Here is a 144,179-nt window from a genome sequence, read left to right as displayed (position 1 = left end):
TCATACTGCTTGGAGCTCAGCAGTCAGAATAAAATGGAAGGGTTAAACGCTGAGGAGCTGTACTTGAACCAGGTGGTTGCTTCTGTTTTCTAGGAGTCAGTTGGCCAGTCTTGAGCTAGAGAGGACAAGGAACAGCATCTCATGGGATTGTGGGATAGCTTTGGTGGACTCTCAGGACCCAAGTCTGGGGGATCAGGGCCTGAGCTGCCTCTGCACTGCAAAACGATGGTCTTTGGACTCAAGTCCCTGTGGGAGACTGGCTCAAACCTGCCCCTGCCCTTCATCCTCGGACCCAGAGGGCTCACTGCCCTGAGTCAAACAGAATTGTATGTAGATGAAAGGGAGGGTGGAGTTTGGGTTTGACCCTGAGCCTGAGTCTGGTCTTACATTGCAGTGCAGACATACCCTTACACAACTTCCCCAAACAGGATGTGTTGAGTGATAATATAATGAACCAGAGAAAAGACAGGAACATTACATTATTAGAACAAACTATTATCAGCTGATCAGTGATCCTGAAAGCAGGTCCATGGTTATCTAGCAATTTCTGAGAGCTGAATAACCCCTTCAGGGCATTGCAAAGCCATACAAGACAGCTTCAGAAGAGATTTTCAGGATACAAGATGCTCAAAAGAATACTAATTTAAAGAAGATGCAATAGATCATTTTGTCATCATTTCAATAAAAGCAGTAAGCTTCTTTCTTCCCCAAGAATTTTAAATTTAAACTCAAACAATTTATAAAGAAAAGTTGCTTTGTCAAATAAATTTTTCAAAAGTACAGTGAACATTTAAAAAATAACATTATAATATATAAACTATATGGGAATTGCTTCACTGACATGCAGCTTCTTCTTGGGTGAGACAGCATGATACAAAACAGTTTAGAACAAAGTGTGAAATACACTAGATCCAGCTGAAACTGCAGGGGGAAATTCAGACAGTCAGAACACGATTTCCTAGGTTACAATTCAGCTGGATACCAAGGGTGAAAGCTGGTCCCACTGAAGTTAATGGCAAAACTCCCATTAATTTCAACAGGGCCAGGATTTTACCCCAAGCTACTTGTGAAAAGTGCACAAGAACTTTAATGACTTCTTGTGGACAGGACTTGATTTTATAACTCACCTGTGAAGTGTCACTTCCAGAAACACAATGCACCCTAACATGTTACTGAGATATTGGTTCAACAGCACTGACTTAGAATCCTACTCCATCTCTACCTCTAAGTATGGCTACTCCTAAGTGTTCCCTTTCAAATAATGACCAGCCTCAACCTAGGATTGGTTTAATGTGACAACATCATTGCTTCAGGGTTGTGTGGCAGCCTGCAGTAATTTACTTAGAGATGTAGTTTTTAATTTACCTTAATCTCTCATTTGGCATGAGGGGGCTTGGTTAATTTCAGACATCTGAGGGATTTTTTATTAAACAAGTCAGAATGCATGTTGACACATACCAGGTGAAATTCCTTCCAAGAGGACCACAATCAGAAAACATAGGACAGCAAAGTTGCTATATAATAATTCCTATATAATAATTCCTAGATTTTAAGTGAGATTTTGGAAGAAACAAGGAGAATGGGAAGCAAAGAGAACAGATGGTCAGAGAGGGATTGGGTAACACTTTAAGTAATTTTGGACAATTTTAAAGGAAAATGTATTAAAACCTACTCTGGAACTTGGAGACTTCAGATGACAAGTGAAAATGAGTCTGAGGTCTCAGCAAACATTGGTCCACATATCAAATGTTTCAAGGCCACCTGATTTGATGCAGAGAAACTTATGTGAGAAACTTGCGTAGCACCTAATTACACTATTCCCTGAATCAATAGTACTACTGATTGTTCATTTCATATACACTAGTCTTCACAAACAGAAAACAGGCTAAAAAGGAGGTACAAGACAGAATAATACATTCATCACACAGTACAGTGTTCTGTATTAAAAAGATATGTGCTTTAAAACCACTGAATTAGTTTATTTTTTAAAACCTATACTTTCAAACTTGCAAGCAGAAGTCAGTTAATTTGTTGGATAAAACCACTAGCATTCAAAAGGGATACAGGGGGGGAAAATGTCTTTAATATTTACTGTTTCCCACGTTGGATGGTACAAGTTACAAACTATAATCAAGCATAAAAACATCTGAGGACAGTGGGTAAAAGGTAACTGGGAGAAACATACCCAGAAATAGAAGTCTGTGTGGTCCAGTGAGCTGCACAAATGAACTGTGAAATAGCAAATGTGCAACTTTATGCTAGCCACAAAAACATCTCTGTGTCTCAGTCTTTTCTTCTGTACAATCGGATGTTACTCAACTACCGAGAAGAGGCATCATAAGGATTAATATATATGTTTATAACCCTTCAAACAGTGGGTTAATAATGAAAGTGCTATTTATTATTTATTACAGAATGTGATGAGCACTTCCATCACCTCAATATATGAGAGATGATGCTGTTTTAAAACAATATTCACTGAGAACAGGTAAAACAGGTAGATTGGTCAACCTGTAATCAGGTCTGGTAGGAAAAAAGGAACAAATGAACAGCAGTATCTGTTACACAGATAGGCCTGTTTTTGTCAGCTCTTTGGAGACCTATATCTATGGCTTCTATCGCCAAGAAATGCATAGAGACGAAGAGCATTTCTATAGCTTTCCACTGTACCTTTTATGTCTAAATTTATATGAAACAAAATATAACATTGCCACAACACAGGTATGTTTATAGAATTCTGAGTATTGCTTTCTTTTGTAAATAATTGGTACTATTAAAAATATTAAAGATATTCCTGGATTTAAGTAAATGTGATTCAATGAAAGCTTGCCTGCACTCCATTCTCAGTAAGAGAAATGGTCTCATAGCCTAGAAAATGCTTTTATTTCAATCAAGAGACACAATGTGCAACCAGCACATATTAAAAGTTAGCTCTCCACAAAATTTGAATTTAGGAAATATTTACTTGTGACATAACCATCATCTGAAGCTTGTTACTGTCCTCAGATATGCAGATGTGTATCACCCCATATCCTCTTTAATAAATTGTTCTACAGGTACAGGCAGCAAATTTTACAGGACCAAACAGCATCATATGTTCATGTATATTAAGGCAAAAATCAAGCACCTAGACGCCAACCAAAACTCTACTAGTTTCACATAAGCTTATCAGGAGTTCAAGTGATGAGGAAAGCAAACTGTGCATTATACTCTTTTCCCACAACATCACATAGCTGTTGCAATCTCTGTCCAACTACTATAGGTTTTCCATATAGTATGATGCAAAAAGAGGGAGAGAGCGAGCTCAGGGGAGCAGTTGTAGGGGAGCAGTTGTAGAACAGCAGCTGTATGCAGCACAGTCACATTTAAAACTGAGGCAATTAACACAGCTAAATGCCATGTAAGCAAAGTTGCTCTGAACATCATTAGCTTTAGTAGCACACTCTATGACCTGTCAATAGGGACAAGGGTCGCATGAATACAGACAGGTGGAGTGAGCTAAATGTAGCATGGCCTAGGAGAGAGACATGCTATCAGTGCAGAGGGGGAAGTCATGCCACCTACAAAGAGGAAAACTGACAGATAGAAATCAGTGACTTTCCAGAGTCTTCCAACCTATGCATGTTTTTGTTGACACGTCAGCCATTCTGTGTTACCACAAGCCCTATCCTGGGCGAATGTAACAGAGCTCTGTGAGACCAGAAAATGAAAATCTTTCCTTGAAAGGTTTTACTTTGCTTCTTTGAGAAGAAAGGGAAGAATGTGGCCACAGATTTAGAAAGGAATATCCTACCTATCTTCAGTCTAAGGCCGATCATAACTATGCACACAATTGAAATGGAGATTCAAAACTCAAATAATAGTTGTTCCTACAGAAGTGTGGCTCGTGGTCCCACAGTTAAGGTTGAGCTGAGTTTTGCACTTAAAGCAGGGATTCATCCACTTTGTCCTGGAGTACTGAATTATTTTTTTGGAGAATTTACAAGCACATTAGTTAGCTAAAGGGTTAATAAGATTTAAAAATGGGTCCTTTAAGTAATTTAGCATCAAGCATCAAGACTTTGATCTGAATGATCTTAAGGGAATAATGCAGATGCTTCTAGCTTCCCCTTATAGTTCAAACTCACTGAAATATTTTGCAGATGCTACTTTTGAAGCAGTTTTTTGTAGAGCTAATGGTAATTTTTACCTGTTATTGTTCATTGCAGAAAGTTTCTTCTTCAGCAGGGGCTGACAAACATTATAATACAGAGAATTCCACATAGCACTACCTCCTTTCAAAAAAGGTTGCCATATTCCATGAGGACCTTCCATCTTATCCCATGATAGCTTGCTTTGCTTAAGAGCCTTCGGTGAGGGACCTTGTCAAAGGCTTTCTGGAAGTCTAAGTACACTATATCCACTGGATCACCCTTGTCCACATGTTGGTTGACCCCCTCAAAGAATTCTAGTAGGTTAGTGAGGCAGGATTTCCCTTTACAAAAACCATGTTGATTCTTCCCCAACAAAACATTCATCTATGTGTCTGATAATTCTGTTCTTTACTATAGTTTCACACAGTTTGCCCGGTACTGAAGTTAGGCCCGTAATTGCTGGGATCACCTCTGGAGCCTTTTTTTTAAATTGGTGTCACGTTAGCTATCCTCCAATCAACTGGTACAGAAGCAGATTTAAATGATAGTAGTAGTTCTGCTATTTCAGGTTTGAGTTCCTTCAGAACTCTTGGGTGAATGCCATCTGGTTCTGGTGATTTATTACTGTTTATCATTTCAGTGAAGTCAGTACAAACTAAAATTTCATACAGATGACTTGTTTATACAGTTCTATGTACTATACACTGAAATGTAAGTACAATATTTATATTCCAATTGATTTATTTTATAACTATATGGTAAAAGCAAGAAAGTATGCAATTTTTAAGTAACAGTGTACTGTGACACTTTTATATTTTTAAGTCTGATTTTGTAAGCAAGTCATTTTTAAGTAAGGTGAAACTTGGGGCACACAAGACAAATCAGACTCCTGAAAGGGGTACAGTAGTCTGGAAAGGCTGAGAGCCACTGAACTAAAGCACAGAAAGTTTAAGTAACATGTCACAAAGCAAAACAATGGCCAAGCTGGGAAAAGTTCTTAAATCTCCTAATTCCCAGTCCAGTGCTGACTTGGATTAGGTTGCTTCCCAGTATGAATTTATGTAACAAATATGTTATATACTACTTCTATTCCTGCAGTCCTTCTATACACAGAATTTATTGATAGTAGTAGCTTCTGCTATTGAAAAACTACAGGATTGGAAAGAGATTGGTCATGCTAGTAGCCAAAGATTTAAACTGAAAAGTCTGAAAAGGTTAATATAAAAATTTGCTGCCACATGTTTAACTCCCACAAAACTTAAATTTCTCTTATTGTAGTCACAACCTCTGATCCTAACCATCAGCTCTGCTCTGCTCCTAGTCAATTTCACAGTAGAATGTGACAGTCAGTTTAATAGAACTTGGTGTGAAAAAGGGGACTTCATGCCTGCATGTCATTTGACAAAAATACATCCTAGAATGTTTCAGCAACTAAAAGGACAGCAAAAACTTTAGACAGTACATATGTTGTATAAGCATTTTGTTAAAGGTGAAAAGGAACTACCAAAATCCATTACTTTAGTATATACTTGATTTCCCACTCACAAGGTTAAGAGGAGCATTTACACCACTAAAAGCACCACAATTTTCAAACCTGGGTGCCTAATGTTAGGATTCTAAATATATATTTTAGGTATCTAAATAGAATTAGCCCGATTTTTAAAGATGCAGATCCCTGCAACTCCCAACGAATTCAATGGCAGCTGAAATTCTCAGCACTTCTGAAAACCAGAATACTTCTATTTAAGTATCAGAGGGGTAGCTGTGTTAGTCTGGATCTGTAAAAGCAGCAAAGAACCCTGTGGCACCTTATAGACTAACAGACGTTTTGGAGAATGAGCTTTCATGGGTGAATACCCACTTCGTCATGCATCTGATGAAGTGGGTATTCACCCACGAAAGCTCATGCTCCAAAATGTCTGTTAGTCTATAAGGTGCCACAGGATTCTTTGCTGCTTTTACTTCTATTTAGATATCTAAAATACGTATTTAGAAGCCTAACTTTAGGCAATCAGGTATGAAAATTTTAAACTTCAACATTTCTTTTTAGCTCTCTTCTCCACTGATAGCATTGCTGCCCTGTGGCATGACATGTGTTACACCACAAAATTCATCCTTTAATGATATCATCATTACCAGCAGGCTCTGCTTTAGCACACTGGTGGCTCATGTGGGCTCATATTAAATCCTTTTTTGCTGATTTGTTTAATATGGCATGTCATAAACAGATAGCTAAGGGTTAATGTTTCTTTCACCTGTAAAGGGTTAACAAAGGGAACCAAACACCTGACCAGAGGACCAATCAGGAAAACGGATTTTTCAAAGCTCAGGGAGGGAATTTTGGGGTGTGTGTCTTTTGTCTGTCTCTCGGCTATGAGATGGTTCTTTCTATCTTCAAGCTTCTAATCTTCTGTTTCCCAGTTGTAAGTACAGGTATAAGACAATATAGGTTTTTATATTGTTTTTGTATTTACATGTGTGTAGTTGCTGGAATGTTTAAATTGTATTTCTTTTTTGAATAAGGTTGTTTATTCATTTTTTCTTTTAAGCAATTGACCCTGTATTGTCAACCTGATACAGAGACTATGTTTATGTGTTTTTCTTTCTTTTTATATAAAGCTTTCTTTTTAAGACCTGTTTGAGTTTTCTCTGGGTAGGCTAAGGAACGAAGGGAAGGGAAATTCTCTTTGTGTTAGATTTACGGAGGGTGAATCTGTGTAGCCTCAGGGGAAGAAGGAGGAAGGAAGGTAAATTGCCCTCTCTGTTTTGTAATTCAAGCAGTTTAAGTACAGTCATCTTCCAGGATAACCCACGGAGGGGAAGCCTGGGGAGGAAGTAAAGAGAAGACAAGGGGAGGGGGGTTATTTCCCTTTGTGGTAAGACTCAGGGCTTCTGAGTCTTGGGGTCCCCCAGAGAAGGTTTTGGGAGACCAGAGAGGGAGCCAAGCCCTGGAAAAAAAAACTTGGCTGGTGGCAGCGATATCAGATCTAAGCTGGTAATTAAGCTTAGAGGGTTCATGCTAGCTTCTCAACATATGAACGCTAAGGTTCAAATCTGAGTAGGAAAGCTATGACATGGCATATCTTAGAAAGTGTTCTATATATCATCATAGAAACTTTGAAAAAATGTACATGGAAAACCAAATTTATTTACAAGAGCCCCTATGAACTGGCCACATGATAAAACAGGCTATTTCAATAGCTATGATGTCACAGAAAGAAGCACCTGAGTTATGTTTCATGCTTTTATTCTATTTTGAAAATATATTGAAAGATCAGTTAAATACAAAAATAAATATAGGCCCTTGTCGCTTGTTGGAGCCAGCTAGTGTGACCCAGGTGGACTCCAAAAGGAATTTGAAAAGCTGACTTAAGTTCCTGTGCTAAACGTTTCCATAGTCTAATGAGGAAGTATATTATTTTGTCATTAGGTCACTTTTACGATATACCACAGCACCACTCTTCGGCAGCAGGTCTACCATCGCTGCTTCATTGTTTCTTCAGCAGCAGGTCCTTCCCTCCGAGAGGGACTGAGGGACCTGCTGCCGAATTGCCGCCAAAGAGCCGGACGTGCTGCCCCTTTCCATTGCCTGCCCCAAGCACCTGCTTGCTGCGCTGGTGCCTGGAGCCAGCCCTGCTCATTTCACTCAAGCCATCAGACAATCATATACTGACATAAACTGGATTAGAACCATTGGCAGGTTTGCCTTATTTCACTCCCAGAAAACACCTGCTTGTTACTGAGATATTTTAAGTAAGTATTTTTACTAATTACAAATAGCCTAAACTTTTCACATTAGCTGAATTGGCCAATAAAACTAGTTTTGAAAAGGCAGTCCTGTAAGGCTTACCTGCTTAAAGCAGGTAAGACAGGGCACAGAAGTCCGTCAAGATTTGTGTAATGTTTGAAGTCTAATGGTGAAAAAGGAGCACTCCCTCTAAAATAAAACTTCAAACATATTCCTTGCTTTTTAAAGGGGGACACAACTGGAAAGTAACTAGTTTCAAATAATTCAATGATCTGATATAGCCTTCCGATAACGGATTGTCAGGATTTTTTTTATTGTTTTTTTTTTAAATGTGTACAGGTTTTTCTGCTCAACTGCTGATTTTTGAAGAGTATTTTGGTTAGACTCAAGACCAGCATAATGCATGTTAGGATTGCCCCTCTCCTTTTCTCCTATGTGCACAAATATCCCTGCTGGCTCATTCATTTTCAGTACTGCTGCTGCTGTCAGAACGCACATGCTTGCAGAGCCTGGGGAAAGTACACCAATGAGTTTTCTGCTGTTATCAGCTGGGGGAGACAATAGATATGGGCTTCTTACTGAATAAGACCAGAAATGAAACTGACTATCAATAAAACAGTGAAAGGCATAAAGCAAAACAAACTGCAAAACTTGAAGGGAAAACCCCTCATTCCCCCCCCATTACTACTTGTACAGTGGTGAGCTGGAGCTGGTTTGCACCGGTTCACATGAACTGGTTGTTAAATTTTGAAGCGGTTTTAGAACTGCTTATTAACTGGCTTCCCTGTGAGGGAAGCTTTGATGGGCTCCAGCTGGGAAACGTGTAATTCCTCCTCCCGGCCGCCGGTGGGCACTGCGCTGAGGGAGACATGTGGGCTGCCTCCTGGCCCTGTTCCTGCTGCTGCTCCTTGGACCTCTGGCCCTGGGGCTCCTGCTGCTACCTGGTGGGTCCCCAGCTGCTCTGCTGAGCCTGGCCTGCGTCCTGCTGCTCGGGCTGCTGTCCCCTTGTGAGTACCCACCACGCTGCCCACAGCCAGCCCCCGCAGCCACCCCGCCGCACCCCCCACAGCCACCCCTGCTGGGCCCACCCGCCCACCCTGCCCACAGCCACCCCTGCTACACCAGCCCCTGCTGCACCCCCTTCCTCAGCACACCCCTGCCCCAACCAGCCCCTGCTGCACCCCCTGCCTGGAGCCAGCCCCTGCCCGCAGCCAGCCCGTGTCGCCCTGCTCCAGCTAGCCCTGCCCCACGCCCGTCTGAAGCAGCCCACGTCCACTGGTGCCCTGCAGTTCCCAAGGCAGTAACCCTGCACACCTGCTTCAATGAGGGGGGCAAGGAGCAGCTGGGACCCACACATGTGCACACCCTAGGGTGACCAGATAGCAAGTGTGAAAAATCGGGACGGGGTGGGGGGTAATAGGAGCCTATATAAGAAAAAGACCCCAAAATCGAGACTGTCCTTATAAAATCAGAACATCTGGTCACCCTAGCACACTCCCAGGGAGTGGCGGAGACCCACACATGTGAAACGGAGCTCATTTCTAGTTCAGGCCCATCTTTTTTAAAAAGAACTTTAGGTAGGGTTAACATACATCTGTATTTTCCTGGAGATGTCAGGCTTTTTGCTTCTTAAATCACCGTCCGGGCGGAATTTTTAGAATTTAAAAATTCCTCCCGGGAAAATACGGACGTATGGTAACCCTATTGGTACAACCCTTAAATCAGAACTTTTTATAGGGAACCGGTTGTTAAGATTTTAGCAGCTCATCACTGTACTTGTAACAATAATAAATATAAAAATTTCACATGGAAGTCAGATGTTCAAGTTGATAGCATCCCTTTAATTACATTTTGTAAAAGTAAGCCTATGACAAACTATAAATTTAAGTAACTCAAAGACATAATAAATAAAGTAGCTGATTCACTAACATTTTTCAGTCCCCTTCCACACATACATAATTACATTTTAATAACAGCTTTTAATATTTAAATACAAATATCTTCACACTGACAGCTCTAATACACTAATTGATATGAGAGGCTAAATTGTGCCAAAGGAGCTATTTTGGTCTACCAACTGCATATTTTAAAATTTTTACTATATATATTCTTACAGTTGACTGGTAAAAATTAAAGTGTAAGAACTACATTAAAAATCTGAGTTAGGCTGTCTTGAAACAAAGACAGGAAATGTATAGATTGAGGGATTTTTAAGGCCAGAAGGGATCATCATGATCACCTACTTTGATGACTTAAGTAAGCCAGACAATCGAATTTCACTCAGTAATTCCAGCATCAAATGGGTATCTTGTGATTGAGCTACAGTTCAACATCCAGTTCCAAAAGACATCCATCCAGAAAAATGTACAATTCAGAGTTAAAGTTTTATCTTTAAAATGGCACTGTCTTAACTCATCTGTTGTAAACAAGTATAATATGTAACCCTCAAAGTGGAGTAAGATGACATGTTCACAGCACAACAGGATGACTTAAAGGGACATTATGAGGGGGTTATTTTCCTCCATAAATATTCCCATGTTTACTACAGTCAATTAAAAATAATTAACTAAATCAGTGACTAATATTATTTATTAAATCATTATACTGTTTTGATATTTTGTTTCTACTCTGCGATCCCTACAATATGATCAAAGTAAAACTTTAAGTGGAATTTTTATAAAAACCTCCATAATAATCTGTTTGGTTTTCCAGTTATTTACATCAGAAATTATGAATCATGGAACAGAGGCAGAAGAAGATATTTTTGTGAAATAAATTAATTTTGAGTTATATTGAAGTTAGCTGTGTCCATATTTTACCAATATCTCTCTCACTTTAGTTCTTAAATCCATACATTGGCTGTGCCATGTCAAGAGTCTTAAGTTCTAGACAGATGAGCTGCATGAGAACAGTTATTTGCCATTCTTTGTTTTATCTGCAGATTTTGTAATCTAAACTAACATGTTAAATTACTGTCCTGTGTTTGCAATGTACAGAGAAGCATTTACAGCATAAAAGTTTTCAGAGTAATCATAAGTATATACCAACAATTGCTAGCATGATCACTGGAAACTGCACTTTACCAAAGCTGCCTCCAAATCCATTGTGGTCACAAACTGTTAAATATTTATATGAGAGAGATAAGACACTCCTATCCTGAACCAACACAGCTGCATCAACACTGCAAACAAGTATTTATGTGGTGAACCTAAGTGTGTAAGAGGCAAAACATGGCTCTATTTGTTTTAATTATGAGAGCTACATGATTTTAAGAAGCTTTGGGGTTTCCGCATGTTAGGATATAAAAGGTTATATTACTTTAATAAATCTAGCAATGATGCAAAAAACGCAACATTGCTACATTTATTAAAGTAATATAACCTTTTATATCCTAACATGCGGAAACCTCAAAGCTCGTTAAAATCATGTAGTTCTCATAATTAAAAACATTGTTGGATAACAAAAAGGTTGAAACTTTTACTGGCAAAGTGCACTGAAACCAGTTTTTACATTTATTTTTACTGCTACTGCTGGCGGAGTTACATGCTGTATGTTTAAAGAAAAGGTATTGGGTTAAAAACTTTTTTAAAAAACAAGAACAGACATTACTAATGTTACAATCACCACCTAAGAATACTGAAGCAAATATTTTATGGCTAACTTTGCACTCTTTATACTCTCTTTCTATTGGAATTATTTAAGATACACAAATTAATTTCAAACTCTCTTGGCCCCTGGTTTTAAGTTTTGTAACGGCTGATTTTTACAAAACCTAATTTCAAGATCAAATATGACATGACAAATCTTAAAACATTCTTCTAAATGTGTGAGGGTTTGTAATCTAGAATTGTAAATGCATAAATTGTTTCCCTCCCTGCAAAAGGAAAACAAATCACTCCCCCGCTGAAATGCTTTTTTTTTACATTTAAAATTGCAAGCACTAGAGATCTACAATCTAGAAAATGTAGATGTAAAATGAGACAGGAAACTTCATAGCCCACCTTTCTTCTTGACTGGCATTCTTGGTCTTACTTCTGGTACTGGACACAAGTGCTTATTTACTGGTATCAATGATGTCCCACTGGGGATCGCCTTCTGAGCTCAGGAATTAAGTATTTGTTCAAATCACTTAAACAGTTCAGTTAGGAAATACAGCTTCAGTCTTCTTTTTCTAGCAGTACTGACTATTTTCTCCAGTTAAACTTCTAGTGCCTCCGACGGAATAAGAAAAAAAGAAGAATTTTGAAAGAGTGGTTTTCAATTTTTGTAAAATATTTTTGAATCTATAAAAATACAAGAGAAAATGCTCCTTGGCATATAAAACTCTATTATAACTCCTCTTCTGGCAGCAAAAGTTTGTCAGTTAAACAACTCTATGTAAGACAATTAAGGCACAATCCATCTATAGGCAGCTGTCTTAATATTCCACCTGAACAAGTTCAAAGACATTTGAGTTTCAGGACAAAAATTCCCAAATAATCCAAATAAATTTCTGGGGAAGACAAAAGCAATCCAAAATAATTGTATGAACTCCTTTCACTGGAACTTGGGTGAATTTGCTAGTTATGTATAGCTGTACTGGATGCATACACAGCAGACTAAAAAGGTTCCTTTTTTCCCCACTGCACAAATGTTTTCAAATCTCGCACTCTTACCCAACAGAAGTCACTCCTCAGCCACTTTCATTTTTATTCTCTCCACCCAGCCTTATGGTCTTTAATGTCCCTCTGATCCTCCCATGTATTAAAAGAGAGGATTGAAAAGGAGGAAAGCAATCCCTTGAAATGGAATTATTAAAGTGACAGTGCTGCTCACTGGGCACTTTGGCAGAGCAGACTGCTTTATTCTGGAGCCATTTACTTCATGCCATTTCTTTCCTTGCAAAGCAGCCGCCTTATGAAGGAGGAGCAGAGAGGGCTTGGAGCAGAGCTTCACAAAAGGTTAATTTTCAGAAATGCTGCAGTGTCAGTGGAATAAAAAAGCAAGCCATGAAATGAGTCCAGTTTCCCCAAACACAGACGTAGCTGCGTGGCCTCAGTATAAGCCCTTCTCTCCCCCTTTTTCTGCAGAAAAGAGTTGGATTTCCCCCATGTAGCTTAAGAAAGGTATGAAAATGTCATGCAGCTTCCAAATGTTTCCCTGCATGCATGAGGAGCCGTGGTGCATGTTACATAACTCTGCTTTGCATGTATCTTCTGGGAGAGATGGACACTGTGTTTGGGGGTGTTCTGCTCTTTAATGTTCACCATTCAGACCCGGGCCTCTCTCTCTGTTTCCCACTACAAATAGATCTTTTCCCCCGTCCTCTTCGGGGCGGGCTCGTTGCGTTCTGGGCTGCGGTGCCGGGAGGTGAGGGGGGAGCAGGGCAGGTTGAAGGTGGGGAGAGGGTGCGGGGCAGGGGAGGGGCTGAGGATGAGGAAATTGCGAGGAGGGGGGCAGGGAGCTGGGAGTCGCTGGAGGCTGGGCGGGAGGGGCCCGCGGGCAGCGCCTAGTAGGATGTTGAGGCCTGGGGCAAGGGAGCGGCCGCTGCCTCCGCCCGTGTCAGCCGGTTACCCCGAGGACTAAGGGGCCCCCATTGAGGGCACGGCTAGGGGGAGTCTCCGCGTCTCCAGCTGCAGGGTCTCGGTTCAGCCCCGTCTCCATGGAGGAGCCGCCGATGCCTTCGCCATCCTCCTCCCCTAGCAACGAGATCCAGGCCCTCCAACTCCGTGGCCAATCAGGAGTAGCTATGCTGGGGCTTCGGGGACTGTCCAATCATCGACGCCTTCCGAGGGGGAGTCGGAATGGTCGTGTCTAGGTCATATGACTGGACAAGATGGCGGCCCCCGAGGAGGAATGCGTGTGACGGGGAGGAGCCATGTTGTGGGGCCTGTAGGGGTGGCACTGATATTCCCGAAGAAGGAGCAGCGGCAGCTGGGGTAGGGCACCCAGCATAAGGTAAAACAGGGGCAGCGGGGCACGACTTTGCTTTACAGAGCTTGAGGTCCCCCCCTCCCCCCGAGACAGACCAAAGTCGCATCCGCCCAGCTCCAAGGAGGAAGCTGCACAGCTCGGGGGTGACCTGTCCGCAAGGTCCCGCTGCGTCTCTGCGTTTGCAGGAGAAATCAGTAGGGGTGGGACTCTGGCAAGGCAGCAGGAGCCGCTGGGTGGTTGGCTGCTACGTTCCTGAAGACACGAACAGAAAGAGACCTTAAAACAGGGTGGAGGGAAGGTAGAGGCAGAGCCATTGTACACTCACTTGGAAGATTATTGCTGACGTCTTGAAGGTTATACAGCAAAATTATTTACAAGGAAAAGCAACTGTCGTTACGTGAATAGTATTAAACTAGGCAACCCATTTGCTGTACTCAGATTGAAGTGAGACAGTTAACACCTGCAGAATGCTTTATGGATTCTCTTCAGCAGTCCTTCACTAGGTAAAAATGGGAGTGGGCCAAGTCATCACACTCTTCAGTACAAGTTTTGGGGTGCCACCTCAGAAAAAAATCCCAGTCACCCTGTAAGTCAGGTAACTGGGGAATAAGGTTTGAAGGCTGACATTATCTTGTTATACAGCAGAACCTCAGAGTTATGAACAAATCGGGAATGGAGGTTTTTTGTAACTCCGAACAAAATATTGTGGTTGTTCGTTTAAAAGTTTACAACTGAACATTGACTTAATACACTTTTGAAGCTTTACTGTGCAAAAGAAAAATGCTGCTTTCCCTTTATTTGTTTTTAGTAGTTTATCTTTAACACAGTTCTGTAATGTATTTGGTTTATTTATTTATTTTTGTCTCTGCTGCTGCTTGATTGTGCACTTCCTGTTCCAAATAAGGTGTATGATTGACTGGTCAGTTTGTAACTCTAAGGTTCTACTGTATGCCCTGTTGTTGTAGCTGTGTTGGTCACAGGATCTTAAAGAGACAAGGTGGGTGAGGTAATATCTCTTCTTGGACCAACTTCTGTCAGTGAGATAAGTGTTTGAGCGTACACAGAACTCTTCTTCCTAGACCTGAAGAAGAGCTCTGTGTAAGCCCTAGAGCTTCACTCTCTCACGATGGGGTGCAGTCCAGACCAGTGAGAAGCTGTGTCACCACTTACCCTCGAATCTGGGGTGCATCATGGTGTTTTGCTGCTATAGCTCTCAAACTGGGCTTCTCACTGATAGCATGCAGGTCACACCCTAGATCAGGGGCAGGCAATCTATGGCACGGGTGCCGAAGGCGGCACACGAGTTGATTTTCAGTGGCACTCATGCTGCCCGGGTCCTGGCCACCGGTCTGGGAGGTTCTGTGTTTTAATTTAATTTAAATGAAATTTCTTAAACATTTTAAAAACCTTACTTTACGTACAACAATAATTTAGTTATATATAATAGACTTATAGAAAGAGACCTTCTAAAAACGTTAAAATGTATTATCAGCATGTGGAACCTTAAATTAGAGTGAATAAATGAAGACTCGGCACACCACTTCTGAAAGGTTGCCGACCCCTGCCCTAGATCATGCCCTTTCAGTCTCTTGAGGGCTTTTATTTTCTTGAGATGTTAAAGCAAGGGTCGGCAACCTTTCAGAAGTGGTGTGCCAAGTCTTAATTTATTCACTCTGATTTAAGGTTTCGCGTGCCAGTAATACATTTTAATATTTTTAGAAGGTCTCTCTCTGTAAGTCTATAATATATAACTAAATTATTGTTGTATGTAAAGTAAATAAGGTTTTTAAAAAGTTTAAGAAGTTTCATTTAAAGTTTCATTTAAAAATTAAATTAAAATGCAGAGCCTCCCAGGCCGGTGGCCAGGACCCAGGCAGTGTGAATGCCACTGAAAATCAGCTTGCCATAGGTTGCCTACCCCTGTGTTAAAGCATTAGCTCGTAACTTTTGCATGACAAGCAGGCAAATGATACCTGATTATATTGTGGCAATGTCACTTAACCAAAACTGCCTTGTTTCTCACTTTATGATCCAGAGCCTTAAAATGTCAGGGAGAGAGGTTGAACTAAATTCACTACAGGAAAATGCAAGGCTTCGACGTATGAAAAAAATGGACGCTCTGCTAAATAAGTTTGTTCGGCTTCCAGAAGCAGACCAGTAAGTGATGCTCGGGTCTTCATTTGTTTTACCAATTAAGCCCTTTTTTGTTCTTATATTTGTAAATCGATGAATGATTTTCAGAGATATTGAATCATATTGAAATGTAAATGATGACTTCAGGGAAATTGCTAAACTGGCCAGGGCTCAATGTTTTGTTTATTTTAGAAGGAGTCCCCTGTGCTGTCTAACCAAATTTCAGGTGGTGACATGAGAGGAGATGAGGGGTGCACTGAGCTACTCTATCCCTCCCCCACACTTGGATGGTGAATGGAGAAAGCGCAGGTTCCACTCCTTCCAGCACACTGAGTGGCACAGCTACACTGCCTCCTCAGGGAACATATGCTCTGTCGGGTGTTCGGTGCATCATGCTCCCTCCCCAGAACAGCAGGGATCATAGAATATCGGGGTTGGAAGGGACCTCAGGAGGTCATCTAGTCCAACTCCCTGCTCAAAACAAGACCAATCCCTAGACAGATTTTTGCCCAAGATCCCTTAATTGCCCCCTTAAGGATTGAACTCACAACCCTGGGTTTAGCAGGCCAATGCTCAAACCACTGAGCTATGCCTCAAAGCCATGATAGAACCCATTTATTGGAACCTATTGCCAAGCACCTAGCTTCTCAACACCAATCAATTATAAAACAAAGCTTCTAATCTTAAATTGGTCAGCAGATGAGCCTGTGCCCTGTAACAAGATAATCTTCATTCCTGTCCCAGCTCGTGCTGCTAGACTGAACCAAAATCTGAGGAAAAATTTGTTAAACTAGTGTCTTCCATTCTGCATGTTACACTTTTTATGGTGGACCATGGAAGGGAGCAGCTGCTAGAGGCCTGGGCCTTTTTCTGAGATTGCCCTGCAATGCGGTGGCACTACTGGAGCCTGGGCATCGGGAGAGATATCTAACAAGAGGCTATGGTCGGGGGAAAGGAGCCCTCTGTGAAGTCACATTTAATGCACATAGTTGTAGTTCAGCCAGTCCTGTCATTCTCTTTTCCTCCACTCTGCTCAAATCCTTGACCTCTAGAACAAAAACCTCTATAAATAGCATAGCACTTCTGCTTCTACTAGCCCCCCATGCTGACTTCTCAGCAGCAAAAATCTCTTTTTTCCCCTTATAACCTTTTTAAGGGTCCAAGCTTAACTAGGTTCAGCTAGACTTGTTGCCTTGGACTCTGTAAACCCCTGCTGGGATTTCACCTCAAAACCCCACAGTACTGCCTGGATCAGCAGGGTCTCACAGGAACACCAATGGAATAGTAAGGCAGGACTGCAGAGCACTCACTAGGGCAGTGTTTCATGCAGCCATGACAGCCTCCTGGGCGGTAATTGCTGGGGGAGCATTAGTCCCTCCCTCCCTGTTGCTACTGGATGTGCCACCCTGCACTGCCTCTGGAGACAGGTGGGGCACAGCTCACTTACTAGTTATCTGGGAGGTTGTGAAAAGTGACATTAACAAAAATACAGGTATCAGTTTTCACAACCTTCCAAATAGCTAGTAAGTGAGCAGTGAAAAGTGACATTAACAAATATATAAATATCACTTTTCATAGCATTATTTTTATTATTGAGTCTGCAAAAAACCCCGACATATGTAAATTACAAAGATAAGGATGTGTATCTGTGCATATTTAATTGTTTTTCCTAAAGTTAAGTATTTTAGGGAAAAGTGTGAGTGCAGCCATGAGCGAGAGTTGGTGGCCACACTCAGAGGCCACCAAAAAATATGTTGTAAGAACCCCTGCACTTGGGGACAGTGAATGACCTGTACATCCTATCACATGCTGCCTGTGCAGAGCTTAACCCACATCAACTGCTACAAAGATCATGACTTCTGAAATGGTAACGGTTAAGCAGTGGTGTTGTAGCCATGTTGGTCCCAGGATGAGAGAAGCAAGGTGGTAAAGTAATTATTTTTTAGTGCATCAGCTTCTGTTGTTGGAAAAGACAGGCTTTCAAGCTTCACAGAGTTCTTCCCTCGAGTCTGAAGAAAGTAACCAGCGTGTCCAAGCTAAATACAAGGTGGGACAGATTGATCAGCATAAGGGGTATGCTCATGTTGTAGGAGACTACTTGAAATGAAGTGGGCAATTAACACCTCTTCAGTGGTAGGCTAATGGAGGGTTAATAGGCAGCATATGAGACATAAGGATGCTCTGTGAGACACTGCAAACACTAGTGGAAGACATAGAATTTTGCCATTTAAAATAGGAATTTTGCAACATGAAGAAAAAGAAGGCCAAACTTAACAGTGACATCTACAGGTCTGTCGCATCGTATGCGTATTTAACATGCGCGATTTCAGCTTTATGCGGTCGGCAAAATCAAAGAGAGAAAAATAACCATTTTAATACTGTACCTGTAGTGCAGGCGATTCCGCCTGCCATTTAACTCAATGTAATTTTGACTATACGCGGTTTTTGCTTTACGTGCTAACCGCGGAACGGAACCTCCGCGTAAAATGAGACTCGCCTGTACTTCCTTGGCAAATGCAGGAAACAAGTCGTCATTCCCTGAGGACTCACTATCTGTAACTCTCTGACCACTGCATAAAGCTCTAAATATGTTGAGTAGCTCTGCAGAAGGACTTCAGGAAAACTGAGGAATCATCTCCTGCATCTCACATATTCCAGAAGAGACCACTTCAAACCATCACATGCTCCCATACACAGGAAGGAAAGAAAAAAAAAATCAGGAAACCTACATGGATGCAACAGGGAAGTAACTCCAAAGCAGACATGTGATACTGCCCCTCATTGTCAAAGTGGTTCCTCAAAGCCTCTCTGATGTTAGTAGCAGCCCTGTGGGTTCCTCTGACAGCCCTAGCATCTGGCTGTTCAAATTGTGTACCAGGAAGTCTGCCTCAGTGCTCCAAACCTGAGCAAACATTTCACTCTTAGATTCAAACAGATTATGCAAAGTGCAGCACATGGCTATGACCAAGGGAATATTATCCTCGGTAAAGTCTAGCCTGCCATTTAAACAACTCCAGCGAGCTTTCAAACGGCCAAAGGCAGATTTGACTACCATGAGGCACCTGCTCAGCCTGTTGTTAAAACGCTCCTTGCGCTGTTCAGGTGCCCTGTGTAAGCTTTCATGGGTCAGGTCTGTAAGAGGTAAGCCAGGTCTCCCAGGATTACTATGGGCATTTCCACATTCCCCCACTGTGAACTTGTGGTCTGGAAAGAAAGTCTCTGCCTGCAGCTTTCTGTACAGGCCACTGTTCCTGAAGATGCGTGTGTCATGCACCTTTCCAGACCAGCTTGCACTGATGTCCGTGAAATGCCTCCAGTGATTCACAAGCACCTGCAACACCCAGGAGAAGTATCCCTTCCTACTGATGTATTCAGAGGCAAGGTGGTCTGGCGCTAAAATTGGAATGTGTGTGCCATCAATCGCTCTGCCACAGTTAGGGAAACCCATCTCTGCAAAGCCATCCACTGTTACATGTACATTTCCCAGATTCATGGTCCTATGCAGCAGGATGCAATGTATTGCCCTGTACACTTGGAGTAATTCAGCCCCAAAAGTGGACTTTCCTATTCCAAACTGATTTGCAACTAACCAGTAGCAGTCTGGATTCACCACATTCACACACAGCAATTGCAACAGGCTTCTCTGCCGGAAGGGCATCTCTCAGTCTGGTGTCCTTGTGCCTCAGGTCAGGGGACAACTCAGCATATAGCTTCATGAAGGTTGCTTTATGCATCCTAAAGTTCTGTACCTACTGGTCATCATCCCACACCTTCATGACAATGCGATCCAACCAGTCAGTGCTTGTTTCCTAGCCCAAAAGCGATGGTCTACCGTATGCAGCTGCTTTGTGAATGCACAAAGCACTGATAAGTTGCTGCTGTCCATATCACACTTGAGTGCCTGCGATTCATCCTCTGCTAACTTTGTGAGTAACTCTGACAGTAACTAGGCTGCCATGCACAATGTCCTCACGACAGCTAACAGCACATAGGAGTGTGGAATCCATCCTCTCCCACTGCAGCCGCTGGCATGAACTACAAAAGAATGACAGTTGGAAAAACAGCATGAAAGGAAGCCTGAGACCTTTGGAGGGGTGGGGGACAAAGCGGGGAATGACGGTACATTTTTGCACATCTCAGGATGTGCCAAGCGCCATTTCTGCATACCTACAACACCTAGCGACAGATGGTGTTGGCAGCCACAGTCCATTGCTCTCACTGTTGACAAAGATGCCCCAAATGTGGACGCGATCTGTCGACATAGGGAGCAAATGTAGACACGCCTTGGCGACTTTGCTTTTGTCGGTTTTTCCTTGGTGACATTAGTTTCATCGAAAAAAACTTGCCAGTGTAGACAAGCCCTTCAATACACAAACCGGGAAACCCAGGCAGACCCATCATATCTGGACACGGCACGCTTATTGAAGGAATATCAGTACTTGTAGAAACCATCCTCAAGTCATTCACCACCCAAAGGGCTAGTTTCCTCCAAGACACAACCATGTTCCTCCAGAAACTGTACAACATTAACAGCCTCCTTCAGAACACCATCACTGCGCACCGTGGATGTCACCTCCTTGTATACCAACATTCCTTACCATGACAACATCACTGCCTGTCTCAAATACCTACAAAATAATAAACAGTGCTTAGAAATCCACCTCAAACACATCGTCAAACTCATCCATTTCATCCTTACCCATAATAATTTTAAATTTAACAACAAACATTTGTTCCAAACCATGGGAACAGCTGAAGAATTTCTGGGAAAATGCACCCTGAATACAATGATATACCTGAGTTACATCAATGATGTTTTCAGCCTCTGGACAGACAACCCAAACTCTCAATAAAAGGATTAGGGCCTATCTTATAGTGCCCTCCTTCTACTGGACAAGGCTTTGCTCTTGCTGAGTCAGCTCACTCCTTAGGTTAATTCTGTCTGAACTCGCTCTCAAGGAATCCAAAGAAGCAGTTTGCAGCAGGGTTAGTTGTTTTATTTAAGCCTTCTTAACAAAATCAAAACCGTGCAGATTCTTCCCTCAAGATTCTGTGCAGGGTGACTTGTCCATTCCCCAAGGTTGGCTCTGTCTACAAAAGCACTTTGGTTGGTCAGGAGTATGGAAAAAAAACACCTCCAAAAGAACCGGTGTGGACAGCACTGTGTTGGCAGGAGATATTCCCAACTGCTATAGCTACTGCCACTTGTTGGAGGTGGTTTAATTATGCTGACAGAGCTCTCTCCTGTCAGCATTAAGCAGCTACATGGGACACCTTACAGCAGCGCAGCTGTGCCGCTGTAAGGTCTGTAGTGTAGACATAGCCTCAGTCCCTCACACCAGTGGCCAAAATTTCCTGGCTCTTAGCTCAGAGTCTCAGCAATAAAGTACTCCACACAATCTCCCTTCTATCTGGTTTCTAGAGCAGTTCCTCTTTGTAGCAGCTCCACTAGCAGTCTGTACTGCCCCCACCCTGTCAGCTTTCTGGAGAACATTAGTGTCTTCTCTTCTCTCCCACCCCTCATTTCCTGCTGGCTTCTTTTATGAAGATTAGCTTATTAAGTTGCAACTCTTTGTCCAGTGCAGAGGGCGGGGCTAATCAGACAGCCAGCTGTAGGCCTCTGACCCCAAAGGAATTACCCTTATACTTTCACACTCCCTCAGATTTCCACCACAACCTCAGCAACCAGCACCCATCCATCAAACTCTCTCTAGAACACTCCGTCACCAGCATCAGCTTCTTGGACACCACAACCAGCTTCAATAATTGTACCCTACAGGCATCTATATACAAGAATCCCAAGATAACCACACCTACCTGTGCAGCTCAGTAACTGTCCCATAGACACCAGGAAATCTTATCTACTGCCAGGCTCTCAGATACCACAGAATATACTCTGAAGAGACAATCCAGGAGACACACTTAAAACTGCCTTACCCAAATAAGGACACTCCACCAGAGAAGTAGATTGTATCATGGAACAGGCCACCCCAGTAGATTGTGCTTCAATACGGGGGGGATTGACAGCACACCTCTAGTTGTCAACTACCACCCTGCACTAGAACGCATATGTGGCATAAGTAGATAATTACAACCCATAATAAATGGGGACCACATCCTTAACTAAATCTTTCATGATCCCCTGCCCCTTTTCTGACCTTCAAATACCCCAGCCTTGCCAAGCTTCCCACAGACACACCAATTCAAAGTGACACCAGCCGCTGCCATACAACAAATGCAAAACTTGCAGGCAGTCTCCACTGTATGATGGCCAATACCCCCCCACCCCCACAACACACCTTTTGGGATTTATAGGTCCTACATATGCTCGTCACATGTGGTGTACCACATTCAGTACATCAAATGCCCCCAACAACAAATTGTGTGTGAAACCAATCAATCACTAGGCTCTCCAGTGAACTCACACACAAAAATGATCAGACATGCTATCCACCGTGAGTGAACACTTTTCACAAAGTAATCACTCTGTATCACTCACAGGGTACGTCCAGACTACCCACCGTATCGGCGGATAGTGATTGATTTTTCAGGGATCGATACATCGCATCTCATCTAGACGCTATATATTGATCCCCGAACACGCTCCCGTCGACTCCGGAACTCCATTGGAGCGAGCGGCGGTAGCGGAGTCAACACGGGGAGCCACGGAGGTCGATCCCGCGCCGTGAGGACCTGAGGTAAATCTATCTAAGATACTTCGACTTCAGCTATGCTATTCATATAGCTGAAGCTGAGTATCTTAGATTGATTACCACACCCCCCCAGTGTAGACCAGCCTCCAGTCCTCATCTTTAAAGGAAACCTGCACATCACCTTCAAAAAATGAGCCTGGGAATTTAAACTCATCAGTCTGCTGGATGCTAAAAATCATGGACTTAACAGAGACAGATTTTATGGCCCATTACAACTTGTTACACGCCCTGCTGCCTACTAGCCCTCCATTGTCCTACCATAGAAGAGCTTTTAATGGCCCACTTCATTGTAGGAAATCATTTAAAATGTGTGAATCCTCTATGCTTAACAGTCTGTCTTACCTTGTATTGAGCTTGGACTCTCTAGTTATCTTCTCCCTATCCGAGGAAGAGTTTGGTGATGCTTGAAAGCGTTTGCAGCAACAGAAATGATCCAATAAAAGCTCCCTCATTTTGTGTCTCTCATTTGTAAGTTTTGGTAGTACCAACTTAAAATGTCACATATTAATCTAATCTTTCAAAATCAGGCTTGAGCTATATAGCATCTTAAACTACAGGTAGCTTGTATTCACTTTTGAAAATTAGGTAAATGTAACGAGGGATGGAGGAGGTCAGAATTTTCCTTTCAGAAGTGTAAGTGAATTTCTACACTAAATTTTTTTGATGCAGATGCTGAAGTGTTTGGAGGATTGGAACCTAAATCAATATAGGTTTAAAAAAATGAATGATTAATTTTGCCTTAAAGTATTTAGAATATTGAAGTTTTGTAAATGGGTGGATTTTAAGAAAATGTATTTTAATTTCTAAATATTATAGAGATTGTCACATTTGATAATTTTGTAAATACATGAGACATTTGGTTTGGAATAAATTTTGTAGCCAGTTAAGCATTTTATTTTGTTTGAGTTTAAGCAGCAAATCCAACTTAATGATGGCACTTTAAAAACTACACATAAAAATGGCACAGCATCAGAGGCAACGTAGCTTTCAGTTAATTCCTTGACCTGGCAGTGGCTATCATTCTGGCAATATAAAATTAATGAACAGCTAGAGTTATAGGACTAAAGTATTGTTTTCACCTATCTAATTTACCATGCTGTTTGTTAAGTATCAGAGTGGTAGCCATGTTAGTCTGTATCTACAAAAACAAGGAGGAATCCAGTGGCATCCTAAAGACTAACAGATTTATTTAGGCAAAAGCTTTCATGGGTAAAGCTTTCATGGGGTTTTTTACCCATGAAAGCTTATGCCCAAATAAATCTGTTAGTCTTTGAGGTGCCACCAGACTCCTCATTGTTTTTATGCTGGTTATAGTTTTATATAAAAACGCACAGCTTGCTTCAGTAAATCAAGCACATGAAACAAACTGCCAATCAAGCTTACAAAATTAACATTTTTTAATTCCATTTATTGTTTTAGATATTGTAATGAAATGTAGTGTGTCCAAGCTGCCCCATCAAAAGTTCTCCATCCTATAAAGTGATCTGTGCTAGCATAATCTTGTCCCCAAAAAAGGCCTCCTTGAAGTTAATGGGGCTCAGCATGGAAGGAAGGGGCCATGCACAGATTTCAGCTGGCAAGCTCAGAGCAAGAGGAGTTGCCAGTAACTGCAGAGGTCCCCTCCCATGATCCCATGGTTTGTGTTGTTTTCTCTTCCCACCCCCTTGGCTCTCATACTGAGACTGAATCTACATTGTGGAGTGGTCAAGGTGGAAGAAAGGCTAATACCTGGATTTATATCAGTAGCACCCAGAACAGGGGGCCCATTGTCCTAAGTGCTGTACAAACACATAGGAAGTGCATGCCTCAAAATAATCGAATGTAAAATAAGATGCAACATGTGTAAGAAACCTAAGTTAGAAAAAGGGAGAAAGGATTGAAGATAACATTGTGAAGGTGATGCAGTCACACAAGCTGGCTTATGCACAACCTGATGATTCAGATAAAAGTAATTTTGCAATTCATTATATAATCCTTACTATGGCCAGTTTGTTTCCATGACACTTGTCTATTATGTATAGACTTTTTTTTAACCTACCTCTGCCTATTTCTGTTAAACTTACGCAACTTGGGGTATTGTAGTGTCAGAGCAAGTAGGCTGGGCATCTGAACCAAAGGGCAAATAGAGGGATGATTGGAATACAATAGGAAGGGGATGGGGCCTAATGAGTTCCTTCATCCTATAGCCACTCTAATGCATGCATTAAAATTTAGTCACATTGAACTGAATATGCCTGGTTAGGATTGAGGCCAAGATCTGTTCTTACATCACCTTGGATGTTTTGCTTGTATGTACATTTGTCTTTTTACATTTAGACTGTAAACTCATTGAGGAAGAATGTGTCAGCTTACAGTATCTGCTCATACAGCCCCTAGCACATTTCAGACACTGCTAGACTATAAATAAGTAATTTTTGCATTTATCACTGTTCTGCGGGCCATTTTAAAGAATGCTTGATTGATTTCAATAGAGTTCTTCTTAAAGATGGATGGCATATGTCTTGGTTAAAACAAGTTGAATGCAGCTTTTAATAGTCAATATGGACTTGAAAAAAATGAATTGGCTTCTAAAACTGTGTATTGCCTAAGTCAGAGGTGGGCAAAATACGGTCCATGGGCCGGATCCAGCCCATCTAACATTTCTGTCTGGCCCGTCAGGCTCTTTGGCTGCCCGCCCCCTCCCCCCGCGATCTCCGGGACACTGAAAGTCCTGCCTGCCATGGCCCCATGCCACTCCTAGAAGCGGCCAGCTGCTGCTGGCATGTCTCTGTGTGCCCTAGGCAGGGAGGGGGAAGCAGCTCCACACGCTGTCCCCACCCCAAGCACTGTCCTCATAGCTCCCATTGGCCAGAGGTGTGGTGGATGCAGGCATAGGCAGCACACAGAGACCTGCTGCCCCCCTCCCCACAAGAGGTGCGCAGAGACATGCCGGCCGCAGCCACTTTCGGAAGCGGCATGAGGCCACAGCATGCAGGCAGCCTGCCTGAGCCCTGCTGCACCAGGAGCACCCTATGGTAAGCTGGTCAGAGCCATCCCCACCCGCTACCCCAGGTCTGAACCCCCTCCTGAACCCAGCTCCCTCCCAGATCTGTCCCCCCATTAATATAGTAGAAGAGGGATCAGCAACACAGCCCATCAGGGAAATCCGCTGTTGGGCCGGGATAGTTTGTCTACCTGCGGCATCTACAAGTTTGGCCAATTGCAGCTTCTCCTGGCTGCGATTCGCCATTCCTGCCCAATGGGTGCTGCAGAAAGCGGCGTGGGCCGAGGGATGGGCTGGCCGCTTCCCGAACCTGCGGATGGCAACTAACAGAAGTTGCTAGATCACAGGCCCTGGTTCTCATGGGAGACTTTAATCACCGTGATATCTGCTGGGAGAGCAATACAGCGGTGGACAGACAATCCAGGAAGTTTTTGGAAAGTGTAGGGGGCAATTTCCTGGTGCAAGTGCTGGAGGAACCAACTAAGGGCAGCGCTCTTCTTGAGCTGCTGCTCACAAACCAGGAGTAATTAGTAGGGGAAGCAAAAATGGATGGGAACCTTGGAGGCAGTGACCATGACATGGTTGAGTTCAGGATCCTGACACAAGGAAGAAAGGAGAGCAGCAGAATATGAACCCTGGACTTCAGAAAAGCAGACTTTAACTCCCTCAGGGAACTGATGGGCAAGATCCCCTGGGATAAAAACATGAGGGGCAAAGGAGTCCAGGAAAGCTGGCTGTATTTTAAAGAATCCTTATTGAGGCTGCAGGAACAACCCATCCCAATGTGTAGAAAGAATAGTAAATATGGCAGACAACCAGCCTGGCTTAACCGTGAAATCCTTGCTGATCTTAAACACAGAAAAGAATCTTACAAGAAGTGAAAGATTGGACAAATGACCAGGGAGGAGTATAAAAATATTGCTCAGGCATGCAGGAGTGAAATCAGGAAGGCCAAATTACACTTGGAGTTGCAGCTAGCGAGAGATGTTAAGAGTAACAAGAAGGGTTTCTTCAGGTACGTTAGCAACAAGAAGAAAGTCAACGAAAGTGTGGGCCCCTTACTGAATGAGGGAGACAACATAGTGACAGAGCATGTGGAAAAAGCTAATGTACTCAGTGATTTTTTTTGCCTGTCTTCATGAACAAGGTCAGCTCCCTGGGAAGCACATTATGGGGAGGAACTAACCAGCCCTCTGTGGAGAAAGAAGTGGTTCGGGACTGTCATAACTATGAAGGGAAGTGTAACAGCCCTCCTGTGTACAATACTATAAAATCCCTCCTGCCCAGAGACACCAAAATCCTTTTACCTGTAAAGGGTTAAGAAGCTCTGATAACCTGGCTGACACCTGACCCAAAGGACCAATAAAGGGACAAGATACTTTCAAATCTTGGTGGAGGAAAGGCTTTTGTTTGTGTGCTCTTTGTTTTGGGGGTTATTCGCTCTTGGGATTAAGAGGGACCAGACATCAATCCATGCTCTCCAACTTTCTGAACAAGTCTCTCATATTTCAAACTTGTAAGTAACAGCCAGGCAGGTGTGTTAGTTTTATCTTTGTTTTCTCAACTTGTCAATGTTCCTTTTGCTAAAGGGCTTACCTCTGTTTGCTGTGACTTTGAACCTAAGGCTAGTGGGGGTTCCTCTGGGCTCTTTGAACCTGATTACCCTGTAAAGTTATTTTCCATCCTTATTTTACAGAGATGATTTTAACCTTCCTTTCTTTAATTAAAAGCCTTCTTTTTAAGAATCTGATTTTTTTCCTTGTTTTTAAGATCCAAGGAGGTTGGATCTGGACTCACCAAGAATTGGTGGGGGGATAGGAGAGGGCATGGTTAATTTCTCCTTGTTTTAAGATCCAAGGGTTTGGATCGGTGTTCACCAGGAACTTGGTGAAGTCTCTCGAGGTTACCCAGGGAAGGGTGATAGTACTTGGGAGGCAGATATTCTGGGGAAGAAATAGACACAGTTTCCCAAGTGACTCATAAATAATTTGGGTGGCAGCAGCAAAACCAGATCTAAGCTGGTAGTTAAGCTTAGAGGTCCTCATGCAGGTCCCCACATCTGTACCTTAGAGTTCAGAGTGGGGAAGGAACCTTGACATGGTGGCAGAGTGGTGGGATCGTTTTAAACCAAAAGCAAACAAGGTCAGTTCCCAGACTGCTGCACTGGGCAGCACATTATGGGGAGGAGGTAACCAGCTCTCTGTGGAGAAAGAACTGGTTTGGGACTATTTAGAAAACCTAGATGAGCACAAATCCATGGGGCTGGATGCGCTGCATCCGAGGGTGCTAAAGGAGTTGGCAGATGTGATTGCAGAGCCATTGGCCGTTATCTTTGAAAACTCATGGCAATCGGGGGAAGTCCTGGATGACTAGAAAAGGGCGAATGTAGTGCCCATCTTTTAAAAAGGGAAGGAGGAGGATCTGGGGAACTACAGGCCACTCAGCCTCACCTCAGTTCCTGGAAAAATCATGGAGCAGGTCCTCAAGGAATCAATTCTGAAGCACTTACAGGAGAGAAAAGTGATCAGGAAGTCACCAAGGGCAAATCATGCCTGACTAACCTAATTGCCTTCTATGAAGAGATAACTGGGCCTGTGGATGAGGGGAAAGCAGTGGATGTGTTTTTTCCTTGACTTTAGCAAAGGTTTTGATACAGTCTCCTACAGTATTCTTGCCAGCAAGCTGAAGTATGGGCTGGGTAAATGGACTATAACGTGTATAAAAAGCTGCCTAGATTATCGGGCTCAACGGGTAGTGATCAATGGCTCCATGTCTACTTGGCAGCTGGTATCAAGCCGAGTGCCTCAAGGGTCGGTTCTGACAAAGTGGGTATTCACCCACGAAAGCTCATGCTCCAAAACGTCTGTTAGTCTATAAGGTGCCACAGGATTCTTTGCTGCTCATCTGGATTAGTGTGTCCAGTTTTGGGCCCCACACTGCAAGATGGATGTGGAAAAATTGGAAAGAGTCCAACAAAAATGATTAGCGGGCTGGAGCACATGACTTATGAGGAGAGGCTGAGGGAACTGGGATTGTTTAGTCTGCAGAAGAGAAGAATGAGGGGGGATGAGAGCTGCTTTCAACTACCTGAAAGGGGGTTCCAAAGAAGATGGATCTAGACCGTTCTCAGTGGTACCAGATGACAGAACAAGGAGTAATGGTCTCAAGTTGCAGTGGGGGAGGTTTGGGTTGGATATTAGGAAAAACTTTTTCCCTACGAGGGTGGTGAAGCACTGGAATGGGTTACCTAGGGAGGTGGTTGAATCTCATTCCTTAGAGGTTTTTATGGTCAAGCTTGACAAAGCCCTGGCTGATATGATTTAGTTGGGAATTGGTCCTGGTCTGAGCAGGGGGTTGGACTAGATGACCTCCTGAGGTCCCTTCCAACCCTGATAAGTGTGATTCTACCCTACAGGTAAACAAACCGTCCCAGCCCACCAGTGGCTTTCCCTGACAGGCTGCATGCCAAAAATTGCTGATCCCTATAGTAGAACTATGCACCCTATGACAACTTACCAAAATTCATGGAATGGCCTCCCTGTGACAATTACTACCAACCCCTGGACCTAAGTGGTTGTGCTTCTGCTGTTTTAACACCAAGGCTAAACTTGAACAAATTAGTTATTTTTTTCCAGACAGCTTTTTGTGTAGGGTCTTCTCACACAACCTAGTGTTTTTATTAGAATGCTATTATGGGGAAGCATAAATGATCATTTACTGTACCAAAACAGTATTTTTACCTCTGAGAGTCGCCTATACCTTCTGTCTGGATATGCCTGTGGTCCCCTATTAGTGTAGAATCTCAGTTTTAGATGATAATCCATTCACTTGGCCAATTATGCATACTTGAAAGTATACTTACATGTTCTTCCCTGATCTTTACCACTATCACAGTAACTTCAGGCATATGGCAGAGAATACTGTACTAGTTGCTTCTGAAAGCAGGACTACTCCATTTTAGATCATCTTCAGTGTAGTAATTTAATACAGCATGTTCCCAAAACATAAGACTGAGCAAACAGATTTCCTGTACACCACCCAGTTGCAGAAAATTTTAACCTAATTTTCCCCCCCTAACAGGAAACTCTTTACACATGGATCATACTTCCTGGGAATAAATGGAGGCTTTTGTGGTTTAATAGCAAACAGTTTTTTCAGACGCATCCTAAATGTGACAGAGGCTCGGATTGCCTCTTGTTTGCCAATGGCTGTTCTTCCATTCCTTACAACAGCAGCAATTTACCGCAGTGCTGTAACCCAACCTTTAATTTCAGGTAAATTTTTAATTCCTTATGAAGGGCACAGTTTTCAAAGCTCACATGTCATAAAAACTGTCAGTGTGTTTTATATACAAGAGCTTATGCTATTTGCAAAACAGTGAAGCAATGTAGTGTTGAAAACCTCACCTTGTACATGAACTGCCCCATGCACAGAATGTCAAAAGACATAAAAAGGTTTAGGTGAGGGGATATGAATACAGTAGATTTTTCCTATGATATGCCCCACTAATTGTTGAACACTTCACCATCAATGGATCTATGTTTGCAACTCCTGTTTGAATCAGTAATGTTATAATTATTACATCTTGGCACTTCAGTTTAGGTGCAACTACAGCAATACAAATTGGGTTATATTTGATTGAAAACTCTATAGAGCTGAATGGTGGAGATGTGTCATAATACAATAGGTAGACTCTTCCAGTTAATCTCTTTAGTTGAGGTTCGTCATGGCCATTTCTGCTGACAATATATTTCACATCAGAGAGCCTGCCTCTTTAAGCTCATGTTACAATATCTACGTTGTTTTTACATTTTATCTTAACTGTGAAATGACTTGTCACCTAGGTGATCTAATGTGTGCAACCTGTGCCATAGTCAGAGGAGGATTAATTGGGTCTGTTATAGGTGGTCTATATCCCATTTTCTTGGCCATTCCTATAAATGCAGGACTTGCAGCCAGGTATGTGAAATTTTGTTAAACTTGGTTTCTTGGGGCAAATTAATTCTACATAGTTCTTATCCAAAAAGACTGAAATAGCCAACGGCGCTTTGATATTACATAGCAAAAAGGTTTTAAGATGGTTGGAATAAGTAAGATTGCAGAGCAGCATTCAAAAAAGTTATCCTACCTAGCGCCTGCTGCGTGGGACATCTGTTCTATAGGAAAACCAGTTTCCTGAAATATGACTAAACTAATGTTTGAAGGTGGATAACTAAGCATAGGACTAATCAGTTGGAAAAGAACAAGATTAAGCATTTAATACAAGAGGTATTGATCAAGGAACCATGGACAGAGGCCAGGCGCATGAGCTCCCATCTCAATGTTAAAAGCAACAAAGAGTCCTGTGGCACCTTATAGGTTAACGTATTGGAGCATAAGCTTTTGTGGGTCATGCGTCTGACAAAGTGGGTATTCACCCATGAAAGTTTATGTTCCAATATATCTGTTAGTCTATAAGGTGCCACAGGACTCTTTGTTGCTTTTTATAGATCCAGACCAACACGGCTACCCCTGATACTTGATATCTCAACGTTGACTCCCTTTTGTGATCCTAGGCAAATTAGCTCTCTGCCTCCACTTGACAAAATGAGGGTCATACTTACCCCTCAGAGGCATTCTAAGGACTAGTTTGTAAAGCAATTTGAAGATGAGCCTTATAATCATGGCAAGTATTAATACTGTGCTTCAAATCTGGAATACTAGATCACTGGTTCCTGATACCCTAAAAAGCTAGTAAGGGTATGTCTACACAAGAACAAAAAACCCATGGCTGGCCAACTCAGGCTCACAGGACGGTTTCATTGCTGTGTAGACTTCCGGCTCAGGCTGGAGCCTGAGCCCCAGCCCGGAGCCTGAGCCCCAGCCCGGAGCCTGAGCCCCAGCCCGAACCCAGAGGTGGATGCAGCAATGAAACAGCCCTGCATCCTCAGCTCCATAAGCCTGGGTTGGCTGGCATGGGCTAACTAAAGTTATCCAGTTGCTTTGTAGACATACACAAATTTTAGATGTTGGGAATAGAAGGTAATATTTTAAAGAGGAAGATGGTAGTAAAGCAGTTAAGTAAGTAAGTAAAGTAAGTAATAAGACTAAGTTTTATTGTGTTGTGTTCTGTATAGGTACAGCTCAGCTCCATTGCCTGGCAAAGAGAATATGTTACGCTTCTGGATTCAAGTCTCTCAACCAGTCTTTAAGAAGATGAGTTTTGCTATCCTTCTGCAGGCTGGATTTGGAATTTACCTCAGCTCAAGACAGTATGGAATATTTATGAAAATGCTCCAGTTGCCTGAAACAAGCAGCAATCCTGAAGAACTCAAAGATTAAAACTAAAAAACACAGAAGTCCCTCTAATGCTTGTGTGGGTTACCACAATAAACCATGAAACTAAACAAGGCAAGAAAGTTACTGCTTCCCGCTTTTTTTTAAATAAGTAAATCAAGACTTCTCAATGTCTTTCACTATTAAATTGTGAACTGAAACAGAGGATTTTTATTTGTGCGCTACTTTTAAAGGGGAAATACCTACTTCCCCATCACAGATTTTTGGAAAGCATAATTCAGTGTTCATTATGTATGACCTCTACTAACTTAGAGCAAAGTTTGTGCAGTTTTTTTAGTTATCAAGAAGCACTTAACTTCCTAAATACACTCTGAAATACATATGCTGATTTTGTGCATCAGTTGAATGGGATTAGAGGTGCTGCATTAATACACCCATCCTGCACCCACCCCACTATCAATCAGATGTTGAGTCCAGAGGCAATGTACAGGTATACAGAACTAACACACAATAGTTAATTCAACAATGAATTAGGGATCTTGCTGGCAGTCTTTGTATTTTTTGTGCTGGTAAACCAGTCTTTTTAGTGCAAGTTGAGCTTTGAGCAATTTAATACTTCTGATGCCTCATCCCTTTGACATGTTATTTGAGCACCTGTTCATCACTGGAATTACATATACATCTAACCTGGGTTTTCATTCACGTTACAAACTTAAAAGCAACATAGGTATGTAAGTTACTATAGTATAAGCATTGTATTTTACCTGGTCATGAGTTGAGACTCAATCTGTTCCAAGCCAAGAATGCAGAATCTAGATCAGTCCTTGTTCATTTCCCATGTAATAGTATCTTGTATAGTTTAAAGAATGCCAAGCAACCCTCAGCTGCCATCACTTCCTTAGGATATTATTGCACAGCAAAACATCTTGCCCTCAGAAAGTTTTAATTTATCCTATTTAAACCACCAAAAGTGCGTTGGGCATTTTTACATAAGACAGGGAAGTGAATTAGTCAGACTTCAGTTCTATTCCCTGAAAAGATGTCTACCAATCATTACAGTTGCCCTCCATGCTGGAATATCAGAGCTGCAGTGCAATGACATCAGAGAGGGCAAACACCACAAAGAGACCCACATACCAAGCAGCAGTTGCCTCCTTAGCCAATGTGGCCATGGCTGCAAGGACAACCACCAGGTGGGGGACAGACTGAGTTTTTTGGAGGGGGAAGGGAGTGTTAAATTTGTAAAATCTGAGCTTGTTTCCAACAACCCCTTAAGTCTTTTCAGGAGCTTATCCTACAAGATTAAACTTAATCATAGATGTGTGCATAGGACCAGCTCTATTTTCTCACCAACTAGAACAAATGCTCCAGAGTTTGGCTGCAGACAATGTGAAACACCCTTTTCAGCATTCTCAGAATAACCAGAATGTGCTCTCCCTCTTCTAGAAGTCCTTGGGGGAATTTGAGCAGCTGTAGTAGGAAGAAGTCTTACCTTAGATTTTTTTCAGGGGTCGCGTTTCTTAAATCTTTAAATTTTCCTCCAAGCTGAGGGTAGGGAGCAAGAGGTCAGAAGCAGCTCTGGACAAGGTGGTTCTAGACTCAACCCACTTCTAATTCCCTGAATTAGAGCTAGCATCCAGAAGAAGTCCTCCTCATAGAGTTTGTCTATGCAAATTTTGCATGTGCTTTAATAGCCCATAGTTAAAGTAATACAAGTCCATAGAGTCAATGCAGCCATACTGGTATAAGAGATACTTATGTTAGTGAAGCTTATTCATAAAAGGGCCTTATTTATATCAGTTTCTAAATTGATATAAAGTGATATTTAAAATTACCCCAACTTTCTGCTTTTCTACATTTTAGCCAAAGGGAAGCAGTAAGAGGAAGAAACTGATGGCTAGCTGCAATTCCAAACCACTACTCTAGTCTATAAGTAACTCCCACTTATCTCCCAAGAGGACTGTAGCTTATTCCTCTGAAATTCAAGGTTAGAGACTTAAGGCTTGGCTACACTTGTGAGTTACAGCACAATAAAGGAGCCCTGGGCACACTAGCTCACTACCTGTCTAGGCTGGCAAGGCCCACAGAGTATGCTGACTCTGCAGCTACAGTGCTGCTGGTACTCCACCTTGGCAAGTGGAATAACATTTGCTGTGCCCTCGCTGGAGCACCACGGCACCAGTGTGGACAAGATGTTGCATTACTGCGCTCTGATCAGCCTCCGGAAACGTCCCATAATCCCCTTACGTCAAGTGGTCACTTCTCATTGTTTTGAACTCACTGCAGGAATGTGGATATGCCATTTGAAAGCTCTTATTTCTGACAGCTGGCTGCTTATCTGCTCCAAGACAAATTAGTGTGGAATACTGAGAGAGAGAGAGAGAGGCAGGCATGGGGGAGAAGGGGATCTGCTGCTGTCTGAACCTACAAGACAGCATGCTGACATGCTCTCAGCCCCCCAAAACCAACTCTCCCCCCTACACACACACACCCCACTCTGTCACACTCTGCCCTATTCTCCCCCCCCCCCCCGCATTTGAAAAGCATGTTGCAGTCGCATGCTGGGATAGCTGCCCGTAATGCACCGCTCCCAATGCTGCTGCAAGTGCCGCAAACATGGCCACCCCAGTGCGCAAGCAGCTGTCAGTGTGGACAGACTGCAGCGCTTTCCCTACTGCACTCTCCAAAGGAGAATTTAACTCACAGCACTCTATATCTGCAAGTGTAGCCATGCCCTTAGAAGCAGAGTTTGTCTTACTGTGGTGAGAGCACTGCAGCCCAGATTCACATCTTCACATTTTTTAAAAGGTAAGGTTTACTCCTATGTGCATGGTTAACACAATTTATTCAAGCAAGGCAGTATAAGATTACTCTATTCCCCATATTTTGGAAGAGAATATGAGCTAAACACTTCATTATTAAAAACATTTCAATGTACTTCCACCCACAATAAAAATCAGACCAGTAAATATAGTCAAACTGTTTTAAAATTAAAGATGAGTCAGGTACATAAAACTATTGCAAACAGAAGAGTTTATATTCCATTATTGATTGCAGTATTGCTGCCAGGACACTAGAGAAACAAGGCGGTTGAGATAATATTTTGAGCTATACAGAGCTTTTCCTCAGCTATACCTGAACAGCTCTGTGTAGCTCAGAAGCTTGTCTTTCACCAACAGAAGTTGGTCCAATAAAAGATATTACCTCTCCAACCTTGCTTCTCCCAGAAGAGCATACATAAATTCCTGCTGACAATTTACTGAGGATTGTATGTGGTGTTCCATGGTTAGAGGAAATATGAAATTGATCTAATCTCTACTATAAAAACCTGAAATGTTGTTTACTGTTAGAGGGCAGAAAAATCTTTCTGAATAAGACACGCTTTCATCTTTGCTGTAGACGTAAATGGAAGGAATTAGACCAACATCATACAGGAAGCTTTTATATTTTAAAAAGCATTACAATTTCAAGATTAGTGTTTGTTTCAAAATGGTCAATGCTCCTTATTGTTGAATTGATTTACTGCAGATACACTAAAATTCAGCACCAAATACTCTGTCTCCCAATCTGTTCTAGCTGATACAGAAGTGTAACTGTATACTTCTAGATTTGAAGGCTCTCTGGCAGTGCTTTGATGGTTGAAGTCAGTGAGTTTCACTTTGTGACTCCAGCAGCTCACTTTGCCTTGGTTATATGCATGACAGATTTCAATTAACCAGGAGAAAACTTGGAACACAAATTTTCAAAACCTGATTTAAAAGAGATGCCCACACTGAAATATGATCAGAATAAAAACATCAATTGTTAGTTCTCTCAGGATTGAGACGTCAAGTAATTATATTGCATACACATCTTTTAAACAGGCTTTGCAAGGATTGGATTTTTAATCAGTAAATGCTGGTAAGTGTCCATTTCACTATAGATACACAAACCTACAAAATAATACTTCCTTTTAGAGTAACAAATATACAGATAGGCAAAGAAAGAGAAATGGTGCTTGAGAATTAAAGTGATTTAAAAATATTCCATTTATATATTTTGAGATGGGATGTTGACAATTTGAATTTTAACCATGATAAAGTTTTAACATTTTGAAACTTAAATTGTTTGATGCCCCCCATAATTTCCTACAACTGTGAAAGTTTAAACAGAGACAAATAAAGAGTGCTTAAAAACAAACACTGATATCTATCAAAATTATAAAAAGGAAACAATTATGCCAAGCCTACTTACAAATAAAGAGGAAGAGTATTCATGCCCATTACCCACCTTACCTTAACGTAACCTGCTGTTAGATATAGAAAAAGATTTCAGGACCAAAAATTCTTAAATATCCTTTGTGTGTCTTTTTCAATAAAAAAAAGAAAAAAGGCAAAATTATATTTAAATAAATGAAAATTTGATGAGTTGTGAAATTTCTTGATTGACTTGTAAGTTACCCCACCCAATTAACTATCGGAATAATTTCTTCCAGATATTACTTCCCAAAATTGAGAGATATCCTCCCAACATATACAGTATTCTTCATGGTTATTTGAACGCTAAATGGCAGACCAAATATCTTCATTTCCCCTTTTACTAATCTGATGGAGAAGAGAGAGAAGATGGCGGCAAAGTGGGGTGAGGTTAATTTAAAAGCTTCCAGATATTAGAAAGGTCAAAGTGAAAAGAATTTTAGAGCCTCCTATCATCCAGTGTTGCATATAAAATTCCTTAGCTTTCCTCTAAACAGGACAGTCAGTCAAGAGGCTGTAAGTGGTCTATGCTTCTAGAGTAATGTGCAGCCCTGGTAACCAAAAGACATCTTTGGGTCTCACAAAATAAGTGATCTCGGCTGATGTCAAGGTAGTCACACTCAACTACGGCACATACTAGAGTGCTTATGTGAGATGCCCATTTGAAAGGTATACACATTTAATGAGGAGGTAACTACAGTAAGGGCATAGATCTAGCAGGGCCTCAAATGTATCTTCTTTACAAACATACAGTGCAATCCCACCTACCAAATAGGCCTGAAGGACATGGAACACCCTTCACAAAAAATGTAGTAAACTGCCAGCCAGCAGGCACCTCAAATTCTAGAGTGAAAATATGTGTCAGCTTGTTCAAGGGTAGCCTGCTCTAAAGAGAAAGTGATCTGTGCTTTTGTTCTCTAAGCCTAGAAGACAATCAGGTTTGTCAGTGAATCTATGCTCTTGGACTAGTGTAAATGGAATGCACAGATGCTGTTTTATTGTATTTCTCCAACTTTCCAAAAATTATGCGTATGCACTTGACAGTATAAGAAGAGCAACAATCATGCATAGAACAGTAATTCTTCTAGTTACCTAGGTAATTAAAAGCCTGTGAGGTAAGCCTAATTTATACAGGGGAAAATAAGCAGAATTCAGCCCTATATTTATAATTTAGCTAATGGAACCGCACTACTCTCCCTCCGCACACAGCACTGAGACCTCCACCATTCCCTTGCATTTTTCTTACAATACCGGACTGCATCTAAAACATTGAGCCCCTGTGCTGTTCAGCAATGATCACTTGCACTCTAGGGTCCCATGACTGGAACAAAGGTATTTAACAGGGCAACATCAAAGGCGCATCATAGAGCTGAGAGAGAAAAGCTTACATAATCAATGCCTAGCTCAAACCAGCATTTAAATCAGACTTATTAGCATTACATTCATTCCGCTTTGCAAACTAAATTAGTTTAAAGAGTAACAATTGCAGCCCTGTAACTTTTTTTAGACTGGTCACCTGATGGCATTCTTTTGCACTGAATAATTTATTCAAATGTAAAAACTTAAGTCAGTCCATATCAAGAGGTGGAAAAAAATAGGGACACGCACGTTGTGGCTACTCGCCAGTCACTGTGTAAAGTTACAAAGCCTGATACTGAAAGATTTTTAATTCATCCACTTTTGCAGTTCCACCAAGATAAAATGGTATTTAGGTTACCGATGCAATTTTTCTGTCAGTCAAAAATGTTAGCATGGCTATTTAAAGACTCATCAATAGGGGAAAAATAGTTTTAATGCAGGGCTACTTGCCGCTCTTATTTTTATACATACAAGACGTACTTCTCAGTATGCCCCAGTACCCTTTGGCATTTCACACCCCAAAATTATTTTTTCTCAAAGTGGTTGAGTTACACAACTTCTAGCAGCAGCTACCATCACATAAATTGTAGGAATACTATGAAAAGTAGTATTTATATTACATCCTGTAAATGGAAAACTAAGCAGGAAAAAGGTGTTCAAAATCCCAAGTCAGCAGTTACAGGTATGGTCATAATTATTTTTAGTTGCATCCTTATCTGTAGAGATTCTTACCATCATGGCAAAAACAGGTTACACACAAACACACATTACTGGTGCAGTACATTTCACTACATTTTAAAGGAGAGATCTACTGTCCAATTAAGAAGCAATGTAGATGGATTCTGAAGGTAGTCAACGTCTAACCTTCTGTCGGAATGATGGTGATTCAGATTATGGGAGGGAGGGTTGTTACTAAGGAAAGGAAAGGCCTGCATCTTAACAGAATACCATTATGAGCAGAGCTCTCTGTTTTATGAATGGTGCTATAAAACATTACTTCACCCATCACAACCAGGAGCAGCCTTCTTCTCCCCTTGCTCCCAAACCCCTTGGCAATAGATACTTACTCCTCCTCTTGATTTTGTCCAAGCCCAGAAGAGGCACAACTCCTAAGAAAGCCCCATCCCTGGCACTCTGTTATCCCAACAGGGTGGGAGAGAAGAGTACCTCGCCCACCACTGGTGACCTACTTTTTTGTGTGTGTAAAATACAAAATATCCATTTGGACACCAAGGGCTTATGATGTACATCTACTGAGGCTTTTGTAAGTCTAAATAAATAATAGAGGCAAGTACAATAGGCTGCATGCAAAGTATTTACAATACCGTCCTTCACGAAGAAGACACCATATCCAAATATATAATCCCCAAAACACATCAGTCAAGGTTTTTAAAATTGGGTAATTTTATGAAAGTTTTATATGAAAAACCTTTGCTGTTTTTTTTTAAAAAAAGTCCCTCAAAATTTCAAAGGAAACATTAGGACTCTCCACTTTTGGCAAGTGACAAAAAAAATTAGTAACTCAGATACATCAATAGATGCCAAAATTTGTGACATGGCTCCCCATAATTACTTTGATACCATTTCTCCAGGCAGTTACAGGTTGCAGAAAAATTGAATTGTTTTTTCCCCCAGATGCTGCTAAGCTGTTTGGAGAAAAAAAGAGAAGGTTAATTTGCAATGCTATTAAAATGCACAGGCATTAAAGATTACTGAAAATGAAGTCCTATTTCTTACTGATTACTGTAATGGTCTTTAACTACTAGAAAAAGATTAGTACTGAAAAATGTAGCACTATCTCCATGCAGTTAAGACACAAAATGGTGATTCCTTTTGTTTACGTGTATGTTCAGTTTATAACACCAATTATAACCTTTAAATCAGTTATTCCTTGGTAGTGCACAGCACAAAACAAAGCCAGCTATTAACTCTTCCAGCTGGTCATTAAGCCAAGAAATATGCTCCTTTATATAAATATTGTTTAAATAATTTTAACAACTTTTTATTCATTAATCTTCCTGAGATATTTCCCCCATTTCTTTTGTTATAAATAAGGTTAACATTTTGTCATGGTTATTTTGGACAAGTCACAGGAAAAAAAGTACTTCACAGAAGCCTGTGACCTTTGACTTTTATTAAAAATAAGGTAGAGGCTAACTGCCAGGGGACCATGGTGCGGGGGGCTAACATAGCTCCAGGGCCCCTGCAGGACCCATGGAAGCTGGGAGCCCATAGGACCTGCCACCTCAAAGCCCAGGACTGAAGTTGAAGCAGAAAATGTCAGAGGTCTCTGAAAGTCACGAAATCTTTGACTTCCATGACAAAAATCTTATTCTTCGTTAGAACTGCGGTAGACTGAGCATTCACTAAGTGCAATGCCTACATTTATGGAGAGGCAACCAATAACCACACACCAACAAGCCACTTTCTTGAAGTGCACTGTCCAAAGAACAAACATCTTTTTAAGACTTTCTCAACTGAGCATTATGATACAGCCTTGCAGTCAAACTCTGAAAATCTGTTAAAAATTTATCAACTGTGTACCCTGAAACCCCTGCATATATCCAGAAATGTAAACCACATGGGAAGTGTAAGGCCATGTCTACACTACAGGCACCACAGCGGCATAGCTACAGTGGTATAGCTTTGCTGGCATAACTCCGTACTGTAGATATAGCCTTCAGTGACAGAATGAATTTTTCTGTTACTTTGAAGGAACACCACCTTCCCAAACAATGGTAGCTAGATTGAAGACAGAACCATTGTTCTGGAATGCTTCCATCATCAGCCTAGCAGCATGTTCACTGGTTGTTAGGTCAGCATAGCTACACCCTTCAGGGTGTGGATTTTGCACACACTTGAGCAATGCAGCTATGTCGACCGAACTTTTAGGTGCAAACCAGGACTAAAACAGTTACACTGCATCAAGTTTAGCCAATTTGTTAAACATTTAATTATTGTCATTCATTACATTTTTAAACATATTGCAGAATGCAGTCAAAATAGAAAAAGCTGTATGTGTAAGGCCCTATTTAACTGGCAATAGCACGGATTCCACAATAGAAGGCGCTGCGAGAGACCCTGCTCTCAGCCCCAGGGGGCTAACAACTGATAATCATGGAAAAGTAATAATGGACTTTGTTACCGCAAATAATAGGGTCCAATATTACTTTTCCACAATTCTCCATGCCTTGTCTGCAGCTCAGCCACAGTTTGACAATCATTTGCAATTCAAGTACGGCCTTATGTGCGCACCTATTACTAAATATAACAAGCACTTTGTTGGCCCTTAGTCTGCAATTTAGCATGTGAAAACAAGAACAGAACATAAAATTATGAACAACATGACAGTATAGAAAGAGTAGATAATCATCAATATTAGGAAGCAAAAAATGAAATGAAAAAAGAGAAAGATGTCACCAGAACATGGAAGTAGCTACTAAGCGTATGTCTATACTTAAACACTACAGCAGCACAGCTATGCCAATGCACCTGTGCCATTGTAGTGCTTCAGTGCAGATACTACCTACACCAACAGGAAGGGTTCGCTCATCAGTGTAGATTATCCAATTTCTTCATTGACCTAGCACAGTCTATGTGGGAATGTACTTAGTCATTTTAACAATACTACTCAGGCATGTGGATTTTTCACACTCCTGATCAATGTAGTTGTACCGACCCAATTTTCTAGTGTAGACCAAGCCTAAGATTTCTACTTAAGTTGTATGGTTTCTTGAAGAAATGCTCCACATAGTTAGTGTTATTTATTAAATTACATATTTAGTAAATCAGAGTGGTCACTGCAAACTCCAAGGAGAAAATGTCACTGATCTTAGACTCTTGAGAAACAACAACAGTTTTATTCCATCCCCACCCTCAAAAGTTGTTCATTTAAAAGAGAAAGTAATTTTATAAAGCTGCAAGACAAATCAAAGTATAGTTTAACTCTTAAACACCAGTTTTATATTCTTGCTTAGAAAGCTTCCCAACTGATAAAAACATACAGACAACACTGTTAGCACTCCCTTTTTCAATTCCCAACCATCTAAAGATCCATCCATTAAAAATAAAATGTTGAGTTAACAACAAGATGAAAAAATTATTTGAGCCCATAGTTGAAAGATCGACACATCTGGTTTTATTATAGTACTGTATTCTTATTGTACAGCACAGAGCTAATTACAAAGAAACATTTACCAGTTTTTCAAGTATTGTTAAGATATCAGTTCAAGGCTTCTGCTTCAAAAAGCTATATTTAACAATATTCCATATAGATAGCACAAATTGATTAGCGTTCAAAGAATTTTCCCCTCTGTTTGGCTTACATATGATTCAGAAGGCACTAAAAATCCCTGCAGTCACGTTCTTGGGAGTGGAGTTATTCTTAGTTGTACAGGCACACATCATTTTGCATGTTGTAAAATTAGCTGTTGCTCATATGCAGTAGATTTTACAGAACGCAATGATGCACATGTGCATATTAGAGGCCACGATTAAGTCCCAAATTGCTTTGATCTAACAATGAAGTGTTTATAATTGTGCAAAAAGGGGGAATCCTATTCTAGAGCAAAATAATGTCACATTTAAGTTAAGATAACTTAAAAAGTTATCTTAAAGCTGACTAAAAATGCCATGGAGTCTTCCATGCTTATTGTTTTAATACTTTTGTTGAATAAGATGATTACAATTAAAGATGCGTTTCTCCAACTATGAGCTGTACAAATTCAGTCTAGGCTCAATCAAGTCCAGTTCTTCCCAGCTCACACATCACCAAGAATAAGAGCTCTAAAGGTTACATTAGGCTCTTAATGACACTTGGACTACCCCACTGCCTACAATGTGGTTGTAGAAGTGTAAAAAACTGGAACTCTATATAGACAATCCAGCTGATACTGCATATGATGGAACAGAATCCACAGCTAACTAGTTCTTAGCTGTGCTGGCTCTGTACTTCTGTGAACATGCAACTCTGAATACAAAGAAAGCAGAAGTTTACCTTTGTACATTGTCACTTTTCAAATTAGTATCACACTAACTTTGGATTGGTGAGATTAGTTTTTCCAAACATTCAAGCTTTTCAAAAATGAAAGACAGCAGAAGCCCTGTTACCTCTTTTTCCCCCATTTCTTATACTACCTTTTAAAATAAAGCAGGAAATGTGGCCAGCAGCTGGTCCCGTCTCTTCTGCCCCAACACAGCTGTATCCACTTTAGCATAAAGAAAAACAAGGATGCTAAATACACATATACTTTATCAAACAGTGATGTTTCACAAAGAAATTAGTTGTCTCTTCTCTTCCTTTAACTCCTATTACCAGTAATGGGAGCCATTTAGCACATCACTGGGCTAAGGAGACCCTTCAATTTACTCTTAATGCAACATATAAATCCATTATACCTTAGTTTTAAGGTTTAAGTATATTAACTCAATCATTTTAGAAACAGAGATGTCTCAGTTGTTAACTCTAGACTTAAGTTTACCCATTCTTTGTGAAACCTCACTTTACATTTAATTTTTCACAACCCTTTCTTCCCCAATTTACATACACGTAAATAATCTAAACATTTTACTACAACCAAAAAATAAAAAGGTGTATTGTAACCTATTCGTCTTGTAAGATGGGTAGTATTAGTGCTGGTCCAAAAGCAACTCTCACACATTTGTCTGTGACCCCCAAATTATTTTATTCCTCCTCTCTTAACTAGACATGGAGGTCTGCATGAGTATTATCTTTTCAAGCCATTAATGAAAAGACATAACCTTTGTTCATCTGCAGATTGTATTTCCTAACTGACAATAGAAAGTTGAGAGATTTATCAGTACTCAGAGATGTCAATTTAAGATCCCATAGTAAAGCCACACAAGCGTGCATGCAATTTTCTAAGTAAAACGCCACTTTTGAATACAAGGAACCTCAGTGAGCTTGGGAATACAGACTATTTATCGTGAACTAGAATTAGAGTTATTTCAATGCATTGCAATCTTTAAATTGCAATTCACATCACAGTTCTGTGAAAAAAGTAGGTGACTTGCCTGCATTAGGGTGCCATTGTACAATGTTAATAATTGAAACCAATACTTGGGTTCTCTTTAACATACACAATTTTATATCACCAAGTAAGGTAGACTAATGAGAACTGATTTTCTTTTTTAAAGTGATATTGAGAACCACCCAGGACTAGAATCAGGAACTGTATACCACCGGAAGGCACAAATCCTGACCTTTCAAAAGAAGATCCATTTGCTTCTAGTTCTGGGTGGTCTAAAGACAAAAGACCTTAAATTAAAAAAAAAAAAAAAAAGGTCACATCATACTGATTACCATATTATTTGTCCCTTTCCCTAGTCAGATGCATATTTCAGTAGCAAGTATCTTTAAAACTGCTACTATTAGAAGAGAAGCAAACAAACAGTGTAGGTTATTTTTCCATTAATTTGAGAGATACTGGCTACTAAAATCAAGTCAAAATTCCACTGCAGAATATAGGCAAGGAGAAGAATAAATGATCAGAATGTGATTTTAATATCCACTACCTGTCCATCGTCCAAAGCTGGAAACACTTTGGCAAATCAGTACAAATGCTTTTAGGATGAGAAAACATCTCTAAGCACTGGTCCTGAACCAATGATCAGAAAAACCTGGACTAAGCATCAATGCAAGCTGTCTGATATCGCATTATGGGAATATATGGATCCTTACCAGGTTGCGAGGTGGAAAACGACTGTTCTTTAACCCCTACACAACGGAGCCTGGCAGGGCAAGCACCTAAAAAAGAAACTGTCAGAGAGATTTAATAGTAATGTATAGTTGAGACTTGTTACAGTTTTATATGCATGCTTTAACTGTTTGCTGATCAATACTATTTTTGTTCTTAAGTCTGTCCAGTGATGATGATGTCCTAATAAAGTAGCATTTTTCGTTTTAAAAAAACAAGTATTTTCAGCTCCTCAGGATAAGCAGACTACACATTATCTGATTCAAAACAGGGTAGACAGTATTATCTTTACTGGCAACTGTGGGGACTGAGCACGCTTTCATGCTTCAGGTTTGCATGATCTTTCACTCACTGCTGCAAAGGGCTCCGAATACACCTGCATGTGTCAGTTTGCACAATACTTAGTACACTGCTGTAAGCAGATTCCAAGCGCGCTATTTGTGCGCCAGTTTTGCGCGATCTTTACCCAATACAAACAGGCTCTCAAGTGTGCCGTTCACACGAGCTCTTTACCCTCTGTCACACACGGACGCCGTTCCCATGCCAGTTTTGCCTACCCCCTGTTTTTCAAGCCATGGCCTGCTTGCTTCACCACGGCCCGAGGCCCCCGGATGTGGGCACAGACAGGTGAAAATAAAGACCGAAGCAGGTACTTGACCCTACATTTTGAAGGAGGCACATGCCCGCCTGGCACACAAGGAGCAGAACTCCACCGACAACTGATCCCTGTCCACGTGGAGGCAGATCCCGCCGGAGGCCGGCCGCTCCTCCCCCTCCGACTCCCCAGCATCCTGGCTCGGCAGGGCGTAGTCGTGGTCGCGGCTCTCGCCGGCCTGTGGCGGGTGCTGATGGGGCGGGTCCGTGTCCCTGAAGAGGCTGGTACGGAGCCTGAGCCCTCCCGCCCCGGCCAGGCGGCTCAGCAGCTGCCCCAGGGCGCTTTGGTTGGCCAGGACGGCCCGCAGGTAGCTGGTCTCCCACTCCAGATCCCGCAGGCGCCGGTTCAGCCCCCGGTTGCGGTCCCGCAGCTGCCGGTTCTCAGCGGCCAGGCCCTGCAGGCGGCTCTCCAGTCCCAGCACGTATTGCTTCTTCTTCAGCCGGTTCAAGCGCGCCGCGGCCGCCGCCTTCAGGCGGCTCCCGGCCGCCACCCCGCCCGGGGCTGGCCCGCATGCTCCTCCGGCCCGCGCGCTCCTGGGCGCTCCGGCTCTCTGGGCCCCAGAAGCAGCCCGCTAGGTCACGTCCAGCCCAGTGCGGCTGGCAGCTCCAGCAGTCGCCCAGTCCACCCTGCCGATGGTCCGTCCAGGCTCCTCGGCCCAACGGCCGCCTCCCCCATGGCGTGCTGCGGCTTGCTCCAGGACGGCCGGGCCCAGCGCTGCGCTTGGGGCGGGGGCCCCCCGGCTCCTCCTCCCCGCCATCGCCCCCTCCGGACGCAGGGGCCCGGCCCGCGCTGGGGAGCTGCCAGGCGGCGGCCGAGGGGCTCGCTCCGCCCGACGAGGCCGCCAGCAGCTGGGTCAGGCTGTGGCGCATGGTGGGGAGGGGGTGAGGCGCAGGCTTCCCCGCAGGCTGGTCTGGGGAGAGAAGAAGGCTCCCCGCAGGGGGAGGGGAAGACGCCGCGGGACTGAGAAACGAGCGAGGCTCCAAGGCCAGGCGTGACCCTGCCGCCGCCAGCCCCGGCTAGCAGGCCGTAGCGCGCGGGGCTGGAAATGGCGGTTGCTCCGGCCGCGGCTGCGCGGAACCGGAAAGAGAAGAGACTTCTCCCCTTCTGCGCGCGCGCCATTTTCGGGAGGGAAGGGGCGGGGCAATGGGGGTTTCTGGAGGAGAGGGGCAGTGGGGGGAGGACTTTGGAGGGGGTGGGGTAGGGTAGCGCTAGGATTAGCCTGGCAGACGGCAAGTAGTGTGGCTGTGTTACAAAGCCCAACAAACAGGCTGTCTTGCCGAAAAGTGGTCTCCCTATACTAGGGTGACCAGACGGCAAATGTGAAAAATGGGGATGGGGGGGTAATAGAAGCCTATATAAGAAAAAGACCCCAAAATCGGGACTGTCCCTATAAAAATTGGGACAGCTGGTCACGCTACCGTATACTTACGAAGACGCTTTAATCCCAAGAGCTGTACCAAGGGCCTGTTAGTGCAGACGGGACCCCTGAACTGCAGCCATTGCTGGAGCACAACACTAGGGCAATGAAAATGATTAGGGGGCTGAGGGAACCGGGCACATTTAGTCTGCAGAAGAGAAGCATGAGGGGGGATTTGATAGCAGCCTTCAACTACCTGAAGGGGGGTTGCAAAGAGGATGGAGCTAGGCTGTTCTCAGTGGTGGCAGTTGACAGAACAAGGAGTAATGGTCTCAAGTTGCAGTGGGGGAGGTTTAGGTTGGATATTAGGAAAAATTATTTCACTAGGAGGGTGATGAAGCACTGGAATGGGTTACCTAGGGAGGTGGTGGAATCTCCTTCCTTAGAAGATTTCAAGGCCTGGCTTTACAAAGGCCTGGCTGGGATGATTTAGTTGGGATTAGTCTTGCTTTGAGCAAGGAGTTGGACTAGATGACCTTCTGAGGTCTCCTGCAACTGTATTCTTCTATGATGTGCACACACTAGGGGAAGAGAACGGTTTTGCCAAGAACCCCTGCCAATGCCCCTATTGCTATAGTAAAATGATGTATTTATTATCCCTATAACATCACATAGAACAGCATGGGGCTCAGTTTACTTGAGGATGATATACAAAGTCCAGTTTTAAACCTGATTTCCAGTAATCCACATTTTTCATACCTAGGACCTGATCCAAGCCCCAGAGATGTTGATAGGAGCTTTTGTGTTGATGATGATTGCTTTGAATCAGACCCCTAATGTAGAGAGAGCTAATCAGCCACCTGAAAATCATCCTCAGTGATAAAGATACTGTACATGTACTAATCTGCTTTAGCCCGCCACACAGGTAATAAACTGTGATCTTGTTTGTGTGACCCCTTTTTCCTTTCCAGGTCCACTTTAATGTATATTAACAATATGCTATATCAAATATAAACTCTTCAGGGCAAGAGCTTTTTCTCTTTATTTGTCATGTAAAATACTTAATGTACTTCTATAATCTGTAAAGATTACTAGAAACATGAGAGGCAAGGAACAAACAAGACAAACTCGTAAATGAATATGAACTTTCCATACTAAAGTCCATTGTTTCCCAGTTTTATTTGGCATAACTTGTTCTACTACTCAAAGTGCCACGTTAGGCTGCCATCTGAAATCAATGGTATGGAAACAAAAGATGGGCTTCAAACCAGACCTCATAAAAGGTTTGTAAAGCTGTGGGCACACTATAAAGAAATCTGATAAAAGATCATTTTAGTTTTAAAAAAAAGGGTTACTAACAAGCAGTAAGTAGTGTGCTATAATAGTTCTGCTGAGAGCTGAACAGAGAGTGAGGGGTTATGACATGAAATGACGGAGTTTGTTATTCAGTTCTTTTTCTTTAGTTAGTAAGTCCATGCTGTGTTTCTTGTAAGCATCAAACTGCATACAGAGCTCACTGTATGCTTGCTCACTTCCCTCCACACGTCGCTGCAGCGCTTGGACCCTTAAGTTGCTGTCCACTGCTGCTACCTCTCTCACAAAGCGCTCCTCTGCTGTCAGCCTGGCCCTCTCTGCAGTCTCCAGTTTCTTCTCCAACTGCTGAATTTCCCGTTGCTTCTCCTGCAGTGTCTTGCCCCTCTCCATAGCCAGATGCAGCAGCTCCTCTTTCTCACGGCTCACCCGCTCCAACTTGGCTTGCAACTCGCTACCCTTAGCCTTTTGCTGCCTTTCTGCCTGCTCCAGCTGTGCAACAGTTTGGCAATGCTTCTCCTCCAGACTTTGCAGCTGACTTCTCAGTAAATCAGTTTCCTTGGCATGGACACTGGCTTGTTGGCTCTGAGCTTCCAGTAGCTCCTTCTCTCGCTCCTGGGCTCTGTGGCTCTCTTGAGCACATCTCTCCTTTAAGGAATCTACCTCCTGAGAGAGTCTCTTCCCCTGGGAAGTGAGTTGGAGGACCTCAGCCTCCTTCTCCTTCAGAGCCTGGCTGAAAAGGGTCTGGTTTTCCTGCCTCAGGCGCTTATTTTCCTCCCTAAGCAGCATGTTCTGCTGCTTGTACTCATCCTTGAAGCGGATTATGTTCTCATGGTTGGCAGCCAGGTCCATAAAGCGCTCCTCCAGCTGCTGGGCCCGGCTGGTCTGACTTTCAAGCCTCACACTATCCTCCATCCTCAACTCCTCCAGCTCCATGTTGAGACTCTCCAGTGCCTTGCAGCGCATTAGAGTATCATCCGCTCGCTTCTTCAATATGCAGATGAGCTGAGACTGCTCATGAAGGCGTGAGCGTAGCAGAGCTTTCTCCCCCTTCTCCCCATCAGAGAGCCCATGGAGTTTCTCCAGGGCCTCATACAGATCTCCCATGTCTCCTTTTGTCTCTATTTCAGCCTCCTTTGGATCATTTGTGGGGCAGGACATCTCGTGATCCTTCTCATCCTGAGGCATGGAGCTGCTGTCTCCTGCAGAGTCTGTAACTCAAGCTAGATAACAACAGCTTCTCTTAGTAACATTCAAAATTATTTAATTGCACCCAACAGTTCTAGTTTCCCAACCAACAGGGCTGCAATTGGTGGATATGCCCGGGAAGTTCTATTATATCACAGTCAGGAGACCTGGACATTCCAGAGCAGATTGCAGTTTGCCAACAGCTCTTGAACTGGTCACTTTCCTTGGCTCTGCAGATTGGGGAGTGGGGGAAGAATCTAATCAGTATTTTAGGTGTCTGTATTCTAATGTGAGAAGTATGTGGAATAAGCAGGGAAGAAGTCGAAATCCTAGTAAATAAACATAACTATGGCATAGTTGGCTTCACAGAGACTTGGTGGGATAATGCGCATGACTGGAATATTGGTATAGAAGGGTACCATTTGCTCAGGAAGGACAGACGGAAAAAAGGGAGGAGGTGTTGCCTTATATAGTAAAACTGTATACACTTGGACTGAGGTTAAGATGGAAATAGGAGACAGGTTTGTCGAAAGTCTCTGGGTAAGGATAAAAGAGGTAAAAACAAGAGTGATGTTATGGTACAGGTCTACTACAGACCACCTAAACAGGAAGAAGAGGTGGATGAGGCTTTTTTTAAACAACTAACAAAACCATCCAAAGCACAGGACTTGGTGGTGATGGGAGACTTCAACTACCCAGACATCTGTTGGGAAAACAATACAGCAGGGCACAGATTATCCAATAAGTTCTTGGAATGTATTGGAGAAGGTGGAGAAAGCTACTAGGGGAGAGGATGTTCTAGATTTGATTTTGGCAGATAGGGAGGAACTGGTTGAGAATTTGAAAGTGGAAGGCAGCTTGGGTGAACATGATCATGGAGTGGTAGAGTTCATGATTGTAAGGGAGAACAGCAAAATAAAGACAATAGATTTCACAAAGGTAGGCTTTAGCAAACTCAGGGAGTTGGTAGGTAAGATACCATTGGGGGCAAGTCTAAGAGAAAAAAAATATTGAAGACAGTTGGCAGTTTTTTCAGAGAGACAATATTAAGGGCTGTGACGCATGGCCAGAAAGGGTTAAGCATCCTGCAGGCTAAATGACCTGAGTCAACCTGTAGAGACATGTTAGAAAAGTATGTGAATGGCAGTTAGGGCCATTCCATATTAGATGGGTTAGAACTTTGAAATGGAAACCTGTATTGGTAGAGAAGTAGAGGTGATACTAATAGTATGTGTGGCTTGTTCAATTTTAGCCATGTAAACAGACAGTTCCTTTCTATCACTATAGCTATTGATTTAGAGATCAAAAGGAAATATTAACATTTAGATGAATCTTGGGTGAAATAGTATCATTGTCTATATGTTTCTTTAGAGCTGTATATGAGCTACGTAATGGATAAATTACGGGTGATGTTTGGGAAACAGAAGGCTACATCAAAAGCCTGTTGTTCACCCAGGACTATATTGTCAAGAGAATACTAAAAAAAGACTGTATAAAAGACTCTTGGGACCTGATCCTTTCATCTCAGATCTGCTTGATGGTTCATGCAGGGGAAGCTTAAGCCACAAGGTTGAGATCTCCAGTCCTAACGTGGAATTACCCTGAATATAAACATTGGACTATAACCTATGAACTAACCTATGAACTAATTCTGTAAGAATTCTTTGCACCTACAAAGCTCACCATCTCCACTATGAATCTGAATCTCAAGAACTGTACTCATGTCTGTATGTATACTGATCTTTTAACCAATACTCTCTCCCTTTTCTTTTTTAATAAATTTTAGTTTAGTCAATAAGAATTGGCTGTAAGCGTGTATTTGGGTAAGATCTGAAATATTCATTGTTAACCTGGGAGATAATGTGTCTGATCCTTTGGGATTGGTAGAACTTTCTTATATGATTAATAAGATTTTCAGTAATCCTCATCATATTTGATCTGGGTGTCTGGGTGGAGGCCTGAGGCTGGGTTGTTTTAAGGGAACTGTGTTGGTTTCACAAAATGAGATCAAACTAGTTGGAAACATAAAAGGTAACAGGAAAACATTTGTGATAAACTCAGGACAGACAGCTGCAAGGGAGGGGTAGGAATAAGTCCCAGAGGGTTAAAAAGCCCTCCTCCTTATCAACTGGGAGGCAACTACAGGTCAATCAGGTTCAACTGAGAAAGGGTTACCGAGGTAGCAATTAGAATCAGCTGAGGGGGAGCTACCTGAGGGTAATTAGTATCAGCTGATTCCAACTTAGGGCTGCCTGAGACCTTTTTAAACCCTTCCCTAGGAGGAAGGGGGGGTGGGGAAGAGCAGAGAGAGAGAGCGAGCGAGGGAGGGAGCGAGCGCACGCACACACACCAGCCCGCCCTGCTGCCAGGAGTGTAGGAGCAGCAAGACAGCGAGCATCACCAGGAGGAGAGGCAGTACTCTCTCCCACAAGGGAGTAAAAATACTCTAAGTAGGACTGGTGGAGATACGGGGAGCAGACTTCCCCTGTGTCCTTAGGGGGACTGCAGTACCCAAGCCTGTCTCACCAGGGCTAAAAGCAGCAGAGGCTGGGGAGACTGAGAAGGTACCTTGCCACACACGGTGTCAGAGGTGGGATGTGAGTGAGACTTCATGGCAAGCCATCTCAGGGCAGGGTAAAACACCCCCTAGAAAAAACAAACAAACAAACAAACAAAAAAATGGAGGATGTAGTGAAGGCATTGGTGCAGGCCACTGCGGCCCAACAAGAAGCTACCAGGATGCAGATAGCTACCCAGCAGGAGGCAGTGCGAATACAGCAGGAGACAAATCAACTACTGATGAGCCAGGTGGCTCAGGATCGAGCCACCCTGCATGAGGTTGTGAACCAGCTAAAGGCCCTGACCACCCTAGCGCACGGCCCCCATGGGACTCAGCCCCTGCGAGCTAGCCACTACTTACAGAAGATGACGATGGATGATGACGTGGAGGCATATCTCCTTGCATTTTTGAGAGAACGGCCCAACGGGAGGCCTGGCCCCAAGACCAGTGGGCCAGTATCCTGGCTCCCTTTCTGTGTGGGGAGGCACAGAAAGCATATTTTGATATGACAACAGAAGCAGCTTCAGATTAGTCCCAGCTAAAGGCGGAGATCCTGGTGAGGTCTGGCATGACGACAGCCATATGGGCACAGAGGTTCCATGAGTGGAAATACCGAGTCAACAAAGCCCCAAGGTCCCAGCTGTTTGACCTGATCCATCTAGCCAGGAAGTGGCTGCGCCCTGAGATCCACTGGCCAGAGGAAGTCGTGGAAACCATAGTTCTGGACAGGTATATGAGAGGGCTATCGCAGGACATATGAGGATGGTCAGTCAAAATGATCCCTCCTCCTATGATGAGCTAGTTGCCCTCGTAGAGAGACACCTAGCAGCGCAGGAACTTTCTCGGACTACTGAGGAATGGAGGCACCAGAATAGGAGGCAAGTCTGTGTACCACGGGCCCAAGTTGCCGTAGCTCCGGGCCAAACTATGGAGGGGAGGAAGGAGGCCAAAGAACAGCTAGAGTACTCGAAGGGACTTGGGGACTGGGAGAGAGAGACTCGGGGGGTAAGGCCTCACAGCCCGAAAACTAGGGGGCTGCCGCGAGCAGGGTACCGATGTTATGCATGTGGAGAGATAGGGCATATAGCTGCCCAATGCCCAAACCTAGAGAAGCCTATGCAATGCGACCTGGGAAATCTGGAAGAGCCATGTGACCTGATAAATCTAGTAGGGGTAGCGATGGTCTCTCATAGATATACTAGGCCAGTTAAAATGAATGGCATAAAGACCACCGCATTAGTAGACTCAGGAAGTGTAGTCATGCTGGTCTCAGGAAAGCTGGTTGGGTATGATCAACTATCCCGGGCCAAGCGCACAGGGATATCCTGTGTCCATGGGGATGTCAATTACTACCTGACCATCCCAGTAAAAATAGAGGTCCTTGGAAACCCCACTAAGGTGATGGTGGGGGTGGTCCCGAAACTCCCCTACCCAGTCCTCATAGGACGAGACTTCCCAGGGTTCGGCAGTCTACTTCCTGAAGGGGAGTCAGAAGAAGAAAACTACCCAGAGAGCAATGGGATGGCCTCAATAGTTAGCAACCCCCTGGCCTTCCATGAATTTGCCCAGGATTTATTCTCACCCCCTAGGAAGACCAGGAAGACTCGGCAAGAAAGGAGGGCAGATAAGAGGAGAGGAACGAGAATCTTGAACCAGAACCAGAAGCTTATAATCGTAGGGGAAAGAGTTGGCCCGACTGACAAGGGAACTAGGCAGGAAGTTGGGAGGCCAGCAGCTGGACCCAGTTCCTCAGGGACCTCTCTCAAGGGGGAGGGGGAAATAGAACCCCCTGAGTTTGGGCAAATTGGACCTTCACTAGAGAATTTTGGACAGGATCAGGCCAATGATCTAGTATATAATAATATTCGCAAAGAAGTAGTTGAGGTGAATGGGGTCCCTGTGGAAGGAAGAGCCAAGGGCCCAGGGCCATATTATATGATCAGGAAGGATCTGCTGTACAGAGTAGTCCGTATCCAAGAGCAGGTCGTGGAACAGCTCCTAGTACCACAGAAACATCAGAGGGGAGTGATGGAGCTAGCCCACAACCATCTGTTCGGGGGACATCTAGGGGTAGATAAAACCCTGGATCAAATTTTGCAGAGGTTTTTTTGGCCTGGAATCTATGCGGCAGTCCAGCGGTATTGTGCCTCCTGTCCGGAATGCCAATTACATGGGCCCCAACCGCGCTTAAGGGCATCTTTGGTACCTCTGCTGATTATTGAAGTCCCCTTTGAGCGAATAGCTATGGACCTAGTAGGGCCGCTAGAAAAATCAGCCCGAGGCCATCAGCACATACTGGTGGTGGTAGATTATGCCACCCAGTACCCTGAGGCCATTCCCCTACGGAACACTACGTCCAAGACCATAGCGAAAGAATTAATCCAAATTTTTGCTAGAGTGGGACTACTCAAAGAGATCCTGATGGATCAAGGAACCCGCTTTATGTCTAAATTAATGAAGGATCTACGTGCAATGCTCCACATAAGGACCCTAAGGACATCAGTCTACCATCCACAGACCGATGGTCTCATCGAACGTTTTAATAGAACATTGAAGAACATGATACGAAAGGTGGTGAGCCGGGATGAGAAGAACTGGGACACCCTGCTACCGTACCTAATGTTTGCGATAAGGGAGGTACCTCAGACTTCAACTGGGTTCTCCCCATTCGAACTGTTATATGGTCACCACCCCCGCGGCATACTGAACATTGCCAACAAAATTTGGGAAGAACAGCTGAACCCAGGGAAAAACCTCATCGAGCATGTGTTGCAGATGAAAGACAGGATAGCCCAAGTCACCTCCATAGTGCGGGAACACATGGAGAGGGCACAAGGGACCCAACAAACATACTACAACCAAGCGACGATCTGAAAATTCCAGGTGGGAGATCGGGTATTGGTGCATGTACCCACAGCAGAGAGCAAGCTCCTGGCCAGATGGCAGGGGCCATATGAGATAATAGAAGCCATTGGAGAGGTCGATTACAAGGTCCGACAGTCTGGACACCGGAAGCTGGAACAAATCTATCATATAAACCTGTTGAAACCTTGGCAAGACAGAGAAGCTCATGTGGTCACTCTAGGGTCACCTCCTCTCGAAAGCAACCCGCCTGGCCAAGTGCGAATATCCCCAGAATTGACCCCTGACCAACGAACTGAGGTGATCAACATGATCAAACGCAACCAGGATATGTTCTCAGAAAAGCCAAGCAGGACTATTGAGGTTCACCATCACATCCTCACAGAGCCTGGAGTGAAGGTGAATGTCAAGCCATACCAGATCCCGGAGGCGAAAAGAGAAGAGATCAAGATAGAAGTCAGGAAAATGTTGAAGTTAGGAGTCATTGAAGAGTCTCATAGCTAATGGTCAAGCCCAGTGGTCCTAACACCTAAATCAGACGGCAGTATGAGGTTTTGCAATGACTTCCGGAAACTGAATGAGGTGTCCCAGTTTGATGCGTACCCTATACCCCGGATAGATGAGTTAATTGACCAACTGGGGAAAGCATGATTTTTGTCTACCCTTGACCTGACTAAGGGTTATTGGCAAATTTCCTTGGCCAAGGCCAACAAAGAGAAGACGGCTTTTTCAACACCAGAGGGACTGTATCAATACACTGTCCTCCCTTTTGGTTTACATGGGGCTCCTGCAACTTTCCAGCAGCTCATGGACAAACTGTTGCGTCCACATGGCAAGTACGCAGCCGCCTATCTTGATGACGTCATTATACATAGTCCAGATTGGGAGACGCACTTGGGGAAGGTGGAAGGAGTCCTGGACACCTTGAGGAAGGCGGGGCTGACTGCAAATCCCTCCAAATGCGCAATTGGGCTAGCAGAAACCAAATACCTTGGGTATATAGTGGGGAGAAGCGAGGTGAAGCCCCAACTCAACAAGTTAGAGGCAATGCAGAAGTGGCCCAGCCCAGCCCAGAAGAAACAGGTCAGAGCATTCCTGGGGCTGGTTGGGTACTACAGGCGGTTCATCCCCCACTTCGCCACCAGGGCATGCCTGCTAACAGACCTAATGAAAGCCCGTGGCCCGGACATAGTAAGATGGTCTAGCGCGGCTGAGGAGGCTTTTGCAAATCTGCAGACTGCCCTCTGCACCGATCCAGTGCTGGTAGCTCCAGACTGGGAGAAGGAGTTTATCTTGCAAACGGATGCCTCTGAGGTTGGGTTGGGAGCGGTTCTTTCACAAATGGTTGGAGCAGAAGAATACCCAGTCCTGTTCCTCAGTAGGAAACTCCTGCCCAGGGAACATAAATATGCCGTAGTAGAGAAGGAATGCCGGCCGTAAAGTGGGACGTAGAAAGCCTTCGTTACCACCTACTCGGATGGAGGTTTAGCCTGTTCTCCTGCATCCACGCCTCTCCCCACTATATACCCAAGGTCTTATTTAGGTTTGGTGTTTTTTTTTTCTGGCTAGGGCTACGTGTCTTCTCTTCACTGCTTCCTTAACTTTGCACTGGTGCAGCAGGGAATCACAGAATCATAGGACAGGAAGGAACCTTGAGAGGTCATCTAGTCCAGTCCACTGCACTCATGGCAGAACTAAGTATTATCAACATCATCCCCTGACAGGTGTTTGTCTAATCTGCTCTGAAAATCTTCCAATGATGGAGATTCCACAACCTCCATTGGCAATTTATTCCGTTGCTTAACCACCCTGACAATTAGGAAGTTTTTCCTAATGTTCAACCTAAATCTCCCCTGCTGCAATTGCTTCTTGTCCTATCCTCAAAAAGATTCATGAATAGAGGTGTGTAAAACATACATGTAAATGAGCATGCTGAAAAGCAGCACATTTTATTTTTAGATTGTGAGGTAGTGGTAGGATAACAGGAAGTGGGGAGGCAATGCCAGGAAAGGGGGGGTGGAGGGCAAAAGAGGTAATGTGAAGGAGAGCAGTGGGGGCATAGTCAGCAGAGATTAGAGCACTGTCTCAGAGCTGTGTAGTCGTGACCTCCAGAGGGTGCCATCCCATACAGGTACACCAGTCCATTCACACCCGCTGCTGCTGCTTTCCCTGCCTCGTGACAAGTGGAAAGAATTGGTCGGGGGAGGAAAAAACCAGGTTTAGGTGGGCTAGGTGCAAAGGATGCAGGAGAACAGGCTAAAGAGGATGAATAAAGAGTAGCGTATAGGAAGAGAATAGGAAAATGATTCCTTACCAGATATTTTCTTTTCTCTGGTTTGTCTGCCACTCCTACTGTAGGGTTTCTGTCTCCATGGAGACGAGGGGCTGAATTAGACTCTAGTCATTCCACAGCTCATGCCTGTGACTTGGCTCCTTGGAAAGCTGCCAGGTGTTGGCAGGCCAACCCTGAAATAGCTGGGAGTGCTTCACAGCAAAAAAAATACCACTAACATATTTTTTTAAAAGATCTTATAAAGAGAACTGGATATTCCAGGAGAGAAAATTTTGAAATGAACTGCACGCCTGAACTCACAAAGAGCTAGAGAGGTCACATTGTCAGGCTGTAAACTTCAGGTCAGGGGCCTGGGCTTCATACCTGCCTCCGGGCTGAAGATAATGAGATATGGACTCTGCCCCAAAGAGCAATGAAGGATCTGGGCATGAGGTGAAAGAGAAGAGCAAACAGCAAAAGTAATGTACTTGGAGAGAGGTTGTGCATATGTCTTATTGGCTCTACTTGCATGTGTGTGGGGGGGGAAGTTTATGTACTGTATGTGCAGAGAGGCTGGGCACAGATTATAGCTTTTTAAGTAGTGTAAGTGGGTTGGTGTGAGTGGGTGAGCAGGCTCGGCTTTATAGGAGCTGGGAATGGGCAACAGGGAATGGATCACTTGATTACCTGTTTATTCCCTCTGGGGCACCTGGCATTGGCCACTGTCAGAAGACAGGATACTGGGCTAGATGGACCTTTGGTCTGACTGTGTATTCTTATATTCTTACATAGGCTTCCCTGGCAAATTAAGTGTATTTTTAGGTGGGATTTGATGGACTAGAACAGAGGGGAGTATATGCTTCCTATAAGGCAGCATAGACAGAGGCCTGAATGAGAGTGGGAAATATATGTGATGGGCGCTGTTAGGTGGCTTCTGTGCAGCAAAGATGGTGACAAAAAGAAATGAGAACAGAAAGCTAGGCAAAGTATGTGGGCAAGGGAAAATGCTCTCTTTTCCACTTTATTCACATTTGACAATACTGATTTTGGAATCGGGAGGTAAAGTTATGTCAAGGCTAGTCATATATGTGGGAAATTTATTTCCAGGTGGGAGGATTATATGCAACTGTGATAAAGGAGGGGTGTGGAGGGGAGCTTCCTTTTATGGATTCAGCCAGCCAGTTAGCTCTAAAATCCCTCTTAGTAGCTGTTCTCTACTTGCTTTACTTGTAAAGGGTTAAAAAGTCTCCCTGCATAGGCAAAAGGAAGGGAGTGGGGCAGCTGACCAAAAGAGCCAATGGGAAGGCTAAAGCTTTTTGAAATTGGGAAAAAACTTTCCCTTTCTCTGTCTGTTGTTCCCAAGGAGAAGCAGAGACTGGGCTGGAACTATGCTCTAAGAAGTCTGGGGCTAGGTATGAAAAATCATCTAAACCATACTTAGAATACTCACTTGAAACCCCCAAATATGTAAGTAGATCAAGAAATGTCTAGGAAGACATGAGTAAATTTATTTTTAATTTCTTTATGGCTTTTGGACTGCTCTAACCCAAACTGCTTTTGTTTTGCTTGTAACTTTTAAGATAGACCTCAAGAAGGTTATTCTTGATGCTGAATTTTTGTAAATGGATTTTTTAAATCTAGCAATAGCCTGAGTTTTCGATGTATTTTCTTTCCTTTTGTTTTTAATAAAATTTACCTTTTTTAAGAACAGGATTGGATTGTGTGTCCTAAGAGGTTTGTGCATATGTTGTTTAATCAGCTGGTAGCAACAGCTGATTTCCTTTGTTTTCTTTCTCAGCTCTTCCCTGGAGTGGGGTGGGGTGAAAGGGCTTGAGGGTACCCCACAGGAAGGAATTCCCAAGTGTGCCTTCTGGGGTCCTTAAAGGGGTTTTGGGTGGTGGCAGCATCCACCATCCAAGGTCAGAGAAAAGCTGTAACCTTGGGAGTTTAATACAAGCCTGGAGTGGCCAGTATTAATTTTTAGAATCCTTGTGGGCCCCCACCTTCTGCAGTCAAAGTGCCAGAGTGGGGAATCAGCCTTGACAGCAATGTTTTTAAAATATAGTAGGCACTTTAGACTCATCAGAATCGCTGATGTACTACGGCTTGTGACAGTTTTGCCGGAAGGAAAGTTCATTGGAAGAACAGACAGCAGTGTCTATTATCTTAGAGTGATGGACACAACTGCTTACAGCCTCCTTCATAAAGCGTAATTGGAGTTTAATTCAAGACAGCTATTGACTCACTGGCATGCACTTTCCTAGAAGGTTATCTTTTGCCTTCTTGTATTGTGTCTCAACTACATGCCCCGAGACACCTGGCTATGGATGATTTGGAAGCCTTCTTCCTTTTGACTCCAGGGTAGCAGAGTATGTCTCCAACCCAGCTAGGAGTGAGTCTTCCAGCCCGGATAGACGAACTCACGCTAGCTCAGCCCAAGCTAGCACCGTAAAAACAGTAGTGTGGATGTTGTGGCACAGGTGACACACCTGACCACCTGGGTCTAACCTTGGTTGGCTAACCCAAGTCTCTGCTGCTACCACAATGGTGTCACTGCTCTTAGTGCACTAGCTCAGTCCAAGCTAGTGCAAGGCTGGCTACCCACTTGCTCTCAGCTGCAGTGGAGACATACCCAAGCAAAACAAATAAGGAAGTTGGCTTCCTGAAGCCTTCTGTCTTGACAGCTGAACCCTAGATATCAAAAACAAATTCCTCTAGGCTTTTTTCTGTCAAAGCAGATGTTAGTAGCTTAGTCAGAGGCACATAGTGCTTTAGTGTAGGGTTGTTTGCATACATATAGTGTTAAAAAGTCCATATTGGTTAGGTGAAGAATTTTCAAGGGGCTATTACGAATAAGTAAATACTTTTGTTAAATGCAGTTTTAAAAGTTAGGTCTTTTCATCACAACATTCCTCGAGTGTTAAAGTTCTTCCTGCTTGCAGGGTAAGTGCACTGATTAATACTAAGTTCCTGTTAAAACAATTTAAAAGGAAAAATGCAGTTTTCCGGACAGAGAATTTTAAGGCTTCAATGTTGTAAATAAAGCCATATACCATTTTACTGCCATGTGTTTTCCAAAGACAATGCAATTTCTTCAATATTTGATTTGTTGCATTTCTTTGCACTGCCGTATAGTCTACTGAAAAGGCTTATGGAAGCCAGTATATTTTCCTTTTATGGTATGAGGTTACACTGTAAAACAACATTAAAGCTTAGTAAGCTTAGCTGTTGAAAGATAGGAAAGTAATAGCTTTTAGGATCTGAGCCAAAGCCCACTGAAATCAACAGGCTGTGAACCAATCTTTCTTGAAGATACCAATACAGTCTTCTAACACTGCACTACTGAGCACTGATGTATTTTTAAAGGCTATGTTGAGATTGGCTCAGTTGACCTTGCATGGTTCACTGGAGGCTTCAAGGTGGCACGTTTGATATGGTGACTCATTTTTGCCTTAGTGGAAAAAAGCCCAGTGTGCTGGTTTGGAAAAGTACTTAATCTTCTGGGCATGCTACAAAAGCGATGTATTTGCCAAGATTTTGGGGGAAGTTTGAGGCTGTGGTCGTGACAGGGGCTAAAGGGTCTGTTTTGTTCCTTTGGTTTATTGGCTGTTGAAGTTAATTTATATAGAATTGTTTAATGCTGTTGGTTAGCCAGATGATTGCAAGTGTAATTAATTATTTGATCATGGAAAGCTTCTGTAGGGGTGAGTTTTTTTAAAAAATTTAAATCTAAAATAAAATTATGATATGATGTATTTTGAGTACTGGCTTTTGAGGTAGCTGCATTATATTCTTAGTATCAATACCAAGAATGATTAAGGAAAAATGGGATATTTGATTACTATTCTAACTGACCAAAGGTTTGGTCTGGTTATCCTAATTTGAGCACTTCCAGATATGTCTGTCTGTCCAAAAGATTATTACATGGCTCACTGGCTGAAGAGTTTCAGTCCAAAGATACCCTGTTCCAATCCTATAAACTCCTGAAACTATTTTTAAACAGAAATAATATATTAAAGGACTTGTCTATGTGGTGCATTAGTGTGCCCCAGCTGAGGTGTAAATTCTAGTGTTCACAAGCCTGTCCCACACTAACTTCTTTGTGGACTCTATTGGCTCACCCTAGAGGTTTTCTAGTATGCACTGACATAGCACGGTTTGAAATAGTGCTACATAAAAAAAAACAAAAACAAAAAAAAAATCTGTCTGGGGATTGGTCCTGCTTTGAGCAGGGGGTTGGACTAGATGACCTCCTGAGGTCCCTTCCAACCCTGATACTCTATGATCGCTGCACATCAGGGATTACACAGACAGCTCATGCGCAACATGCTGGTATACACTAACGCACCTTGTAGACAAGCTCTCAGTTGCACACACAAATGTATAAGTGCGTATTTTATAAGTTAGCCAGTGGAATCTTGCAGATAGTGCACACAATAATCCACTTTTGCATGTGCAACCAAATGTGCAGGTAATGTCCTTTATAAAAATATGCACCTCCTCATGTCAAACAAATCAGAATGTAGTGTGACTCCAAAAAGATTAATTATGCACATACACTCCTCAGTTCAGAAAGTTTTTTTAATACATAAAAAGATAAAACAGGCAATTATTGTACCTCTAAGCTTCAGAAATATCCAGATTTCAAAGTTGGTTGAAGGCAGTGCAACCATGACCCTACATGGGTGCTTCTGAAAAATTCCACCCAAAATGCATCATGTTATTAGGCACTCAATTTCTATTGAAAGTAAATGGGAATTGGGCACTTAACTCCTTTAGTGACTTTTGAAATTCTCAAAACTTCCCCCTTGATTCATATTCGTAATTTAATAAAGCGTAGGATGCATTACTAGATTCTAGACCTATAGTAGTTGCAATAAATAAATACACAAGTGTATCATATGCATTTATTTTGAGTATTGTGACGTTCAATAATGCAATATGAAAATTTCACAGATATATGAAATGCAAATCTAGTATAATTGATTAGATGTGTATTTTAATTGAGCAGTTACTTCTCTGAACACAACTGTAGCTTTAATAGGCTGCTTTTAGTTAAAAAGTGTAATAATAATACATTTATATGGTTTTTACATTCAAACTTTTAATTAACTACAATGCTATATGATTGAAATTTGCTTGCTTTTTCATACGGTGTAGGTTCTTTAAGGAACTACCCAATTCCTGCTGTGTTGTAGTGGTGGCACCAAAATGCATACAAAAAAGTCTTGACACACCCAAAAGAGCAATCCAACAACACACTTGGGTACAGATAGTGTATACGCATAAAATAAATATCCAATTTATTCATCAATAATAAAATGAGCAACTTAATGGGTGAAGAGATCCTTCAGAGTAACATTTAAATACAGTAAATTCAACTTCATTGCTTCCATACAGAACCCATAATTTAGAGATAAGACAACAAAACCACTAGTATATGTACTACGTATACAGTCAAACCCTCTTTATGGCCCTGATCCTGAACGTGTGGAAATTCAGCACCCTATAGGATTGAGCTCAATATCACCACTCTTCATAGAATGCTTATATCAATAGATAAAGCTCTCAAGCTCTGAGAGCTTAAAACTAGAGATGGAATTCCCTGTCATGAACTCTAGCAAAGGGTGTAACCACGAGAGACTTGAACATACCATTAAAATTAAGCTGCAAAGACACAGTGAATATGACTATAGCGCTCTGTTGTCAGCTTATTTTAAATGCCACACAGAAGACCCTGGGAAATAGACAAAGTTGTTGTTTTTTTAGGTTTAGGTTTTGGGTGCATTATTTAGCGAATCACCAACATTTTGCCCTATTCTAGGTGACCACACACACAACACAGCCCTGGTAACTGGACCACTGAATTTCAATAATAAATTCTTTATTTAATTCATTCTCAGTGAGCAAGAAGTAAAAGGCCGTTAGTTTAAAAAATAATCTGAAAGCAGAAAAGTTTAATTTGCATTACGTAGTAACGTTTAGCAGCACAAAATAAAACAACAGAACAGAGGCTGTCTACAGATCTACTGTAGTACACACACTTTTATAGAATTCCTCCAAGTTCCCCATTTTATTATTTCCTTCCGCTCCCAAGATCCAACAAGTAAACACTTTGGACACTAGCAATTAGAAAGTCATCTTATTTTGCTAGCTTTGCTACCATTAGCATCCGGAGTGGAAGTGTATCTTCTACCCATGTGTTTGGCGAGCTCATCATTCTCTCCCATAGGGTGGTTTCCTCTAAAGTGGAGTCCATCCAGTCCACTGCAATACCATAGCTTTTGCCTTAGAAAAACATACGACATTATTTAAAAGGAAACTTTAAGCATTTTTTCAAAATTGCCACCACAGTTAATAGTAGACTATAGGGCAAATCTCCACAGATGAACAAAAATCATTAATTTCCCCCCTCTTCGGAAAGCGTTTGACCTTCCCTACAGAGTTAGCTGACAATTTTCATGGTGTGATTCTGCATTTTCTGTACATGTACAACTCCCATCAAACCCAATTAATGGGCGTTGTGCCTACATAGGAACTAGATAATATCTCAGTATTCTCACGTGTTTGGTTTTTATTGTTTGCTATTTATTAGCTCATCTTGTCAGGATCCCTAGTAAATAAGAAAGTAAGTCAAGATTTTCAAACTTCGGTGCCTAAAGCTCAGCATCTAAATCAGTGGTCTGATTTTCCTATTGACAGAAGCTGGGGTCGCTCAGTACCTCTTGGGAAGAAAAAAAAATAGCATCAGGTCACTGATTCAGATACTAAAATGTAAGTTTAGCTGCTTAATTTCAGGAGCCAAGTTTGAAATTTGTGACCCCAATTTATATTTATTTTTAAATTTGCTTTTGACTATTGTAATCCTAATGAACTGTGCTAAGAAATTCTCTTCTCTGGGAAAAGTCACTTTTCTATGAGTTTGCTAAAGAGACTTTAAACACTTTTTACTTGTTGTCTTCAGTTTGGGGAAAGAGGGCATTTCCTCTCCATGGGCTGAACTGTCATTTTACAGTGAGATGGTTTCACTATAAAAGTGACAAAGAGGATCAGGGGGGGAAAAAATCAAGTTCACTTAGGGAATATTCATATTTTAATTTTAAAATGTAGTTTATTTTCAACACTCACAATTTTTACTGTTAAGAAAGAAGGCCAAATTTCTCCTTGAAACAAAACCTTGAGTATTTGGGAACATACTAATTTTAGCAAAATTTCACACAGTTCTAATGAAGGGATCTATTCTCAACACTAGAAGCATGTACAACTCTACTTATTTATCACACATTCATGTTGAGCTTACTGCCTTAGTGTCTAGCTGCCCCATAATTTTAAGAACACCAAGATTTGCGGACATTAACTTTCAGTTAACTTTAGCAGGCATGACATAGGAGAATTGAGAATTAAGTATTTACTCAAGTTTAGTGTTGCCACAGATCTTATTTTTAGACCGGAGTTTTTCACGTGTGCTCCAGTTGTCCTTTTTTTTAATTTATACTCTGAAATCACACTTCAGTTGCCATAAGAACACTATTTGCCAAATACTAAGCTAATTCAGAGGACAATAAACCATGCCAGAATGTACCTAGCCCATGGTGCATGTTATATATGGATGTAGATGATGGGAATTTGCTTCATGATTCTGCAATGTCTGATTTAATTATTCCTATCTTAGCGTGTGTAACTAATAATTTCAAGATTATTCAGCCACATTATTAATGTTCAGAGACAGATTTACCAAATGGGGTACACCTCAGGGAAAATAAATGTATTTTTGCAAACTTAGAAAGATTTAGCAATACCCTTGCTAAGATCTCACTTAACTGGATTTCCACAGGCGGGATGTGGTGGGAGGGAGGAGAGAATCTGTCATGCTAATAGCCAAGGAGTGCACATAAGAAAAGAGTGAAAGAAACACCTTAGAAATTGAGGTTTTCTGCTTTACATTTATTGTATGCTAAATTCCTCTTTTTTTTCTTTTGCTGCTCTGGTCGTGTCACTTCTCTGAGTCCCTTCTTTGACTTCCTGTTTTTTATACTGCCTCATATTCAACCTCTACAAACCTCATCTTCCAGGCCCCCTCCAATCTTGCCTCAACATATATCTGCATTTTTATTTCCTTCTTTCCCCACCTCCATTTTTACCAATCTCCATCATCTTCTATCCACCAAACTTCACTCTTACCTTGCCCCTTTTGCCGAAATACACTTCACATTTCTCCCATATGCACCCCTTCTCTTCCTCAATTCCCTTTAAACCCCCTTCTTCCATGAATCCCTTCTCTGAGCACTGCCATCTTCACATCAGGGTTGTGTGTCTGAATCAGTTCATAAACTGATAGCAAGTTTTTTGGTGCAGAGACTGTGTATTCTGTGCTTTGTAAAGTGCTATGTACATTTATGGAAAGAGAGACATAAGATTTCTAATCTAATCTGAGATTTTCTCTAACTTGCCTGAACTCCTAACAGGACTCTACTCCTGCTCTGTAACTGTGTATTGCATTTTGGGATCCCCGCTGCATGAAAGGTGACTTTCTAAATGAAGCCTAATGCCTGCAAGTTTACTCGGTGATATTTTGTACACAGAGGGAAAAGTGGAGAGGCAAGACAAGTAAATGGAAATCCAGGTTGTATTTTGCAAGTTAAGGATTAATTTAATAAATGATCAGTACCTGTTCCCATTCCTATCCTGAGACCTCCCAGAAAGTGATTGGCTAGTTTGTTGTGGTCCCAGACTGTAAGTTCTACACATGCTTCTTTCAAATCATCAGCTCTAAAGCCATCGTAAACCATGGTGTGGTTGAACACTGGGTTTGTAGTTTTCGCCACTGCTCTTGTTTTCTGGCGACTTTTCCTACTAGTATCTGGAAGAATGGTACTTTGGAAAGAGAAAACACTGGCAGATTATATTAAAAAAAAAAACTGAGGGCTACATTAACATTCTCTTTTATCTGAATAATATATCTACAGGTTGACATTCTCATTAATATACTATGAGCTCTGAGACTGGGGGAAGAGGAAACGTGCCCACCCTTTTCAGAGAACCCTAGGTCAGGACTGGTGGAAGTAATCACCTCCACACCTCAGAAGATGGAAGAGATAGATGGATGGGGCAGGGAGGAGACTTAGGAGAACTCAGTTATTGGTTTCCAGCCAGTGAGTGCCCTGCTTGCCTTGCTGCTGCCAGAGATTTCTCAGTCACTTGGTCTCTAATGCCCTCCCTATGGCTTTATAATCCCCTGCCAGGAGGAAGGGAGAGGAGACAGGGCAGTTTTCCCTCCTTTCCCACCTACTGCATGGCTTCCCTCCAAGTAGGACATCCATCCACCCACTCCAACCTGGTTTGTTTAAAATGCACAATAAATAAAGCTAGTTGCATTAGAGTTAGCCCTAGTGGTTGATGGGAATGGCAGTCAGTTTTGATTAGCCAGTCAGTCAACCAGGAAGTCGGGGCATAAAGTGCAAGGTTGGAACTCGCCATATACGTTGTGTCCGATGGGTGAGTGAAATGCATCGGCCCCACAGGGCATCTTGCAAGGCAGCATCTGGGAAGTCTCTCACTCTCACATACACAAATTAAGGGAAGATTAATTAGCATAATTTTATTCATCCCACTATTGCAGTTACCATTTAACAAAAGAGTTGATCTTGTTGCCTCTCAGGAGAGGGAGGTCATTGCATTCCTTCACCCAGATGTGGACCTCTCCAGTGGATGGGGTCTTGTTACCTTTGGAAGAGACAAATAGGAAACCAATATTCACTCACTTTAGAAATTAAATGTTAGCGGCAAAAGAAGGGAAGAAGTCAGAGAAGGTGACTGTATAAATTTGGGAGGAAATAAATTCACTGCCATCATACCAAACAAAGGCATGCCTCCATCATTCCATTTGTACTGTATGTATGCCAAACAAACCCCAAAGAAAGCAGACAGAAGAAGGGCAGGTGCATTCCCCTGTAGTTTCAGTTGGATGAGGTTATTCTAGACTTCCTGTCCCAAATCCTCACTTGCTGTTGTACTGCACCACATTCCTCCTCAGAAATGGCGAAATTTCAATGGTGGGTGAGGTAACGCCTATCCTCTAATACTTTCCTTCTCTTTTGTAGGCAGACACAGGGAAATAGTAAATAGGTGCACAATTTGCTTATTTTGCATACACACTAGCACAGCTGGGGCCAGCTTTACAACTTACCTGCCTGCAGCTGGTGTGAACTAATACTCAATGAGCACCCAAAAATAAGATTTAAGTGCACATTGCCAAAGCATCTAAATGGTCACTGATCACATCTTGAGAGGATTCCTCTACTCTTCTTTTTACTTCCTAATTGCCTCCATCATGCCCAACTCAGCTACCGAAGCTGCTGACAGGAAGGAGTGAATTTGTTTCTTATTGGCTGACTTGTTAAATTAGAAGTCCTTTGCTTCGCTGCCAGCCCACCCCAGTCAATTATTGTCAGATAACAACAGACTCAGATCATTATCACTATTATAAACTAGGTACTAAGCAATTATTGTTCTTTCCCACATCCACTGCCTCTTGAGCTCAGTACACGGCTACAGTTTGCTTAGCATATGGCTGTTTGCCTGACTATTAATGACCACTCAGTAACTAGTGGCAAAGCAGGATCTCATTCCTCCTGCTCAATTAGGTATGTAATCCAACTAGTCACTAAAAGCTAATGCTGTCATCCAGGTGTAATTCCTAACATTGTGGGTATAAAAAAAAGCTGAAAATATCTGAGAACTTAAACTGAATGGTAACTGACTAAATCCCAATGCTGATTGGGCCTGGTGATATTGTAAAACAAAAAGAGCTCTCAATTGTGCTTGTAGCAGTTTCCATCCCTTAATTCTGATTCAGACACATTCTAGACTTTGGAGTGACAATCTTGGAATCTTTCTACATATATAACAAGAGTATCTTTGCTTCCTTAATAAAAAAAACACTGAATAAGTCATGGTCCTGAAGTGAGTTCATGGTCAGGTAAGCTTGATTCTATAGAAAAATGTCTACTCTTTAGGAAAAAGGTAGTTGAACTTTGGGAAATATATTCCCAAGAGGCTATTGAAACTAAAAAAACCAAAACAAACAAAAAGAAAAAAAAGAATGAGCACATACCCCCGACAGGCTCTGGGACATACTGAAGGGCTAGTTTAATCTCTCCTCTGTTCTCCAGTTCAAGAGCTGCGGCTGGAGTCTGAAAATTAAAACAAAAAACTCTAGCCACATCCTGGTGTAATACAAATACCCCCTTTTATAGCATTCCTTGTATATTTCACTTGTAATGAGGTAATGCCAGAAAGCAGGAAATTCTACTTTGATACTTATTAGAAATTCCACTTCACACACATGGGTAGCCATTATAGATTACATGTACAAGCTGCTATGCAAAAGTTTTCTACAGGAGTGATAGGTTTTAGTGAATTATAATGTGAAGCAGAATTTCTCTATTGCCAGCTGAAGATTTTCTTGCATTCTTACCTTTAGATCTTCCTCAGTTTGCAGGCAAACGAGAGTTTATGGGAGAAGTTTAACCCCTGGAGTGCACCTTCATGTGCAGATAGGTGCCTCTTTTGCTAAGGTACTGCTAAAGCCCTATGATTGTAGATCATTCTCAAAAGAGATTTCTCCACAGTTTTGCTACCCTCCCACCCTTCATTGTATCATGTCTAAATGTAGAACATATGCTCTTCAGAGCAGTAACCTTTTCTTATGTGCATTGGGAAGCACCTAGCCCACTTCTGAGCACTGTAAAAAGTAACATGCAGACTAAAATACCAAAGCAACTTTCAAAAATAGGTAGGCTCTAAGCTGATAGGATGCTTGTTACTATCCTGTAGAACTACATTAATTAGAAGACCACTTGCCATCTCTTTGGCTTTTGGCTAAGGCTTTACCTATCTACTTGCAGAAAATTTTAAACCAGTTTAGTTAAACCAATGCAAAAAGGCTGTGTGGACACAATTTGATCTAGAAATAGTGGTTTATTTACAATTTAGCTAGAATTGACTTAAGCCAGCTGCAAACCAAGTTGAGAGTGCCCACACAGCCTTTAGCTAAACCAGTACAGTGTTCTCTAGAAGACATGTCCTTGAATCAAGCGTAGCATCATTTTAATATGCAAATCATTTTAATATACAAATTATTCTATCTGCAAGGGGATGCAATTGATGGTCTATGCCTCCAGTAATATCATGTGGCCACAAAGCCTGGAAGTTCAACTTGGGATTCCCGCTCCTCAGGCTGGTCAAGAGAACAGAGTCAGGCTCCTGGGGGTATAAGCTGCTTTTCTCTGAAAGCATCCCTACTGGCCAGCCGCTCATTGGCACAAGGAAAGGTCTCAAAATTGTATGTCTTATCTGCCTGCCTGCAAGAAGCATTTCTATAACTGTAGCCACAACAAAAATGCTCAAGCAGGAAAAAATGAGAAAATGGGGGACCTCAGAATATAAAGATGGGCAGAAGCCCGTGACTGGATAGAGATCACATCTCATTCATACATACAGTACAATTAACACCTAAGAACTTACCCTAGGCTTAAGAGGGAACCAGTTCATCTGCTTATTCAGTTTGTCATTCCAGTCCCATGTTCCCAAATCAAGTTCCACCTCACCTAGAAAACTATTGCGCCCAAAGGTGTCATTGTGCCAGACGGAGAGATTCAGTCTCTGGGTCTTCACCAGTGCCTTGTCAATTTTATACTGCACGAAGAGTGAAGCAAAAGAATTACAATTTAAACAAGGCAGCAGAGATGCTGGAACAAATTGTACAGTGGGGGTGCTGAGAGCCATTGAACCAAACTGTAAACCCTGTATATAATGGAAACCATTTAAAGCCAGCAGATTCAGCAGCACCTGTGAAAGAGACTATTTCATCAACAGAAGAATCTAGGAGTGATTGAGATTAGGAGAAGGCCAATCATATTGGGAAATCCATTCAACAACTCATTTAGGTCCAACAGAGACATGTAGAAAATTATGGCTACTGTACATATTTGAGACTAGTTCAAAGAGTTTAAATTCATATTCATCTCACATTCATTAGTAAGAAATACAGAAAAATCAGTACATACAATTCAGTATATCCAAACATACTGAATAATACTTGGCCAGCTATCTTCAAATATCTGTACACAGTTATTTAATCTTCACCGCACTCCTGTGAGCTAGCGAAAAATTATCCCCATTTTGCAGATGGAGAAGTTAAGCACAGAAGTTAAGCTACTTGCTGAGGTTACACAAGTCAATGGCGAGTTTAGAACAGAACTCAGGAGTGCCTGATCTCCAACCCTGTGCTCAGACCACTAGACCATACTTCCCTCCATACCTGTTTTCAGAAACCAAGTCACTCTGTCCAATGCTAGTTGAGGAAATACATGTATAAGTGAAAGAAAAGGATACACTGGGTGTCACAGAGTGTCTAGTCCCACCTGTGCCATAATAAGTTAGCTGCTTTCTAGCTTATTGGGATCAAGGGATAGCTTAATGGACAACGGGGCCTTACAGAAGGACAGAGAGGTCAGACTGGGTTGGAACTACAGGGAGCAAACAAGCTGCTGTGGTAGACCCTGAGCCAGAGTCTGCAGGAGGCTAGATACTCCAAGGGAACCATCCTGGAGGCCAGTACTCTATATGAACTAGCCTCTGTTTGTCAGAGGGTGGAGATGGATGGCAGGAGAGAGATCACTTGATCATTGCCTGTTAGATTCACTCCCTCGGGGGCACCTGGCATTGGCCATGGTCGGTAGACAGGATGCTGGGCTGAATGGACCCTTGGTCTGACCCAGTATGGCCGTTCTTATGTGGGAAGACTCAAAGGTAGCCAGAAAACGACTGAGAATAGGGCCTAGAGAGCCTGCTGAAGAGATCCATAAAGGACAGGAAAGCCTTATTGTTTACTGGGACTTTCAGTTGGACTTTTGGGGTTACATTTGTTTGTGATTTGGACAGAGGGCCAAGCTACATCTCCAGCATGGACCTGTGTGTGGAGAGCCAAGGAGACCCATCTTGGGAAAGGAAACTGAGGGAGCGAGTGCTGGTAATTCCATGCTTGAACACAAGGGGGCACAAAGAGACAGCTGCATATTACAATACTGGGCAATAAGAAAGAGCATAGTATGGAGTAGTATCTATAGTTAGGCTGAGGCTTCCAGAAATTTTTGCCATTGACTTGCTCTGTGCTTCAGTTTCTCTTATCTGTGAAATGAAAACAATAGCCTTGCTTTGGAAAGTGTCTTGCAATCTATGGACGTGAAGTGCTAATTATATTACTGTCTCTCCTCTTCTCTGAACGCTAAAATCCTGAATTTAAGGTATCAAACTGGAAAAACATTCCACAATGCCACTTAAAATACTCAACACAGAATAAGAATGGAGGATTCTATTTCAGGGCCACATGAATATGGGGCCTTGAAAAAATCTCAATTCTTGGTATTTCAAGATGTACATTTGCATCATTTATGTGTTCACTTAGTAAATAGTAAATAAGTACCCGCAATATTTCATTATAGACTGGATTCAACGTTTTCTTTTTCACTGAGGTCTTCCTTTTCCCCAGCTTGTACTTCTCTGGAAGCAGGTAAGTCTTTACATATCTAAAAATTTAAACAAACAGACTGATAAGGGCAACAAGACATTGTGTAAAACTGCAAGACATGGTAGTTTTTCACCCCCCAAATACACAAATCCAAAAGTGAAATACAAGTTTTACAGAAGATAAACTTGGTTAGCAATGCAGTTAGTGTAATGTACGCTCTTCAGTTAGCGATTTCTAAGTCATTCAGTACTTACCATTTCAGTAGGTCTGAGTTTTCAATAAGTAATCACCTTAAGAATGAACATTGATGGTTTCTACATTATTGATAAAAAGTAAAAGCCCTCTTCAGAATCACAGAAATTAAAGATAGAAGACACCTATTGGATCATCTTGTCCCCTGCCAGGGCAGAATATCTAGACTTTTTGCTGGGATATCCAAATATGAGATTTGGATGTGCCAATCTAAATCTGGACACACAAAACGGGGAATTTACCATGCAGATTATTAATCTGATCATCAAAAAATAGAATTTGAAGTTCCTAATAAATTGGGCTTTCTATATTATTCTTTGCTATGGAAGTAAATGCACACACATGTACAATCTATGTGATTTCTGACCTGTGTAACAGTTATACCTTTGTGTTCTCTATAAATGAGCCTTAAAATCTCTAGGAACTGCTATCTGTAGAGCCAGTCAGCCATATATGTTTAATTCAGTGGCACACACCTCACTTGCACATTTTCTCTTTTTGAAGACCAAGATAATTGTGATTGAAAGGCTCTGTCTACACTTCTTGTGCATGGAAAAATAATGTGTTAGGAAAAACTGTGCAACCCTAATTACACTTACGGGTCTGAATGTTGTTTCTTAACATCTGCAATTGCCAAGTCTTTACACTGGGAAACAAAAATATGGAGCTCCTTCAGCTGTTCTACGTAATCAATGGCAAACTGAATGTGGCCTTTCACATCCACATTGCCAAAGTCTCCACTGTAGATGCTCATTACACTTCCGCTCACCTGTACACATGAAAAGGGAAAAAACATTCTTTTAGTCTATGCTTCTGGTCAGACATATGTTATTAGAATGGGAAATATTTAAGAAATTCATCTGCACTCTATTCAGAGACAGTACTCCACTTAGATGTACTTTTGAAACATGGTTTTCTTTGAAAAAGATTTTAATCCATCCAATAAGAAATATTTACTAGCTTCTATTATAAGATGACTGTAAGCCTCCAAAAACTCAAGTGAAAGGTGCTATGTAGAAGCGCAAAGTATTATTTATTGCATAATATACAAGAAACAAAGTAAAGAGCACAACATATACAGCATATTCCAATCTGTCTTCAGATATTATTTTCATGCCTCTATATTTTCTTTCCCACATAAAATGGGGCCTCAATACTCTGGTGACGGGTACTCTATCAATGCCCAAAAGAGATTAGGGTAAAATTTTCAAGAATGCCTAAGTGATCTAGGCACCTAAATCACTTTTGAAAGTTTCACCTTAGGTGGATTGGAAGAACGGTCAAACAGATATACAAGTGGATAGCTTTTTATTCTCATTGTCCCCCTTCAAAATGCCCAAAACTCTCCTTTGTCACGATGCCTGCAAAGAAAACTTGGCAATGGTTTAGGCCCCTGCCCATCATGCTGACTACTATTGTCTGTTTCCTTGTACTCCCCAGTCTGTCAGTATCCATCTGTTGCCTCTATTCTTCTACTTCGATCAGGGGTCAGCAACCTTTCAGATGTGCTGTGCCGAGTCTTCGTTTATTCACTTTAATGCAAGGTTTTGCGTGCCGGTAATACATGTTAACCTTTCTAGAAGATCTCTTTCTATAAGTCCATAATATATAACTAAACTATTGTTGTATGTAAAGTAAATAAGGTTTCAGAATGTTTAAGAAGCTTCATTTAAAATTAAATTAAAATGCAGAGCCCCCTGGACTGGTGGCCAAGACCTGTGCAGTGTGAGTGCCACTGAAAATCAGCTTGCATGCCGCCTTCGGCACCCGTGCCATAGCTTGCCTACCCCTGACTTGGATTGTAAGCTTCTTGGGGCAGGGACTGCCTTTTTGGCCTGTATTTGTACAGCACCTAGCACAATGGGGTCCTGATCCATGTCTGGGGGTCCTATCCACTACAATAATATAAATCTATCTGTTGTAATGAAAGGCATTTGTAATGGCATCAATCCTTTGAAAAGAAAATAAAAATAGTTCAGTTTGTTACATTCATATACTGTCTAAGGTCAAAAAATTGGAGCATTAGACAACTTTAAATACACTCTGATACTACAGCAATGAAGTCGAGAGAGAAATAGATACAAAAGAAGGGGAGCGACACAAAGGTTTGGCAAAAGCAGAGTGCTATTAAAACAAGCTTTGGTTTACATACAGAAGACAAGGACGCCATGCCAGAAGAGCCGCTAAGATTGGTTAGAGAGCTGGGGCTCTTCTTGATTCTGCCATGAGGATAACTGCTTTCTGATGTTGTATCAGTGTCTCTGTCACTCTACAAGACATCACACAAAGAAAGCCAGCGTGGGCATTTGGAAGTCACAAGGAACACAGGTAAAAGTTGTCATAATTTTAAAAAGCAGACTTGTAAAGACTGGAGCTCTGTGGAGATTGGGAGCTACATCCCACAGTGGTGCAGTGCAAGCAATTAATAATTCCTTAAATTAGATCATGCTTCTGCTTTGCATGTGGGAAGTTAGTTGTACTAAAAACCAAAAAAAGGTTAGAGGGAAACACCACATATTTTAGAGTTTGCTACCTGTGTTACAAGTTGAAATCTTGATCTAAAATTTACTTTTACACCTTTTGTGCCATTTAACTAGGCTCATTAGTTTTGCTTTCTCATGCATTAGCTCAGTATAATAATGCAATTTATAATGCTAAAATCTTTAACCACTCCGATTCAATTCAAGTGGTTTAGTTAAAGGAGAACGTTCAAGGCAGAGGAGCACACAAGGCAATAAATGGCTTTTGGGGGATGCTTTAGCAGTTACATCAGAAGACTTGGGTTCGGTGTTACTCAGCCAGACACATGCCTGTGGAAACTCCTGTCCATCTACCTGTTTGTTGCTAGGAGAAACACACTGTCTATCCTATTCAAGAAAACCATCAAACAGGTGCTTTAGGAGCATGCCCAGGTCACCATATTAGGAATATTTTGGACTGAGAGTGGGCCAAATTTCAGACTGAGTCCACAAACAGAACACCCCTGTCAGCTGTCTCCTCTCTTCTACAGGGAAGGGATCCAGCTCAAACAACCCATGCTGATCGCAACTGGGGCAGCATGGCACGGGGAGAAAGATAATCCTGCAGGTAGCAATGTAGGTGCTCATTTTTATCACATCTGTGTTCTTAAGTCATTGGTGTTCTGGCATTCACTAATGCAATTCCACCAGTGATGATACTAATTGGAGCTAATTGGCTCAGGGATTTTTAGATGACAACATGGACAACCCTGGTCAACTACAGGTTTTGTTTTTGGCATACACAGATGAGTCCCAAAGGGTTCACTCCAAGGCCAGATCAACAACTGCTTCTTAAGAAGCCAGCAGACTTTCAACTAGCTCAGATGCTTTACCCACAAGAGCAGAACATGCTGTCTGCAACACTGAGCATCTACTGATTCAGGGAATGAGACAGATTTCTAACTGAACCCCAGTCTCAGACAGGCTACCAAGCTCATCTCCCCAGCATACTGCTATGGGAGAAGTCACCAGATGGTAATATTACACATCTTCTTACAAGTGCCGCTTCTTAGCATGTGAGCAGCGTACAGTCTGAAAAAATACTCTATTGTTAGTTTTTTGATTAAGATTGTTTAAGGGAAGCTATTGCAAACAGTAAGAGCGTTTGCTCTCTGTCTTAATTGCTCTAACTAGCATCAGTTCTTGATGGAGAGCTGCATCCCAGGAACTGAGCATTGCTACTTGGGCTGAGATTTCTGAAAGAGGGAATTGCCTACATGCTATTTATGGCCCCCTCTGTTCAAGTTCTGGTGTACAGGTAGTGTAAGTTACACTGAGAAGAAACCCCAACTCCACACCACTGATTCAAAAGTAAGCTGACCTGGAAGACCCCCAAAAATAATACATGAAATTACTCCTCTTTATACTAATTTTTTTAAATCAGATACATGCCTCTTCTTGTAGAAATGCTGGTACTGACTGGCTCAGTCTTTTGAGTTTTTCAGGATTTGAAAACTGGTGATCCAGGTCTGAAGGCACTGTGGAGACTAAAGAGCAGCAATTGAAGTTTTAAAAATATCCTGCCTTCTGACATTAACCAAACTTGGTCCTAATAAGCAGAGATTGGGATAGTCTACTTTGGACAAAAATACATTTACATGCACATGCTGCATCCACATGTAACTTGTATGCAAGATATTTCATAGATTCATTAATGTTAAGGGTCGAAGAGACCATTATGGTTGTCTAGTCTGACCTGTACAACAGGATAAAGAACCTTGATTCACTATGTTGTGCTGTACATAAAATACAATTTTTGCATATAATTATGTAATACACTAACCCAGGTGCTGAATGAAAGTTTTGACCACAAATTTAAAGATTAACTTTAAAAAACCTTTTCCCTGCCAACTCTTAAGGTTTCTGATTTCCTCCTAGAGCAGAAGAAGGAACCATGCTTTTTAGACATGAACAATGTCACTAAATGCAACTGAGATAACAGAACTATGGCTCTTGATCAGTAAATAAAGGCCAAGCCCTGCTCTCCTTACTCGTGCAATTAGTCTCATTCATGTCAATGGGATTATTCTTACATTAGATGAGCAGGGTTTAGTCCCAGAAGAGGAAGTAATTTTCAGATATTCTGATTTGGTTATATATAATGTAGTCTGTTAATGATTCGGTATCTAAAGCATATCTGTTCACCTTCAAAAGTGTTTTCATTGAATTACACTGCCAAATTCTTAATTTAATACGTTGTCCATGGCAACAGCGCAGAAGCTAGCCTTGCAAATAACGATTTATACCAAACCAATGGTTCTCAACCTTATGCTATCGCATGATCTTTTCCATCCCAGGAGTCCAGCCCCATTTAGGAATACGGGAAAGGTAAGGAGAACCGCATTCCCACCCAACACCTGTTCAAAGCCTCCGGGTTGAGAACTTAGGCACTGTACATGACGTTTGCAAACCTGCACTAACTGCTTTTGCTACAATGTCAAGCAGTATCGTTTCCCATGACAGACAAGTAACATCAGTTTGGCAGCATGCCAGATACAACCAAGGTTAAGTGTGCACGCAAATGTTGTAGCAACCATGTACAATTCCTCCCCAGATGTCACACACGTGCATCCCAAACAAACTTGGTACAAGACAAGGTCTCTCAGTCCAATTACCCCAAAACTGAAAATGTACCTCAAGGTTACATTGAAAACAGGCAAGGCATTATTGGCATGCAGTTAGCTTTGTGAGCTGCAGCATTTAGTAACAAAAACAAAGTCCAGACTTGTTTGTTAGTTGATATTAAATAAAATGGATTTGTAACTAAATCAGTGGAGTTATAGCCACTGGTTGATGGAAAGATCCTGTTACTCACTTCCTTGTACATTTTCATTTGTCTCTTGTTGCTGATCGGTTTTCTGATCTGCTCAGAAGGGCAACGTTGAGAACAATACATTGTCATTCAATAGTAAAGATATCAGATTTGTATAAACAACAAGGAGTCTTTGTGGCACCTTAGAAACTAACAAATTTATCTGGGCACAAACTTTCATGGACTAAAACTCACTTCATCAGATGCATGGAGAAGAAAATACAGAGGTAGGTATAAATACACAGCACATGAAAAGATGGGAGTTGCCTTAACAACTGGGGAGTCAGTGCTAACGAGCCAATTCAATGAAGGTGGAAGTGGGCTATTCTCAACAGTTGACAAGAAGGGGTGAATATACCAAGGGAGGAAAAAAATCACTTTTGTAGTGTAAATGAGGCCAATGAAATCAAGGTGGCCCATTTGAAACAGTTGACAAGAAGGTGTGAGTATCAGCAGGAGGAAATTAGTTTTTGTAGTGATCCATCCACTCCCAACCTTTATTTAGGCCTAATTTGATGGTGTCCAGTTTTGCAAATTAATTCCAGTTCTGCAGTTTCTCATTGGAGTCTGTTTCTGAAGTTTTTTTGTTGAAGAACTGCCACTTTTAAGTCTGTTATTGAGTGTCCAGAGAGACTGACATGTTCTCCTACTGGTTTTTGAATGTTATAATTCTTGATGTCTGATTTGTACAATTGATACCTTCAAGTCAGCAGGACTGCTATGGGTACCCGCATGGCCCCACAGTATGCCAACATTTTTATGGCTTACTTAGAACAACATTTCCTCAGCTCTCATCCCCTAACACCTCTACTCTACTTGCGCTACGTTGATGACATCATCATCTGGACCCATAGGAAGGAGGTCCTTGAGGAATTCCACCAGGATTTCAACCTCAGCCTGGACCAGTCCACACAAGTGATCCACTTCTTAGACACTACAGTGCAAATAAGCAACAGTCACATAAACACCACCCTATACCGGAAACCTACTGCCTCCAGTTTTCATCCAGACCACAATACATGATCCATTGTCTACAGTCAAACTCTAAGATACAACCGCATTTGCTCCAATACCTCAGAAAGAGACAAACACCTACAGGATCTCTATCAAGCGTTCTTAAAACTATAATACTCACCTGGTAAAGTGAAGAAACAGATTGACAGAGCCAGAAGGGTACCCAGAAGTCACCTACTACAGTACAAGCCCAACAAAGAAAGTAACAGAACGCCACTAGTCATCACCTAGAGCCCCCAACTAAAATCTCTCCAGCGCATCATCAAGGATCTACAACCTATTCTGAAGGATGATCCCTCACTCTCACAGACCTTGGGAAACAGGCCAGTCCTTGCCTACAGACAGTTCCCCAACCTGAAGCAAATACTCACCAGCAACTAAACACCACACAACAAAAACACTAACCCAGGAACCATTCCCTGCAACAGACCCCGTTGCCAACTCTGTCCACATATCTATTCAAGAGACACCATCATAGGACCTAAACACATCAGCCACATCATCAGGGGCTCATTCACCTGCACATCTACCAGTGTGATATATGCCATCATGTGCCAGCAATGCCCCTCTGCCATGTACTTTGGCCAAACCGGACAGTCTCTACACAAAAGAATAAATGGACACAAATCTGACATATGGAATCTTAACATTCAAAAATGAGTAGGAGAACACTTCAATCTCCCTGAACACTCAATAATAGACTTAAAAGTGGCAATTCTTCAACAAAAAAAATCTTCAAAAACAGACTCCAACTAGAAACTGCAGAACTGGAATTAATTTGCAAACTGGAAACCATCAAAATAGGCCTGAATAAAGACTGGGAGTGGATGGGTCACTACAAAAACTAGCATCCCCCTGGTGATACTCACACCGTCTTGTCAACTATTTGAAATGGGACACCATGATTACACTGGCATCATTAGCACTATAAAAATATTTTTCCTCCCTTGGTATTCACCCCTTCTTTTCAATTATTGAGAATAGCCCACTTCCACCTTAACTGAATTGGCTCGTTAGCACTTACCCCCTTCCCCCATGGTAAGGCAACTCATCTTTTCATGTGCTGTGTATTTATACCTGCCTCTATATTTTCCACTCTATGCATCTGATGAAGTGAGTTTTAGTCCATGAAAGCTTATGCCCACATAAATTTGTTAGTCTCTAAGGTACCATAAGGACTCCTCGTCGTTTTTGCTGATACAGACTAACACGACTACCACTCTGAAACTTGTCACCAAGTTTGTATAGTGATTGTAGAACCAGACACTTTACACATCAACCTGAAGATCATCTTTCGTCCTCCTTCACAATCATCATTGGCCTAGATTTCCAAGATCCCATATCATCCCTCACTATATATTTGGGGCATTTTCCTTTTTGACAATCTGGAGTGCAACCAATGCAATACCTCGTGAGCAAATGAAGTCTAAGCACTAAAGGCGGGATTTTAAAAAATGCTTCAGTACTGACTCGAGGCCACTGCCTCTGAAATCAACGTTTGACCAAGTACTGAGCACTTTGGAAACTCCCAACCTATATTTGCCAGAATAGATATTTGTGTCAGTCTTTACCATGACTGACTGGAGCACAAAAATAATCTGGCTTTCAGCTCAATTATATGTAGACATTTCAAATATATTTTAACTGAAATCCACAGTTATGTCTCCAGTTCAGGGAAATGCTTTAGTACATGCTAAAAGGCCCACTGATTACTCACTGCACCATGCAATGAACAGCAGCGTAGGGCCCAAAGTGCATTATGATCAGACTAACTACAAAACACACTGAAACCCCTAAAAGAGAGTCAGAAATAATACAACTAAGTGTGACTAGTTTTAGAACTGTGGTGCCATTGGATAACACTTAAAAAGGAAGTAAAAATGTATTATATACCACCATATTCAATGTCACTATCTCAGTGTAACCTAGTCATTTTTGGTTTTGTTTTAAATTCAGAATCCTTTAGTCCATATTAAAAAACACTCACTCAATGACATCAGTGGGAGATTTGTGCACATATATGATGTTGAATTTGGCCCACGCAATGTATCAGATGAATTTATAAGTGAACTAGTAGATCATCAGTATCAAGAGTAGACAAGCCAGTGGCTTATCCATTATCTCAGAGCAAGCAAATCCACTTGTGTCTTAAGTCTTTGCTTTGCTGGATAGAACCATCTTACAGTGCAACAAATGAGCATGCTAATTCAATATTTTAGCAGCCCAATTCTTCACTGAGTCAATACCCAAAGCGCTCATTGAATTCAGTGGTCACGACACATGTGGAATGCCTGAAGGATCAAGCCCAGATAACACACTGTGTGACAAACAAAGTTTCTTACAACAATAGTGGTATATAACAATAGTAACATTTTGTTTAGAAATAAAAGCAAAGGTAGAGAAATGCTACCCAAGTATTTAAATCATACAGAAATTAACTAATTAAATTACCAGCAGTGATACAATTCTGAAATTCACCAACTCTTTGGCTAGTAAGTGGAGGACACTGAAAAAAATACTATGTTCATGCAGACACAAAGAAGATATTTACCATCTTCAGCACTAAGTACTAATTCTTCTTTTGGAATATCTATTTTTCCTTTATCTGTGCAGGAAAAAGTAACAGTTAGTAAGTTTGCTGTTCAGGAAGGTAGTATGGATTATAGTGGCAGCCACAGAGTTTATAAGAAATAAAGGTCAAAATCAGCAGAGCCACAGCCAAGGTTAAATGCACAAAGTTAAATGCTGTCCATAAAAACACTTTCTACTTGGATTACAAAATTCAACTAGTTTGCTATAAAGGGAACTCTCCAGTGCTGTACTGATGCCTGAGGTCCTACAGTCAGTTACAAATAAGTAACAGCACATTAAAAAAAAAAAAAAAAAGAGACAGAATTATGAGTTCTTATGTCTGTATTTTAAACTACTGTAAGATGCCTGAATTGGCCAGCTCCTTCCAAAACCCAAAGCTCTATTCACAAATTTCTACATGCATGAAGTTTCACACATTTTCCCTATTATGCACAGCAATCAATAAGATATTGAAAAATACATAACCATGAACATAGGTGTAAGTGAAATTCTGAATACAAGTATATTTGATTGCATAATTTAAATAGGAACTCAGAGCCAAACTTACTGCTGGTGCAAGTAGGTGTAATTCTACTGAAGTCAGTGCAGTTGCTCTCACTTGCACCACTCATTAATTGGGCCCATATCCATTTGAGGGTGAAAGTAGATATTTATTTGTTGCTGCTTTGGGTGCTTACACATCCCCTTATTGTATAACAAGCACAAAGCCCACTACTGAGCAAAGCCATACTGATTAAGACCAATTCATTGCATATTTCTCAGAAGAAGTCTGCTGAGTGGATACATTTACATGAGCACTCCTGTGTAAACTCCATGCAAGTTATTTATAAATAGAGCTGGCTCACAAGATAAAACTATAACCACTGAGAGCATTTCAAGAGACTCAAGGCCAATCTGGCTTTAAAAATGAAACAAAAACACAACAAAAAAACCCCATGCAAATGGGAGGACAGGATTAAATGTTCTCTCAGTCACAACCCAGACATTTATAGATTTACAGTTAGTGGCAGAAAAGCGTTAAGTAAATCTTTAAAACTTGCTAGTGGAATTAGGAATGGACATGGCAGTTGCATCCTTGCCTGCTGCCTATTTCCTGCCACTGCAGGTATAATCATTGTTACAAAGATGGCCATCTGAACGGAATGTGAGAGGAGATGAAAGAAGAGGTTGAAAAAGCATGTCTTAATTAAATGTGCAAAAAAGAATCTTATTTTATATTCAGCTGTGACTGAGAATGAAATACAGGAATAAGTGTTCAAAATGAGCATTCAGTATTGAAATCAAAACCTGGTCAAAAGCATCATTTAGACTAGAGCACTGCTCCTTACTTCTTATTCAGAAGCCGAGTTATAAAGTATGGTGGTTATTTATTTACTTTCTGGATGCTCATTCTGAGGATAATTTTCCTGCCGAAACCCATGGTTAGAATATTAGAGTGCCAGTTGGTGAAGATGTGTGGAAGAATAGTACCATAAATAAGTAGTTTTAAGCTTAGCTGGGGGCAAGGAAGACAGCGGACAAGCTTTGTGCTCACTTGATGTGGCTGATGGAATGTCCTCTAGACTTTTGGAAGGCCTTTGCCTATCTGCACTCCTTTTCAAAGCCTTCAAAATAGGATCTAATTCTTCTGAACCTGTCACAAGACAAAATACATGAACACTGCACAAACAGACAGACATGCCTTTTTAAATGAGAGCCACTTAAGAAATCAATGGCTATTTTTAACTAACGGAGAGATATTTTTAACCCTTAGCAAAACATTAAAAATTCTAGTTTTGACAACTGTGAAAGACCAAAAGACAAATGAGGGAAAGGTGCAGATGTTTAGTTATGGATTTGGAGACATAATGGAATTCTAAATTACTAGGTAAAAATACATGCACTACCAAAGACCAGCAGGATCAATAGTCACTGAATTTAATAGTTTATATTACTTGGACACTTATATTACTTTCAGGAATACATATTTTAGAAGTGATTTAACTGGAAGCTGCCATGGCAGCATTGGATTGACTTGGGGGAAAAAAGGAAATTTTACAGTAATTTTTAAGAGTTATGGAGCAAAAATTTACCCTCTGGTGTGTGTGTTTAGGACTCCTACTGATCAACAGATGTGCCACGTGATCATTTGGTCTTTTTTTGGTCTACATACACACATACTAGAGGTAGGCAAACTAATTCAGACTCATGGCTTGAGATGGACACATTGACACAGCTGTATCTACAAATAAACAGGAGTCTAGCTAGAAAACCAAACCCTGTTATAGAACTGCTTCCCGATAGAGAATATCACTTTGGGTGCTAACAGTGAGGGTTATTTTAATAATGGGGATGTGTTTCTATCTGAATTTAAAAATTTAAACAACAGAGACCACAATTCATGTCATGTAGTCCAAACAGCAGCCATAGGAAAACTCAACTGCTACCACCATGGGACAGATTCAGATCTTAGAAGTTAATGGTCTCATCTGTCCCAGTTGGCAGTTCCATGTGCCATCTCATCCCTTCAAAAATCCCTTTCTGCCACCTTCCCCCACCCTCCCCATGAGCAAAAGTGACCCAAAATACTTCGCTTTACTTATGGTGCAAAGCCTGAAGCCCTTGCTCAAGATTTACTCATTCTTCACTTAGGCCAGAAGTTCCATTGGCTTCAATTGTGTTTTGCCCGAGTTAAGAGTGAGGAATTAAGGATCACAGCTGGCAGCCGCTGCAAATTTCACCGGTTTCTCAGTCTCTCCAGTTAAGAGGAACAATCCTGATTTCTCAGAACAAATATTAAATTAACCCTCCATCTGAAGTGACTCCAATAGTTTACTTACATCGACACTGCCTATCTCATACTGTACAGGAGACCAGAGCCACTCCAGTGTTGCCATCTGTTCCAGATGTATCTTATTTGAATACTAATTTTTCAGTGGAAGATAACACTAAGTGAACACAGCCCCATGTTCTGGTGCAACAGGCTGCCACAATGAATTGATTAAGGCGGGGTGGGCCTTCTCCTTTGCATATTGTGGTGTAAGTACACATTAGAAAGGAGAAGCAAATATCTGGTTTAGCCAGATATTGCTTGCTAATGGGGCCCCTTTCTTACATCAGCCAGTAAAACACTGTTTAAAAAAAAAAAAAAAGATAAAAGAAAAAAAAAGGCTCTAAAGTCCAAAGTTTAAATAATGGAACTCACTGTTCCCACATTGAACAAACTGCCACAAGGCGAAGAAACAGATGCAGAAAGCCAGACTCTCTCTATATGCATGCAATAGGGTTATTCCAGCCCAACTCCCTGTTCTGCAAGTCACACTGAATGCGTGTCTTTTCAAAACAGCTGCTGACTCAGGCATTAAAAAAGTTCATTAGAAAAGATGCCCAGATGGTTCAGTTAAGAAAATGAATGAGAATCTCAGTCAGGCTTTTGGTTTACCATTCTTAAGGTACATCATCAAAAAAATTCTAGCCATATTTCTTAAATAATTAATAGAAGAGGAAGAATAAATAAAAATCCAGAATCACTGATTTAAGAATTCAAAAATGCTCACAGGTTGAACCTGAAAGATCAGAGCCAAAACTTATGGTGTCATCTTCATCATCATAAGGAGATGCTAGGAGCAGCTCAACTTTACTTATTTTGGAGGAGCGATCATCATCTTTAAGTGGTGTGCTCAGTCTCCTGAATCTAAATGGTGCATTCACTTCAGATGTTGCCTCACTGGCATCTGCTAAGGAAGCGCTTTTATCAACCTCCTTTCCTGCTGCTTCCTCTCTTTCATTTTCATTTTTTATCTCCATCTTATGCATCTTGAAAACAGCCGCGCCATTCTCTCTTTCCTTGAGAAGTGCTTCAGGTGATGCCAGGTTAGTCTGTACTGTTTTCTCAAATGCTACATTTCTTACAGGGAGAGTAGAAGCTCTCACTTCATTTACCACATGATCTTCCTTTAGGGCTTTGTCATTTTGTTTCAAAGTCTCTCTCTTGATTGGTATCTTAAACTCTGTGCAATAGCCACTTGAAGCACTTGGACCAGCAAGTGGCATTTTAATGGGTAGACTTCCCTTTTCTGCTTGAGACACAGAGTCACTGGGTCTTTCCTGTTTTCCCATCTTCATTGGCAGCTGAGATGAAACGTCAGATGCTTCTTTAAGAAGTTTTTCTAAGCAGATATTCAATTCACTGCATTCTGCTTTTGTTGGAGCAACAGTTTTTTCTACAGTTTCTTCTATTTCCTGGGGATGGTCCATCTCTTGTTGGTAAGGGGAATATGCACTCTGATTAGGCTGTGTCCTACCCTGTATTACACTGTCTACGGTCTTCAGCTTAAGAGGTGGAGTTTCAGAGGCTTCCTTAAGCAGTTTCTGCAAACTAGCAGTAAAGTCTCCAAGCTCAGATTTGGAAGGAACAACAGCTTTTGCTATGGTTTCATTTACTTCTTGAGGATGGTCAATATCTTGCTGATAAGTTAAGTCTACACTCTGATTAGGCTGCATCCCCATACTCTTCTGCATCACATTGTCCATGTTTTTCAGTTGAGGAGTTTGCATTTCAGAGACTTCCTTCAGCAGTTTCTTTAACCCAGAATTAAATTCACTAAGTTCTGCTTTGGAAGGAGCAACAGCTTTTTTGACTGTTTCATTTACTTCTTGGGGATGATTGATTTCTTGTTGGTAAGTGGAATTCACACTCTGATTAGGTTGTATCTTAACATTCCCCATACTATACATCTCACGGTCCAATCTTTTCAGTTTAGAAGGTGGCATTTCAGAGACCTCCTTCAGCAGTTTCTCTAATCCAGAATTAAATTCACTGAGTTCTGATTTGGAAGGAGCAACAGCTTTTTCTACAGTTTCCTTTACTTCTTGAGGATGGTCAACATCTACTAGATAAGAGGAATTCACACTCCGATTAGGTTGTATCCTAACATGCATCTCATTGTCAAAGCTTTTCTGTTCAGAGGGTGGCATTTCAGAAGCTTCCTTGAGCAGTTTCTGCAAACTAGCATTAAATTCACGGAGTTCAGGTTTTGGCTGAACTGTTTTTACTAGTATTTCAGTCACTTCATGATGGTTACCAGGAGATACAGGATGACCAATCTGATCCTCTAGCCGAGAGCTTACATTTTCTCCATGTTTTGTATATAAAGGTAACAGCACTTTAGCTGTCTCTTCATTTGGTTTCTCCAAGCATGTATTGATTGGGTTAACATTATCCTGATATGGAACTGTACTTCTCTCTACAGTCCCAATTACATTTGGAGCCCCAACCCTTCCTTGGCCAGTAACAGAAGTAGCCTGGTCAGTCTCTGTCATCCGCTTATAATATCTTCGCTGATCATCTTCAGGCACATTCTCAGACACTGCTTTTTTACTGTTATCTACATTGTACGATGAAAATGAGATTGCGGATGCTTCCTTAAGTAGTTTCTTTAAACCAGCATCCAGATCATGGAATTCAGCTTTTGGTGGAACTGTGGTTTTTTCTACAGTCTCTGAGACTGCCTCTCCAGGAGGCTGTGCTTCATTCTGGGTCACGACATAAGCAGCTATGCCAGGACACATTGCCTTTTGGGAAGAGCTTGGAATGACTTCTTCATGAGAACTCTCTCTCTGGATACCCTCATCTGCTGCCTGAGGCAATGGACAGGAAGTGTCACATTCCTTAAGCAGCTTCCCCAGACCAATTTTTAGTTCATCAAGTTCATCTTTGGGTGGAACGACTGTTCTTTCTATAGTTTCTTTTACTTCTTGAGGAAGCATTTCCTCTCTTTGAAATGTAGGATAAGTGTTGTGACTCCGTTCCATCACCTTTTCAAAAAATCTTCTCTGCCCAGGACAAGAAACTGTCTCTTCAGAAATATTTTCTGTTACGTTCTGACTAGAAGATGATGATATTTTGGAGGTTTCCTTTAGCAGTTTCTCTAGCCCAGCATTAAATGCATCAAGTTGAGCCTTTGATGGAGCAACAGTTTTGTCTACAGTCTCTACAACCTCCTCTTTAGGGGATACTGCTTTTTCCTTGGAGTCTGTGGGAGCAGTTTTGCTCTGCTTTGTTTTTACAGAAACAATTGGGTGTTCATCAATTCCCAATTCTTTTCTTGGAACACTTTTATCACTAACTAGTTGGATCGATGGCAAGGGTGCCTCAGACATTTCTTTAAGCAGTTTCTGTAAGCCATTGTTAAATGTGCTGTGCTGTTCTTTTGGTGGAACACTCATTTTTTCTATATATTCTTTAACTTCTTGTTCTGGAAGATCCACCTTTTCTTTAGGTTTTGAGATCACTGACTTTCCTACATTTTCCCCCACTATTTGGAGAGATTCTGTATTTTCTGTTCTTGTCAGATTCACTGACCTAAGAATGGGCTGCCCTTCCTGTCTAGGCAACTCAGGTACTTTGAAGTTTATTGTTTTATCTCTCTCGGGAAGTTGATTTTGCTGTTGAACGATCACTTCTTCTTGGCTTGTGTCTGCTCTGCTTTCTTCACATTCCTTTGACTCTTTTTGGTAAGTTACTGAACTAATATTACCTGGGGAAGTGGTTTCATTTTTCATATTGGTCCTACTCTGTGATTTAGGTCCAATATCCCAAAAACTTCTCAAACTCTGAAATTGCAGTGGGTTGGAAATTTGATTCTTAGACTCTTCATCTATTTTATCCTTCAAAGACAAAACCTTAAAATTTGGCTTCTGTTTTGTAGAAGAGGGATTTCTGTCATTTTCTGAAGACACTTCTTTCCCATCTTCATACTTCTTTGATGAAGTAGGAGTAAGACCAATTCTTGGTTGCAAATTATTTGCTTTTGGCAATTTTGTAAATTCATTAACCTTACCATCAGACTGAAGTATTTTTCTGGACTTCTCAACAGTATGGTCTGCTTTGGATTTAGCCATTATATCTGGCCCAGTCTTTGAAGACTTTAGAAATTTATCTTTAGATGCCTCATCATCACTTAATTCAACTTTTCTGAAGTTAACCAAACTATACTTGTTTTGATCTTTTGATTCACTTGATAGGGATGCTGCAGAATCATCAGTGGGTTTTACTTTGCTATTTCCTTTATTGGTGTATTGTACTGTGCTACTAGCTGATAGGGTAGTACTTAAAATGCCTTCCTTATTTGTATGCCTGGGTCCAGTTGTGTCACTTTCCCAGAAAGCCCTAATATCCCTTACACTTTTCTTTAGTTCCATATCCTCATCTGAGATTTGTATGGGAGATGGCTGTTTGGATTCATGCTGTGGCAAGACAGGTAGTTTTGTCCTAGGACTACTTGGCTCTAGTTGCATACATCCTTGATCAAGTAAACCAGGTTCTTTTCTCTCTGTTCCTTTATTATCAAATCCAGTCTGTGACTGAACATGGTCTTCTTCCAAGAGAGATTTGATCGTGCATATTTTCTCTTCCTCTTTCTGAATTTGCACATTAGTTTTCAATAGTGAACCTTCATTTAGCTTTTCAGGAGAACTGAAACTCTTTGAACCTGGTTTGCCTTTTCCTTCTGTAAAAAATGTTGGTTCTTTATACGCCGCACTTTCATCCTCTGGTTTGTATAACATTTTGCCTTCTGCAGCTGATTTTTTAAGAATATTTGTTTCATCTAATTTAGTAACTGGAAGATCAGTGACCTGTAAATGCATCTTCTCTCTACCATTTTTGCTCTTTCGAAGTACAATAGGCCCTTTGTTATAGTCTGTTTCTTGAGTCTCTTGACTTAGATTTTCTTTTTTTCCTACTTTTATTATCTGTATGTCTTCTGCATCAACTGCTGCAGGTTTCAAAACATTGCTTGGTTTCCCACTATTTCCAAATGACAAGTCAATCAGTTGTGTATTTTCATCTGTGCTTGGTCCACTATCTTTTGTAGTTATAACTCTTGTCCTAGGTGGTAAGTACAGTTCTTCTTTGGACTCTCTCCTTTGGGAGGCTACCGATGGAGTATTCTCATCACCAGTATTGGAGCTTCTTTTAAACCAATCTAATACTTTTGATATGGACTCATCAGCTACCTTCATTAACTCAGCAGCATGTCTGTCAGGCTTGGAAGTGGTTTTAGCACTTTGATCCTCAACAAGAACAGGCTTACCTTGTTGAAGGTCTGCAGAGCTGGCATTTGGCACCTGAGGAGATTTTGTCTTAGCAGAAAGTGGCTGCTGATCTGTAACATAAAATCACCTTTCAAGATAAGGAGTCAATAAATGTGATTTTGCTGAAACAGGTTTTCCACCCACCTTGATAAAAAAATCTAGTAGTGCTAGCTTGTTTCCCCTTTCCATTGCTGCTTGTTATTTTAAAAACTGTTTACATGAAAACAGCAATCAAAAAGCCAAAATAAAGAGTGATATGATGGGGAAGAGGGGTGGTTCTTGGGAGCCTATCAAAGTTTACCACCAATTTGGAAGAACAGTTGGAATGGTTTTCCTGCCTTTAGCAGGGATGGGTTAGCAGTATCCTGATATGGGGTAAAATCCACAGGATTTCTTCTTGGGGTGCATAAAAATAGTTAGAGCTATTTTTTTGCTTTTGAAATGCATCATATTGCAGGCAAGGTATTTATAAAATATAATTAGTGGGTTAAGAGGCTCCTCTAGACAGACATCCATATGATGCTTCACTTTCCACCAAGTCCCCACTACAAGTTACACAAGCTAAAACACAGATATATCCCATATGCTTGTTCTTTTAGCTTGAAAAAAATATTTCCAGGTAAGAACATTGATATACTGGCAGCACAGCAATGAAAATAGGCTTGTAGAATAAAACTTGAGCAATTTATGAATGAGTAAAGTCTTAATCCAAATTTTACAGCCTTACAAAAAGTTCACTCTGCAGAAACACTTACGTTTGCTTAAAATTATGGCATTTTGATTCTAACTCAGAAGTGGATTTTTCATCATTTAACTGCCATGCTTTTTATTTAATCACATGTTAAAAAAAAATCCCCAAATCATAGTTCCATTATTACCACTAACAGACAATAGTGGACCAATTTCTTCAGTCTTTATGCAGGCAAAGCTAGCATAGACTTCAAAACAGGAGTTTTGCCTGAGCAAGTATATGGTTGGTCCACCACTGTCTCTCTCTTGTTGCTAATAAATATGCATATCCACACTTTAGCCTGGACATGTTATTAATCAGTTTCTGCTTAAAATAAATAAATATTTTTTTTAAAAATTGATCAATCGAGCACATTCCCAAAGACTGAATGTTCAGACAACGCGTAGCATGTGGTTTAGTGTGTGAAACTGGTAAATTAGTAAGCAAGCAGAAATATTCTGGATAATACAGAAAGCTCTCTCTCTCTCATGATTGGAATATTAATGAGCAGAGTTATTTATGACTCTTTTCAAAACTGTTATTTACCCTTCTCAGTATTAACCCATTTGACTTGTGTTGTTCTCTTACCAATAGTGTGTTTGGATGACTCCAAGTCAGGATTCGGGGACTGTTTGGATATGTTTTGAGACAATGTTTCATCAACAGTTTGCACTTCCTGGACATTTGGTGAGATATTACTGGAGGATTTCCTTGGCGTTACAGGTTCCATAGGAAGACTTGTCTTAAGCTGTAAGGTTTCATTAACTGGTAGGCTTGATCTGTTAGCATCAGAAGAATATGGTGCTGATGTGTCTTCTTGGGTGACATCTCTGTCTCTTGTATTAACATCTAAAGCAGAAGATTGGGAGCGTGGAGATTTTACAGGAAGGGTTTGTTCATTCTGAAGTGCATCTAACCTATTACTGTCATTTTCTGCCCTCTTAACGTAGTCTGATTCCAGTAAGTCGAACTCTCCTATATCTTTGCCATGTTGCAGCTGGGGGCTCTGAAGAGGTTGTTTTGTACCTATACTGGAAGAGAACCTGACCTGTTTTAGTCTTTCCAGTGAATTTTGTGAGGGGTCTTCTGCAGGAGGATTTGTCTCAGCTACTCTTTCGAGAACAGTTGAAGATGGCAAAGCAGTCTTACTCTGATGGTCAAAGACCTGATTAACACGAAGAACTTCTGAATCAGTGGAACTTGAACTTGAACTGCGTTTCAGGATGCCCCTCGGTGGTGTACCAGCACCACTAACCCAATCAGTCCTTTTAGTAGGTTTGGGAACAGAACCATCTTTCTCCAATACGGGATCTGTTATTTTGTAGATGATTTTTCTAGCTTTGGGTACAGGAGGCTGATCTGCAATTCTCTGTGACTCATCAATTTGTTCTCCAGAAGCCTGCCTATGTTCCTCTGACCTACTATTTAGTATGTTTCTCTTGGATTGGGTCTCCTTTGAAGGTGACAGTGTGTCTGCAAGACAAGACATGTATACAAGGGAAAGGGTAAAAACATACTGCAGAACAGATCTCAAGCTTAAGAGCATGCATTTAGTCAAAGCACCAAGTGTTCTACACAGGAAGACAAGGTAAAGACATTCTCACAGCTCTAGCATGCAATGCAAAAAGACAAGACAACATTAACAGTCAAAGCATTCAGCAGTATAAAAAGTACGTACTTTTGGAACAAATATATTGGAAAACTAATAGATTATCAAACTTTATATTAAATTTAACTTGTTTGTATTATAGAGTGCTGACTAATAGAACATTTCTACTGCAGAGAAACATAACAACTCAGAGTTAGAACACAGTAAACCTTTAATCAACTCAGTTCTTATACAGCTCAATTATATCATCATGTCTTGTGTTTGTGTTTCTATCAATTTTTGTAGACTGTTTTCAGGGTCAGATGGAACTAAGTAAAACTTGCCCACTTTGGACAAGTATTTAAAAAAAATGCAAGTAGTATACACTTGTCCTCTTCCCCCACTAGCAAGCATCATGGCAGAAAGTACATCAGTAATTTTTATGCCTGGGCTGGCAAACTGTCATTACAATTTTGCAAGACTGGATTAAGGTACATCATTTTCTAGCTCCTGTTTGGTTAGGAATGATATTTTGGGAAAAGAGAGGAATCTAAAAAGCAGAATGAAGGAAACAAGATTAGCAAAGATCCTGGGGGGTTTTCTCCTTCCTCTGCAGCATGGAGCACAGGTCACTTAAATAGTGGTTAAATAGTGGATTCTCTGTAACTTGAAGTCTTTAAATCATGATCTGAGGACTTCAGTAACTCAGTCAGAGATTAGGGGTCTGTTATAGATAGAAGTGGCTGGGTGAGGTTCTGTGACCTGCAATGTGCAGGATGTCAGACTAGATGATCATGATGGTCCCTTCTGACCTTAAAATCTATGCGTCTAAGAAACAACAGGGGGACCAGATCAAATGTTGGGACTCCAGCTTGATCCCCTGCTGCTGAGTAATAGCAGCAGTGATTGGGACTGCTGCAAAGACAAAAAAAAGAATATCTTAAACTGCTCTCTTACTGCTGAATCCCCAAGAGGGCTGTAATATGGAAGTTGCCCTTCTCAGCTGGATGGCTACTGGAATGTCTACACTGCAGACAGACACCTGCAGCTGGCCTTGGTCAGCTGACTCGGGCTAAGGGTCTGCTTAATTGCAGTATAGACATTCAGGCTTAGACATTAGGGTCCTAGAGACTGGACACCAGCCCAAACGTCTAAACTACAGTTAAAGAGCACCACAGCCTGAGGCCTGTGAGTCCAAGTCAGTTGATCTGAGCCAGCAGTGGGTTTTTAATTGCAGCACAGACCTACCCTCGATGACCTAACGCAGGTTTAGGGTTGGGGTGTGGGTGGGGAAAAGGAGTAGACAGATCAGATTATTTGGGTGAAACATTTTTCTTAATATCTTCAGGGGGTCACATTTTTATACATGCAGATTTAAAATGAACAGCTTAAAGAACAGGCTGGAGACAGGCTCATAAAACAACAGGTAAAATTCTGCCATGTCTTGCTTTATTGCAGGATTTTAAAAGGTTTTCCCCCCTAGAAAATGTATTGTGTGAGAAAAGCAACAGTTAACTTGGTCACAATACCCCGAAGAATTTCAGAGTCCACAGAGATTTAAAAAAACTATTTACCCTCATTTGGCATCTGAGATAGGCCAACTGTTCCACTTTCTGAGTTCCTACTTTTTACATTCTGTTCTGGTGCAGTGAAGTCATTAAATGGATTTTTCCTTTGCTAGAAAAGAATGGACATATAATTTAAGTCATATGTTTAATGGCATTAACAGAAACATGAAAAGACAATGATTTCACCCTTGCAGAATAAGGTTTAAGCAGGCCTCTTATAAGACAGACTGAGGACATGGCAAAATAGTGACGGTAAAGGATTGTCAGAAATGCTTGGCTTAACTCTACTCCCTTTGAAGTCAGCAGGGCATTTGAAAACCCCACCTTTGTGAAGTAGGCTACATCTATACTTAAAACAGTACAGCAGCACAGCTGCAGCGCACTTCACTAGAGACACTACAGTGACGGACGGGATTCTCCCGCTGTCGTGGTTAATCCACCTCCCCTCAAGGTGATAGTTAGATCAACAGAAGAATTCTTTCATCAGCCTAGCACGGTCTACACTGGGATTTAGATCGACTTAACTACGTCTCTTGGTGGATTTTTCATATCCCTGAGACACATTGCTATGCTGATGTACATTTCCAGTGCAGACCAGCCCTTAGGGCTTGTCTACACTACTGCTTATGTCAAATTTATTGTATTAATTTAATTGGTTGTATTCATTTAGTAACTTGGGGCATTTACTTTATTTTAAAACTCTGCTATGTGGTTGTCATAAACAGATAGCTAAGGGTTAATGTTTCTTTTACCTGTAAAGGGTTAACAAAGGGAACCAAACACCTGACCAGAGGACCAATCAGGAAACTGGATTTTTCAAAGTGAGGGAGGGAACTTCTGGGTGTGTTTTGTCTTTGTTCTGCCTGTTTGTTTTCTCTCGGCTATGAGGGAAGAGCTTTTTTTTCTATCTCCAAGCTTCTTTCTACCCTTCTGTTCCCAAGTTGTGAGTACAAAAGGAAAAGCAATAGGTTTATATTGTATTTTGTATTTACATGTGTGGAGTTGCTGGAATGTTTAAATTGGATATCTTTTTGAATAAGGCTGATTATTCATATTTTCTTTTAAGCAATAGCCCTGTGTTATGTCATCTTGATGCAGTGATCATGTCATGTGTTTTTTCTTTCTTTTTTATATAAAGCTTTCTTTTTAAAACTTGTTGGATTTTCTTTTCCTAGTTAAGGCAAGGGGATAGGAATCTCTGTGCAAGGAGTACTGTCTCTCTCAGGGAAAGACTGGGAGCGGGGAGAAGAAGGAGGGGGGAAGGTAAATCGTCCTCTCTGTTTTGTGTTTCAAGGGATTGAAGCAGGGAAATCTCCTAGTATCCCCAGGGCGGGAAAATCTGGGAGGAAGTAAAGAGCAGGAAGGGAAGTGGGTTATTTCCCTTGGTTGGAGGCTCAGGGCATCTGAGTCTTGGGGGTCCCCCAGGGAAAGGTTTGGGGAGACCAGAGAGTTTATCAGGTACTCAGAATCCTGATTGGTGGCAGCGAGATAAGATCCAAGCTGGTAATTAAGCTTGGAGGTTCATGCTAAGCACCCAGATTTTGGACGCTAAGGTCCAAATTTGGGACAGAGGCTTATTACAGTGGTAATAAGGAAAGCCCATGTTTCAAATATTAGTTAGTGGTTAGGATTAGAAGCAGAGTCTGCATTTTTGTTGCTTGGCAACTATAACTTTAAGTTAGTTTATTGTTTGCTCTCTTCCTACCACAGATGTAACTTACAGTGCTCAGGGGTGTGAAAAAACCACCCCCCAATGGTTGTAAGTTTACATCGACTTAAAGTGCTGTCTACACTGTGCTATGAGGGTGGGAGACTCTCTCCCGTGTCTTCACTAGATGCACTACGTCGAGGCAGCTGCACTGATGCAGCGCAGTAGTGAAGACAAGCCCTTAGATAGCCTCATTTCTGCTACTGACTCCCAAAAAGGATTCAGACATATGAGAAGATTCAATTGAAACTGGAACAAAGCAAAATGGAAGCAATTTTCTCAGGAGGGTGAAGAGGTTGCTATTGGCTACATATAGGTAAGAGATGAAGATTTTCTCTCTGCCACACAAACAGGCTGAACAGGAATCAATCCATCACTTTATACCTCAAGTTTTTATTCTTCTGTCCAAATTCTTACTGGTTTTTAGTGGAGTGGCGAAGTGGTAAGAGAATAGCTTTAAAAAGCCATCTCCAGCACATCAATGCTGAACCTACCTTTCCTGGTGACACGGCTACCTTCTTTGAGCTTTCCTGTGGTGTCTCTAAGGTTGCGTCCAGTGCATTAGAACTACAAGAGAACAACACGTTGCTTACCATGAAACCAGCACATTGTTTTAAGCCTATAAAAATGAAAATTAAGCTGCCATATGCTTATAAAAAACAACATAAAAACGTGAGGTTCTTCTGTTCAATCTGTTCTCTTTGTTTATGGAAGACTTCCACTCTTGACACAGATACTGTTCCATTCCCCAGTTTGATTTACCATCCCTACAACAGTTGATGTGCCTAATCTACTACACTTGAAGTCTTTGTCTGGATAAAATATTACAGAACACCATTTTCAGAGCCAACATAAAAATTCATTAAACATGCTCGATTGGTTGGTTGCCCTATAGCCAAGGAGAAATTAAACAGCAAGGGATGGGAGAGTGGATCGTTTTTAGTAGTAATTTTTGAAGTACGGCATAGGCCAGGGGTTGGCAACCTTGCAGAAGTGGTGTGCATCCGACGAAGTGGGTATTCACCCACGAAAGCTCATGCTCCAATACATCTGTTAGTCTATAAGGTGCCGCAGGACTCTTTGTTGAGACTTCATTTATTCACTCTAATTTAAGGTTTCATGTGCCAGTAACACATTTTAGCGTTTTTAGGTCTCTTTCTATGTCTATAATATATAAGTAAACTATTTTTGTATGTAAAGTAAATAAGGTTTTTTCAATGTTTAAGAAGCTTCATTTAAAATTAAATTAAAATGCAGAGCCCTGCAGACCAGTGGCCAGGACCCGGCAGTGTGAGTGCCACTGAAAATCAGCTTGTGTGTCACCTTCGGCACGCGTGCCATAGGTTGCCTACCCCTGGCATAGGCAAAGGTATTTTTTTAAAAATTAAGATCATCATCCCGTTCTGAGGTTAGGTAATCAGGCCAGGAATATGAAGCAGCAACTAATTTTCAATAGGTGGAAGCAAACATGGATAAAGAGCTGTCTGCAGGGAGGTTTTGGGGTTGGCTGCCACTCACCACCCTGAGAGTGCACACAATCAGGGCGCCCCTGCACACACAGGGAATGGAGCAGGGGGCCCGGGAGCAGAATTGGGATTAAGTGGCTGCCCTGCAGGACAGGGAGCAGCAGAGGTCCCAGCTCAGCACAGCCAAGGGAGGGATGACTCCCATCATGGCAGTCAGGAGCAGCTTCCCACCTGTCAACTTTGCTCCCTGCTCTGGGCAAGTTCTGCACAGAAGCAAGAAGAAGCTGCTGTCGTGAGGAGCAGGAAGGGTGAGCACTCTCAGCCAGGCAGTAACGGTGCTTCTGGTTGCTGCGCTGGCTGCCTGCTACAGCACAGTTCCTCTGGGAGCGGGAACTCAGATACATCCGGTGGACTCCTGGGACCCAAATCAACCAAGGCCACGTGCAATCAGGAAAGCAATAGGACTTGGACCCTTGGTCCCAGCTTAACATGGACCTGGACCCTCCGAACCTTCAGGATGCAGGGACCGTAAGTCCAAGCCTTAGGTTAGCACAATGGGTGTGGACACAAGGGGGGTTACACTTGAGCCCAGGTTTACACAGCTGTTAGAGATACCCACAGAAAGTTACAGACAGTGCTGAGTGGAGCAAGAGTCCAGCTACCCTGCCATAATGAATGTATCAAGTCATTCTGGTAACATGCTCAGATAACTCTATGGCAGTGGTCACCAACCGGTCGATCGCAATCGACTGGTCAATCTTGGAGACTCCCAATTGATTGTCATCTCTGGCCGCTAAAAGTCTGGCGATGTAGTGGGGCTGCCGCTAAGGCAGGCTCCCTGCCTGCCCCGGCCCCATGCCGCTCCCAGAAGCAGCCTGCATGCCCCTGTGGCCCCAGGGGATGGCAGGGGTCTCCACACATTGCTCCTGTCTGCAAGCCCATCCCAGAGCCTGCACCCCCTCCCAAACTCCCATTGGCTGGGAACAGGGAACTGTGGCCAATGGGAGCTGCAGGGGTGGGGCCTGCAGAGAGGGGCAGCACGTGGAGCCACATGCCCATCCCCAGGGGCCGCAGGAGTACATTGGCCCCCTCCAGGAGCTGCATGGAGTTGAGACAGGCAGGGAGCCTGCATTAGCCCTGCTGCACTGCCGACTGGGAACTGCCTCAGGTAAGTGCTGCCTGGCAGGAACTCACACCCCAACTCCCAGCCCTGAGCCCCCTCCCAGAGTCAGCACTCCATTCCCCCTCCTGCACCCTGAACCCCCTCCTGCACCCCAAACCTTTTCCCCAGACACGAGCCCCCTCCCAGAGCCAGCACCCTATACCCCCCTCCTGTACCCCAACACTCTGCCCCAGCCCAGAGCCCCCTCCTGCACCCCAACCTCCTACCCCAGGCTCAACCCAGAGCCCCCTCCCATGCTGCGAACCTCTTGGCCCCATCCCAGAGCCTGCACCCCCTCCCAAACCCCAACCTCCTGCCCCAGCCCGATGAAAGTGAGTGAGGGTGGGGGAGAACGAACAAACAACAGACAGGAGGGAATGGACTGAGTGGGGCAGGGCTTCATGGAAGAGGTGGGGCCTCAGGGAAGAGGCAGAGTAGATCCTGGGTTGCATTTAAATTCAAAAAGCGATCTTGTGTGTAGAAAGGTTGGAGACCACTGCGCTATGGTAACAGCAATAAAATGCCTACAAATGGAGAGCAGAAGAAGAGAGAAGGGGCTTATAAGAGGAAGGTTATAAGAGGAAAAGATTTCCTTATTCTACCTGATTTTGTACCTCTACCATAGAGCAGACCCTAGAGAGAGAGAAGTGGGACTTAGTCACAGAAGATGGATAAAGATTTGGAAAACAGGTTGTAGGGCACAATCCTACATTGGCAGGAGACTGACTAGACAACCTTGTAAGGTCTTTTCCCATCTTTAAACTTTATGAATCTATGGCAATGGTTCAAATCCAACCCAGGTCAGTAGCAAATGTGTTCAGCTGCCTATGAATTAGTCCCAGTCACCCTCACAAGAAACATCCCAGAACTGGGGTGCCCTTTGCTGGCAGGCTCTTTAGATAGGTCAAGGATTGAGAGGGCAAAAAGTGAACTCATCTGATCTTAGAGGTGAGTCCTCCAAAATCAGAGATAGGCCGCAATGGCAAATGTATGTGGGGAAGTCTCAATTGCTGCTGCTAATGCTATACCTGTTAAATGGATAAGCAGAAGATCTAGCCCCTTTCGTACACACTAAGCCATTTGCATTTTAAGAATAAATTTTGGGGCAGACTCTAGGATTACTGTTCGTAGATAGTGTTATTTATTAGCCCAAAGCACCTTTTCAGGATTAAGAAATTGTTGTTTTTTTTTACACAATGATTCAGAACATAGAAGGGAGAACTTGGACTCTGCCCTTCCTTAGATGGCATATTTTACACTCTAGATCTATCGTCAGACAGAGAAAATATTGACAGATTGAGTCATTCTGTTAAAATTCCTTCTGTGAAAGGTTACACCCCCACCAACACACTTCACACACCCAGCTCACAAAGTTATGATATGCAAGAGAAAGTATCATGGGAATTGAAATACCAAGACAAGCACTGCTTGGTTATTGGAGTTAGTCATTACAGAGAAAAAAAAAGGAGCACTACCCTACAACTCAAGTGCCCATACCTAAAGAGCCATATTCTGCTCCTATTAAGTCCAGACTACACTTGACTCTGATGTGTTCACTAGTCTGAAAGCAGAATTTGGCCCTTGGTCCTTATACAGGGAGTTCTCCCAATGAAAAGGATTGATCCTTCCTAAGTCATTCATGGTCATAAGTGCAGTTTGTCTCAATTTAGGGATTTCGTTTTTTCATTTTCCATCTACATCTCCCCCAGATATGCTCAGGGCCAGATCCTGAAGTCAACAATTGTTTTGCCTACGTAAAGACTGAAGACCGGGTCTGTAGCCTGCACCATTCTCCACTCAAAATATTGTGATTGCTATCAAAGAGTAGCAGCATTTTCAAAAGCACACTAGCAACTGAGGAGCCTAAGTCCCATTGGCTATCAGTCACACTTTAGCTAAATGCCTAAGCTACTTTTGAAAATGGCTCAAATGTTTTGAAACATTTACCCTATTACCCTGCAAAGAGACTCCAAAATTACACTAAGTTCACATTTCTGATTACAGCCATGTCTCAGAGAGCCAACAGTCAGTTGCCTCTTCCTTCTATTCTGAAATACATAAAAACGAACACGTCTTCAAGGATCTATTGTCTTTGAAGACTGAACAAATGCTTCCAGTATACAGGTTTGCCCCTCCTGGCACCCTGACTAGGCTGCTAATCCAGCATGTCCTGGAATCAACTCCTGCCATTAGGAGTGGGCACACAGCCAGGTCAGAACAGTATTTCAGAAGAAGTCCACCCTATAGGGGACAGAAAAAAAGGCTGTCTTTAAAGGGTTGGTCTCTCCCTGCATTTCCCCCAAATCAATGTTGTGTGCTCGCCTCATTTATACAAAAAAATAAAAACTTGGGTGATAGTTTAAGTGATGTAGTGCAGTTCTAGTACTGCTACTTCCCCTGGCTTTCGCCACATATTTTGGAGGGTCAGAGTTGGTGTTTGCATCTATGTTACATAAATGTGTAATTAAATACTGGGCTTTGGCCTATATATTGCAATTCATTCTCTGGGTTCTGTTTCCAAACACTTCCATTAGCCATTCTGCACTGCATAAGTTTGCCTTAGAAGTGTCATCATGATGTGGAAGCTAGAAAACCTTGAATTCTAGTCCAGTCTCTGAAATCAGCTGTAATAGTCAACAACTGAAAAAATGAAAGGCACTGCTCAAGTGTTGAGTATTATAACTAGTTCAACTGCTGTGTGAATTGGATAGCTCTCTGCACTGCAGTTCCACTGGCTAGAAATAGGAATTACCCGCCTATGTTCCCCACTGAAGGACACAGGGCAAGGGCAAGTTCCATTACTCTCAAAGTGTCTAAAACTCTGACGTTTTCTGACATGGCTGCAGCATTAAACAGGAGACGGACACGGGTTGTAAAATTTATTCAGCTTCACACTAGTTTGGAATTATGACCTGAAATAAAAAGGTCATTAAGATCTCCCCCTACCCCTGGAGAAAAACAACTCTACAATACGTGAACCAGTTACAGCTGCTTTCAGAACTAGCCCTTTACATCCACACAGAAAGAAAAAATAAAACTAAATACCATAGGTTTTGCAATGAGCATTTAGGGAAAAACCTATAGCTTTTTAAAAATGTTGAGATAGCAGCTTACTTGCTTAAAAAAGAAAAAAAGCTAGTTAAGTTTGACATATCAGCAAATACTGTTAGAGAGAGTCTCCTGGCAGTTTCTTGCCAAAAGTCTGTCCTTTCAATCAGTCCCATAGCAGGTCCCTGACCAATACGTGATCCACATTGAGATGGTACAAGTAGTACTGCACAAGGCTTTTGTTAGTTTCAGAATATAGTTTTGCTTTCCATGATCACTGTACAATTAACAGAAGTGGGCTACACAGGTTAGCATTTGAGAAGTTGTGGAATAAGCTTTTATGATTAAACTACATGAAAAGGAAAAGCAGCAGCTATCCAGTACTCTCCATAAGTGATAAATAATTTGTTATTCATTCATCTTTTAATGCTACGAACCAACTGAAGAAAACTAATTACAGTAGCTAACAAATGTCAATTTTAGCAGCAGCCTTCAATACTTCTCTTAGGTATCTGCTCCACAGACCATCATAATTATCACCACTGTTTAACTTAAATTATTGGAGAAGAATTGCTGTTGCAAAGCTGCCCTTTCAATTGACAGACTATGCTCTACCTTTGGTTACTTTGGTTCCCAGTCTAGAGGGTTTGTTGGTTCCTCAGCTGTACAAGTGGCAGGCAAGAGCCACCTTTCTTTTCAACTGGAGACCTCTAAAGCAGTAGTCCCCAAACTCCCGCCCCCCATCTACCCTTCCCCCCTGGAGCTGGGCCACAGACGGGATAAGGGGACTGAGGCCAAAGCTGCGGGTAGAAACAGGAGCGAAGCTAGGTGGTACTCCCTCTCTGCCCCTCCATAGGGGCTGGCCAGGCCCCAGTCACACACACACCCAACGTTCCTCTCCACCCCATCATTTGGGGACCTCTGCTCTACAGCTTTCCGTGCTCCTGTCACCTCTGAAGTGGATTACTGCACTCTGTGGGTGTCTCACAAAGAGTATATTTCACTTTCACTCTAATGATCATGCCAATTCATTTCCAGCTATAAATGGAATAGGTAGAGATGCTTATATAAAAATAAAATAAAATAAAATTAGACAAGCCCCAAAACCTATAAAGTCCTCTGCAGGTCAGGTCCTGGCCACCTCCGAGCCCACCTCTCTCCAGGCTTTACCATGACAGTTGAAATTATCTGGGATTCTCAACCTAACTGTGTCTAATTTTTTGAATGTCTCAAACAGGATGTTCTCGATGAAAGCAAATCTATCCTGGGAATTGCTTCACCATTTGTCCAGAAGTCTCAGCATGGTAGCTTCATATTGCTTCCCCAATGAGTATTCCAAACTCGTGGTCTAGTTCCAAGTCTGCTCACAGTCATGCTAGCAGCACCAAAGTAACAAGAAACTGCTCTCAATTAAGCCACCTCCTCCTATCTGTTACACTCAATGGAAAAATCCAGTGGCTGCTACCCCGCTATTTGTGGCTGCCAAGACCTTAGCACCTCAGTTTGGCCCATTATCCTAACTGGAGAATGGAAGATCCCTGAGTCACTTCTGGAAATCAAGCCAGACTGCATACATCCAAGGCAGCTTTCAGTCTCCACCTGTCCTATGGTGTGTGTTTACATGAACATGTGTGAGACTGTGAAACCCCTGGCCTGTCTCCTCAGAGTCGAAGTTGCCAAAGATGGCTGTCCTAGTGCTTCCAGGAACATCTGAATGCACAAAGCCATGACATGTCAAGCTACTGCAGATGTGAATTTCCAGGCCAGTCTGAGTAAGTGTTGGCAGACCATTGCAATTTGATGACAATGGTATGTTTTCAGGGCTTGAAAGCCCCCTTGCATTGAATGGCAGAAATATTTATGTGAAATGCTGAAAAAGGAAACACACAAGTCACAAGTTATACTCAGTCCTAAGTAATACACAAAAAGTCAAGTTACTGACTCCATCTCAGAGAACATCTTCTTACCTTTGATTGGATTTCACTTCCCCTTCTTCTGTCTCTTCCCTGATACCAGATAGCTCTGCTGGGACAGAAACTTCCTTATTGACATTGTTCACCCAATTGTTCTTTGTTTTATCTGATTTGTTCTGACTCCGCTCAGCTAAAATAGGAAACAAGACCAAAGTTATCTCCCATTATGTTCATGCAGGTTTCCACTGCAGGTAAATACAGGCAAGCAGTTCCAATAGGTTTCATACTTATTTCACAAACACACTGTGCTAGGATTACAGGTCAGGGTACATTGAGACATCTAGAGTAAATAAGCGTGTGGAGTTCTCATTTTACCATCCCTAATTGCAATATCCACTGCACCAAGAGTCCTAAATGTTAAAGCAATCCAATTTGTAAAATATCCTGCAACCAATGAATTAGCAGTGGTGTTCTTGTATTTCTTACAGCAGCTAAATGCCCATTGAATGTAATGTCAGTACAATGAGGAATTTTAACCCCACAATATTTGGTGGTCAAATGAAAAGGAGAGTTCTTTGAAACATGGGTTCTCAATGAATGTGTGTCAAGATGGCAGGACCACTTTGTCCCCTTCCTATATTGCTAAATTGAAGGGGGTCCAGGAACCCCAGCTAATTGGTGTGTTTGGGAGGGGTGGGGAAGGAGGTTGTCCCTGGATGGAAACTACAGAGAATCACTGCAATAGAAGAAATATAAACTAGTATGTGAAAACTTGAATGGTGATCATACACTTGAGTTTGGTTGGGCTTTTTTTTCTTCTCTCTTTCTTTCTTTTGAGGGAGGAGAAATCCGACTTTGCTGAAGTCACAAAACATTTCATGAACTTTTAGGAACATATTTATATGGCCTTCTTTTGCCTTCTAGACTTCCACAGTGCTTCTGAAAACAAGATTAATTCTCAGTATGCAGAAATAGAAGTGCCACATTCAGGTGTACATTTTCACAGAGCATTGCCGTGAGGGAAATTGTTTAATCACTTATGAGTCATTGGAGCTAAACAATTCCGTGTAGTTTACAAGCCAGATTTAAGTCAGTTTTGAATGTCCTAATACGTAATCTTGCCTGTTCAAGTAATTGCATGCTTGAAAATAAATGATTGCTCCTTCAAGTTGCATAGTACCTGACACATAACTCTGTTAGACAGAGAAACTCTTTACCTAGAGCTTAAACCCACAATCTGAAATGTTCTGGACTATCAGTTCATCAGTTCTAAATTAGGAAGAACAAATTGAGCTTTCTTCTTGCCCATTTCTGGTCCCCTGTATTTCCCCTTGTTTTAGCCCTTCTTTTGTTCACACAGACAGACAAGAGTACTTTTTCAAAGTGATCAGGCTACCACTAACCAAACATGATCTCCATATTTGATTCTACACTTGCACTAAGGATAGGCGAATCTAATAAAGGCAGGATAATTCACAAACATTCACACATGTTCAAAAACAGGGATGAGTTTTAGTTATATAAGCCTTACAGTTTGCTACTTTGAAGCCATGGAACTGACATAGGTAAATTTTCTAGCACAGCAAATGACTTTATGTAAGCACACAGTCTAATCAAATAGAATCCAAGCTAAGAATAAGAGTCACAAGTTCCATCAAACGCTGACAACAGAAGTACCTTATTTTTACAGGCTCTCTCAGAAAGATGCACTAAACTCAATTAATTACAGAAATAACGATCTTCCAATGCTCAGAGCTGTTTGCATAATAAAAACTACATGAGAAAAGATATTAAGTTTAGAGAAAAGAATATACCCTTATGCATGCATTAGTAATGAATAAAGTTTTTTAGGACTTACACTGCGTGATCAGATGAATATAAGCTACTTTACTAACACCTTAATTAACAGCATAGTACTTCCTTTTGCCACAGGGATGTTACCCCATGAATAGATGCTTCAAATGGAATTCAGTACCAGATTGCTCATCTCTGATCACCTACCACAAATAAAAAGCACCATACTTCAGGGGTCTCAAGTTGAGCACCCAAAAGCTGAGGGATCCCAAATCAGAGGTCGTCTGAGTCCTTATGATATGCTCAGGGTCACACAAGGAGCCATCAGCAGAGTTGGGAACAGAACCCCGGTGAAAGGGTCCAATTCTGTAAGCACAAGACAATACTTCCCATCCACCTTTGTAGTTAGTGTTAACAGGATGTATTGAAAGAAGAATGTACTTCACACAATAAACAGCAAACATACCTCTTCTACCCCAATTCTTGTTCAGGAGGATATTGCATTATTTTTGTACAGCACCTTCAAAGATGCACCTTCTTAGGTGCACTAACTAAGAGGATCGTCACTATACAGGATCCCTGAAATAAACTTACCTGTTGTTGTGGGTTTTCTTCTTATCGATGCTCTAATGATATCTGCTCCGTGTATTTTATCTCTGTGCCTCTTTGACTTTGCTTCATAAAACCACTGCCCACTCATATTCTTTAGCTGATTGTCATTCTTAATTTTTTCTGGTAAATGCCTGCAAAGAGGGAAAAGATTGCACTTATCTGTGTGAATAAAATAAAGTCAGCCACAGTAGCAATGGATAGGAAATACTAGGTCAGATAAGAATGACCAAACCTTTGGTGATTGAGGCTGAAGGGGAGCGGGAAGGAAGGAAGGGGCCTCTGGCTCCCATCAGTACTGAAGTATTTATAATAGATGGGAAAATATACAGCAGTGGTATTAAAAAGTTAACAGTCAGTTTTCCTGCTGCTTCATTCTTCTTCCTACTCCTATTAGATTAGGCAGAATGTCTGCTTTAAAAATGCAGTTGTCATAGGTTCACTCATGAAATCCTTGTTCAGTCTCTCCTCAAGCAGAAGAGTTGAATTAGCCTATTCCGTGTTGACCACGGCTGCAATGCCATTGTACACTCCTATTACAATTAATGACAGGAAAGTAACTGGTCAGAGAATACAAAGATGGGGCACTGTATAAATGAAAAGGCCAAGCACCTAACCTTCACTATTATATATACACTTCTCACTGCACCCACTACTGAAATGCCATCATCTTTCTAATAGTGGGCAGCAGCTAGGCCAACTGACATTTAGCACAGTGCTCAGGAGCAAAAGAGAAGAAATGTCTTGGACAGGGCACTGAGGCCATCTCTCTATTCATGAGAAGAGCGTCACAAAAACTCTTATGTACGTATAAAGCAGATGAGGGTAAAGCCTTGTCCACAAGACTTTTAACCTATAAATTCTGGTTCTCTATCTTGGAAAGTTTAAAGGACTGTATTGACCCTGCTGGGGTTCAGTTTGAGGAATTTGTTGCATCACTCAACATTAGATTTAAGGAAAAGCAGCAGCAAGGAACAAACAAACAAAAAAAAAAAGTGTCTTTGTTCTTTTGAACAAAACAAGCTTGCACATCTTTATGCTGTCCTTTCCTGTCAGCTATATCATCATAGCCCTGTTCTCTGCAATTATCAAATATTATACTATGTCTCGATAACTCCAGAAGAATTTCATCTGAAAGAGCCTTTCTAGTAGTCTCCTGCACATTCAGAAATGACAGGAAGTGCTCTTCAATATTGACTTCTGTCTCTTGGATCTTAACATACCTCAGAATGAGACACATTTGTTCCTTGTGGCTGATATCAGATATGATGTCCAAAATAATTGATTAATATTTCATCTTATGATGTTAATAATTGCACCTATTACCTTTTGAGATAACTTCAAAATAATATTTTGTATTGCTGGGCTTAAGTAGTTGTGTCTTTCTTCTTTAGTGAAGGTCCATCTTACATGTTCCCATCATAACAGGCTCAAATTTAGCCATTAACTCAACTTGGCCTAAGTAGTTTCCATTTCCACACTTAAGTTTTTCCATTTGTCCACAAAACACTAGGTTCCCTTCAGCTGAATGAAGAACAATGGCCGCAATTCTTTCAAATATACTTGGCAAGTGTTGTCTCTCAATTTTATGCAATGATTGTCAAGTCTGGTTAATTACAGATTAAGTTTTCAGTCACAGTTTCAGTTCTCTCCAGTTCACCATATTTCCAAAGGCTTTTCTCATGAGTTTCACGAATTTTGTGGCTATATCGCTATTCCCATAAGCCACCACCAATCATCATAATACAACAACAAGAGGACATTCAACTAAATTGAAAGGCAATATAACATATACTTAATTGAAAGGCAACTTTTTACACTCCCCCTAAGTTAAGGGCTGTGAGGCCTTTGCCCTCTCTGATCTAGTGGTCTTGACAGGGCACTTGGAGCACTGCAGTCCATATCATACATCATAAAATTCCTTATTAAGTTTGTTAGTCTCTACAATCAAAGAGCATTCATACGCATTGTGCACCTAATTTTAAATAGCAGCACAACAAGTAACAAGTAACTGCAACTGTAAAGCAGAAAGGCAAAAGCTCACCCCAGCAACAATCTCTGTTGCTTCGAGTTGGGTCAGAGTGTTTCTCGACCAGTCATGGCTATGGAATACACCATCTCTGTAGGAAACACAGTGTATGTGCCTAAGGAGTTCAACCACCGTGTGTCTTCTCTTCTGTTTACGTTATATCTGCAGTAGCACTTTGAACATACAAAAGGACCATATAATTCCAAGCATTCCATAACTGCACTACATTTGGTCTCCTCTACATCAGTTAAAATAGCCTTGAAACTACAGACTGGATCTGAGGCCCCCTGAAGCTGCAGGGTTCGCAGGATGGCTTGCTACAGCACTGCCTCCAATATGAGAGTTGTGACATGGATTTCATAGCCTTTAAAGCCAGCAGGGTCCATTAGGTCTTTCATCCACTTACTCCTGTACTGAGTCCAATAACTTGTGTTTGACTAATGACTAAAGCACAATTTTCAGAAGGGCATCCAGTCTTGGTGAGAAGACTTAAAGAAATGGAGACTCCACCACTTTCCTTGATAGTTTGTTCCAATGTTGATAACCCTCTCTATTAAAGATTTGGGCCTTATTTCTAATTTGAATTTGTCTGGCTTTAACCCCCAATCATTGGTTCTAGTCACAGCTTCCAGACATTGATGCTTCATGATAGTAGGGCAACATGGGGAAGTTTGCCCTGACACTGCCTGTGCTATGGCTGCTCTGTGGCTCACTGGATTTCCACCTCAGGGGCTGTCAGTCTGGCCCGTTATAAAAGTACTAAATTCACACCCAAATGAGTCTGTTTTAGACCCGCTGTGCTTTATCTGCCAGCTACGATGTGATACCCCCTTGCATGCATGAGACCAGTCACAAAGGAACACAGCTACGTCAGTTAGGGTGAATGAGAATCCAAGTTTATTAATTTAAGGTTGTTTTTTTTAATTCGCATTTGTGTATGCATCTGTCACATCAATTGGAGGCATTTTAAGTTCTGTATAACAGCCTGCTTAACAATAGGATTCCTAGCAGGGTCACCCTGTTTCTATGAATTGGGCTTTATGAAACAAAGCGCGCTACTGTGAGCGCTTCCGGATATCTGCTTTCTTCTCCCTACAGGCATATAACTCAGTATTAATGTGAGTTACTCATGTACATGCTAGGACATCAACATGGGGACCAATACCAAGGAGAGTTAGTGGAGACACATTTGGGCGAGTTAACACAAGGCTGAACTAGACTCAAGCAGCTTGGGATCTAATCACACTCTGCCTACTCCACCCTGTGACACATCCTTTAGTGAGTGATTTCACAGAACAGGCAATAAAAGAAAGAAACCACCATTCCATTCTACAAGTGTGCCTTCTAGCCAAATCAAGTCCATATAGCCATCATATGCAGAACTAGGATAACCCCTCCTACAGCCAAGGCCTAAGATAACCAATGGCAGTTTTAGGATGTTGATGAGATTAACACAAGACGCTCCTAGTCTAATCAGGGAATACAAGTACAAGCAACTAGGATCGTGGTGTGGCGGGTTGGATCACAGAAAGCTCTTTGGGGTTGCCAACTGATGTGCCAAGACTAATTTTGCCCCCGCTTTCCCTGCCAGTTTGGGACTCCAGCACCCTGTCTTGCTGAGCCAGACATGCCAGTCTCCTCCAACACAGACCCATGGTCTGAACCACATGCCCCGAACCACGTGCCCCAAAGCTGAAGACTTAACTGAAAGCAACTTAAGAAGTGTTCCTGTCTTTAACACTCAGATGCCCAACTTCCAATGTATCAGAGGGGTAGCCATGTTAGTCTGGATCTGTAAAAGCAGCAAAGAATCCTGTGGCACCTTATAGACTAACAGATGTTTATACCTGCCCCTGGAAATTTCCACTACATGCATCTGATGAAGTGGGTATTCACCCACGAAAGCTCATGCTCCAAAATGTCTGTTAGTCTATAAGGTGCCACAGGATTCTTTGCTGCTTTTACAACTTCCAGTGGGGTCCAAACCCCAAATAAATCTGTTTTACCCCGTATAAAGCTTATGCAGGGTAAACTCATAAATTGCTCGCCCTCTAACACAACGATAGAGAGATATGTACAGTATTAATACATACCCTGGCTTAATTAATAAGCAAAAATTGATTTTATTAAATACAGAAAGTAGGATTTAAGTGGTTCCAAGTAATAGACAGAATAAAGTGAACTACCAAGCAAAATAAAATAGCACACTCAAGTCTATGTCTAAGAAAACTGAATGCAGATAAAAACCTCACTCAGTAAGCTTCCTTTTACAGACTAGTCTCCTTCTAGTCTGGGTCCAACAATCACTCACATCCCCTGTATTTACTGTCCTTTGTTCCAGTTTCTTTCAGGTATCCCTGGGGATGTAGAGGCTCTCTTGAGCCAGCTGAAGACACAATGGAGGAGTCTCCCAACAGCTTAAATAGACTCTCTCTTGTGGGTGGAGACTTTCTCCTCTCTTCTATGCAAAGTCCAGCTCCAAGATGGAGTCACATGGGCAAGTCACATGTCCATGTGTGACTCAGTTTTTACAGGCAGCAGCCATTGCTTACCTGCTACCTTGAACGTCCTCATGTAGACGACTTATGTGGACTGGAACCTTCCAAGATCCATGGACCTTTAAGTGCTTCTTGACTGGGCACTTAATTTGCACATTCCTTTCTCAAGAAGCTGACCATGTACACTGGAACCTTCTTTGTGTTTTATCAAATTTGCAGTGAAAGCGTTCTTAAAAACGAACAACATGCTGGGTCATCATCCAAGACTGCTATAAAATTGAATATATGGCAGAATGGGGGTAAAACAGAGCAGGAGACATACAATTCTTGCCCAAAGAATTCAGTCACAGATTTAATTAACGCTTTTTTTTAACGAGCGTCATCAGCATGGAAGCACGTCCTCTGAATTTGAGTGCAGTTAGGTAACAAAAATTAAAAAAAATAAAAATCTATATTTGTAAGTTCTGCTTTCACGATAAAGAGATTGCACTAAGGTACTTGCATGAGGTGAATTGAAAAATACTATTTCTTTTATCATTTTTACTGTGTAAATATTTATAATAAAAATAATGTAGAGCACTGTATATTTTGTATTCTGAGTTGTAATTTAAATCAATATAGTTGAAAATGTAGAAAAACATCCAAAATATTTAATAGACTTCAATTGGTATTCTTTTGTTTAAAGTGCAATTAATAATGATTAATTTTCTTTTAATCACGAATAATTTTTTTGACTTAATCATGTGAGTTAACGGCAAGTAATCGACAGTCCTAATTACGATACAATCAATTATTACACAATCACGTATAGGTTTTTCTATAGGACTCCTCTCTCATTCAGTATACTTGATGGACTGTGCTAAACCAATGAGTAGCTACAGTAGAACTTCAGAGTTACAAACACCAGAGTTACAAATTGACTGGTCAACCACACACCTCATTTGGAACTGGAAGTATGCAATCAGGCAGCAACAGAGACACCAACCACCCCCCACCCCACCCCACCCTCCCAAAAAAGGGCAAATATAATACTGTGTTATACAAACTACTAAAACTACAAAAAGGAACATTTAAAAAAAGATTTGACAAGATAAAGAAATTGTTTCTGCGCTTATTTCATTTAAATTAAGTTGGTTAAAATAAGCATTTTTCTTCTGCATAGTAAAGTTTAAAAACTGTGTTAAATCACGGTTCAGTTGTAAACTTTTTAAAGAACAACCATAATATTTTGTTCAGAGTTACAAATATTGCAGAGCCAGGAACAACCTCCATTCCCAAGGTGTTTGGAATTGTGAGGTTCTACTGTATTTAATTTTAGCCTCATTGTTCAATGTATAGTCTGAGGCCTCATTTACTGGGCAGTATTTAAATTCTGAAGACAGAATTATTAATTTCCTCATAGGCTTTTCTATGGCACTCATCACTACAGTATCTGAGTGCTTCAAAACAAATTTAATTTTCACAGATGCTCTTTCCATGGCTGTGTTCCTGGGCAAACCCCACCCTGAACACTCCAATCCCTTGTAATAAGGTTTTCATTCCAAATACCTACTTTTCATTCCCCCCGCAGAGGCATGCATCATACAAAACTACCCCAGGATTAGATCTGATGTTTCTAAAGCATAGATAGAGAAACAAGTGTGCCCTGTGATATGAGGGGGATGGTATTATCCCCATTTTACAGATGGGGAATGGAGGCTGAGAGATTAAGTATCCACTAACTTTGGGTGCCCAATTTGAGACACCTAGAACCAGGTTTTTACAGAATAAATAGCAATACATAGGAGTACTTCATATGTTCAAATCACAGACCCCATGGACTCAGTTGCTGCTGTGAGTGCTCAGTACCAGGATCTCAAGTTGGGCACCCACAAAATGAGACACACCCAGTTTGTGGCCACGTGTGAACACTGTGATTTGTCATTCAAAGGTATCTCTGCCTGTTGTACAGCATGTGATGTATCCCTTAAACACTGCCATCCATACCCCAGATGTGACTGCATTTCAGCTGTACTGTATTACTTCAAGAGCTTAGCGATCTGTTGGGATGGAAGTTGCCATATGCACATTAATTTCTAGCCCATTGCAATGTACAACTGGCTGTTAATTTAATGCAGTACATACAGTGCAGTTTAGTCTTTCACTAGGCAGCAGGGTGGATAAAAATTATTTTAAAAAATTAAAAATCAGATATTTTTATTTTAATTGGATTTTTGATAGTTTTTTCCTTAAAAAGCATTTTATCTAAAGATAGTTTTAATTAAGATACATTATAGCACAAAGATATCTCATCATGGAATAGGGATTGTAAATTCTAATTCTACAGTATGAGACAATGTATTCATGGAATGTTTATGAAAAAGTTTTGTAAATGAGTTCCAATAGTTCATGGATTAGGGACCCAATTTTACAGATTGCTGTACAGATTGTTTAGGTTAATCTGTCTATCTCCCCAATGGGACTCAGTGCTCAGTCTAGAAGATACCATCAGAGATGCTTAGTTTTGCAGTTCTCAAACTGTGGATTTGTGTGTCCAGAGATAACATGCTTGTTAACAGCAAAAAATGTTTTAAAATAAATAATATATAGAGGTGAGAAATAACAGACTTCAACCCTATTGTCCCTCTGCAAATTTGTGTACACGGAGTCAATCCCTTACCTCTCTCTAAAAGTGCAAAGTTTCAAAAAGTTCAATGAACAGAAGATTGTTGGGGACAAAACAGATGTAGACAAGGAGAAGTCTGGAGATAAATGTGACAAGGGAGGGACATGCAGCAGAAACAAAAGTGAAACTGTTTGAGCAACATATTCCAGAAGTCTTGAGATCTTTCTGAGTGTAGCCTTCAATGATTTGAGATCTACCATACAGGGCTGGCTCCAGGTAACAGCTGAGCAGCTCGTGCTTTGGGCAGCAGATTCTACGGGGTGGCATTCCGCCCAAACCTAGGGCGGCACAGCTGCCTTTTTTTTTGTTCGCGGTTTCGGCCGCCCCGTAGGGGGCAGAGGCACAGAGGACACGACTGCCCTGCAGCAAACTCGGCAGGGCGGCCTGCGTCCTTCTCTCCCCACCGACTGGAGCGTAGTGGAGCCCTCCAGGCAGGCGGCGTGGCGGTCGAGGCCACATGTCGAGCGCCTCGCTGAAGTGCTGGCCGCCTTCCTTCTCTGTCTCCCCCCCGCTCCCTCCTCTTCCCCCCTACTAGACCAGGTGCGCACTCTGCAGCACAGGGAGTCCCCCTGCTCCCTGACTGCGGTCGCCCTGTAGGGTTTTTTGTTTTGTTTTCCCCTGCTTTGCCGGCTGCGCCTTTGTTCCCTCCTCCCCCACCCCCTTTGCCGCTCCAGCCGTGCCGTGTGCCCCCCCCGCTTTGCCGCTCCAGCTGCGCTGTTTTTTTCCCCTGCTTTGCTGCCCTAGTGGCCCCGCCCTGTTTTTTTTTTTGCTTGGGGCGGCAAAAAAGCCAGAGCCGGCCCTGCTACCATACCATTCTCTCACTAGAAGGGAAAACCTATAATGGCAGCAGTCCGTAAAGGAGACCCAGTTTGGAAATATTTTAATGAAGTTCCTCTACCTGTGGGTTAGACAGGCATGCAAACAGTGCAACAAAGAAATACAAGGCCCGGTTGTCCAAATGAAACATCATCATGAGAACTGTTCCTTCTCAGAAGGAAGCTGCGCTGAAGATGATGAAAGGAACATGTCTGAACATGCAGGATCTTCAGGTTGGTAAACTTTTTTATTTCGTATTTCTTTCTTAAGGACTGCCTATCTCCCTTCTTGACTATTCTCAGGTTTGAGCAAAAAATAATTGTTACTCTCTGGCAGTGCTTCTCAAAGTTGGGCCGCCGCTTGTTCAGGGAAAGCCCCTGGCAGTCCGGGCCAGTTTGTTTACCTGCCGCATCCGCAGATTCAGCCAATCACAGCTCCCACTGGCTGCGGTTCACTGCTCCAGGCCAATGGGGGCTGCGGGAAGAGCGGCCAGCACATCCCTCGGCCGTGTCGCTTCCCACAGCCCCCATTGGCTGAAACTGCGGACGCGGCAGGTAAACAAACAGGCCCGGACTGCCAGGGGCTTTCCCTGAACAAACGACAGCCCGACTCTGAGAAGCATTGCTCTATGGTACTATCATTTTAGATGCAGTTGTGATAAAAAATAAATAGCTGAAATAGGCAGATCTTCCTTTTACAATTTCACCTTTAAAGTAGTACTGAGTCTTAGTGAATGTAATAGTAATAATTATTAAATAATTGCATTGACTTATTTTGGTCAGGAGAATCCATCCTCAACATATAGGATTCTGAAGACCATCCATCTTCAAGATTACCATCATTTTCTATAGTTTCAGAGTTATCGGCCAACGATAGTGTTTCAGTCACATTATGTATGTCACATAGCAACCTGTAGCAAAAAGGGGGAAAAAGAATCTCCATCATCCAGAAACAACCACAGATAAGTTTGTGATAAGAACCGGCAAATTACAAAAAGAGGTAATTGATGAAAAAATTGCCCAGTTTGTTTATGCAACAAACTCTCCTTTCTGTATGATTAAGAACCCACACTTCATTAACATGGTTCAGTCATTAAGACCAGGATACAGTCCACCAACAGAGCAGATGTCGCAGGCAAATTGCTGGATAAAGTGTATGAAAGAGAAATTGAGCAGTGTGCAAAAGGTATACAGGGTAAAATTGTTAACCTGAGTCTTGATGGGTGGAACAATGTCAACAACGATCCAGTAGTATGTGCTTGTGTGACAACAGAAGAAGGGAATGTCTTCCTTACAGAAACAATTGATATATCAGGAAATACACACAGCAGAATACTTACAAGTATCATCAGTAAAAGCTATAACAAACTGTGAAAAAAAAATTCAAATGTCTAGTATGCATCTTGGTCACAGACAGTGCTGCAAATGTATCCAAGATGAGAAGAAATTATTTAGAAGGAAGAGTGAAGAGCGTCCCAAGCTGCTAATATACAGTTGCAGCTGCTCTGAAAAAAGTGGGAGGAATCAAGCTAACTCGCCCACAAGACATGCAATGGAACTCAGTAGTGGACTGTTCTGAGCACTATATCAAGACCTGGCCTAATCTGATGACAGTTTGTGAGCAAAATTGTGAAAAAATAGATGGCACTGTCACAGCCAAAGTTCTCAACATTGGGCTTAAAAGAAATGTTCAATGCATGCTGAGTACCCTGACGCCTATTTCTGCAGCCTTGAACAAAATTCAAGGAGATAGCTGTTTTATTGCTGACACTATTGAAATTTGGAAGGAATTGAGTGAGATCTTAAAAAGAGAAATATCCAATACAGTTAAATTACAAGTATTAAAAATAACGAATGAGACAAGTACCATCTCCAGCTCATTTTCTTGCAAATATTCCTAATACTCTGTACCAGGGTCAAACCTTAACTGCTGAAGAAGAGGAATTGGCTACGACATGGACATCCAGCAATCATCCCTCCATAATGCCAACTATAATAAACTTCAGAGGTAAGGGTGAACCATTCAAGAAACATATGTTTGCTGATGTTTTTAAAAAAAAAAAAAAAAGTCACATGAACTGATGGAAGTCACTTAAGCACTTGGATTCAGAGACTGTTGAAGTAATAATCTCACTTTTAACAACAGCAGCTTCTTCTGCCAGTGTAAAAAGAATATTTTCTTCCTTTGGACTAATTCATTCCAAATTGAGAAATCGTTTGGAACCTGAAAAAGCAGGAAAGCTTGTTTTTCTTTTCCAGATTATGAACAAACAGGAAAATGAAGGTGAAGATGACTGAGTTAACTGCAGAAACCAATATTTTACGTGTCTCATGTTGACTTGGCTGACATAGTCTACTTAATTTTTATTTTTTTTAATATTTAACTATTTTCGTTAACAATTTTAACAGAAACAAACCTGATTTTAAAAAACTTTAAATGTTAAACTACATTCAAAAATCCATATGCTTGTCTTGTTAAAATATTATGCTTGCTGTTGAAGAAAAAAAATCCAGAATACAACACGCTGTTGTTTTAGTTAACTAAAACAATTTAAAATGTCCGTCTGGTGATGTTCTCCTCCTAACACAGCATGGCAAGAAAATCCTCCAAATATTGATTAACCTGTTGAATTGGAGATTTTTATGAATCATTGGGAGGCGAACTATCTGCTTCAATTACCTCTGGTAAATGAAATAACCAAACAATCATTCATTTTCTGATATAGCTGTATAACTAATCTGAAAAGTTTTTAAAATAAATCACTTTAAAAACGTATAGTGTTTACTTTCTAAAAATGAAATCTACATCTATCTCTGAGTTGTGAAGAATATGCATTAAGCTTATAACAACCAACAAGAATGCACTTTTATGCAGAAATCCATGATTAAATCAAATCTTCCTGACTAGTAATTTAATTTAAATCATGATTTAAAATCGACTTGATTTAAAACAAATCCACCCTGCTAGTCAGCACTCCACATACACTCTTCCCGCCAACCCTGAAATTTCAGTACAAAGAATCTAACCTGTTGGAGCAATGAAATGAAAAGTCAGTCACCGGAAGACTGGGATAAAAGACCCAATCCTACAAGGTTCTGAGCATGATTAACTTGCACTGAAAGTTATGGGAGAGTTGAGATTGTGAGGTACTTGACAGAATCAGGCACACAGTTGGGGTTGTGTTTTTGTGTTTTGTTTTTTTAAATCCTTATGTTATAAGAGTCCTTAGGGTTACATCACACCAAGGTAAATATTAAGGGACTTGGCCCTGGCACACTGTGCAATGGATAGTGGTTGCAGACCGAGCTGCTGTCACATCATAATTTCCATATCATTAGCCTCCCTCTCCATTTACCGAAGGAGTAAACAAATGAGAGCAGAAGCCATGACAACATTGTCTGAGATTCCAAAAGCTTCTGCTGGGGAGGACGGGCACATAGCCACTCAGGGTATCCAAACGTGAAAGCAGTCACATTTTGCTGCTCCAGACACTATGGTGACAGCGGTCAGTCACTCTACCACAGGTGACCTCATCAAATCACAGTCTAGAACTTAGGATATCAGCATATTTTTGTATGTTACGATCTACTGGAAGATCCCTACACTGTATTTATGCTGAACCACAAAATAGTAAGGAGCAGTTAGGGATCGCGCTGCAGCCAAACCAGGGCTCTGTGCTTAACCCACCTTACTGTCAGTCAGGGCAGCTCACACTGTGTGGCAACTACCCTGGCCCTGTGAAGATCCCTTTCCCTATCCCTATCCCAGAACAGGGAACAGCAGAGACCGATTTCAAATTTTACTCCAAACTGTGTTTCTTATGGGGGAAGGGTTAATTTTGTTAGCTTCCTCTTTCCCCTCCCTCCAGTAATAAATAGTATATTTAGAGAAGTAGTGTCGAGCCTTTCGACAGTTCTCTGCTAGGACCTCTCACTGAACTCACAACTCCATGCTCCTGCCCCACTCCCAACCATGGTGGCATGAATGTGCCTGTGCCCCAGACCCATATGGGGCAATGGAGGAAAGAGGGGGGACACCTTGCACACACAGACAAGGTGGGAGGGGTGAAAACTTTCTCCCACATGGAGTCTGAGGTTTGGGAAGTGGAAAGACCTTCACCTTCCCTTTTGGTTCTGAAGGGGAGACAATGCCCTCTTCCCTCCCCACACATATCTTGCTTCAGAAAGGGGAGCGGGGGGAAAGCACACACTCCATTCCCAACTCTTTAGTGGGTTTCCAGCCAGCAGAGGAATAGCTGCAGCAGTGGCTCTAGTGTCTGCAGTGCCACTGTGCTGGCTGCGGGGTAGGGGGGTGTCACTCTATAATCTTACCCAAAGGTGCAGGAGTATAGGCAGATAGTTCATGCGCACTGAACTCATGGGAGGTGGGAAGGAATGTTGGGGTAAGCATGGGCCAGCCTGCTTGTCACCACCTTAATATTCTCTCTGGGCATCTTCACAGCTCCGGGCCAGCCACAGTGGGTGCTGCTAGCAGAGATCAACTGTGCAAGCAGGATTCAGTGTAATTTTACAGCTATTTCCTTTTAAAGGGAGTTAACAGCTCTGAGAAGTGTTTGTGACACTATCAATCAATGAGCATGCTGAGAACACACAATATGCAGATCGTGGATAGATTAGATCGCTATTGTAGTTCTTTCAACACTAAGGGCTTGGCTACACTCAAAACTCCAAAGCGCTGCCGTGGGAGCGCTCCCCTGGCAGCGCTTTGAAGTGCGAGTGTGGTCGCGGCGCCAGCGCTGGGAGAGAGCTCTCCCAGCGCTGTAGGTACTCCACCTCCCCGTGGGGATTAGCTTGCAGCACTGGGAGCCGCACTCCCAGTGCTGGGGCACTGTTTACACTGGTGCTTTGCAGTGCTGTAACTTGCTGCGCTCAGGGGTGTGTTTTTTCACACCCCTGAGCAAGAAAGTTGCAGTGCTGTAAAGCGCCAGTGTAGCCAAGGCCTAAGATTTTCTCTCTAGCAGCATAAAGATCATGTGAAGTATAAGGAATTATTAGTACAAGACTGCCATTATATACCCACAATCACCCCTCAGCTCCTTGTCAAGATGTAATGTTTACATGACATTCTTCACCTCAACTCTTCAGGAACATCTAAATCTGTGACATTTACACAGCCATGAAGTCAGACTTAGTTGAAGACCAAGACCAGGCAGCTATTTACAAAAAGAGGAATTTAAATTTGTCATGGTTCATGATCGGGGTAGACAACTCGAGGCATATGCTTCCAGTTTCCTCAGCCTGCCTTCTGAGAAACTGTTTTCTAATGAGGATATAAACCATATCTGCAATGAAACAGGCCAACTGATACTATTGGATACATCATCATATAGCCATGCTCATGAAAGCGCACCATCTTGAACAGGGCAAAAGCAAATGCATCAAAACTCATATGATACGTTCAGACCACTAGAAACAGCAGTGTGTTGTATTTGGTGTTCCAGTGATTGCTGGAACCATTTCCCCAGATGCTTCTTTCATGGCTGGGCGCCTGGGCAAAATCCTCCCTGAACACATTCAACCTCTTGTGATTTGGTTTTCTTTCCAAATTCGCCCCTTTCCCCCCTCTCCCCCCCAGAGAGATGCATCATGCAAAACGACCCCAGGATTTGATTAGTGCTGATGTATCTACAGCACAGACAAACATCTCCATCCTAACTTACTACATGCAAAAGCAACATCCATTTCTGAGGCAACAGGCAAAATTATGTAGTTAATACTGTTTAAGTTTCCCCTTCAGGTACTTCTAAGAACTGGACCTTTAAGAACAGCTTGTTAGGATGGGGATTTGTCCTGCTTTGAGCAGGGAGTTGGACTAGATGACCTCCTGAGGTCCATTCCAACCCTGGTATTCTATGATGTTAGGAATGTATTCTGTAATGGCTTTCAAATTCAGCCCTTCTACAAAAGTTTCTCATCCCAGATCCTTATTTCATTAAAATTATTGATTTCCTATCTCTACGCTGTTTTTGCTACATACAGACACAGCTGTACAACCCAAAGCTCAGCCGAGTAACTGAGGCAGCAGACCAGCAGTTATGGCATCACTATTCTCCTGAAGAAAGGGAACCAGCTTATACATCAAGGCAGCAGGCCGCCATCTCACCCCCTATTTGAGATGCACATGCTCAGAATGCTTCGCAAGAAAGACCTCGGTAGAAGAGCACCATCCCCTGGTGTCATTACAGAGTGTTTAAATAAAATATGGGTATCTGAGGAACATCAACTAAAGGAAAAAGCTGGGATCCTGGAGATACCAGCTGCATTTAAAAGCAATTAAAGAGCAAAATTCAAATCCCACCTCAGAAAAGAGTTACAAATGCGTGTTTATAAAACATTCCAATTTTTCAGATTTTTGATTGCCTGTGCCATTTTTCTGGGAATCATTATCATAGCACCTGAACTGACTTGGATAGTCAATACAGTTAGTACACAAGCAACTCTTCTATCGCAAAGGAAGCTAAGGGCTGATCTACACTGTGGATTTCAGTAACAGATGTACTTACCTATCCAGGTAGCAGTCCAAAGCCACTATAAAGCTTTTGTTTGCACTAGCACAGCTTACTCCTGCTTGAAACCAGGCTAAGCTGTATCCATGAAAGTTGTGGCCGAAAGCAACACTGCCTGTCTACACTAGGGGCTTGTGCTGGTGCAACTACAGCCACAGGATCCCCCACAAATGTAGAAAAGGAAAGAAACAACCTTTTGCTTATCCCTCCTTGCAAGCAGGTAGCTGCCTCCTGCACTAGCCAAAGATTCTATGTGGGCTGGGATCGTTTTAATCTCTTACCTGACCCTCTCGTCTTCCTTTCTCTTGAGTTCTGCATCCCGTTGGAGCACCTTCATTATTGCCTCTTGTTCTTCCTCCGTTAGGAAGCTTAGGTCAATCATCTTGTTAACAGATTTAAAAGAAGCCTTTAGAATCCTAGAAGTCCTGGTGGGGGCTGGCCAGCAGTCAATGTGAAGGGTGCAAAAAAAAGGGATTCACAAAACACTCCAACCGTTGGGACTGGGCTACAGTCAATGGGATAAAAAGCCCTTAACTTTGTTCTCTTGTAGGAGAAATGGCACGTGCTTCTCTGGGCAAGAGGCTCTCACAACAGAGTGCTGCATTCCTGATTATTCAGATCACATGCATGTTGCGGAGGTGCCAGTCTCTCAGCTCTGCTTCATAACACAACAGTTCATTGACCAGGCATATACTGTTAATCCAAGGTGGAGCAGCTGTAGTCAGACATCACCTACAAAAGAGACAAGGAAGAATAAGCTCTAGCATTAAGAAGCTGGGGAGCAGAATTTTTTTAAGTAGCTCATCTCAAGCAGGGCTGGCTTTAGGAAGTGTAGGGCCCAATTTGAACAGTTTCGATGAGGCCCCGGCAGGGATGACTTAAAAAACAAAACAAAACAAACAAAACACGTGGGGCTTGTACTCACCGGGCAGTGCTCTGAGTCTTTGGCGGCACTTTGGCAGCAGGTCCTTCACTCACTCTAGGTCTTTGGTGGCACTGAAGGACCCACTGCCAAAGTGCCGCCAAAGACCCGGAGCGAGTGAAGTACTCGCCGTCAAAGTGCTGCCAAAGACCCGGGGCGTCGCCAGGTGAGTAAAAATTAAAAAGGTGCGTCTAGCCAGGGAAGGGATTCTCACTGGGCCCTCTTAGGCGCGGGGCCCGACTGAGGGGAATTGGTGGAATAGGCCTACAGCCAGCCCTGATCTCAAGAACTGCAGTAGGGGGCGGGGGGGAAAAAAACACAAATGAAGCAGTCACTTCAAGTCAAACCTGTTTTGCAAGTGTAAACAGCACACCTTCTGGGTGTGGTGTTCTGTCCCATCTACTGGCACCAAGACCACTTAGAGAGAGAGAGATAAAACGATTTTCTGCTCTACAGCCTTAGCTAACAAGCAGTTGGCTTTTAGCTCACGTGGTAGAGACTCATGCATTAAGCTCCAAAGGTCCCCAGTTTGATCCCGCCCGCCGACGACCGGGGTCTGTCGACATTACACAAGCTTGTAACAAAATGGTCATTAAAACATATTTTTGGCCAATGCCATAACTTACATATTAGAAGACAGAGAATAAGTTCCTCCTGGATGTTAAATGTTAAAATCAGAGGAAGAGGACGACTAAAACTAAGATGATTTAAGGAAACAAAATCACAACCATAGAACTATTGCTGACTTCTGTGCCTGGTGCTGCGAAGTATGGACTGGGAGACAGAAATAGTGTCTAGTTTCAGACTTCCTACGTGACCTTGGGCAAGTCTGTTAGCTTCTCTGTGCCTCAGTTTCCCCTATGTAAAATGAGGATATGTATCAGGAGATTTCAGCAGTCATTCACTGATATTTGCAAAGACCCTCAAAAAAAAGGTATGGGCAAGTTGGGTAGATAGAATGAACAGTATTGCCATCTCCAGGCATTCAAAAATTGTGTCAGGCACCCAAAAATCAAGAGGTGTATACATACATATACAGACACACACACACACTTTTATTTACTCTCTGGTCTTTGAACATCAGATACACTTGGGTCATGTTTTCAATTCCTTCTCTGCAGCTATGAGGTCTTCTTAAAAAAAACAAAAAACAAAAACACACACCCACAACACTTCTGTTTTTAAATAGAGACTGAGAGTCATGACTCCAGGAAAGTTTGAGGCTTTAAAACAAAGACATCCAATATCACAATAGTCGCAATGAAATTTTGAGAGTTGGCAGCACCAAGCTTATTATTTTTATGATTTCTACTGCGATAGCCTCAAGGAGCCCCAGTGATTGACCAGCACCCTGTTGTGGTAAACACTGTGGTAAACCATCAGTTTCTATAGGATTTTATTTTCAAATTTTTAAAAAAAGTTAATAGACTATACAATTATAAAGTCAGCTTCCCATATTTGACTGAGACAGCAATAGCTTTGAAAGGCGTGTTAACTTCCTAGCTTCTCTCCAAGGGTGTGGTCAAAATCCTGCCACTTAATATGTATATAACTCCCAGTGACTTTAGTGAAAGTTCTGCCCAAACAACAGGATCAGGTCCCAGGTTAGCCAAACCTAAATTCCTTACACAGGGCTGGTGCAACCCATTAGGTGACCTAGGTGGTCACCTAGGGCGCTAGCATTTTGGGGGTGGCATTTTGGGTTCTTTGGTGGCAACTGCAGTGGCGGGATCTTCGACCACCCTGGTGGTCGTCATCATTTAGGTGGAGGGACCTGGGGCGGGGGGGCACAGAGAGGGCTGCCTGTGGCAAGTAAGGGGGGGTGCGGCACGCAGGGGAACTGCTCCCCACCCCAGATCACCTCTCCTCGGCCCCCTCCCCTGAAAACACCGCCCCGCTCTGCTTCTCTCCCTCCCAGGCTTGTGGCGCTAAACAGCTGATTGGCGCCGCAAGCCTGGGAGGCGGGAGAAGTGGAGCGGCAACAGTGTGCTCAGGGAGGAGGTGGAGCAGAGGTGAGCTGAGGCGGGGAGCTTCTGCACAGCTCCCCAGGCCGGGGGGAGCTGCCCCGGGTGGGGTTGGGGAGCTGCCCTGGGGGGGGGGGTGCCTCAGGGCAGAGCTGCCCCAAGGCGGGGCACCTTAGGGCAGAGGGTTGCCACAGGGCTCGGGGGGGGGGGGGGGGAGAGACACAAGGTGGAAGTTTCGCCTAGGGCATGAAACATACTTGCACCTGCCCTGGCCTTACAGTAAAAGCCTTCTACTGCATGTGTGAGCCACTGCTCTCCACCGGAGGGTATCAGAATTGCTTATCTACACGTCATGGGTCATATACTGCTAGTGACTATACTCTCCTTGTGCTCAAGTGGTAGCAGCCCGTGTTTCCAGAGCAGTGGCATCTATTCCTTCTGCCATGATGGAGTGTTGAATAACATGGTGCACGAAGTCCTAGCTTTCCACAGATCTTTTACAATATAGTTCCACAGTAAGGGTTTTTATTATTAATACTTTATAATCATATAATAAAATATGACCAAGTTGAGGCACTGCCTGCCCCCCTCCATTACTAGAGAGAGCATATGGAATTTAAATAAAAAAATAAAGCAAAAATATAAAACACTGGAGCTATCACACACATCTCATTACGTGGAATCAGTGGTGTACGGTTCTGCAAGAGCACACCATTTTAATCTCAGTTAACTTGCACCCACAAAGCATGGTTTGAAGTCTTGAATGCTGATTTGTTTCTATTCTCTTCAACAAAGGCTCCGGCCCCTATGCCAGAGACAGTCAGAACAGAGGGCAAAATGGAGAATGGCTAGCGTGTAGGGCAATTCCTGACTCTTGAGGCTAAAACTAGCTGGACACTAACTCAGGAAGGAATGAAAAATAAGGGCAAAAAAGAAGGCAGTGGCAGAGAGCCTACTCCCCAGCTATGACTGGTCATACTAGCGTGAAACGTGGTTAGAGGTGGGGGGAAAAACAACTGGAATCCCAATGAAAACCTCAGATTACCTAGACAAGTCTCAAACTATTGGCAGATAGTAAGTGAACTGGCCTCCTCCCTTGGGATATCTACATTTATTAGAAGACTGTTGGAACAACATTTTGAGTTTTTTGCCTGTCTTGTCTCATCTCATCATTTGCCTTACCCTTAGACACAAACATCTGGCAGGCAGAATCTCCAGATCTATGATGGTCTAATTAACCAGTCATGCGACTGATCACCAAGTTTGTTCACTTTGACAACCTAATCTAGAAACGGCTGAAACAGGCGATTAAAGCAAGATAATCACGTTGGCATTAAACAACAAGAAAACTTTAGTTCAACAGATAACAGTCCTTACTCTTATAGGCAAGAGACACCTGCAGCCAAGCTAATGCCTGCTCGTGTTTCAGAAAGTGACATTATAGGATACCATACTTATCCTCTTTAATGAGTTTTGTATCAATTCTGCTCTGTTTACAACTTTTCCAAGCAGCCAGCATTGCAAAACAGCCTAAAATCTGAAAAATCAGTCTTTTAACGCCACCAGGAATAAAGTTCAGAAATTACAATTTGGCCATCTACTCTGCTGGCAATGCACTAAGGTAAAAGAGAGTCCAATTCAATTGTCCAGTACAGAAAATGATTTTTCAGCCTGCCTCTCCACTCCCCCAACTCCAAACACACACCACTGAAGCAAACCGGTGGAGACTCCATCTAAATTCTTTGAATTCCAGAGGAAGAAGGTGCCTTTTTTTTTCCATTTTTCTACCATAATTCCTCTTTAAACCCAGTGGACAATCTAGAGGATCTTTTGGCAGCCAACTATAGCCCTTCTGGTTAAGAAGCTCTAACCTAAATACTTCAAAAAACAATTATCTGGGTCTCCCTTCCCTAAGTAGATTCTGGGTCACCTACAGATCTTGACACATACATATTTATAGTCCAATTCAAATGATTCTTTCCTGCTTTCACCTGGAAGGACGAATCATCTAGTTTAGAAACAAGCATGGACATGATCCACTCTGACGGTCACAGACGAAGCGTGTCTGTCATAATGTACCAAGCTCCAGCCAGCATCTGTAGTGTTAACATCCAAGGCCCTTGATCTAATTGCAGATGTACATCTGCCAACACAAAGAGTAAATTATGTTGTAATCAAAAACCCCAGAGAGCTCTGAACTGGAATTATCAGGTAATTTTCTATTTGCCTTAGGACAACCAAGTATTTAGAAGGCTGTTGTAGAAAGATATGTTGCCACAAAAGGCCACTCTAGGAGAAATACAAGAGGAGACAAAGGAAGAAGTTTTGTGTTAAATCTTAATTTGATTTAAAGGATTTAAACAAACTCCATCAACAAGGACAAAAGCCACCACTCATGGAAAGATACTACACTCTCTTCCTTCAAGAATGGGGAAAATGTACTTTAAGAATGTGGCTCCAGGACTGCATATTAGACGCACTGAAACAGTTGCAGTATAATTGTGTATGCCTTTTGCTGCTCGCATTAGACAGACTAGCTGATCCTCCTCCAAATATCTTAGAAGAAAACTATTTAAAAGAATGTTGCTCTGCTGAAACATGAACCTCATCCTCAGTTTTACCTCACATTTTGTTTACTTAGAACCTGTTCCTACTCCCACTCAAGTCAATGGCAAAAGCCTGCCTGGGCTTAAATGGTGCAGGATCTTTAAGTGCACCCTTCATGACTTAACACTTGGGTTAGCAATGAGAAGTGTAATGCTTCACATAAGAAATGGGTACGGGAAACCATTCAAGAAGTTGGATAGCCGAGATCACTGAATAAGTAGTTGTAAGTAACCCAAATTGTAAGTAATTTCTCTAAACACCTAAATGGTATAAACATTGCATGACATTTGGCATGATAGCAAGTCAGTAACTCACTGGAGACGCTGATTACTAGCAACGATTAGAGCATAATACACATGTAGTTTCCTTGAGTCGGCAAAGAACACCTGGCTGCATACACAGAAAAGATTCTGAGCCCATTCAGTGCAAGCTGGAACAAGACTGCAGTTCGTTACAGAAAACACCTCTGAACAACATTTAATACTTTAGTAAGAAGTGAAACCTTTGGCTTAGAGCTATATCAAGTACCATAATTTAAAGCCAGATTTCCAAAGCCAGCAATATTTTGACACATCTGTGTTTCAAATCATGCAAAAAAAAAAAAAAAAAAAAAAAAAAAACACACCAGACTTCACAAAAGACTTTGGCTACAAATATTAGTCCACCATGTCATGAATTCTGAAAAGGGGTAAGCTTTTCAAAAAAACAATCAGCAGCTATTTAACATAGCTGGAATGATTTAAGAGTGCTAGACAAATTTTTTAATTTTAAATTCCCTGCCACCCATGTTTATTATGATTCAATGATTTCTCTTGAAAGGATTAACTCAAAAAATAAAAAAAAATAAAAACAACATTTATAAATCTTCTGCAAATGATAGGAACAATTGATCCATGATGCAAAACTTGACATTTCCTTGAAAAGTGCGGACACATCAGTGCAGGTACAGCTGTTGCATGCTGTATTTTCTTCTCTCCACTCCATCTGTGTAGTTCATTGACTCCAAAAATATTACTGGTCACTGAAAGAGTAACACAGTTACATCGAGTTCTTAGACCACTAATTGAAATATAGTTATGTCTGAGAAATGGTACAGCTAACTAAGTAGGTGGCAGGTTCAAGAGATTTCAAATGTAACTAAAACAGTTTCCTTGTAACCTTATGATAGTTCTTAAAAAGATAAAAACATACCACTTTTCACACCTGTTTGCCGTGCAGAATAGAGTCAAACTCACACACTCCGTATCAGGTTAAATGCAAGTAATGGCAGCTGACATGGGTGCTGTATTACCTCCTAAGCATCTCTTCAGAAACTAGAAAGTTTGCTGTTACTAAGTTCAGTTTCTCAGTGTGTTGCCAACTCAAAATTATGAGTCTCTATATTTGGTGTTTTTTCTTATGACTCCAGCTTCTGGAGACTTGTGAATGTGAGACAATCTCAGCTTCTGTTTAAAAAAGAAAAAAAACAAACAACTTTCCAGCTCACATGGTTGCAGAGAAACCCTGAAGATGTACACCAGGCACAATTTAAAAGGCTCAGGAACCAGAAATTAAATAAAGAGACCCCAGCATTTATTTTTAAAAGTTTGGCTGAAAAATCCACAAATCTCAGTTGGGGAAGGGGGTAATTTATGATGTTTGACTGCTTTTGGGTTAACAGTACTCTGTTGCCCAAAACTAAACTATGCCTTTTAATTCTTCATCGATGGCTTTAACCGGTTCCGATCATAATCAAGTTAGCCCAGTCAGCGGATCCTTGTAAACAAGTTACATCCAGACCCACTTCTTTTTTCAGCTCAGCGTTTGAGTGAAAGACTTGAATTCTGCTACCCACAGTTCCAGACCCAAAGAGATGTAGTACCCCACACATCATCATTTTAGAAGTCCATATGCCGTGTGTGCGTGCGCATGTGTGTTGGGGGGAAGAAGGGGCAGGAGAAAGGGGGGAGAATAGCATTGAAGCAGTTACTATTGACAGATGCTAAGCTTGACTGTAGGACCTGAAATTGAGGCGCAAAGCCCTACTGTATGTTGCCTTGCCCCCAAGTCAGCCAACCCTCCCCTTGGATGCAGGAACCTAGAAGTGTCCCTAAGTGCGTTACATTGCAATATCATTTTTCAAATATTCCTCATGTGGTTGATCCAAGCAGCTAGCATTTCATTTGGGGAAAGATGCCCTCCAGCATATGCCTTCTAATTACCCAAGCAAATTGGAAGCCAATCCTATGCTTCCTGGCTGCCAGGCTTTTGGCAAGGATGCTGCTTCACAGAGCAGCCAACTCCTTCTGTTGGTTTGAACAATCGCAGGCCCTGCGGATAAGCAGCACTTGTATTTCTGCCCAGCCCATGGTGCACTCAGCTAACAGGGTTCCCTCAGGTTCTCTTATGAAAATAGGGGTTGTATTTATCCACTCTCAAGTAAAATATTTTCCCTTTATGAACTACATTGCTCCTTAAACTCCATAAAATACCAGTGCCAGTAACCAGGATGAGCTGGAAGCCAAGTTTATTGTATTTAAGGGAACAGGGAGCTAGGGGCAGAGTGAAACAGAGTGTGCAATAACAATTTGCATCTATGTAGCGAACTCTGTTGTCCTATGCAAGAGTTAATCAAGTCTATCCTGACAACACCCACAAAAGGGAAATAGAATTATTCCTGTTTTATAGACTAAGGAAGCCAAGGAAAAAAGTTAGACATTAATAAGTACTTCACAACATTGTGTATGCATCAGCCACCCATGTTATGCAGGAGGTCAGATCAGATTATCTGTTCTGGCATAAGAGCAAAGGCAGCCACTCCCTTACCCCAAACATTCTGAATCTATAACTACAGGTATATAAAAATAGAACCCAGCTTTTTTTCTGCCTAGTTTTCTTTCCCAGAGAAACTTTTGTGCTACAGCCCCAAATAATCCAACCACAGTGACCAAATCTTACAGAAAAAGAAAGACACACATTGGAACCACTCCAGCTGTTTCTATACCTCTCATGCATGAGCAGTTGCTATCAGAATGTTTGCATGATGATAAAATCCAAATGGAGTGCTAATACAGCCTGAATACTAATAGTGCCTTCAGTTATCTTGCTGTATGTTGTGCACCAACATGTATGTTTAATCTAGGGGAGCTGAAGAATTTCCCCACTTCCCGCATCTAGGGATCTTTCCTGCATAACTCAATATTGATTTTTGGGCTAAACTGAAATAAGCCTTGTCAACACATGTATACTGAAATATTTCATTCAGTTTTTGAATGTCCTAATCAAAAACTTTCCCACACACAGAACAGGTACATTTCTCTTCAGTTATGCCCAGCAGAGGTCAGTTCACAATGGCCGTAATGGAGAAAAGCCTTAAGTACCCTGCTCAGTTATAACAAGACGAGTACCGATGTTTTAGACAAAGCTTAGCAATATAATGATATAGCAATGTTCAACCTGTCAGAACAGAAAGCAAATGGTAGACCTGGGCGAATAATGGATGTTGTGGTTCTACTGAAGTTTTTTAAAAATTATATTACACACACACCCCCACACACCTCTACCTTGATATAACGTGACCCAATATAACACGAATTTGGATATAATGTGGTAAAGTAGCGCTCCAGACCAGGGGAAAGGGGATGGCTGCGCGCTCCAGTGGATCAAAGCAAGTTCGATATAACATGGTTTCACCTATAATGCGGTAAGATTTTTTGGCTTCTGAGGAAAGCGTTATATCGGGGTAGAGGGGTGTGTGTGTGTGTGTGTGTGTGTGTGTGTGTGTGTGTGTGTGTGTGTGTGTGTGTGTGTGTGTGTGTGTGTGTGTGTGTGTATATATATATATTTCAGGTCAAACGAAACATTTCATTTAGACAAAAAATTAAATCAATGTTTTGGTTCTGACAGTTGAATTTTTTAAAAAAAAGTAAATTATGAAATGAAGTATGATTTCAAACTGAAAAATAGAAAATGTTTTCTTTTTTAAAAAAATATGGAAATTAAACTTTTTGGGGAGAAGGCAAAGTGGATCTGAAGGAAACAACTGATGTCTACAAATCCGCACTCTTTACCGAAATGAGTTTTGGTCAAAACAATGTCACCCCTGCTCTAGTTTGGTCCTATGGGGTGGGATTTTCAAGAACACCCAGTCAGTGGCAGTTAGGCCAGTGGCTGTCAATTGAGAAATTCCACTTCTCTTCAATATCACATACTTTGCTGGTGCACACAGAGCTGTCTGCCTTTTAGGTTACTATTGTGCTGTAAGATCAAAGTGTCATCACATTGAGAGTTGACAGGCAAACCTATGCTGCTTTGTGTGTTAAAAGAAAAAAAAAGTGCTCTAAACTGGAGGGCAAGAGATAACTACTAATACCATCAAAATGAGAAGATATCGACTGAAAACTAGAAGAGGACAAGAGAAAGGTGTTTTGGTTTAAGTCCTCTGCTGAAGTTATGGCAACCTGCTATTTCTCTTACTACAGTTTGGATTTATTTGGCAGAAGTGCCTAAGGACAGAGCCAGCACTAGGTATAAGCAGACTAAGCAATTGCTTAGGGCCCCCTTAGCTCAAAGGGGCCCCCTCTTCGCTTTTTATTGTGTGTTTTATGTGAGGGAGACTCCCCAAAAATTCCTGCTTAGGGACCCCAATGGACTAGCACCACCTCTGCCTAAGAATGTCACTTTCCAGACCTATTTAAGAGTATATCATCATTAAGCTATTGATTTTAGGGAAGTGATTTATGAACCTGTCCGTTTCAGAGATTAAAAAGATAAAAAGAACAAACAGAAGAAAGGACATTATAATTACACATTTCCCTATAACTATTATTTGGCAAATGGACTGTAACTTCTTAGACATGCACAGATAATTAACATAGTAATGAAAACTTACATCAAAGCTAGCATCTCAATGATGAGTAAAACAATTCCAATTAGAGATCTATTATGCAATCGGTGATGAGAAGCAATATGTTAAGTCATAGAACATGAGATAGTAGAATCTTGCTAATTTGTAATAATTCACATTACCAAAGACAATTAAAAAACCAAGCAATATTGCATCACAAGGCAGATTTCTTTTTATTTTATGATACCTTATGGATCATAAGCCTTCATCCCATGGACACTTACATTTGAGAAATGTTATGCAGAAGTAATCCCATTTATTTCAATAAAACTACTTGTATGTGTAATATTTAGTACATGGGTAACTGCTGGAAGAATTAGGGGGCGGATCCTCAACTAGTGAAAACTGTCAAATTCATTGCAGTCAGTGAAGCAACCACTCCTTGATGCTCAAGTCATTAGGCATCTGAGAGTTTTGCCATCAAGTTCGGAAGGGTGAAGATTTAACCTCTAGTAATTCAAGACCCTACTACAGTTCTCTGGTGCCAAGTGTAGCAAGACTGAGGTATGTATGTGAATTGTCAGGTTTTTTTATTAGCTAAGTGACAGCAAGCAAGTTTCCACTGTAAATATTTAAATTCAATCTTTATCCACTCTGTTCATATTCTCTCCCACTACCCCGTCCCCCCGAGGGTTCAGCTGTGTGTAATTATGAACCCTGGTCCCATGCAAAAGTACTCTATAGATACTTTCTTGTTTGGAGTAATCAATGTGCACTTTATAAATCTAAATAACTAAATAGAAAACTAGTTAATTCTAGATTGAGGGGAGTTTCAAGGTGATTTAAAAGCCTGCAGTCTTAAAGTAGACCAGATCTTTTTAGTAACTGCATTACCTAAAACTGTTCCAATTAGGGACTGTGCCAGAACTACATTCAGTTTCAAGGATCAGTTATGTTTCAAACTATAGGCAGCAATTGGAACTTTCCTTGGCAGCTGTAGTAACAGCTGTACTACCTAGATACTGTATCCAAGGAGGGTCCATGTTTGTTTTTAGGGAAAGTCTGCTTCTTACTTCTCTGGATCAAATTCTTAACCCTTGACTTAAGCTATAATATCCCAAATGTGCAATGCAGGTTCTTCAAGATATTGTCATTGTAGGTATAGTGGGCGTAATAGCTGTAACTGTAGATATGGAGATACCTATACCTCTCCTTGAGGACACCAGATACAAGGTAAAATAGGAACAGCTGAACCAGTTGACGCAAAACAATCAGCATGAAACTTCAAGAGTCAAAGAATATTAGAGAGAAGTGGGGAAATCAGATAACTGGGTTTTTAAAAGAAATCATATTTTTGCCTGTGCAATTCTTGATTCCAGGCAAAAGCAGAATAAGATTGCTGTTCTTCTTAGATTTCTGGACTTTAGAAAAGTGAAGAACCAGTTATGTCACAAAAGCCTGTTCATGATATTTTCAGCCTACAGTCTTTGTTCTGAGAGGTTCAGATTATTTGCCAAGAATTCTTAGAATCTAGAAGGTTTAGCATAACAGATACGGCAATTTCCTGTAATATCCTGAACAAACCTTACTGAATCATGTTTAAGTATTTTAGAAGTTCATTGTACTGAAAATGAAAATGTTTGTGGATACACACTGCATGTAACTTCTTTAAAGGAGGAGAATTGACTAATGTAAACCCTGGGAAGTGGTATGACCTCCACATTATTTCAACTAGTCCTGTGAACTTCTAAAGTGAAGTAGGTTTCCCAGGAAATTTCTAGAGGCAGATGTATGCAAATATGAAGCCTCTGGCTATGCAAGAACTCGGCCTTCTGAAGCTTTGCTCTAAGGTGTGGGCCTGCTGATCACCAGAGGACAGATCAAAGACCCAGACCATATAAAGAAGTGACTCAGTTTCCTGGGTGTGCTTGTTCTAAGCCAAGATGGTTATCAACTTGTTATCAACCCACTGGTGTAGTTTGAAGGACTGTCACCTGCCAGAGCCCTTGTTGAGCTGGGGTGATCTCTGGTCAGCTTATTAACATGCTTGTGGGTTCTTAATGTTTTTGTCTGTAATGTTTTTACCTCAAGAATACATGTGCTTGCTTAAGAAATGCTGGGGGACAACTTAACTGTGGGCAATTATGCTGTTAATAGCTTCTGAGGAAGGAAGGCAAAGTAGGCCTGCTGAGGCAGTCTGTCTTGCTGGGGAATTCATAGTGGAGGCAGGGAATTGTGTCTCTCCCACTCCTGACAAGGGTATTTCCAGGCTGCACATGTCTTTGTCCACAAGAGCTGATGGCTAGCGAGCCGGAAACCTGAGAGTTGAGTGCCCTTTCTAGACCACAGAGAGCAAACATAGGTGCAGTTGCCCTGAACTGTGACAACTGGCATGAAAACACAGGTAAACTTATAGATGCTTGATACTTATCTGTATCTGATCTGTTGAGATTTATCCATTACTACTGCAAAATAATCAATACCTCGTGATGTTCTATAAAAAGTGTAAATTTGCAGTGCAATATAAAAAATGAGTAACAATTATACAGAATTCTGTGCCATAAAATAGGAGATACAAGAGATGTGAGTTTATTAAAATAAAGACAACTGTGGATAGAAACAAACCAAGCAATGATCTAGAGAGTATCAAATTGCTCACCAGATACTACAGTAAAACATACTGTAGGAAAAGAATCACCATTAAAGACACAGTTCTGCAGTGCTTCTTGGCTTACAGAATCACGTGTCTGCTAAGCAGGGGCAGCTCTACATTTTTTGCCACCGCAAGCATGGTAGTCAGGCAGCCTTCAGCAGTGTTTCTGCAGGCGGTCCGCTGGTCACACGGATTTGGCGGCATTTCTGCGGGTGATCTACCAGTTCCGTACCTTTGGCATACCTGCCGCTGAATTGCCACCAAAGCTACGGGACCGGCGGACCTCCCACAGGCATGCCGCCAAAGGCTGCTAACTGCCACCCTCACAGTGACCGACAGGCCGCCCTCCGCAGTTTGCCGCCTCAGGCACGCACTTGCTTCGCTGGTGCCTGGAGCCGCCCCGCTGCTAAACTCAACGCAGAGATGTGAACTGTTAGACAGAAGATACTAGTCTGAGAAATGTATTTGCATAAAAACCATATGCTACATAGATAACGTACAGTATCCTAAAGAGCTATTGCTTCACCCTAAAGTTCTTGGTCCTTTCCTAAGAAAGTTGGTTAGCATAGATTTTCTAATTTTCTATTTCTGTATAGGTCCTTATACCACAATGTCTAAATGCATTCCCATTGTGCATTAAGTGATTTTACTAACATTGTCACATGCAGGTTGTTCCATCTCATTCCTTTCCTTATGGGAGAGTTGTATGTGCAATGCAGTGTTATGGTTTGATTTGGTTAGTGGGTTTGAGGTTTTTCATATGCACTTGCTCTGTGTTAAAGAAAGCAGGTTGAAGAAATGCACCTTGGAACAGAAAGCGGCAAGGGTTGTGATGGTCCTTGGTTTTGGAGGGAGTTCATTCCAGTCATGGACCAGCCACTGAGAAAGTTCCATCTCCTGCACAGATAAATGTTTCCAAAAGAGTTGAGTTGTCAATCACGATCTTATTCCCGAACCATTAGGTGTTTTAGCTATCTGGACCCAGGCCACTGAATACCTTGAAGATGGTGACTGAGACCTTGAACTTGACTCTATATTCTATGGGAAACCAGTGAGACTGGAGGACTGGTTTGATGCACTCTTGGTAGCCAGGGTAGGTGAGGAGACATGCTGTAGGGTTCTGTACTAGCTGGAGTTTCCTAAGGGCTGATGGCTTCATGCCGAACCCCCATTAAATTTCCCATAGCAACAGTGAGCACATAAGAGCCTGGAAATGGCCATAGAAAAGTTCTCAGAGCTAACAGATTGTTTAACACCTGGCAAACAAGAATCTAGCTGGGAAAGATTAAGGATTTGAGGGGCTGGCAGGAAATCTAACAACTCCATTTAAGTGTTGTTTCAGCTGCAGTTTCCTTGCATATCATATATATATCCACACAGACATAATTAATTAATTGTTAATTGGCCTGCAACAACAGCAAAAAGACTGCAACCTCCTGTTCACACACTACAAGCAGCATTTGAGTTATCAGGATAAGAGGCAGGAAATCCAGAGCTGAAAACAGCTCACAAGGATGTGCCTGTGAAGATAGGGTAGAGCATCCTATGCTGTATCACCATGATCTATGCTTCCCCTGACAGAGGGCCATACTCGCTCCAAAAGCTGCACACAATAGGGTAGCAGAATCATACAGGTTCAGACTTCCATTTTCAGTTTCCCATACTTCCTACGCCCCATTTATCCCAGCATTAAAGTTAAAGACAAACTTAACAAAACCCAGTTTAAGACACCGTTGCCCTCACCCGCCCCCACCCCACCCCGTCTGTTTATTATTTTAAAAAAAAATTGTTGAGACATTTGTGAAAATTTCAAAGCGAGTTAATTTCCTGACAGATAACATCTCCTGAGTCATTATGGTCATAATGTGGAGGGTGTGAACATGGGTGCATTCAGTCACACCATGGCAGATAAAATACATAGATAGGTCTTATTTGAGTCAGGTCCATTGAGTAGCGCAATAACTACCCCAGGGGTAAGCAACCTATGGCACGTGTGCCAAAGGCGGCACATGAGCTGATTTTCAGTGGCACTCACACTGCCCGGGTCCTGGCCACCCGTCTGGGGGGGGCTCTGCATTTTAATTTAATTTTAAATGAAGCTTCTTAAACATTTTAAAAACCTTATTTACTTTACATACAACAATAGTTTCGTTATATATTACAGACTTAGAGAAAGAGACCTTCTAAAAACGTTAAAAAGTATTACTGGCACGTGAAACCTTAAATTAGAGCGAATAAATGAAGACTCAGCACACCACTTCTGAAAGGCTGCCGACCCCTGAGCTACCCTATGCCATGGTGTCACCTCATCACTGTTACCCTGCTGTTGGTTGTTAAACCTACTTATTGCATCTTTAAATTAGACTGCAAGCACTTGCAGGCAGGGACTGTGTCTAATTATATATTTGTACAGCACCTAACAAAACAGAGGTCCCAGTCACGATCAGGACTGTTGGGCAGGACTGCAACATATTAAAGAAAGATAATACAGCCTGTGGGCTGCTGGCCTCTCTCCCCTGCCCATAAAGGACTCAGTCCTATGACTGTAATTTTTCAGGCCCTCTTCCTTCAGGGCACTATTTTATTAATTCAAACAAAACCTCACAAAGTAACAAAGATCACAACCCAAAGTATGCTGCCAAGACCCAGAGGCCTTTCACTCTGCTCCCTCCTCTGTGCTCCGGGGCTAATCACAGGAGCCAACCTCCATCCTGCAGCCCCCTTTCAACGGAGCCATCTCATCCCTTCATAGGGAACATATGACCCCTTCCCAGTTGGGTCTGATAATGGAACTGGTCTGACCCTTAAACTCACCATAATTCTGCCCAAGGAAAGGCCTGGAAGGTACACCAGGCAATGCTGTTCCCAAGTCATATGAAAGGGTTGCTATTGCACAACCAGTGGAAGGCCATGTGAAAAATTTAGGTAGAAATACAAAATACAGGAAAGTGAAACTGACAGAATGCCAGCCTCATTTCTCTCTCTCTTCTCCCTCCCATTATGTTTTCTTGGAAGGCCTTGTGACTATTATTCTTTTCCCTCCAACAGCCTTCTAGTACAGCCAGCCTGCTCTTCCCACCCTGGACACATAGCAGCAAATCGATCTGTTCCCCCTCTAGGCACTTCAGATGAGTGGGGCTGCCTGCTAACCCCATTCCTTCCCTTTTTCTCACCCCACGCTTCCCATCTTCAGCAGCAGGACCATGAAATGTTCCTTCAGTCCTGCTGTTGGACATACAGCTAGCCCTCACCCAGTTCTATGGCCTGAGATTCTCTAGACCGGGTCAGTGAGTAGACCCTGCCACACCTTGAAAAACAAACCCCGATGAGCTCGATCAAGCAGAATTCACACACTCCACCATACTTACGGTCCGAATCAGAGAAAACTCATGCATTTACCTTCGGTTTCCCCTATGAGTTTTGGAGTCTGCAGGAATGAGAATATATCAGTCTGAGAAAGGCCTTCCCAACGTTATAGGAACGCAAATAGACAAGCCTCTAATTTTTTCTGCCCTTTTATAATTTCAAACAGGCAACTAACCCTGTATTTTTTGTTCTTTTGATCTTAAAAAAAATTGCTTCCAGACTCTGGCAGCTACTGCCAGAGTTTAGCCTGAGCAAATTACAGTCAAATTATGCGGCTTCTGAAATATATCATTCTACAAAGTGGGAATGCTGACAGAAGTGCCTCTTCCCCAACCCCTTAACTAATATGTGGGCTCATTTCTACTTGCTCTGTAGGGTGAGTCTGGTAGTTACATGAGTCAAGAACAGCAACACGCAAAACAAAGAAAGCAGCTAGTTACCAAGAAATTTTCATCAGAGGCTACTGGGAAGTGAGACATTTCCTGGTTTTTTGTTTTCAATTTTAAACTCTTTTTAATGTAGTGAGGATTATTCAGCTAAAGTTTACCTAGCTCCTGGGAGCAGAGTAGAAAAACTAGCACATACACAACATCTAATACAGTGGAACTTTCTAATAAAAGGGTGTTTTTGTGCGGATTTCTTACTCTCAGATACTATAGACCTGGTATTAAAGATCCCAGAAACGTGTTTATATTAGGGCACTCACCAATGCTAACACCAGTTCTATAGAACCAGTGACTGTTTCTTGCTAAGTTTCCTAGTGCAGATGCAAGTTTGGAGGACAGTTCTGAAGACCTCTCCAGTATGTGGTAATTGCCGCACTGCAAGAGCATTATCAGCGTGGAATCCACTAGAGTGAAATGAAGATTCGCTACAAACACTTGTCCACACAAGGGAAAATTTTGCAGACTTCCCATCATCAGCATAATCCCCTGGTGAGATTGAGTCTAGTCCAGCACTGTGAAGAGACACATGAGGTGCAGAGTAATTGGGAGGCCTCCGGGCTGCCAGCGAAATACCACCACTGCTGTTAGCAACATGAGAAGCCCTAGTGTAATTGGGTTGCTGGCACATATCTTTAGATCTGTTGTAAGCAGAGTTAACTGACAGAACTTAAAACACTGGTGGCAACATTTGCCTTATGTACATGTGGGCTCACAACACAGCTGGCACTCATGGAGCTGAGCCAATGTTAGCAACACCAGGAAATCGTTGCCAAGGTTTCTCTAGCATTTATAAGACTTAATAGTGACGCTGTAAAAATGCAGCCTGCGGCCCTCTCAGGGTAGCATATCTTACATAAGATGATGCACCAATGAAAGCCTAATGCTTTGATTCTCCATTGCCCTGCACCTGATGGTGGCATTTATATCCATGCAAGTTGAGTGCAAAACACTATCAAATTAGAATGGTAGCATTTTATACCCGGTTTGCAGTGACTGCATGAAGGGTCCGATTCTCCATTGCCTTGCATCTTAAGTCTCAATATTCAACACACACCATTTAGCAGAGGGACAGATATTAGCAGAGGGATTTTGCTTGTGGCATAGTACTAAGCTGAGATCATGCATTATGTTGCCAAAGGCCAGTGTGTCATTACCATACATTTTATTGGGTAGGAGGCACAATGTGGCTAGCCAGATCATGCCTTACCATCCAATTTTAGCTGTTTTGCAAGCATAGCCACTGCTTTTGTCATCGATACTATACATCAGTTACAGCAGAGCACTACTCCAAGCAAATAGCCCAGGGACTGAATCAAAAGTTCTATCTGTTCTTTCCTACGTGATGGCTTTGAACAACGGAGACCCCTCTTTTAAACGCTTATTGAAACAAAATATATATACATATTTATAGAGTAAAATTCAGGGCACCATTTAGGTTTTGGGCAAGATCTCAGGGTTGCAAAGTTTGGGAATCCCTTTTATGATGTGTATAGAGTATAAGTGAATCGAGCCTTCAACACTAGTGCTTCAAGCACACACCTATTCCAACAGCAGGACTCTGCTTAGCTGTTGAGACCAGGGGCCAAAAACACAAACAGGGCGATAGTCTTCAACGTTCCAGCAGCGATATGGACAGCAGTGGGATAGGGATGGGAAATAGTACTTCAATTTAGATCATGATTAAAATCAGCACTTCAAAATGCACACAGTTTGCAAAACAATACTGAGAGATGTAGGCCTCATCCAGTCTTGAACAGAAATTTACGTTGGGTTTTTCAACAAAACAATCAGAAATTTAAAAAGGTAAACAGTACTATGTCAGTCATAATCCCTTTGATGGAGAAATCAGCATTGAGGTATATGGCACATTTACCTTCATAATTTGATATTTCACTAGCTAATGGATTCACCCTGGCCTGGTGCAAAAATTGAAAACAAGCTGCAGCACCAGTCCCCCTTAATTGTGATTTCAGATACTGAGAATAATAAAGTCAGTCAACTGGGAAAACGTCACTCTCAGTAGCAGATTGTTGGAGTTTCGCATGATATTGTGCAGCTCAACAACCCAGGTGTTGGTCTAAATTATCCTCTCCATGTTTCAAATAATTGAGTTCTCTCTGAAACAAGTGCTCAGTTTTAAAACTCACTTTTGAAGCAGATAAGCCATTTACATTTAACAAAATGGAGTGGGTGGAAATGGGAGAGAGAGTTGTAGGCACTTTTAAAATCTGTTTTCCTGATATTGCAGGACTGAAACATTTATCTAACCCAGTAGTTCTCAAACTTCCTGATCTAGCAAAACATCTAAAATTCAGACTACTTGACATGCCACCTTCAGAATTACAGTGAGGGTCGTTATAATGGATTTTTATTCTGATAAACCAGGCTGCACACCACTGATCGTGTCCCACAAGCAAATGTGAGTACATGGTTTGAGAAACTCCCAATTTAATCTGAATACACTAATATAAAGCCTACACCACCTTTCAAATAAGTCAATAGCTGATCCTCCAAAGGTTTTAGTGACAACAACATTGAGTCCATAGTATGAAATCTTTTCAAAGTTCAGTACAAAGTGGTGGGGGATTTAGTTAGACTCTCTCCCCTGCAATAACCTAAATCTAGTGGTTAGAGGGAAAGGGAGTCAGCAGAGGCAGGGGCAGAACTTGACATCTCATTACATATTCTGTGCATATTTACACTGTAAGGAGTACAACTTGGCTCAGAACTTTTGGAAATAATTATTTCTGTAAAGTGCTTATGATTCTTTGCTAAAATGCTATAAAAGCAGAGAAAATTTCTTCCAGCACTCTTCTTCCTTTTGCCATCCCAAAAGCAATAAATGGCATCAAATTACAAAGCAAACCATATATTTACCGCAAGGTGAGAATCCCGTAGAGCTAGTTGCTGTGCCTGGGTGAAACCAGATGACTCCCTACCAAAGGAATGAAGTACTGAATAAGTCTGCTAAAAACCAATGCCATCAGCCAACCCTCTGAATCACCAATAAACCAAGTAACTGGAAACTAACCTCAGCCCATTGCAGCAAAACAGCATATCATATCCTAGGCATGCAATGATGTTGAAACATTATAACACCTGAAGACAGGATCTAGGAGCCTCATTAAACTGATTTGGTATTAAGCTACAGTAAAACTTTCCAACTTTGTGTGCAACAGCCAGTGAGCTTTGATCATGAGAAAGTGAACTACTGCCTTAGGAGCTTGGACAGCACACAGCATCTGAACTGAAGACCACCACTCAACTAAGTACAGCACTTCTTTATTACAACAGCTAATGATAGGTTTCATTAGTAGAAGTCACCAGTGCCAACTAGAGAGGGAAGTAAAATTAAACAATATACAAGAAAACATTTCCTTCATAGAGTATTTAAGCATTATTTTTATATTCCCCGTCAGATAACGGATACTTGTTGGGGCTTTATTTTAAGTCTCATTCAAAAGAATGTATCTGATACCTTTACAGAAGAAAGAAGCGTTCTATCGAGCATAGACAAGCTAGATTCCTTTCAGTCATGAGCACAGGAAATTTGATAGAGGGAAGAAAACAATGAATTCTTTTGACTTCTTATGCTGTTTAGTTTCTTGATTAATCTCCGTTACTAACTGTTGCAGTTAGTATTCCACATTCTGTGCTAGTGAAAAATCTTTGGTCCCAAGTACTAACCTGGAACCATATTTGTATCCGATATTGGGAAACTCGCAAGTCCTACGTTGCTGGACAAAATTAATTTGGTACAGAACAGTGATCTGTCTGGTATCCAGATACTGGCCATGATCAATATCTTATGCTTCAGAGGAAAGAAAGCCACTTTTTACAAACAACGAGAACTATGACACTGTTAGATCAAACAGTGCTGTTTGCCTGTGTCTTAGTCTGGACAATGAGAACAGAATGATCAATTCCACTCTCTTTATAATCAAGTACACTTTCTGGTTTTAAATGCTGCAATTATTGCCATGGATGCCAAAGGATTGTTTCCTTAACAACTTTTCCAATGACATTGTCTAAATATTAATGGCAGTGTTTTTGTTGGCTTTTTTGGTTTTGTAAAAAAAGGTCACTTGAGTTTGTTATTTAACTCTAAATTTAGTATTCTTTTAAACCTCTGTTTTAGTTTCTCCCACTTCTTTACAATGGGCATAACACTTGCCTGCCTACCTACCTGACAGGGGTGCCACAAAGTTTAAAGGCACCAGTGAAGCAATGTGATCTGTTTCAGAGTAGCAGCCATGTTAGTCTGTATCCGCAAAAAGAACAAGAGTACTTGTGGCACCTTAGAGACTAACACATTTATTTGAGCATAAGCTTTTGTGGTGATCTGCGTTGACAGACCCTTTCAGCCATATATATTAGATTTCATGATCAGGCCAAAGTTTGTAATGCACAGAAAACAAAAAGTGTGATATAGGAATAATTTAACTCTTAAATCCTTAGTCGAAAAAATAAGATTTCCCTTTAAGAAACTAATGACCCTTATGAAAGTCCTATAGAATTCAAAACCATTCTACAGACATTCAATTCCATTCTATTTAAGTTCTTATACCATCCTTATCGCCATAGTACCCAAGCCCCTTCCAGTTGTGCAGTAAGTGAAAGATTAACTTCTAAAAACGTGTAAAACTTAAAAGAGAATGAGATCCTTTAAAGTAGGCTGGTTACAAAATCACTATTCTCTGTTAAGTTCTGGTAGACTTCTCCCACAGTGGAAAGCGTATATTAACTCCCAATTAGTTATCTAGCTTGGTTCACAGGAGAGTTAGTGGATATAATATACAGCATTTCTGTTTACTTTCAGTTAAAAGCCAGCTCAATAGAACACATACAAATAATTAATACAAAAGCTACACTACACATTCAAACACTAAAGATATCTTCCGAGTTTATAAGCAATCTCAGTAATTACCAAGTTAACATTCAGTACAAGAGACTCCCAGAGCAATTATGCACTCATTGAGTTGCTCACTGTTCCCCCTTCATTCACAGAAAGCTAAGCAAATTAGACTATATTTGCATGCTATTAGGTTTTGTGGTTTTACATTGTTTCAGAATTACTGGAAATGGGTGACTTTAGTGCAATTTTTATTATTGAGTCACTATGTTAGCAAAATAAACCCTGTTTTAGACTAGGATAATGGGTACCTTGAAGGAAGACAGCTGTAAAGAGCTAAACTCCCACAACCTGTATATTTTGACCATCAAATGCAAAGGTTCAGAGCACGGTAAGTCGTTTCTGGACACACTCAACATGTCATAGCTAGAATAGCAAACTCTTTTCACCTTGACACGGCAGAAAGAAGCTGGCCACCATACAAGAGGACACTCATCTTTCCTAGACATTTGAAATAACTCCTTCACAACATAACAGTTTCCATGTTTCTAGCTCAATACTTTTAATAAAGTATATTCAGTATTTCTGTCTCCAGCACCCAGGGCTGCCCAAAGGATTCAGGGGGCCTGGGGCAAAGCAATTTCGGGGGCCCTTTCCATAAAAAATAGTTGCAATACTGTAGAACACTATATTATTGTGGGGGACCCTGCAGGGCCTGGGGCAAATTGCCCCACTTGCTGCCCCCCCCAGGCAGCCCTGCCAGCACCTTGACTGTGTATATACTTCTGTCAGTCTTTAGTTTCTTCTGCCCTACAAGAGATTTGTTTGTTTTGCATATGCAGAAAACACAGCTTCAGAGTTTAACTACTAGATTGATAAGAGGATACAGAGGTACATAGCCAGAATACTGTAGCTCTTTCACTACCTAAACATCTTACTACGCCCCCATTAATATCTATCGAAGAAAAATAAATATTTGCCAAATCATATGAACATATCTAACAACTTTTAGCACCTATATACGTAATAACAGAGGAACAGCATGGGAGCATTGTTTTCTCTCTCTCTCTTCTGGCTGTACCAACGCTGTGCCAAGAAAAAACACAAACACGTTGTTGCGTCCACAACACTCAAAAGACACCCCCGAGTTGCATGTTAGGGCTCAGCTGAGCGGATCACCTTCTTCTGCAACCACCTTAGCGAGTAATTTAAGGAGAGTGTAGATCAGAAAACTGGGTAACAGCAGTTTATGGAACATCAGTTTAAGCTGGCTAACTGGGAACTAGGGGCGGGGAGAGAGAAGCAGTTTACTTGGACACAGCTCTCTCTCCAGGCAGTACCTTGACTCCGGAATCGCCCCCAGCCTGACAGTGCAGCCGCAGCAGCAGCAGCTGCCCCCGCTTCGGACACTCGCTTGTTTTGCGGCGCACATGACAGCAGCGACGGGATTTATGCCTCCTACGCGGATCCTTCCTCCGCTTTCACTCACCCCCTCGCTGGGTGTCTTCCTCCCCACGGGCACCCCGCAAACCCCAGGGCTGCCGCTCTCCACCTCTGAGTTAGGGCACTGCGCGTATTTCCTGCCCGCCCGCCCGGCCGGCCAGGCTGGCAGAGCTGGGCACTGCACGGGACCTTTCCGCCTCCCGCTCGACCCCGGACCCCGCTCCCCGCCACCCGCACTAGCCCCGGGGCAGGGGTCCGAAGAGCGCGTTACCTCCACCCAGCCCGCTGCTTCCCCGGCCGCCGCCGCCTCTGAGCAGGAGAGGTGCGCGCTGCGCCCGGGACAGGAGCCGCCTGGCCCTCCGCACCAATGGGAGAAGAGCATCTCTGCAGGGAGGGGAGGCTCCCCTGTGCCGCGCCCTCTCTCACGCCAGGGACCTGCTCAGGCTGCCCGCCCTACGCTGGTCTCTCCCTGTGCCAAACCCTCTCTTCCCCAGTCACCCTCCCCTTTCCTCCCCTCTCCCCTGCCTAACCCTCCCTTCCCCAGTCACCCTCCCGCTTTCCTTCACCTGTTCCTCCCCTCTCCCCTGCCTAATCCCTCCCTTACCTTCCCCAGTCACCCTCCCGTCTCCCCTGCCTACCCTCCCTTCCCCAGTCACCCTCCCCCTTTTCTTCCCCTGTTCCTCCCCTCTTCCCTGCCTAACCCCTCCCTTCCCTTCCCTTGCCCAGTCACCCTCCTCCCTTCCTTCCCTCTCCCCCTGCCTGTCACCCTTCTACTGCCCTTCTTTCTTCCCCTTGTTCTCTCCATTTGCACAGGGCAGACCCCAAACTCTCTGCACAGGATGGGGGGGGGGGAACTTCCTTCAGTGTGTCCTTCTCCTGGAGGCAGACCCCAGGAGACCAGAGTGGGGTACCCTCCCTCTCCATGGGTGTTTCATTGCCCTGTGGCATCCAACTTCTGTAACTAGAAGCATGGATTGTGGGGAGATCTTGTGTGAGGTGGGTTCTGCTTTTACTCAGGAATATTATGTTATTTAAAACATCTGCCCTTTGGTGCCATGGCTTATATAGTCCAAAGGCAAGAGATTAGCTTCTCAGATGCATATTTATGAGCCATGGGGATGATCTGACTGCTCCAGCTGTAACAGGAATATCCGTTGCGTGTTAGGATTTGAACAGGAGCTCTTTTGGCCTGGCCTTCATTAGAGACGTTCATCTTGGTTCCCACTTCTCACGGCTGTAACGTGCCCATTTTATGCACAGGAGCTCCTCGGTGGCCTTCCAACCATCCTACTAGTCATGCTGTTATAGAGGTCAACAGCAACTGAGCCTGAGGCTGTGTTTTTAACTCTAGATAACTAGTACGATGTAAAATCTGAGGGGAGATGAGGCACTGTGCTTGTAACTCCATGTAGCTAGTTGAGTTAAACCACAGAATACAGGAAATAGGGTTGACCTTGGCTAGCTATATCAAGGTAAAACTGATGTGTGCCTTTTCTCCCCTGAGATTTTACAGCAAGATAGCTATCTCAAGTGTAAAAAGAGTGCAGACCTAGCCAGTGACAACTGAGACTCAGTGACTTGTGTACATCCATACACTGAGCTCACCAGTGTGCACAATTAAAATAGTCCTACCACCAGATGTAAGCGGAGCTCCTGGCTCTTCTCTTCCAAGAGCTACTCAGCCAGGAAACTTTCTGTCATTTGCTGGCTGAGAGTCCTTTGCCTTCCCACCCTGTTCCCTTCATGGCATCCATAGTACATCTGCCATTCCATTATACTTCCCCAGCCACGCTCTCCAGGGAGTTCTCTCTTCCCACCATAAGTGCCTTCCCAGGCTCCACCAATAGGTACCAGTTCTCCTTCTCTAATTTTCACCCCTACTATATTCCTTCAAGTAGCAAAGCAAGATGAGCAGCTGAGCCTTTGGCCATTGTGAATGCTGCCATGCATGCTTAACAGATGGTATGCAACAGGCATGCAGCTGCATGACTGGCATGTTTTTCTTGGTGCTCAGAGAATCTCATTTATAACATCACAACTGAAGGTCATTCCCAAACATGTAGTCTCCCACATGGGCTGCGCAGCAGCACTAGCCCTTTGTCCCATAGAGAGTTTTCAGGTTATATACATTCTTCTCTGGAGTTTATGATAATTCAATGATTTTATTTAACCTTATATTTTAATTTTCTGTACAGTGCCCAAAATAGCTTATGTGAGTATTCTTATCATAGTCAAATGTTAGCAGGATTGAGGCTAAAATTTTTAACTAGGTGAATTAATTCACACTGTTTAAGTGCAGAAGGAACCATTAGATCAACTAGTCTGACCTACTCTATATCACAGGCCAGAGAATTTCACCCCATTATCCCTGTATTGAGACAAATAACCTAAGCAGGGATCGTCAACCTTTGGCATATGGCCCATCAGAGAAATCTGCTGGCAGGCCAGACCAGTTTGTTTACCTGCAGTGTCCGCAGTTTCAGCCGATCGCAGCTCCCACTGGCTGCGATTTGCTGCTCCAGGCCAATGGGGGCTGCGGGAAGTAGCAGCCAGCACATCACTCAGCCCACGCCACTTCCCGCAGCCCCCATTGGCCTGGAACAGCGAACTGTAATCAGCCGAACCTGTGGACACTGTAGGTAAACAAACTGGCTCAGCCTGCCAGTGGATTTCCCTGATGGGCTGCGTGCCAAAGCTTGCTGATTCCTGGACTAAAGCATATTTTCTAGAAAGACATCAAATTATGTACATATCAATATTTTATCAAGAATA

The 144,179-nt window shown here is 42.1% G+C and overlaps 5 protein-coding genes and 1 long non-coding RNA gene across 18 annotated transcripts in view; 2 read left to right on the top strand and 4 right to left on the bottom strand.

The window, feature by feature from the left end:
• DLG2 (discs large MAGUK scaffold protein 2) overlaps positions 1-13,193 on the bottom strand; it is a 1,558,615-nt gene extending 1,545,422 nt beyond the window's left edge. For all 6 annotated transcript variants that reach the window (XM_075061772.1, XM_075061757.1, XM_075061758.1 and 3 more), the window contains exon 1: positions 11,883-13,193. In XM_075061772.1, the coding sequence (XP_074917873.1) occupies positions 11,883-11,901 (19 nt within the window). In that variant the 5' untranslated portion in view covers positions 11,902-13,193. The remainder of the gene's footprint in view (positions 1-11,882) is intronic.
• A 499-nt stretch (positions 13,194-13,692) lies between these two features.
• On the top strand, positions 13,693-32,021 carry LOC116824026 (transmembrane protein 126A). 5 transcript variants are annotated; one of them, XM_075061775.1, is made up of 6 exons: positions 13,967-14,297; positions 15,830-15,951; positions 23,226-23,273; positions 29,704-29,897; positions 30,468-30,582; positions 31,740-32,021. In XM_075061775.1, the coding sequence occupies exons 3-6, from the start codon at positions 23,242-23,244 to the stop codon at positions 31,942-31,944; spliced, it is 546 nt and encodes a 181-aa protein (XP_074917876.1). In that variant the 5' UTR covers positions 13,967-14,297; positions 15,830-15,951; positions 23,226-23,241; the 3' UTR covers positions 31,945-32,021. The 5 variants fall into 5 exon arrangements, with proteins under 5 accessions (XP_032634930.1, XP_074917876.1, XP_032634931.1 ...); XM_032779039.2 differs by lacking the exons at positions 13,967-14,297; positions 23,226-23,273 and adding an exon at positions 13,693-13,818; XM_032779040.2 differs by lacking the exon at positions 23,226-23,273 and having other exon boundaries at positions 13,971-14,297.
• A 9,587-nt stretch (positions 32,022-41,608) lies between these two features.
• Positions 41,609-45,961, bottom strand: CREBZF (CREB/ATF bZIP transcription factor). Its single transcript, XM_032779037.2, is given in 6 exon segments — positions 41,609-42,700; positions 44,194-44,271; positions 44,873-45,406; positions 45,408-45,467; positions 45,469-45,583; positions 45,586-45,961. Coding segments are annotated over 5 exon segments (906 nt in total). The 5' UTR covers positions 45,734-45,961; the 3' UTR covers positions 41,609-42,700; positions 44,194-44,222.
• A 1,604-nt stretch (positions 45,962-47,565) lies between these two features.
• Positions 47,566-56,567, bottom strand: CCDC89 (coiled-coil domain containing 89). Its single transcript, XM_032779036.1, has 2 exons — positions 56,457-56,567; positions 47,566-48,755 (listed from the first exon to the last, which is right to left on the bottom strand). The coding sequence occupies exon 2, from the start codon at positions 48,718-48,720 to the stop codon at positions 47,638-47,640; it is 1,083 nt and encodes a 360-aa protein (XP_032634927.1). The 5' UTR covers positions 48,721-48,755; positions 56,457-56,567; the 3' UTR covers positions 47,566-47,637.
• A 4,740-nt stretch (positions 56,568-61,307) lies between these two features.
• Positions 61,308-118,797, bottom strand: SYTL2 (synaptotagmin like 2). 4 transcript variants are annotated; one of them, XM_032779025.2, is made up of 19 exons: positions 118,611-118,797; positions 103,781-103,929; positions 101,447-101,582; positions 94,298-94,370; positions 92,102-92,204; positions 89,528-90,412; positions 83,670-88,280; positions 81,668-81,766; positions 80,093-80,146; positions 76,531-76,578; positions 75,108-75,202; positions 73,349-73,465; positions 71,796-71,965; positions 70,900-71,002; positions 68,940-69,110; positions 67,528-67,606; positions 66,038-66,137; positions 65,083-65,288; positions 61,308-62,702 (listed from the first exon to the last, which is right to left on the bottom strand). In XM_032779025.2, exons 1-19 carry the CDS (start codon positions 118,709-118,711, stop codon positions 62,557-62,559), a joined length of 7,446 nt encoding a protein of 2,481 aa, XP_032634916.1. In that variant the 5' UTR covers positions 118,712-118,797; the 3' UTR covers positions 61,308-62,556. The 4 variants fall into 4 exon arrangements, with proteins under 4 accessions (XP_032634916.1, XP_074917855.1, XP_074917856.1 ...); XM_075061754.1 differs by lacking the exons at positions 61,308-62,702; positions 65,083-65,288; positions 66,038-66,137; ... (4 more) ...; positions 73,349-73,465; positions 76,531-76,578 and having other exon boundaries at positions 74,128-75,202; XM_075061755.1 differs by lacking the exons at positions 61,308-62,702; positions 65,083-65,288; positions 66,038-66,137; ... (5 more) ...; positions 76,531-76,578; positions 80,093-80,146 and having other exon boundaries at positions 74,128-75,202.
• LOC142046126 (uncharacterized) lies at positions 110,790-118,063 on the top strand. Its single transcript, XR_012655061.1, has 3 exons — positions 110,790-111,203; positions 111,897-112,036; positions 117,803-118,063. It is a non-coding gene; the product is annotated as an uncharacterized LOC142046126 (long non-coding RNA).
• Positions 118,798-144,179: the final 25,382 nt, after the last annotated feature.

Source organism: Chelonoidis abingdonii, chromosome 1 (genome assembly GCF_003597395.2).
Source record: "Chelonoidis abingdonii isolate Lonesome George chromosome 1, CheloAbing_2.0, whole genome shotgun sequence".
NCBI classification, from domain to species: domain Eukaryota; kingdom Metazoa; phylum Chordata; order Testudines; family Testudinidae; genus Chelonoidis; species Chelonoidis abingdonii.
This window is presented reverse-complemented; position numbering and strand designations above follow the sequence as displayed.

What these genes read in the sequence shown, in the direction of transcription:
- LOC116824026 (XM_032779038.2), top strand. Translation starts at nt 15,821, where the DNA reads ATGATCCAGAGCCTTAAAATGTCAGGGAGAGAGGTTGAACTAAATTCA. An exon ending in CGGCTTCCAGAAGCAGACCA is followed by an intron (nt 15,952 to 29,703) that starts GTAAGTGATGCT and finishes CCCCCCTAACAG; the next exon opens with GAAACTCTTTACACATGGAT. An exon ending in AACCCAACCTTTAATTTCAG is followed by an intron (nt 29,898 to 30,467) that starts GTAAATTTTTAA and finishes CTTGTCACCTAG; the next exon opens with GTGATCTAATGTGTGCAACC.
- CCDC89 (XM_032779036.1), bottom strand. Translation starts at nt 48,720, where the DNA reads ATGCCTCAGGATGAGAAGGATCACGAGATGTCCTGCCCCACAAATGAT.
- SYTL2 (XM_032779025.2), bottom strand. Translation starts at nt 118,711, where the DNA reads ATGATTGACCTAAGCTTCCTAACGGAGGAAGAACAAGAGGCAATAATG. An exon ending in ATCTCAGATGCCAAATGAGG is followed by an intron (nt 90,413 to 92,101) that starts GTAAATAGTTTT and finishes CTTGTCTTGCAG; the next exon opens with ACACACTGTCACCTTCAAAG. An exon ending in ATCAACTCTTTTGTTAAATG is followed by an intron (nt 65,289 to 66,037) that starts GTAACTGCAATA and finishes CTCTTTCCAAAG; the next exon opens with TACCATTCTTCCAGATACTA.